The sequence below is a fragment of the Hylobates moloch genome, unplaced genomic scaffold (genome assembly GCF_009828535.3).
Source record: "Hylobates moloch isolate HMO894 unplaced genomic scaffold, HMol_V3 SCAFFOLD_11, whole genome shotgun sequence".
Lineage (NCBI taxonomy): Eukaryota > Metazoa > Chordata > Mammalia > Primates > Hylobatidae > Hylobates > Hylobates moloch.
The window spans coordinates 41,093,036-41,214,931 of record NW_026652286.1 but is presented as its reverse complement, the minus strand read 5'-3'; the positions used below and the strand labels follow the sequence as shown (position 1 = coordinate 41,214,931).

At 46.0% G+C, this 121,896-nt stretch overlaps 6 protein-coding genes across 9 annotated transcripts; 1 reads left to right on the top strand and 5 right to left on the bottom strand.

The window, feature by feature from the left end:
- Positions 1-8,648: 8,648 nt before the first annotated feature.
- Positions 8,649-14,663, bottom strand: RRP8 (ribosomal RNA processing 8). 2 transcript variants are annotated; one of them, XM_032166733.2, is made up of 7 exons: positions 14,419-14,663; positions 12,886-13,249; positions 12,180-12,633; positions 11,957-12,086; positions 11,700-11,806; positions 11,517-11,613; positions 8,649-11,296 (listed from the first exon to the last, which is right to left on the bottom strand). In XM_032166733.2, the coding sequence occupies exons 1-7, from the start codon at positions 14,515-14,517 to the stop codon at positions 11,177-11,179; spliced, it is 1,371 nt and encodes a 456-aa protein (XP_032022624.1). In that variant the 5' UTR covers positions 14,518-14,663; the 3' UTR covers positions 8,649-11,176. The 2 variants fall into 2 exon arrangements, with proteins under 2 accessions (XP_032022624.1, XP_032022625.1); XM_032166734.2 differs by having other exon boundaries at positions 12,964-13,249.
- A 70-nt stretch (positions 14,664-14,733) lies between these two features.
- ILK (integrin linked kinase) lies at positions 14,734-21,891 on the top strand. The gene is made up of 13 exons (XM_032166729.2): positions 14,734-14,837; positions 15,262-15,396; positions 19,064-19,229; positions 19,412-19,507; positions 19,712-19,808; positions 19,902-19,985; positions 20,089-20,174; positions 20,317-20,426; positions 20,530-20,657; positions 20,748-20,869; positions 20,960-21,059; positions 21,169-21,299; positions 21,483-21,891. The coding sequence occupies exons 2-13, from the start codon at positions 15,308-15,310 to the stop codon at positions 21,630-21,632; spliced, it is 1,359 nt and encodes a 452-aa protein (XP_032022620.1). The 5' UTR covers positions 14,734-14,837; positions 15,262-15,307; the 3' UTR covers positions 21,633-21,891.
- TAF10 (TATA-box binding protein associated factor 10) lies at positions 21,864-23,253 on the bottom strand. The gene is made up of 5 exons (XM_032166735.2): positions 22,980-23,253; positions 22,683-22,837; positions 22,404-22,468; positions 22,208-22,322; positions 21,864-22,030 (listed from the first exon to the last, which is right to left on the bottom strand). Exons 1-5 carry the CDS (start codon positions 23,209-23,211, stop codon positions 21,941-21,943), a joined length of 657 nt encoding a protein of 218 aa, XP_032022626.1. The 5' UTR covers positions 23,212-23,253; the 3' UTR covers positions 21,864-21,940.
- Positions 23,254-23,788: 535 nt separating this feature from the next.
- TPP1 (tripeptidyl peptidase 1) lies at positions 23,789-30,459 on the bottom strand. 2 transcript variants are annotated; one of them, XM_032166726.2, is made up of 13 exons: positions 30,416-30,459; positions 30,228-30,299; positions 29,808-29,947; positions 28,671-28,821; positions 28,346-28,473; positions 28,020-28,198; positions 27,706-27,904; positions 27,364-27,552; positions 27,044-27,113; positions 26,482-26,602; positions 26,211-26,369; positions 25,906-26,031; positions 23,789-25,726 (listed from the first exon to the last, which is right to left on the bottom strand). In XM_032166726.2, exons 1-13 carry the CDS (start codon positions 30,457-30,459, stop codon positions 25,586-25,588), a joined length of 1,719 nt encoding a protein of 572 aa, XP_032022617.1. In that variant the 3' UTR covers positions 23,789-25,585. The 2 variants fall into 2 exon arrangements, with proteins under 2 accessions (XP_032022617.1, XP_032022618.2); XM_032166727.2 differs by lacking the exon at positions 27,364-27,552 and having other exon boundaries at positions 23,798-25,726; positions 30,416-30,439.
- A 2,199-nt stretch (positions 30,460-32,658) lies between these two features.
- DCHS1 (dachsous cadherin-related 1) lies at positions 32,659-76,988 on the bottom strand. 2 transcript variants are annotated; one of them, XM_032166723.2, is made up of 21 exons: positions 75,357-76,988; positions 51,199-53,107; positions 45,468-45,656; positions 45,139-45,370; positions 44,762-44,998; positions 43,081-44,106; positions 42,666-42,859; positions 42,362-42,458; positions 42,104-42,261; positions 41,033-41,897; positions 40,706-40,945; positions 40,486-40,611; positions 39,655-39,864; positions 37,809-38,687; positions 37,573-37,686; positions 37,190-37,401; positions 36,942-37,096; positions 36,618-36,748; positions 36,220-36,503; positions 35,752-35,890; positions 32,659-35,412 (listed from the first exon to the last, which is right to left on the bottom strand). In XM_032166723.2, exons 1-21 carry the CDS (start codon positions 75,458-75,460, stop codon positions 32,801-32,803), a joined length of 10,113 nt encoding a protein of 3,370 aa, XP_032022614.1. In that variant the 5' UTR covers positions 75,461-76,988; the 3' UTR covers positions 32,659-32,800. The 2 variants fall into 2 exon arrangements, with proteins under 2 accessions (XP_032022614.1, XP_032022615.1); XM_032166724.2 differs by lacking the exon at positions 75,357-76,988 and adding an exon at positions 66,921-67,174.
- Positions 76,989-93,700: 16,712 nt separating this feature from the next.
- On the bottom strand, positions 93,701-95,561 carry MRPL17 (mitochondrial ribosomal protein L17). Its single transcript, XM_032166722.2, has 3 exons — positions 95,083-95,561; positions 94,704-94,772; positions 93,701-94,361 (listed from the first exon to the last, which is right to left on the bottom strand). The coding sequence occupies exons 1-3, from the start codon at positions 95,254-95,256 to the stop codon at positions 94,077-94,079; spliced, it is 528 nt and encodes a 175-aa protein (XP_032022613.1). The 5' UTR covers positions 95,257-95,561; the 3' UTR covers positions 93,701-94,076.
- Between the last annotated feature and the right edge of the window lie 26,335 nt (positions 95,562-121,896).

The following is a 121,896-nucleotide window of genomic DNA, read 5'->3' as shown; positions in this document are numbered from 1 at the left end:
CAAATAGGGACAGCTTAGTTCTTCTTTTCTAATTTATATACCTTTTATCTCTTTCTTGCCTTATTGCACTGGCTAGAACTTCTAGCACTACATTAAACTCAGTTAAGAGTGATGAGTGTGAAAATCCTTGCCTTCTTTTAAATCTTAATGGAGAGGCATCTGGTTTTTCACCATTAAGTGTAATAATAGCTGTATGTATTTTTATAGATGGTCTTTATGGAGTTAAAAAAGTTTTCCTCTATTCCTAGTTTTCTGAGAGTTTTTACCATAAATGGGTATTATATTTTGTTAAGTACTTTTTCCTGCATCTATTGATATAATTCTGTAATTTTTTCTTCTTTAGCCTTAAAATATGATGGATTACATTGATTTATTTTCTATTATTGAACCATCCCTAGAATAAACACCACTTGGTTATAATGTATAATTCTTTTTTACATATTGTTGCATTCAATTTTGTTAAGAACTTTTTGTCTATATTAATCAAAGATATTGGTCTGTAGTTTTCTTTTATACCATCTCTTTCTGGTTTTGGTATCAGAGTAATATTAGCTTCATAAAATGAATTGGTAGGTGTTCTCCTCTATTTTCTGAAAAAGATTTTAGAGAATTAGCATTATTTCTTCTTTAAACATTTGGTACAATTCCCCAGTGAAACAATCAGGGCCTGGAGTTTTTTTCTTGGGAATTTTTAAATTATAAATTTAATTTCCTGAGTAGTCACAGGGCAACTTCAATTATTTATTTCATATTGCATGAGTTGTGGCACTTTGTGTTTGGAGGAGTTGTTTCATTTCATCTAAACTGTCAAAAACATGTGCATAGAGGTTTTGCAGTATTCCTTTACTTTTTTATGTTTGTATAGTCTATAGTGATATTTAATTTCTGGTATTGGTAATTTGTGTCTTTTCTCTTATTTTTCTTTGTCAGTCTTGCTAGAAGTTTGTAATTTTATTGATCTTTTCAAAGAACCAGCCCTTTGTTTCATTGGCTTGCTCTATTGTTTTTCAGTTTCTAACTTCATGGATTTCTGTTCTTATCTTTATTATTTCCTTCCTTCTGCTTGCTTTGGATTTATTTTGCTATCTTTTTCCTAGGTTATTGAGGTGAGAGCTTTGATTATTATTATTATTATTTGTATCGACAGGTTCTCACTATGTTGCCTAGGCTAGTCTCAAACTCCTGGCCTCAGGCAATCCTCTCACATTATGTTTTAGTGGGATTACACTGTAAATCTCATTGCAGTCCACTTAGGGGTAATAATCTAAGTTGTTTCAGGTAAAATATGGTAAACTTGCAGTAATATAATTCCAATAAATTCTCCCACCCCACCCCACCTTCTGAGCTATTGCCATGTATATATAATCAATATATAAGTCCAATACATAAGTGTTATACTTTTTCTAAATAGTTCTATGTATTTTAAATAAATAAGAAGAGAAAATAGAGAGATTTTATATTTGTCCACATATTTGCCATTTCTGGTGCTTTTTATTTTTTTCTGTGGATCTGAGTTACCATCTGGTACCATTTTTCCTTAGCCCAAAGAACCTAACTTTTTGTAATGCAGGTCTGTTAGCAATAAATTTCTTGTTTTTGTTCCTTCCTGCCCCATTCAAGATGTCTTTATCTTGTTTTCATGTTGAGTCCAGGCAACAAAACTGCTTGATACAGAATTCTTGTTTGACATATTTTTTCCTTTTTAAGCACTTTGAATATGCCATTCCAGTATCATCTGTCCTCCACTGTTTTTGATGAGACATTGCCTTTTAAGTCATATCCTTGTTCTCTGTACATGTGTCTTTCTATTATTTTCCATGTTTTATCTTTGGCTCTCAGCAATTTGATTATGATATGAGAGACTATGCATAAGGAAATTTAAGGACCCAAGTCTGGCAATAACATACATTAGTTTTACTACCATCCAACTGGTTAGATTCAATCACATGGCCACCCTTAACTATAAGGGAAGCTGGAAAATACAATCCAGTTGATTTCTCAGGAAGAAAATGGGTGTTGGAAACAGCTGGCAAGTCTCTGCCACAACATACATACACCAAAACCACCATATATATTGCCAAAGACACATATGTGTCTAGGGACATATAACGAATGCACTGTGGGGGAACACAGTAGGAACTGAAGTGCAAATCAGGAATGAAGGGAACAAATAAAAGAACAGGAGAAGGGCCTTTCATGGACTGATCTTAACATAGTGTCATGAACTTAGGAGGAGGATTAACTCAATTCTCATTAATTGAGAATTCTCATTAATCTGTGTACCAAGAGCAAGAGAAAAGCCCAAGAGCAGTGGTGCCAGCAGTGCCATCCTTACCAGACTGATTCTAACATATTACCTTAGTTTTTGCAGTGGTTCATCCTCTGTTGATTCCTGTTTCATGCCTCACCTCCAGACTTCACAGTTCTGTGAATTACTTACTGCTATCCTTCCAATAATTTTTCTTTCTTTTTTTTTGAGACTGAGTCTTGCTCCGTCGCCCAGGCTGGAGTACAGTGGTGCGATCTCGGCTCACTGCAACGTCCACCTCCTGGGGTCAAGCAATTCTCTTGCCTTAGCCTCCTGATTACAGGCGTGCGTCATCAGAGCCCAGCTAATTTTTGTATTTTTAGTAGAGATGGGGTTTCACCGTGTTGGTCAGCTGGTCTTGAACTCCTGACCTCGTGATCCACCCACCTTGGCCTCCCACAGTACTGGGATTACAGGCAGGCACGAGCCACCACGCCCGGCCAATTTTTCTTCTTAACCACAGTTTATTGTAGTCAAACTTATACTATTACAGAGTAGATTTATTTTACCTGTTGAACGTCCAGGCCTAGGTTGAACTTTATCCATTACAATAGGCATCCTTATTTTGTTCTTGGCTTCAATGGGAATGCTGCAGGTTTTCAAAGCTGGAAAGCTGTTGCAGAAAGCCCATTATCTATATAAACTTGCTTTCCAGCAGCAACAACCAAAACAGCAGAAAGATAGCCTTTACCTCCCAAATCTCAAATGAAGAAATCTAACTGGTGGAACTGATCTTGTACTCAGAACCCTAGCTTCAAGGGTTTTAATTTCTCTAGGTAGCAAAGAATTTGAGGCAATCAGGTGAATGGATAAATTTACTATGGTGGATGCATACTGTGGAATACTCCTGCAGCTGATGGAAGCAACAAACTAGATTAACAGCTACATGGATTATACTGGTTATTTACCTATTTTTTTTCAGCTGCTAGCCTCTCCATATCTCCCCCTGCAACTCCCCCAATTCTCTCCCCTACCCACCCCCACTCCCACATTCTGGCAGTGTTGCTGTAGCTGGGGTTCTACAAACATTTCCCAGACTCCATTGCCAAATTTCCTGTTAGGGTCTGCCAATGGGATGCCCTAAAGGAAACCTGAAAGAAGAGACTTCATTCCTGTTTTCCAGTTGTCACATGATCTCCGCTGCAGACATTTGGCTTCTACTAGCTAGTTCTGCACTGAACATCAGCTTTGCCACACTTCTCAGAGATATTAGCAGCAGTCTGACTACCCACTTAGCAGTCTGAGATCAGTTATCCCTTGCTTTCCCACCCTCAGGGCCATGCCCTTCCTCAGAGGTATAAGCACCAAGATACCTGGAGGGAGCTTCTCCCATAAAAGTCAGTATCAGTCAAAGAAGGCCCCTTCTCTGAACTCCTAGTTTCTGGTAGTCACATCACCTCTTCCCTTTTGTTTTCACAGGCCTTGGAATATTCTGATTTCTGCAGTTACTAATTTTTTTTTTTTTTTTTTTTTTTGAGACGGAGTCTCGCTCTGTCACCCAGGCTGGAGTGCAGTGGCACAATCTCGGCTCACTGCAAGCTCCGCCTCCCGGGTTCACGCCATTCTCCTGCCTCAGCCTCTCCGAGTAGCTGGGACTACAGGCGCCCGCCACCACGCCCGGCTAATTTTTTGTATTTTTAGTAGAGACGGGGTTTCATCGTGGTCTCGATCTCCTGACCTCGTGATCCGCCCGCCTCGGCCTCCCAAAGTGCTAGGATTACAAGCGTGAGCCACCGCGCCCGGCCTGCAGTTACTAATTTTTGAGTTACAACAGCAACTTCTTCCTACTCTTTCAGTCTTCTAATACTTGTAATTAAGTCTCTGTATTAAAAGTCCTCTTCTTGAAATACTTAGTGTGGTTTCTATTTTCCTGACTGGATCCTGACTGATAACATGAATGAATATTAAAAACACAGTTGAGTGATTTTAAAAAGAAGACAAGATTTATAGGCAATACTCCATAGAAATAAAGCACACACAAAAAAGGAAACCACATTTAATATCTGCATAAAAGAGGAAGTTAAATTAGAGTTTTTCAGTTGTCTAAGATCTTTGGATAACATACCGAAACTGAGGACAAGAGGTGATAGGAACCAACACATTCCAAATAAAGGTACTAGATCTATCCACATGAAGTTTATTCTAAGATAGTAAAGCTGATCCAGAGACCACTACACTTTCTATTATATATGAGATTAGAAATAAAAGATTCATTGATGGGAATCTTTAGGAATAGGGATAACTTCTCCCTGCAAGACAAAGGAGTAGTACGCTCCCTTCATTCTAAACTGAGTGAGGAGGGCTCCAATAGAACTATTTGTAGATATTTAGTGTTCTCATGTGAGGGAGAGGCATTACATTCATTCAGCGTTACATTCTCTAGATACAGACTTGGTAAGCTCAGAAATGTACAGACCCATCTCCATCTGGCCACCAGGGTGGAATGTGGCATGGAGGATTCTTGGGAGAACATAATCTGAACCACTTATGAGGATTTGGAGCCATGTGAATTATAGAGACTGGCACTTCTCAGATGTATAAGTAAGAGTCAGGCTGGCTGGGACAAGGCAGGGTGAGAAAAGCAAGCTGCTGGCTGGGTTGCACTTCCAGTTTGGCAGGACAAATATGTATGCATTTCCTGTGGGTTCCATGAAAGGTAACCAGTCTTGAGGGTTTGTTGGGACCATTCCCAGGAGGGCTGCGTACAAGGGTGAGGCACTTTAGCACGAGGAGGCTGTGGGTACATTGTCAGGGTCAGGGGCTGAAGAGCTGAAGGGCAGTGTGGGCTGTGCATCAAAAAGAGGCAACCAAAGTCAGTTAGTGCTCCAGTCCTCATGGAGAGCTCCAGAGAACCCCAACAGCTCACACAGGAGTCAACATTTAAATGGTTGTCTGCACAGAACACACCAATGTTACCTTAATCACATAAGTTCAGACTTTCTTCCTCTAATATGCCCTCCCCCATTCCAATCCTAGAAGAGACAGAGGAAGTAAAGAACGAGTGAAATAATGACCATGTTCTCCCAAACCACTGAGGTAGAGGAACAGCAGCTTTAAACTGGATAAGTTGCTGACAGGTCCCTGAGATGTGGAAAAGGGTAGGGATGAAAAACATCATACATACATATGTATATATAATATTATATATATACATATAATTGTTTTATTTATTGAGACAGGATCTCAGTTATCCAGGCCAGAGTACAGTGGCACAATCATAGCTCACTACAGCCTGAAATTCCTGGGCTCAAGCAATCCTTCCACCTCAGCCTCCCTAGTAGCTGGGATCACAGGTATGAGCCATTGCACTTGGCCCAAAAACATATTTAAAATGTTAATACTTCAGATTGGTTTCAGTCATGTTATAGGGAATAATGGAACGTATTTATACCAGAGTATTAACAATGTAGAAGGACCCTTGAAACAAAGCCAAAAAGATAGGGGCTGTGGCAATTAGGGAGACTTCCAAGAAGTCTAATACTAAGTAGAGCATCCCTGCTTAATCAATAACACTTCATTTCGTGACCATGAGACAAGAAAACTACAGAGACCTCATCCCTAACATCCTTCAGCTCCAGAACCAATGCCAAGTCACCTAACTCCAGGTTATATGACAAAAAAAAAAAAAAAAAAAAAATCTGTTCAGGACATTCTTTAGTGGGATTTGTTTTTCTGGTCACAGTCACAATGACTGATTAAAAAAAAAAAGAGTATCTCAACTTCCTATTGGGAGTATATGTTTTCCCCTGATTTTAAATTCATGGGACAAATAGAAAGTGTTGATTGGCATCTGGCAAGATAATTAAATATTTGAAACACCCTGAAGGAAACAGAGTATTGTGGTCAAGAGTAAGGTGAACAGGATACCATAGAAGATATATCCAGGGTATATAATGATAACTGCTAAAGCACCCTTAAAACTCACTAGCAGAATGTAACCAGGTTTATTTTCTTGTTCAAAGTCCAACATGGATGTTTTTGGTCAAGTAGCTATTATGCACTAAATAGTAACTCAGGTATTCAGACTTCTTCTATGCTATGACTCCATCACCGTCAAAACATGTGCTTCAAGTTTACCTTGAAGAGGAAGGAGGAAGAGAATATGGAAACGGCTCAGCCACCCTTTAACTGCCTTGGTCTAGTATTGAAACATCACTTCCACTCATTTTCCACTGTTGAGAACTACTCACACATGCCAAGATGCGTGGAGCTGGGAAATGCAGTTTACATGCAGTACAGACATTTGGGTGAGCATCTGGCCAGTTTCTTCCACAGAAGCAAAGGTAATAGTGGTATGAAGTCAGGAAGATGAAAATGAGCTCACTGAGGAAAGAGTATTCAGGGAAGATGGAGCATCTGCAAAGACTCTCAGTAGAAACAGTTTGGAAAGCTTGAGGAATAAAAAAGCAAGTCTGTGTGGCTGGAGTTTTGTGAAAGGGGAGGAGTGGGTTAAGATGCAGATGGTGATGGTGACGGAGGCCTGGGCAAGATCACACGGGGCCTGAAAAGTTTGTCTTTTGTTCTCGAGGCAGTGAGAATCCATTGAAGGATTTTAAGCAGAGAAGTGACATAAGCTGATTTACATTTTAAAAAGATCACATGGCTGTGTGGAAAATTTATTGCTTTGGGGACAGGAGTAGAAGCAATTAGACCAGTAAGGCAGTTATTGCAGGAGTTGGGTATCCTAAAACCAGATGGCTGGTCAGAGAATTCACCTCGGAAGGAGGATGACCCAGGGATGAAAGGATCTAATTACTGGTCTCTGTGAAAAGCTGTAGAGAGTTTTGTGCAATTACATAAATGGTTGGGTTTGGAGCTGAGCGGTGTCTCTGCCAAGATCATGTTGTTTCTTTTAGAAATGTGTTCCCTTGGCCGGGCGCGGTGGCTCACGCTTGTAATCCCAGCACTTTGGGAGGCCGAGGCGGGCGGATCACGAGGTCAGGAGATCGAGACCACGATGAAACCCCGTCTCTACTAAAAATACAAAAAAAAGTTAGCTGGGCGTGGTGACGGGCGCCTGTAGTCCCAGCTACTCGGAGAGGCTGAGGCAGGAGAATGGCGTGAACCCGGGAGGCGGAGCTTGCAGTGAGCCGAGATTGCGCCACTGCACTCCAGCCTGGGCAACAGAGCGAGACTCTGTCTCAAAAAAAAAAAAAAAAAAAAAAAGAAATGTGTTCCCTTAGGACTGGACTATATTACGGGAACAGAAGCTGGAGCACACCAATAACTGCGGAAGCAGTAACTATTTATTTGGAGAACTCTAAAAGGGATGCTGAACAAGCATGAGGCACGGATAACCAAACCCAATTTTATTCTTGTCTCTTACCACCCCTCCAAATTTTATTCACTGGGAGGTACTCTCCCTGCTATGGAGAAAAGCTGCAGCAAGGTTGTGATGTTCTTTTTTTTTTTTTTTTTTTTTTTTGGACGGGGGTTGCCCTTCTGCCCCCGGATGGGGGCAGTGGGGCGATCTCGGCTCACTGCAAGCTCCGCCTCCCGGGTTCACGCCATTTTCCTGCCTCAGCCTCTCCGAGTAGCTGGGACTACAGGCGCCCGCCACCACGCCCGGCTAATTTTTTTTTGTATTTTTAGTAGAGACGGGTTTCACCGTGGTCTCGATTTCCTGACCGCGTGATCCGCCCGCCTCGGCCTCCCAAAGTGCTGGGATTACAAGCGTGAGCCACCACGCCCGGCCGGTTGTTATGTTCTTAATAGATAGTCCTGTGATCAGTTTAAGGAACAAACATAATCTTAATTAATTAGAATGTCTAATCCTGTGTAACAATAATCTGCACCTGTTGCAGTTTGAAATCTTTTTTTCCCCTCCCAGCTCTGCCCCAGCTAAGTCTAGGAGCCTGCACTGGGAAAGGGAGGAGTGATTGGTATGCTCCTCGCTCTCCTCGGCTCCTCTCTACCTAATCGCTGCTGATTGCTCTGAGCCCAAGTGATGAGGAGAGGTAAGGAGATAAATCATTTTGGCCTAACTGGGTATTTCTATGCCCTGTGGGCCTGGAAGATATTTCCTCTCCCCCATTCTCACTCTCAAATGATAAACTGGCTTCCTGCTTCCCTGAAAAAAAAAATCAAAGCAACCAGAAACGAACTTCTGGGGCCCTATCAGGAACTCTGGAAGAGGGCTTTCACAGGGCTTTCATAATGGAGCAACCTCTTACCACTGCCATTTACCTCAAACAGGCCCTCCACATTACTCAGCAATCCTTACCCCACTGCATTCTGAGTTCTCTCTCATCTCAATAGCACTCGACAGCTAACAACCTGCCCATCCTCCCATATTAAAAAAAAAACAAAAAACAAAAAACAAAAAAACTGGCTGGGCGCAGTGGCTCATGCCTGTAATCCCAGCACTTTGGGAGGCCGAGGCAGGCCGATCACTCGAGGTCAGGAGTTCGAGACCAGCCTGGCCAACATGGTGAAACCCCATCGCTACTAAAAATGCAAAAATTAGCTGGGCATGGTGGCATGCGCCTGTATTCCCAGCTACTCGGGAGGCTGAGGCAGAAATGCTTGACCCAGGAGGCAGAGGTTTCAGTGACCTGAGATCACGCCACCGCATTCCAGCCTGGGCCACAGAGCAAGACTCTGTCTTAAAAAATAATAATAATAATAATTAACTCTCCTGGTTTTACTCTTACATCTCTCGGTGAACCTTCTCCTCTTCCATCACCTTTACTGGTTCATTTTCCTTTACCCATCCATGACTTGCTCCTCAGTTCTATTCTGAGCCATTTTCTCTTCTCATTATGTTACCCTGAATATCTCCTCTATTCTGACTTTAATTACCACCTCTAGGCTGCTGATTCCCAGACCCCTAGCACAGATTTCACGCATGTCCCACTTCCTAAAATCCAACACTTTGAATGGCATCACCAGCCTACCCACAGTTGCTCAAGCCGGAAACCTGGAACTTACTTCAGATTCCTCCCTTACCAACCTCAACATCCCACCAATTCTACCTAATGAAGTTCTCCTGTCTGTCTACTTCTTCCATCATGACTAGTCAACAGTGCCCTCATCTTGTGCCCTAGTACCTGGGTTTCTATAACACCCCTGTTCTCATCTATCCCACTCAAGTGGACCCTATCATTCCTTATCTCTTCCCAGGTGAATAAGTACACTGGCTATATCTCAAATGACAAGCTCCGGGAATACAAAGATAAATATGGCTTGAGAAAACTGCAGCCAAATGCACAAAGGAATCACAATGCAATATTTAGAAGCTGAAGTAGCACTCTTCACATAGTGCTTTGGGAGTACAGATGAAGAACTGATTTTGCTTTGGGAGTAGAATAAGAAACTAGGCTGTTCGGAAAGATGAGCAAATTGCCAGTCCGATGAGTATCCAGCAGAAAGAACAGTACGTGTAGAGGCACTGTGCAATGCCTGCCTAATGATTCACAGCCCAGCCTCCAAACATGCCCTCTGGACTACAGCCTGTTTCAAAACCTCCATCCCCTTATTAGAGGCATCCAACTGGCTCAGGGCCATAGAACCTACGATCTCCCAATGGGTACTGTCAGGTATTCCTGAAAACAAGTACAAGAGGCCATATCTTTACACCTGGGCACATGGCAGATACCTTTTGGGGGAGGCCTAGAATCTATCATTCAAACTCACCTTCCCTCAGCACCTTGCCTATAGCTTTCCCAGGACATGCTGATCTGAGTCCACTGCAAGGCAGAAAACAGTGGACAGACTCTTCTGCCAATGAACAGCCCAATGCCCCCAAGCCTACATGGCATCAACAAGTTGTTTATGAACAGAGACCCAGCTCCCTCACTACCCCTCCAAGGACGGAAGCTCAGAATCTATTAAGTCATTAAATAGTCTACGAAGTAAGCCTGTTGAAAGGTCTGGCCTCTCCCAGAGGCTTCCTTAGTCAACAAATCCTTTCTTTACCCCTCAGCGTCCAACCAGCCTAGGGAAGATCTTCAAAAAACAGTAAGGCTTACAACACATAATAGTCATGGCTAGTTTACTGAGCACCTCCTATGTTCCCAGCCCTGGCCACAGATTTCCCCAGTTAACCCACACAACCACCTTGCAAGACAAAAATCCTACCATTTCCCAAATAAGGAATGTGATATACAGAAATTAAATGACTTTAAGTGCCTCTAGGTAGCAGGCCAAGAATTAAATCCAGGTCTACCTGATTCCAAAATCTGTGCTCTCAGCTATAAACATCCCAAAGTCCCACAGGATAATAGGTGTTGGGAGTGGCTTGATGCTATATGGTTCCAAAGATGGAGATGAGGGGAGAGGGGAAAGATAAACCACTAGAAATGCTCAGTATAGGGACAACCAAACAGTCTCAAGCTGGTGGCTCAGACTGATGTGTTGAGCCAGGATGTTGGTGGACTACCAGTTGCCTCAGAGTCAAGCAGCAACAGCTGCCTGTCTGCAACCTTGAAGGCCTGGGCAAACTGAAGCTGAAAGAGCAGAAGCTATGGTTGAGCAGAGGAAGCTGATCTGTAGACAGATCAGATGACAGCAGAGTGGAGATGGCAGGACAGGAAGGCCATGTGGCTTCTTAGTTGGAAAGAGGAGCAAAACCTAAAAATGCCTTGAATTCCAAACCATCTAGTTTTCATAACACCTGAAGTGTCATGAAACAGATATCCCCATGTTCTCACAATAAACTCTTTATTGTTTAGCTAGCCCCAGTGACTTTATGCATCTTATAACCAAGAAGCCTTCAGTAGAGCAAGTCTGAGCCAGAGGTTTTATCACATTTTGTCCTCGGGGTCCACCAGCAACCAGGTCTTGGTTCACAGCCAGGCTGGAAACAGTCTTCACAGTTCTGAGCCTGGAGTTTGAGCTCTGCCTCCCCTTTCAAGGAAGATCCAGAGGTCACCTGCGCTTGTAGAGACATGGCTGAAGCTTCAGGCCTGAAAGTTGAGCCTTGGGTCCTACCAGAGGGGGCCCAGTCTTTTGGAAATCAAACAAGAAGAAATGGCTGTTGGTCAGGTCCTAGGGGCAGAAAAGACCCAGTGAGAACCAAATCCTCATCCCAACTCCTTAAAACACCTCACTCTATGTACTGCCTCTGCTCAGAAAGCTTCCCAGGGCTCCCACTTCCATTGGGGAGCAAAATGTCTGTTCCTGTGCCTAAAGCCTCTTTCCTGAACACCAGTACCCTGAAAAGGGCCACATGAGACAAAAACAAGTGCAGACTTCTTGGGGCCCTCACCTTGGAGACAATCTTGAAGCCTAGCTTGGTCACAGCCCGCAGAAAGGTCCGAACATCCTCAAAGCGGCTGCTGACCTCAGCCACTTTCAGGAGACCCCTGAGAAAGACAGAAAGTTCTGTGTAAATGCACAGACTCATGCATGCATACATACATACATGCATCTGTGTCCTGGGGACTTTTACCCTGGCTTCAGTACTCGATTTGCCTCCTCTAGGAAGTCCCTGATGTTGGTTCCCATCAGTGAAAGGCAAAACACAGCCACATCCACAGACTCATCCTCCAGAGGAACCTGTGGAGAGTGAGAGTGTTGTACAAGGCACACAGTGCAGAAGAAGAAAGCCAGCACTGAGATACCAGGATGGGAAAGGGGAAGGAAGGGTTAGAGATTAGCATATGGAGGTTGGGCCTAGAGCACAAGCCAGATAACATAGGGGTTTACCTGGGCCATGTCACACACAGTGACCCTAGGGTCCAGAGAAGCCAAGTCAAAGCAATGCACAGGGTTCCGGATACTTGAAGCCAAGCGGCAATCTCCACAGCCGAAGTCAGCCACCACTAGGGATGCAGGCCTGAGAGTGGAAGGCAAGGGTCACATATTGGTCTGATCTGAGCCTATGACTGACCCACCACATGGCTTCTCACAGTGCCTGACCCCCATTCACCGCTGGCGAAGATCCCTGGCGATGCGGTCCACTGGCTGCAGTGGCCACTTCTTCACTTGGCTCTGGAAGCCGCGGTGGTAGAGAAGAAAAGCTTCAGGGTCTTCCTGGAAGAGACGCTGTGCAGCACTGCTGGGCCCTGAGTACAACTGTTCATTGAGGTAGCGAAATCGGGCCCCATCTAGCCGCTGTGCCATGCGGGCTCGCAAAGCCCCTGCCCGAGCCTCATGGCTGTCTGTCCTGGGAACAGGAGGCACCTCTGTCTTCTCTGTGGGGGCCTCAGCTGGAGCCTGGTCTGGCACTTGAGGTGGCTGAAACTTGTTCTTACATCTTCTCTTGTTCTTTTGCCGGTTCCGCCACTGCTTGCGGCTTAATGTATGAGAGGGTTTAGGGGAGGTGGACCCAGGGCTTTGCTTTGGTGGATCATTTGTAGTACTACCCTTCCAGGCTTTGGGATCTACAGGGAGGGAGATGGGAAGGTGCACATGAGGCAAGATCTCTTACATTCAGAGTCATGGCAAGTCATCCCAGCCATACCTCTGTCTTTGAGACGGCGACTGTGGTCTGCATAGAAGTACTTCTTATTGCCTGAGTACACCATTAGCCCCAATCCTGATGGCAGTGGATAATCTCTGTTGTATGTAGAACCAGCTGACCCCCCCCACACACACACACCAACACACACACACATATACACATCCAGCGGTACCTGTTTGGTCAACATCATCCAGGTGCTGGGCTGAATTTATAGGGGCATGTTTCTGGCATTTCCTCTTTCTTTTCTCACCTTCAGCAGAGTCACTGCCAACAAGAGCCTGTTTGTGGCATTTCTTCTTCCTTTCTACTTCTTCCTCAGAGTCGCTGCAAGGTGGGCCCTGTTTTTGACATTTCTTCTTCCCTTTCTTCCCTACTTCAGCAGAGGCATTGGCAAACGATGCCTTTTTTGGGGATTTCTTCTTCCTTTCCTCCTCCTCCTCCTCAGAGTCACTTATACATAGGCTGGGGGGATGCTGGGAAAGAGATGCTGCCTCTAGGGCCCGTAATGTGGCCAAGAGCTGGCGGCGCTTGGAGCCCTGGAGGAAAACAAGGGATGACAGTGGGCCTAAAGAGAATGGAGGAGGCCTGGAGAACAAGAAGGGAGAGAGGTGGACCTGATTCAGACTGGCAGAAGCATCCGAATTCTTCCCAGTCAAGCCTGCCAGAACCCAGAAGAGCTTTTATGTCACCACCCCAACTTCTGGGAAGCTGGAGAGCACAGAAACCACCTATCCCACTTTCTTCAATGCATAAATGAGCTAATGGAGGTTTCCCCAAAGGAAAATGCTAAGGCCACAAGCAAAAAGACCAAGGCCAGAGACCAGGAGTTCCAACCCTTCACCTTGAGCTTTTGCCTACAGCTGATACATTTCTGTAAGAGGTAAGGAGGTTTCTGAACACAGAAGACACATGATCACACACGTATATTAAATATTTAACATGTCTCTAGCTGCAGTGTAGAAAATAAACTGAAGGGGAGAAATTGCAGACAGAGAGGCCAGCGGCTTGGACAATGGTAATGGGGCTAGGGGATGAAAAAGGAAACAAAGCAGGCCGATTTCAGGTTGGAGGCAGACTGAAGGGTAAGAAAAGCCTGAAGAAGTAGGGCCCTCACATCTGCAGAGGCTCAAAGGAGAAGATGTATTGTCGGAAAGGCTGATTCTGTGTTGCAGTCATACCGGGTAATCCTAGGCCAGGCACTTACCCTGATTCTAAGTTTCCCACACCCTCCTTTGAACAACAATACTGACAACTCTTACTTTCTCCAATCCATCCTCCACACTGTAACCAATGACCCTTTCAAAATACAAATCTGAAGAAATAATTCCATTGCTTAAAACCTTTCATTGGCTTCTATTCTCAATATACGCAAAACTTCTACCTCTTGAACTTGAACAGCATCCCCTTTCATTTACTATGTATTCCAACCACAAGGATCACTTGTGTGTGTCACTCTAACAGAACATGCTCTCTTGTCCCAGGGCCCTTGTACGTACTTTTTCCTGTCTGAAGAACCCTCTTCGCTTCAGCAACTTCTACTCAACAACTCTCTCTGACCCAACGTCAGTTTCTTTTGGAAGTTCTCGGATCTTCAGATCAGGACTCGCCCTCAACGGTGCCACAGGTGTCCCTCCCCGCAATACACACAGCGCTGGGCGCGCCTCGCGGCCTGAAACAGCTCCCATTGCCCCTGCGGGTCACTCACCTTGTTTTGCGAGGCTGCCGCAGGCGGAGGTCGTGAGATTACGGGCCCGAAGCCCGCGGCTACTGGGGCCGCCTCGGCCCACTCAGGCTCTTCGAACATGAGGGTCGGGAGGGCAGGGTCGCGGAGTCCCCGCTCTTCTCCACGTGCACAGCGTTCCTCTGGAAGTCGGAGCGCTCAGACCAGCCAGAACCGAGCCGGAAACCAAAGTGTGACAGCCAGGGGTTGCTAGAGCGGCCGGCGCGGCGCAGCGAACCATCGAGTTTAGCCAGCCGCGGCTAGAAGGGCAGGGAGGCGGTGGGAGGGGAGGGACGGAGGCCCGCGCTGCCCAAGAGCGCCACGGGCGGGGCGGGGCCGGCGGCGGGCTGCGGGCGCGGCCGGACGGGAGTTCCCCGGAGAAGGAGCCTGCAGCCCGAGTCCCGGTGAGTGCGAGAGGACCCGCGCCCCCTGCCCACGACTAGGGGCAACCTGTCACCCCTCACTTCTCTTGAGTTCCAAGTAAGGAACGGAGCCAACCCTGGGGAGGACCCCCGGTCCCCTCCCCCAGAGTATACGGAGCCTGAACCTCCCCACTTCCCCCAACTCTGTTCGCGGATAGGGTCTAGTTGCCTGCTGTCGGACATCCGTTCAGGAGACACTACCTCTTCGTCACCCCCTGCCCGCCCTGACCCGCCTTTACCTCGCGCCTAGAGGACACAGCCAGGGATCATCCCGCAGCCCCGAACTCCTTCACAGACCCCCACTAGCCGGGGACGCAGCTCAGACCCCGTACCCCCAACACAAACACTTCTCTCCTGGAGAGGATAAAGCTTGGGGTTCATCCTCCTTCCCTGGATCACTCCACAGTCCTCAGGCTTCCCCAATCCAGGGGACTCGGCGCCGGGACGCTGCTATGGACGACATTTTCACTCAGTGCCGGGAGGGCAACGCAGTCGCCGTTCGCTTGTGGCTGGACAACACGGAGAACGACCTCAACCAGGGGTGAGCTGAAACGGTTGGTGGATGAGAGGAAGGCTAGAGATCTCTTGGCTACGTGGAGTGGAGTGCTCATGTCTGGTGGTGGCGGCTGCCTTTGCTAGCCAGTGTAATGAGTGCTAAGCATAGCCTGTGGGGGGCAGAGGGTCTTCGCAGAGGACGCAGTTTGAGCTGAATCTTGACGGCAGAATAAGAGTTTCACAGGCAGAGGCTACAGAGAGCTTTCCAGCCTCAGCAGACTGCATGGGCAAAGGCTAGGGGGCAAGGCACAGACCAGAGAGAACAGGAAATTGTCTGGAGTTCCATATGGCTGGAGGATAGATGATCTCTGTGGGTCAGAGCATTGGGTACAAGAGGAAAAGAACAGGATATAAGACTGTAGAGGTCTCCAAGGATCAGCCAGATCATGCAAGCATATTTAGGCTATAAGAAGGCCTTTATTTTAAAAGCAAGGTTTTAAAGCTGTATAGTGACATAATGAGATTGTCCATTTTTCAGTATCATCTTGGATGCTTTGTGAAGAGCAGGTGGAAAGGAGGCAATTGCCTAGTTCATTGTAGAAGTAATGATGTCTTGGACTAGAATTAGGGTGAGTGAAAAAGAGAAGTGATCAAATTCCAGAAGTCTTTAGGACAAAGAATTGTGGAACTTGGTGTGGGGAGTGAGTAAGGGCAAAGATGAGGACCAGGGTTCTGGCTTGGGAACTTGGTTGTTTTTACCGAGATGGAGAAAACTGGAGGATGAGGCATTCTATTTTGGACATGTTAAAGTTAAGGTGACAATGCAGCAAGGTGGAAATGTTGAGTGTGCTGTTGGTTATGCAGAGTTGCAATTCAGGAGAGGAATCTGACTTGGAGACACAGATTTGAGAGCTATCAGGATATAGATGATACTTGAAGACATGGTTGTGAAGGAGAATGTCTCAGGAGAGTGGAAGGCAAGAGGTCAGGGGACAGGAAGCCTGCACGACTGAAAAGGAGCAACTGGAAGTTTAAAAAGAAATAGGAAAATATGTGAGTAAAGCTTACAGAAGAGAATGTTTTAATGAAGGGGAGGTGGTCAGTCAACAGCAGTACAGGCTACTGAGAGATCAAAGAACATTAATATTTTAAAGTAGCCATTGAATTTACAGTTGGTTTTTTTTTTTTTAAGTTAAGGGGTACATGTGCAGGTTTGTTGGATGGGTAAACTCGTGTCATGGAGGTTTGTTGTACAGATCATTTCATCACCCAGGTATTAAGCCATAGTACCCATTAGTTATTTTTCCTGATCCTCTCCCTCTTCTTATCCACCCCACTCTGGTAGGCCCCAGCGTCTGTTATTCCCCTCAATGTGCAGTTAGGATGTATTTGACGATCTGTGAGTGTTGTTTCAGAATAATGGGTGAAGAAATCAGACTACATTGGGTTCCTTCATTTAAGGGACTATGATGAACACCTTCTGTGCTGGGTGCTAGAGTCCAGAATCTGACATAATCTTTGCTCTCAAAACAGCAGATTTGTGGCAGATTGAAAAGTAGGCCAGGTGCAGTGGCTCATGCCTGTAATCTCAGCACTTTGGGAGGCCGAGGCGGGTGGATCACGAGGTCAGGAGTTCGAGACCAGCCTGACCAACATGGTGAAACCCTGTCTCTACTAAAAATACAAAAATTAGCTGGGTGTGCTGGCATGCGCCCGTAATCCCAGCTAATCGGGAGGCTGAGGCAGGAGAATTGCTTGAACCCAGGAAGCAGAGGCTGCAGTGAGCCAAGATCATACCATTGCCCTCCAGCCTGGGCCACAGGGCAAGACTCTGTCTCAAAAAAGAAAAAAAAAAAAAGAAAAGTTGAGAGGTGAGCAAATAGTGAACGTGAATGTACACCAGTTCTACAAGGTTGGCTGAGATAGGAAGGCAAGAAGAGCAGTAGTGATGGTGACTCAGGGTGGCAAATTCAAATTCTTTATTTTTTAAAATTGGTGGAGTTTAGTTTTTAGGTTTGACAGGTCAGGATCACCTGTCATCTTAGTCTAGACTTCACTGGTTCCCATTAGGTTCTACACTATTTCTCTTTAATACTTTGCAAAGTCATTTGTTCCATTTTTCATATAATTCTCAAAGGGTACCCTGATAAAGACACTAAGCACTGTTACTATTTTGTTGGTGAGGAAATACAGGCTTAGGCAGTTGCCCAGTGGGCCTAGCATCTAGGAAGACTCTAGCTGAGTCTAGGAAGACTCTAGGAAGATGCTGCCAGAAGGAAAAGGGGTGGAATTAATGAAACTGGAAGGTTGTGGCGCTGGTTTGAGGGGTAAAGTATGGGGGCCTAAGTTGGCTATATGCTGGATATGAAGAGGGGGTTAATTCATTGCAGGTCTCCTTGAGATAGAAATCCAGGCCCTGAGGTGGCAGGCAGCCTCATAGTGAACAGAACCCTTGTGCCCATACTTTTGCCCCCAGTTTGGCCTGCCCTGGGGCCACAGGCAGTACTGGAAGCTGATAAGTCAGGGCACAAATTAAAGTCTAGGAGGCAAGACCAACTGATAAACAGGGGGTGTAATGCTTCCTGGGGATATCCCACCTCAAGGAAAAGCTTTTGGCTATTTCTGTGTTAGCAGATTCGAGCAAGTTGTGGAGGAAAATGATTAAGTTAAAGGCCACACCCTTCAACCCCTTCAGCTGTAGGGGCATCTGGATGGCCAGACCCCTGATCAGCTCCAGGCCTTGCCTAGAGTCGCACACAGGAAGTGACCACAACACTAAGGCATCCGGAGGCTGCTGGCCCAGACCACGGACCGCCCCCTGCTCCGCCCCTTGAATCTGCAGCCCCGAACTAAAGGGAATTTCCTTTTATGGCCCCAGGCTGTCAGGCAGGCCCAGCTCCAAACCAATTGTTTTGTTTTGTTTGTATACTTATTTTACTTTATAAAATACATATTTCTTGGAAACGAAAAAAATCAGGTATAGTTTTCATCCCAAAACAGCCATTCTCATTTTCTTCTGTTTTCTGTGCACAGGACTGCTAAGTAGGGGAATCCTGCTTTGCATAGTGGTTTGTTATCTACCTCATCAGTAGTCAAAAGCATTTCTCCTTTTCAATATAAACCCTTCCAAAACATCATTTAAATTCCATTCCATTTTTAGATGTTAGTTTCAGTACCAGAGCCAAATAGTAAGGTTGTTCCCTCTTCTATAAGTTGTGGCCTGCCTTCTCCAAGACACCCTTCTCCCCCACTAACATGCACTGAACAGCTGCTGTCAATCCATTCTCTCAAGAAACTTAAAAGTCTAACAGACAAGACAGTCCATTAACAGATTTTTACAATCCAGTGCGACAAGTGCTGAAGTAGGGGGATATATAAGATGTGGTGGAAAACAGAAAGGACCAATAGATGTTGCAGAAGGGGTGCAGGAGAAACCGGGGGAAGAGCACTACCACCTAAGGAAATGAGATGTGGGATATGGTGAAGATAACAAATTTTTTTATAGAGGTTGTTGAGATATCTAGGTGGTTGGTTTGGTTTGAAGCTCAGGGGAGGTCTGAAATGGACAGCTTTGGGAGTTGCTGGCATGAATGAGAATCAAAGTCCTAGAGAGGTAAGCCTTCCCAGACAGTATGTAATTATCAGTTTTTCAGGAATCAAAACCTTTGCCCCATCCCATCTCCAGCGCAATGACCATTGCCCCTTCCTCAAAGGGACGATCATGGCTTCTCCCCCTTGCACTGGGCCTGCCGAGAGGGCCGCTCTGCTGTGGTTGAGATGTTGATCATGCGGGGGGCACGGATCAATGTAATGAACCGTGGGGATGACACCCCCCTGCATCTGGCAGCCAGTCATGGACACCGTGATATTGTACAGAAGGTACGTACAAACTCCTTCGTCATCCACATCACATACATGCCACGAGGGTCAGTCACAGGCACTGTAACATACAGTAGAAAGTATGTGTACTCTTCCCCCTTTTCCCATGCCCTGACACCAGTATCTCATTTGGGACTGACTGTACTTTCTGCCTCTTCTTTTTGTCTGGCCCTGGGGTCCAGCTATTGCAGTACAAGGCAGACATCAATGCAGTGAATGAACATGGGAATGTGCCCCTGCACTATGCCTGTTTTTGGGGCCAAGATCAAGTGGCAGAGGTGAGTACTCAGCACTTAAGTCCTGAGATGGGTAGGAAGTAAAGTCAGAGCCTTGGTGGGAGATTTTGGAACCCTCAGCCCATTCTATCAGTACTACTGTGTGACACTCACAGGATTAAGTGCTACATTTGTGCATTCACGGTTGGTTCAGTGACTGCCAGCGAGGTAGCAGTGGCTCTCATCATAATGGCCTTTTCATTCCAGGACCTGGTGGCAAATGGGGCCCTTGTCAGCATCTGTAACAAGTATGGAGAGATGCCTGTGGACAAAGCCAAGGCACCCCTGAGAGAGCTTCTCCGAGGTCCATCTCCCCACCCCCTAGCTTGTGTCCTCTTGTCCCTTCCCACCTGTCTTCTCCCTCTGTACCACAGCTCAGATTGTTTTTCTTCCCTAGAGCGGGCAGAGAAGATGGGCCAGAATCTCAACCGTATTCCATACAAGGACACATTCTGGAAGGGGACCACCCGCACTCGGCCCCGTGAGTCACCACTGTGGGAAGAAGGGTTGTAAAAGGAAATAATCCTGGCCTCTTGGGGCTGGGTTAGGGTGAAGCTGGGTACCTGACCTGCCCACCCTCTTAGGAAATGGAACCCTGAACAAACACTCTGGCATTGACTTCAAACAGCTTAACTTCCTGACGAAGCTCAACGAGAATCACTCTGGAGAGGTGACCCCTGCCCTTCTTGCCCTTCCCTCACTAAACCCCCATAAATTACTTGCTTTGTACCTGTTTTAAGTTTTTCCTCCAGTTAGTGGGCAAGGAAGTGGCAGCAACAGTTCAAGCCTCATAACCCCTACCTGTCCTTCAGTTATGGAAGGGCCGCTGGCAGGGCAATGACATTGTCGTGAAGGTGCTGAAGGTTCGAGACTGGAGTACAAGGAAGAGCAGGGACTTCAATGAAGAGTGTCCCCGGCTCAGGTAGTGCAAGGCGTAACCTGGAAGCTGCTAGTTCCAAGGAACCCTGAATAGCACTGAAAGAGATCTTTTATACTGGGTCTCAACCACTCCCTCCCTCTTCTAGGATTTTCTCGCATCCAAATGTGCTCCCAGTGCTAGGTGCCTGCCAGTCTCCACCTGCTCCTCATCCTACTCTCATCACACACTGGATGCCATATGGATCCCTCTACAATGTACTACATGAAGGCACCAGTGAGTAGGGAGGTTGAATTTCCTTGGGGAGGAAATGGCAGAGAGGGTGCACGAGCCTCTCTGAACTATTTGACTCTTGCCTCCTCTCAGATTTCGTCGTGGACCAGAGCCAGGCTGTGAAGTTTGCTTTGGACATGGCAAGGGGCATGGCCTTCCTACACACACTAGAGCCCCTCATCCCACGACATGCACTCAATAGCCGTAGTGTAATGGTGAGGCCACAAGCTCACTCCTGGCCCAGGCCCCAAAAGCCCTTTGCCTATCTATGACTTACCTCCTTCTATCTGTTTTCTCTTCCTCAGATTGATGAGGACATGACTGCTCGAATTAGCATGGCTGATGTCAAGTTCTCTTTCCAATGTCCTGGTCGCATGTATGCACCTGCCTGGGTAGCCCCTGAAGGTGAGTGAAGTCATCATGTTGGGAGGTAAAAAAGGACCACCTCAGTAGTTGAAGGGGGCAGAGACAGGACAGGCCAGGGGGCCAGAACAGACAAGCCCTATCCCTCCAGCTCTGCAGAAGAAGCCTGAAGACACAAACAGACGCTCAGCAGACATGTGGAGTTTTGCAGTACTTCTGTGGGAACTGGTGACACGGGAGGTACCCTTTGCTGACCTCTCCAATATGGAGATTGGAATGAAGGTGAGAGCAGAACAGCATACGTTTGTGTTGGGACAGTGGTTGGTGATGGTGAAAATAACTGTAGTGGGCCTTGGCTCCTCCCATATTTGTTCGGATATACAGAAATCCTGTCCCAAGGGCCAGTGGCTTCTCTCTACATGACAGACTCAAATTGTGAGGCTGTTTTTTTTCTTGTATTCGCAGGTGGCATTGGAAGGCCTTCGGCCTACCATCCCACCAGGTATTTCCCCTCATGTGTGTAAGCTCATGAAGATCTGCATGAATGAAGACCCTGCAAAGCGACCCAAATTTGACATGATTGTGCCTATCCTGGAGAAGATGCAGGACAAGTAGGACTGGAAGGTCCTTGCCTGAACTCGAGGTGTTGGGACATGGTTGGGGGAATGCACCTCCCCAAAGCAGCAGGCTTCTGTTTGCCTCCCCCGCCTCCAGTCATGGTACTACCCCAGCCATGGGGTCCATCCCCTTCCCCCATCCCTACCACTGTGGCCCCAAGAGGGGCAGGCTCAGAGCTTTGTCACTTGCCACATGGTGTCTCCCAACATGGGAGGGATCAGCCCCGCCTGTCACAATAAAGTTTATTATGAAAACAGGCTGGTGTGGGGACATGGGGACAGACAAGTACATTTAGGTTGGGTGGCTCAGGTGAAGTAGTGCGGCTTCTTCACATTGATGCCATACTCGCTGAGGGCAGGGGTCAAGTCCTCCATGGTTAGAGTGTACTTGCGGTCCTGAGGGAAAAGGGAAGAGCACCAACTGAGCACAGGAATCCCGGACTTCAATCCCAGATGGGTGACCCTGAGTAAGTCTTACACCTCCCCTACGATTCAGTTTCCCCAAAGGGGTGGCAGGATGCGCCTCCACTGTTGTGGAAGGTAATTACTGATGCATTAAGCCTCCCCTCACACCTTGCTCTTGCTCCGGGAGCTGCCGGAGGCTGTGCCCTTCATTTTGCAGTGCTGTAGGGCATCATTGGCAATATCTGAGATGAATTTCTGGGCAGCTAGGGAGATGAGCCGAATTCTAGAAAGAAAAAACTTAGATGAGAAGATGGACAACACACTGCACAAGCACCCAAAACTAACCCGCCCTGGGTTTACTCACATGCGTGGGTCTGAGGCCTCAAAGCCAGCACGGTTCAGGTAGTAACCAGTCACTGCATCTGGGATCTGAGAAATCAATTAAGAGAACTGTCAGCAGAGCGGGAGGAGGGTGAGGGAAATGGATAGGCCTGGTTATCAGGAAGCTCACAGTTTGGGTGAGCAGAGGGCAAAAACAGAAGAGCGACTAGGGGAGCAAATATAAGAGGACGCTGAAAAGCACGGAGATGTGGCTGAAAGTTGTGACAGCAGGCTAGGTGGCCTTGTTCGGACGGAAGCCCACCGTAGGCGTGTAATCCTCCAGCTGCATCAAGAAGTCCACCAAAGGCGTGCTGGACACCACGGGCTTCACGTCTCCGTTGGCCGCGCTCGGCAGTACGTACACCCCGTTAGATATGGCCCCCTCCGGGGGCGCCGCACCACCCGCCGACACCGCAGCTGGAGAAGAACCAGCAAAATGAGACGCAGAGGTGGGAGGCACAGGGCCCCAGCTAGGTCTGTCTATACTACCCTCTGCCCTCACCCGCCGCTGGGCCCAGTCCAAGACGCTTCCCTCACCCTCACCCGTCCCGGCCCTCACCCGCCCCACGCCGCTCAGCTGGCTCCCCGGCCCGCGCCGCCAAGGGTCCCGTGCCCCCAGCAGCTGCTCCAGCCCCAGGCCCCCCTGCTGTTCCCGCGGGGCTGGCCTTGTTCTCCGCGGCGGTGCTGGTGGGCAGCGCGGCGGGAGCCGAGACGGGGGGCGCCGGGCCCGGGGCCGAGGCGGCGGAGGCCGGCGCCGCCTCGGGGTCCGCGCCGGAGCCGCTGCAGCTCATCGGGCCGGTGGGAGAGGCGGCGAACAGAGCCGCTTCCGCTTCCGCTCGCGCCGCGCACACCCCGAGGTGACGTCACGCGCCCACGACTCGCCCCGCCTGTCCCTGATAGTGCTCTCCAGCCCGCTCCCCGCCTCCTTCCGTAGTGGATCTCCGGGTTCGAGGAAATAGGCTGTAGGGCGGAGACCAATCCTTGGCGAACTGCGCTGCCGTAGCCGTTCCGCCCTAGCCTCTGCCGTGCTCCTTGGCGATTCCGTCGAGACTGGAACCAGCGTGCGTCCGGGACTCCTCCGCCGCTCTGGGACAACTCATTCTGTCTGACGCTCAAGACCTGGCTTCGAGGTTTACGGCCCTACGTCCCTCGACTACGGGTTGCCTGCCTGTCTGCATCCTTTCAAGTTCCCTTATTCAGCCTTTTAAGGATTCATAGTGGATTTGGAAAGCCCCCCCTCTTCCCCACCAACTGCCCCGAGAGGTGGGGGCAGCAGTGGGGCGGCACACAGTGCTGCTGTAGGAGGAGGAGGGGTTTCAGCCTGAGTCAACAACATACGCAAAATCACAACGAATGAGAGGCGTGAGGTTTTCAGTGTAGCAGACATTTAATTCTTATTTGCCAACTCCTGAGCTAGGACCTGGGAATACAAAGTTAAATAGGACACGATTCTAGTCCTCTAGGCACCAACGGTCTTGGAAAGGAAGCCAGACAAGTAAACTGGCCATTTCAATACTATGCGGTCGTTACAATGCTAGAGGTAGGCACAGGGGGCGCACTGCAAGGGAGGAAGGGCGTTAACATCTGCCACCTACTTCCAGGTGCCAAGCACTCTTATCAACATTATTCCACTTTATTCCCTGGTGATTATGAAAGGCAGGTATTGATATTCCCACTTAACAGACGAGGAAACAGCCTCAGGGAGATAAGCTTACTTGACCCAGTCTCTCTCCTAGTCCATATCAGAACCAAGATTCAAACAGGTTTTGTTTAGAAAATCTAGGATTTTTCTGCCATACCAAAATAAAGTAGCCTCAGGGAATCAAAACATTCACGAGAGAAGGTGACTTCTGAACTGAGTCTTGCAAGAATTCTGGAAATTAACCAGGCAGTTGTATCAGGGGTGGTAAGGGGACCGGAACAGCTTGAGCAAGAGTGAGAGTTCCTTGGGGTTTGGGGGAGGGAGGAGGAAAAATGATTTTTTACTGAAGAACAAATAGCAAGGAAGGTTCGTGAGCTATGATTGGGGAAACAAACAAACAAACAAAAAAGCCTGAACTCTATCCAGTAATCCTTGAAGGGTTTTCATCCAAGTGGCCTGATGGGATTTGCATTTTACTCTGGAAGATGACTTGGGTATTGGCAGGAAGTAAGGACACTGTTTTTTTCCAAGAGAATATAGCCCTAAACTAAGGTAGTAGCAGTGGGGATATAAGTGGATAAGTTCTAGATATACTTGGGAAATATAATTGGAAGGACTTGTGGACTGATAAAGATATATTTAAGAGGTGCAGTCAGTAGGACTTGTTGATTGAGGACTTGTTGATTGAAGGTGGGGTGGAAAGATAACACAGGTTTCTGGCTTGGTTGGAAAAAGCATAGCATCATTTACCAAGAAGAAACAAGAGATGGAATTGTTTGGGGTTGGGAAGGTGGACGATGAAATGTTGAGTATCACACATCTTACATTTGAGGTATCAATCATTATTGGATAGAAAGTCTTATTTAGTGAGATGGTAATGGTTGTAGATGTCAGTGATTTGTTCCAGGGGACAATGAGTAAACTGAGAAGAGCAAAAATCTACAAATGGAGCAATGAAGGTCAGCATTCCATGAAGAAGCAGAAGTTGATGAGAGAGGAAGACAAGAGTGGTCAGAGAAGTTAAGCCCTGGAAGCTACTAAGTAAGGAGAGGGAGTGGGCAACTACGATGGAAAGGCCATAAAGCAAAGATTGAAAAGTATGCACTGCAGCCCATTGTTTCTGGATGTCAGGGTAGGAAAGAGTAAAAGGTGAGAGTAGAGGTCTCCTTGCAGTGAATTGGGGAGTGAATATGAAGTGAAATAGTGCACAGAGTCTGTACACAACCCTTTGGAAAAGCCTGATTGAAAAGAGAAAGATGAGATGCGGAGGGAGAGGCATTCAAAAAGTGCTAGTTACAGCATCTTATTGAGGAATCTAAGGCAGGAGTAGGGAGGCCTGAGTATGATCGAGCATGGTAGGGTTGGGAGTCAAGTCAAGCTCACAGCATTTCAGGGTTAGGGAGATAAGCTGTCTGCAGCAGTCAATAGTTGAGGGTTCAGCAGGGCTTCCAATAGGGCAGAATAAGGGACTGAACTGCCAGCTTCAGGGCAGGGGACAAGCCATCTCTCCTGATAGGAAAGGGTCAGGGGTTGAGTAGAGTCTTCAGCAAAGCTGGGAAGTTGGGTGTTCCCCAGCCTGTTACAGGATCCCATCCAGGGCCAGAGCAGAAACCCTGGCCCTCCACCTCTTCATCCAGACAGGACTCATGGCAGCCACGGGTTACCTAGGGAGGAGGCTGGCATCAGATCTGGGCCTGCTAGTATCAGTACTTAAAGAGTATACTTACTCACCCTATATCCACATTTCAGAGGCTATTCCACACCACCCTAACTGCCCCCAGGTCCCCCTTAGCACTCCCCATAGTTGTATGAAAATGTCCACACCCGTCCCTTCCATACTTACATCAAAGAGTCCTGCTCCATGCTGCTGATAGAGCCTTGGGTTGAGAAAGCCAAGAGGGGGGCGGCCACTAAGGATCCTGTGCTCATTGATCAAGGATAGGAGCCCCCCAAACACTGGAGTAGAGGCCTGCAAGAGTGAAGGTGCAAGTAGAGGTCAGGGGTTCTGAGTGACTGGACTTTTTGGGAGTGATGCTTTAAAGTATCAGACATCTCTAAGGAGTCAGGGGTTCTAGGTACAAGGTGCTCAAGGTGTTAGGGGGTAAGGGTAGTTTCTGAGTGAGAGTTTGGAGATGGGCTGATTCTCACCGAGGTTCCAGACACCCAAGGAATGGGCACGCTGTTGCTGACCACCCAGTAGCCATCAGAAAGTGCAGCCACATCTGGGTAGGCACGGCCACTGGCATTGAAGTAACTGGATGGTGGCAGGTGGGGGCTAGAGCTCAAGAACTTGGTTACAGCTTCCTCCTGAAAGGCATTTTTGAGTGAGTATTGGCATGTGGCCTGCCCAGCAGTCAGCTGAGCTGAGGATCCCCCATCCTCACTCTTACCCTGCATCCATCCACACAAACACATGTACCTGGTATGAAGGCCGTGGGAACACATTGCTGAAGCCACCACCACTGATATAGTCAACAATTTCATTTGTGATGAGGAAAGGTTCCTGGAAGGATGTGCCTCCCACTGTGGTGACATAGGGGCTGAGGGGAGAAGACAGCATTCAGATAGTAGGGGACCCAAGGGGACCTCCAAGATATGTGGGGAGGGTGAGTATAGCCCAGGTCTTGCTGGAGGAACCAGACTCTGTGGGGAAGCATGTATATGGGATTGACTAAGAGATTTTGAGCCTTCAAGGCATGGCCCAAGGTGACTGTGCACACTTTTCTCTACAGAACACCCACCAAATCTTCCACTAAAATGCCTGGGGACTGAGGAAAAGGAACAATGGGAGCTGTATCCCACACAAGAGATTTGGGGCCTGGGACCTACAGGAAGAAGAGACAGGAGTACAGCAACCAGGGGAGGCAAAGCTTAAGGCTGAACCACAGGAGCACATGGTGGGGTCAAGACAAAGGTTCTACATCATGAGATCACAAGTGAAAGGTGGTGGTTATACCTGAGTGGTAGGCTAGAGTACTTACCTGGAGGCAGGGAAGGTAGGGCGGAACTGGTGTCTTCCAGAGACAGACCAACACCCGGCCCCACTGTCACCTGAGAGAGACCAAGTGTAGCATTCATATTAATTGGTTAGGGCTCAGTATGTGGGTTCAGATGTCAGAGAGGAAATTTACATGTCAGCTGTTACTGTAGGAGGTCAGAGTGTAGAGGTCAGGTCAGTGATCCCTACTGGAAGGTCTGAGTTCAGATTATGAGTCAGAGACCAGGCTCAGGGATCACTGTGGAGTCAAAGCTCCCAGGTTGCAGAGGTGTAAGGTTGTCTAAGTTTAGGGTAGGAGGTCACCTGAGGCGAAGAGCAGGGTGAGACCCCGAGCAGCAGCCTTCATGAGCTCAGTGTTGACCCGCTGGATGTAGGCGCTGCTGAGGGAGTCCTCATCATCTCCATAGCTCACAGTATGCACATGTGGCAGGGCTGACTCATTACTGAGCAGCATGAGCCACTGCAGGAAGGGCTCCTGTCCCTCATGCCGGCCTGGATTTTTTTTTTTTTTTTGAGGGATGGGCACAAAGATAGTCACTGGGGGTTGTCAGGATCTCTCTCCAGCTTATAGCATTCCCTTGAGGGAGCAGGGATCAACACCAATCTCCCACCCCCTTCCCCACTGTCCAGTCCTCTTAGTAGTACCAGGGCTACTGTAGACCCAGGTGGAGATGTTGGCACCAGCACTCATCAGGTACTGCACATCTAGACTGGCCTCAATCCCGGCCCGGCCCCGGCCCTGTTGTCCGACCACACGGGCTACTGATGCCTGATGTGCAAAGTTGCCACCGAAGAGGCGCATGAACTGAGCCAGGTCTGAGTCATGGAAATACTGCTCCAGGAACTATGGAGGGAGTCAGAGCAGAGATCGTGGGTCCGAGGGTGAGTCCCAGGGTGGTAAGGAACTGAGGACACTGTGCGGAGGCTATGAGGACCCTGGGGCTCTTTGCTTGGCTCACCTGGGCACAGGCTTGGCTGTTATTGCTGGTGCCAGAGCCCACGTCTTGTGAGGTCAAGTTATATCGCTTACGGATCACAGAGGGGGTCACCCCCAGATGCAGGCCTACAGTCCCTGTCACCTGCGGCTCAGGACGTTGCCTCAGGGACGATGTTGGGGGAAAACGGTGCAGTCCCCCCACTGTAGGGAGAAGTCAGGCTTGAGGAGATCTTATAGACTGTAATGCCCACCTTACAACTCACCCCACCCCCAGTCCCCAATGGCATCTAAACTTCCTCAGCCCCTGGATCTGTGTGCCCCAACCCCCATTCACCCCATAGGTGTTACCAAAGTCCACATGGGGGGCCAAGGCCTGTGGAAGCTGGTAGGGATGTGGGGACCTTACAACATGGGTCTCTGTAGGTCCTCCCACATAGTGATGAAACTCAGCCCCAGGGAGCAGCAGCTCTGCTTGTCTAGAGGTCAGAGAACAGAGGTCAGAAAGCTCAAAACGGAACAGAAGAAGCTACCTCTGAGCATCCCTGGGCAGTCAGTCACTGTCTCCCCATGCATTAGCTCCCACCCGCAAGCCCCAGCAAGCTCTCAACTCCCTCCCATCCATCTCACTGATGGGATGACTGGTGCCCTCCATGGAGCAATCATTTCCTCTCACCGGATGCTCAGCCAGCAAGTCAGAAAGTCCTGTGTGATCACAGAATGGCACTTCTGGGCTCCGGCTGCCAAAAGCCATTTTTGCACTGTGTGGAGGGTCAGTGGGGATGGCCTCACCAGATCAGCCACATTCTCTAGGGTCAGGTATTTTCCTGCAGGGATTCAGAAGAGGCACTTGCCCTCATTCATTGCTTTCCCAAACTCCCCTTTTTAGACCTCAACTATGAGACATCAGGACTTCCCAAAGCCTAGAACAGGGTAAAGGAGGGCTGTGCGTGTATGTGTAGGGTGTACTTGGGGAGCAGAGGAAGAAAAGGCTGGAGAGACTTGAAATGCCATGGCCAAGAATATGGATTTACCTTAAAGGCCAGTAAGTTGCAAATGTCGCACCAGAGCACGTATTGCCATGATCATGAAAATGAATGAGGTTAATCCATTTTAATTTTAAGCTTATGTCCAGTAAATGTTTTCAAATCTTTTGGCACCAGTTATCCAGTTTAGCTCAAATTTGCATACTTGTTGATTTTAAGCTTAACACGATGGTGAGTCACTGTTTCCTGCCATGCACACTAGTGTCACACTGCCCCGTCCCCAGCCTCTGCAGTTCACACGCGCACACTCCCCCTGCTGTGAAGGACTTTAACCAGGAGAAGGAACCAATCCATTTTGACTGTTGGAGAGACTGTTTTGAAGCAGAGTAGGGGAGTACAGTGAGGGGTGGGGTGGAGGGAGGAGACTGCAGATCAGTTGGGGAGCTGGGCAGTAGTCCAGGAATGGAAATAAATAACTGAGTTGGTAGTAACAAAGGACAGCAAGAAGTAGACTAATCCAAAGGCTCTTTGGGAGTTAGAACTGGCAGCCTTAGTATGTGAACAAAAGAGGAAATTAGAATGGATTTGAGGGTAGGGGAAGGAACTTAAGTTGTACTAGATGCCTGGTAGCTAGTAAGTAGCAGAGTCAGAATTTGAGTTCATATTTGATCATAAAGCCTGTATGCTGAACCACATCCCCTTTTAGGTTTCTAGCCTGAGGAACACAAGTGTCTTGGCAGGCCCTGACATGATCACCATCCCATGCCCAACCCAGCCCTGTGTCCCTCCACTGCATCCCACATCCTGTCCTCAGTCCCAAAAGGCACCGTATTGAGGAGAGCTGGGATCCGACACAGCCTGCACCAGCTCCGAGAGTCTTTCCACATTCTGCTGTCTCAAGGCAAAGGTGAGACTCAGCTCTTCCTCAGGGTCCGCACGGCCCAGGGACACCCAGCCTGGGGGCAGCCTGTAGGGTCAGGGGTCAGGGACATGGCTTTGGTTAGGGTGGAGATGGAAAATATTGGTCATGGAAGGTTCCAGATTAGGAGCTGAGACCTTGGGTAGGATCCTAGGAGCAGATACAGATCACATGAGGTGAATGATAGGGGGCTGAGCCTAGGAACCTAGAGATGAAGCTATGGAGTGCATACTAGGAGCTGGCATGGGGGTGAGAGAAGCTAGGACCAGGACAGTGGGAGGCAAAACAGGGTATGGGGAAGGGGACGGTCTGTGCTAAGTCAACTCACGTCCTCCGCTGGTCGGGCTCCGGGCTGTAACTGCATTTGCCAGAGAGGATGAGGGCAAAGAGCCCTAGGAGGCTGTAGGGGCAGCAGGTGGGTTTCAGTGGGAGCTACGTTGTCCTTGTGTTCCCACCCTCCCAATGTGTGCTCCCTCCAACGTGATCCCTTTCTCCCGAGCCCTCTCAATTTCTCACCAGGCTTGGAGTCCCATTCTGCCCTTCCGCAGATCTGCTGTCATGTGACGGGTCACATGAGCTTTATATTCCACCACCACTACCCCTCCGCCTAGTAACTAGTGACGGTGCTGGCTCCTCCCTTGCATGGGTGGTCCTGAATGCTAGGCAAGGGTGGGGCCGCCACTCGGATTCTCCCCTCTGGCCAGTCAAGCACTGAGTAAGCCCAGGGCTCCCCACCTGCGTCCTGAGCCTGGTCCCCTTGGAATCACCACAAGTGAGTAGGCTCTAGAGACCCACAGACTGGGGTTCTTCCTAGCTGTATGACATCAGCAAAATAACCTCTCAGAGCCTAGGTTTCTGCATTTACAATATGGAGACTTATATAAAAGTGATCTGCCTCAAAAGATTGCAGTGAAAAATTTTTTTCCTCTTTTATCCTTTATGTCCCCGTATTATCAATTTTGTGTTCATTTCAGGACTACATTTATGAATAGAGTAAAGCTTTTGCAAGATCAGGATCCTTTTATTCAAATCAGTTTCCAGTTTTAAGTAGCTTCCCAGGAGATCTACAATCACCTGGGGTCCTGTTTATTATGGGTTCCCAAGGTTTTCAAGGAAATCAACTTTGTTCCAAGGGCCATGGAGGAATCCTTGCATCTTGTTTAGTGGGCTCAGGTGGATAAAATGGAAACAGACCTTTGCTTCTTCTAATGGTAACTCAAAGCCCACAAGGAGGTCTGAGTTTACTACTTTGAATTGGGATCATTACAAGAGGATTTTCAATGAGAATTAAAACCCTGAGGACTCAATTCCCTTCCAGTCTTACTTTTTTTCCCCCAAAAATCCATATGGAAGATGGTGTCAGCAGTGTCATTTTAACTTCCAAAACCATTAATCCAATACTCACGTGAAATCCCTTGTTCTGACTTCAATACTTTTTAGATAGATCCCTCTACTCCTGCTGTTGTCCTACAGGCCACTGACATCCATTAACCTATAGATTATATCCCCACACTGAAGATTATGGCACTCCACCTTTCTGTCCATCCCAACTCCTGCGATCATTTGACCTAGATGATCAAAATATCTAGGTAAAAGACCCATTCAACACCCTAACCTTCCATTTCTTCATCTCATTAAACCCAATGAGCATTACCTTCACTTCACTTAAGCAAACCAGTCCCATGGCTACATTGGGCTTGCTATCTCTCAAAACTGCTCTACCTTTGAAATTATGATTATAGAATCCTTTCTTAGACTATAACCTTCTGTTTTTTCAAGCTATTGTTTTTCCTCACTCGTATTAACCTGACTTCCTCCTGTCCATTGATCCCTCCAGTTTCCCACTAAGCTTGGATCCTAGAGCTGTGTTTACTAGCGTCATGCTCAGAAACATTTCTCTTTGACCACAACTTTTTTTTTTTTTTCTAATTTCCTCAATCCCGTGAACTTCTCAAACACTGGCCAATCGCCTTTCCCTCACAGCCTGGCTCCCCCAAAGAACAGTCAACACCAGTGGTTCCCAAATCCCTTTGTGTGACTGTGAAAATTTACACTGAGATGAAGCAAGGCAGCCACCTGCAGAGAGCCTGACATGACAAAGGCTCAACAAATTGAGCTCTTATTACAATGTGGATTTCTAGTGGCCTCAAGAACAAATAAACCACTTGACTGCTCTTGTACCCACCCCAACTTATTTTAAGAACTTCGGGCCCAGAGCTGGTCATCCCCAAGATCCCCTCTCCCACCCAACTAATCCCTCTCAAGGCTCTGCTGGCCTCTTCACCCATATTAGAGGGAAAAGATTAGCTGCAGAGAGAGGTGATCATCAGCCTCAGGCTAGGCTCCTGAGCTCCCAGTGCCATCCCCGCCCCACCACCCCTCTGTGCCTCCTGAGGTATCCACAGTACTCTGCCAGGTGTCTTCCAGTCATCCCTATAGAACAAAGCTGGAGACTGGATACAAATTGCAGTTTATTAAGGCTCCAGAGTGAGAATTGGCACTTGGTTCTGGGCAGGGGCAGCGGTGTCAGTGGAACCCAAAGGAGCTGGGTCCAAACATGTTGGAGGGACCTCCTCCATCCCCTTACCCCCAATAAATAAAGTCTCAGCTCCATCTCAGGGTGCTGGTGCAGGGCAGGGAGCCCTCACTGAGGAGAACCCAGGGCTGCTACCTCCTTCATATTTCTCCCCACATTGGACCTGGTCACAGGTCAGTGACCAACAGGGCTTCTGTGGTCCTAGTGCTCTGAGGGGGCTGGGGAGTTCAGGGTGGAGAGCTGGGGCCTGGTGGTGGCCTCCCCGTAGCCAGTCATAGTCCGAGGCTGCCCAGGGCAGGCTCAGAGTGGGGCCTGCATTGGGGACACTGTGCGCATCCCAGGTCGGGGCCCAGCCTGGGCCACAGCTAGATGTGCAACTCCGTGTCATCAGGTGGCTCCAGGCCAGACTCTGCGCTGAGTGCCGAGGCTGAGGGACCCTGGGCCACCCCAAACGGTGAGACAACGGGTGAGCGAGCAGCCAGAGGAGACAGAGAGGGCGAGAAGCTGGGGGACATGGCAGCTGAGGACAGGGAGCCTTCATGGCTGATGGGGGAGCGGTGAGAAGCTGGTGGGAAGATGGCCCGGGCTGCAGCTGTGTTTGCTGGCTTGGGGGGCACAGACTTGGCTCCTGGGTGGGCCACGGCAGTGATGAGGGGTGGTGGGTCGATACGGGGAGCTGGGGGACATGGCCGAGCTTCATCCTTGAGCCGAGCGATCTCTGTGAAGACACTGGCCAGTGGTTGGAACTGAGGGCACCAGCTCAGCAGGTAGTCCCAGTTATAGCTGCCACGGAGCTCCTCCTCGCCAGCCACAATGGCTGTCAGCGCACCTGCCACACATGGCTTGCCATCTGCTGGGAAGCCATAGTCCCCAGTGGGTGCAGGGCTCAGGCCACAGCCCCCCAGGAAGGCTGTGGCAGTGGCTGGGGGCCCCTCCTCTCGGTAGAGAGTGGCTCCTGCACCTGGCAGCAGCAGCCCTGCCTTTCGGCCCTTATACCAGGTGTCAGGGGCAGGTGGCTCGCAGGATGTGTCACTCAGTCCATCTGCATCCTGCTGGATGCCTGAGTCAGGGCCACGGGCAGCCAGAGAGGAGGCCACACTGGCCACACGGGGGAACTCATTGATCATGCGGATCTCATCATCCTCTGCAGCCTCTGCTGATCCTCGGCCACTTGAATGTGAAGGGTCCAAGGAGCCACCACGGGGGTAGGGTCCTCCAGCTCCTGGCCCACCATAGCTGGGAAGAGTCTGGTGATAGAGGTGCTCCGAGGGTGGTGGACTAGGTGGCTCCCGGCCCAGTTTCTGCAGTGAGCCACTGGCAAGGGGTGCCGCCTGTGACATTGGGCCAGGGGCTGCCTCAGCCTTGCGGCTACGAGCCCGAACAAGTCCTAGGACCAGGGCTGCCAGTGCAAGCACCACCACAACTCCCAAGGAGGCTGCCACAGCCCCTACTAATAGCAGGTTGAGGTCAGGTGCCAGGCCCAGTGCGGTGTGGGTGATATCCACGGTCACAGGCACTGTGGCACTCCGGGAACCAGGCAGAGGCCCCCGCGCTATCACCTCCAGCCTCAGCTCCCGTGGTGCTTCCCGCCGGGTCCGGCCCCCACCCCCAGAGGTGGCTGTTCCACTGCCTGGTGCCCGACTGTCCACCCGCAGGTACAGGGCACCTGTAGTCTGGTTAATACCAAAATAGGGGGAAGAGGTGGCAAGGGAATACAGAACCAGGCCATCGGCACCCCCATCCTCATCTGTGGCCTGCACATGACCCAAGCTGTGACCACGCCGGGCACCTTCTGGCACTTGGAAGTGGAAAGCTGGTGCCAGAAATACGGGGTCATACTCATCCTCTCCAGTCACCAGCACCAACACAGTGACAGAGGCTGAGAGATTCCCAGCATCGGCAGCACCCACCAGCAGCCGGAAGCTTTCTGTGTGCTCATAGTCAAAGGGCACTCGTGCACGCAACTCCCCTGTTGAGCTGTTCAGTGCAAATGCCTCACGGCCCTCAGGCCCTGGCCCAGTCTCCAACAGGCTGTAACGGAGCCTCCCAAAAGCCCCAGCATCCCCGTCGATTGCATGCAGAGTGGTCACGAGAGTGCCTGGAGGCTGATTCTCGGCCAGGCTGGTGCTGAGTAAGTTCAGTGGGAAGGCTGGGCCATGATCATTCACATCCTGGACCTCAATTGTCACTGGTGCCAAAGCAAAGTGTGCACCAGCAGGGTCAGCAGCCTGTACTACAAGCTGATGTCGAGCCTGGGTCTCACAGTCCAGGGCATGGGCCAGTCGCAAGGTGCCTGAGCTCTCATCCAGCTCAAAGAGCCCTGATGGGTCGCCTGAGCTGACAGTGAAACGCACGAGGCCATGAGGGCCAGGGTCAGCGTCAGAGGCCTCTACATGCAGCAGCTCAGCTCCAACAGGTGTGTCCTCAGGTACTGCCACACGGTAGGATGCTCGGGTAAAGACAGGTGGGTTGTCATTGACATCTAGTACAGTGACAGTGACTGGCACGACTGAGCTTTGGGGTGGCTGCCCACGGTCAGCTGCAGCCACTGTTAGATTGTACTGTGTCAGGCTTTCAAAGTCTAGAGGTTCAAGCAACACCAGGCAGCCCAGTGCCCGGGGGCCTGGTCCAGCACTCTCCCCAGCCTCAGCCAGCCTGGGTTCCAGCTGGAAGACTCGGCCCCAGTTGCCACTGATGATGCTGTAGTCCACAGCGGCATGGGTGCGGCTTCCATCAGCATCTGTAGCCTCCAGGGTGAGCAGAGTGGAGCCAGGGGGCAGGTCCTCAGTCACGGCCACACGGTAGTGTGGCAATGTGAAGCTCGGGGCGTGGTCGTTCTGGTCCTGCAGCTGCACATGCACTGTGGCTCGTGCTGCCCGGCCTGGAGCCCCGTGGTCTCGTGCTTCCAGCACCACATCCACTGCTCCTGACCTGTCATGGCCCAAGGCCACTGTTCCCACTATTGTGAACAGGGTCCCTGAGATGAGAACGGAAGGGAAAGAAATATATTCAGCAAAGGCTGTGAGTGAACAGAAGAGTGACCCTTCAGGGTCTAGGAAATGGTTTTGGAAGTCAGACTCAGGGAATGGCCTATCTGCTGGGAGACAAGGGGATGGCCTCAAGGATTCACAGCTTAGGGAACAGCTTCTAGACATGCAGTCAACAAGGGGCTTATAATGAAGACAGAGGGGAGGAAATGTCCTCCCTGGGCCAGAGATCCAGGAGTTAAAGAGTTTGAGTAACAAATTCAAGGAATGAGGTCAGATTATAGCCCAACACAGTCAAAGGCAAGGGGCAGATCCTGGGAAAGACGCACCATTGTTGGGGTCAACACTGAAGCCATTGGCAGGGGAAGCCAGGTGGTAGGAGATGTGACCGTTGGCACCTGAGTCCCGATCAGTGGCAGAGACGGAGAGAATGGCACTGCCTGGTGGTGTGTGCTCAAGCAGCATTACCTGAAGTGTGAGGAGAAGTGCTTATGGCCAGGCTTCCCATTTGCCCTGCTGTCCATGCAGCCTGTTCTGGAGCTTGGTTCCTTGAGCCCTGCTTGGCGTCCATTCCAACTTGGAGCCTCTATTCCAAAGTATTCGAATGGGAAATGCCCACCTTCTCCCCTTTCTGGGTACAGCATGCAAAACCAGGATGTAGTTCACAGGACTTGGGACCTTCCCATTCCCACATCAGCTCCAACATCCAGCCCACCTCAGCAGCTGCTAGCTCTGATACTTCCCTCCAACAGGAACAACCCAGGCCCAGGTGTAGGTGGATCCAGGGGTGTCAATACCTGGTAGAGGCTCTGCGAGAAGGCAGGTGCATTGTCATTGACATCCTCCACAAGCACTGTGAGGTTGGCACGGCCCTCATGAGGCCCATCATGTGCCAGCAGCTGCAGCTGGTAGTGGTCACACTGCTCAAAGTCCAGGGGCCCCGTGAGGGAGACACGGCCTCCATAGCGGCCAACACTGAAGGGATCCTGGGGCCCAGATGGGCTTAGCACATACCATAGCACGGGTCCTGAGTCCACATCATTCCCTGTTACCTGTGCAATCTCTGAGCCCAATAACGCATCTGAAATACACGAGACAAGTGTGTTTGGCATGGACATAGCCCCACTTTGAGCTGCAGGGTGGAGAAAAGTGTCTCTCTGCCACCCTTTATGCCACCCACTTTACCTAGCCTCACCTTCTGACACTCGGAGCTCCCAGGGTTGGGGGATGGTGGGGCGATTGTCATTGGTGTCGATGACCATCACCGTCAAGGTAGCTGAGCCCACCAGGGCTGGGCTCCCTCTGTCTGTGGCCATCAGTACCAACCTGGACACAAAGCACAATCATCGGGTGGGACATGGCAATAAGGGGCAACTCTGGGCAGGGCCAGGAGGACTCAGGACAGAGCTTAGGGCTGGGGAATTCAGGATGTGGCCAAGGGACCAAGATGAGTTCAAGGCAGGGCTTGAAACTGGACAGGCCCAAGATGGGGTCTTGGGTCCACAGGGCCAGGCCTCACCGTGTTTCAGCCCAGATCTCACGGTCCAGGATGGCTGTGGTAGTGATAGTGCCTGTGGTTGGGTCTACGTGGAACAATCCACGTGCTGGCTGGGATGCAGCCAGACTGTAGGAAATCTGTCCTCCAGAGCCTTGATCCAGGTCATCCGCCTCCACCTGGTGAGGGTAGGAGGCTGCTGCTGGGACTGGTCTGGCCAAAGACAAGTCTGACTAGCCCTGCCCCTCCCATCTTTCCATCACACCCCGCACCTGCAGCAGGGGCCCCTCCAAGGGCCGGGACTCAGGAAGGAAGGCCACATAATGGGGCCGCAGGAAACGGGGAGCATTGTCGTTGGCATCTTGCAGGGTCAGGGTCAGCACAGTGAAGGCAAAGGCTCCTCCACTCTCTGCCTGAAGCACCAGTCGCAGCCGTGGACTCACCTCGAAGTCCAGCCCCTCTGCTGAGCGAACTGTGATGGCACCTGGGGAAGGCAGAATGCATCAGTGACAGCCCCCTTTGCTTGCCCTGGAGCCTCCTTCTCTGAGACCCCTCACTCAAGGACAGCCCTTCACCCATCAAAGGCTCCTCTGATGCAAAGAACCAGCTTCCCCAGTAGCCTGTCCTGCACAGAACCCCTGCTTCTATTCCTTACCTGTACTAGGCTGGATGGAGAACGTCCCTTTCTCATTCCCACTGAGAATGCTGTAGGTGATGGGTCCATTTGTGCCTCCTGCATGGATGGCCCTGGGGGAGACGATAGGAGTCCCTGCAGAAAGAACAGTATTGTTGGACTGTGAGTGCGAGACTGGGAGAGTTTGGGGGACGTTTTCAAAGCAAACCCCAGCCCATTTGGGAGTTTGAATCTGGAAGAAATGGATGGGGACCCACCTGGGGGCGCATTCTCACGAATTATAGCCTCACTGCTAGCCCGGGGAAAGCGGGGTCCACGCTCGGCTTCCCCCTGCAGTCCAACAATGATCACACCAGTGGCAGAGCGAGCTGGACGGCCAAGATCAGTGGCCACAATGAAGAGGACACGATCCCGGGGGCCTAGAGCTACAGGAGAGCGGGCCACACGGATTTCACCAGTGTAAGAGTCCACAGTAGTGCCAGGAGGTGGTGTGCCTGCCAGCCGGTACAGAATGGAAGCATTGGCACCAGCATCGCGATCTTCAGCTCTCAGTGTGGCCAGAGCCAGGGTTGGGGTACTGAAGCTGGGGCCTGGGCGGGGCAGGCGTAGGCGCAGAGGACTGGTGGGGAAGGTGGGTGCATGGTCATTGACATCGCGCACCGTGATGGTGACAGACACTGTGGTGCTTAGGGGCCCAGCAGCTGCACCATCCACTGCACTCACAGAAAAGGTATAGCTGGGACACTGTTCTCTGTCCAAGGCTGTAGCTGTGCGCAGTTCTCCAGAGCTGGGCTCCAGCAGGAAGGCTCCTGCTGTACCGGCACCCAGATAGTAGGTCACGTGGCCATTGGCTCCAGCATCAGGGTCATGAGCCTGTAGCTGCAGCAGCAGGGTCCCTGCAGGCACATCCTCCGGCACCTCCACCGAGTAGGCAGGCACAGGAAAGGCTGGAGCATGGTCATTGGCATCCAGCACTGTCACTGTCAAAAGCAGCGTGGCACTGAGAGCTGGCTGGCCTCCATCCCGGGCCTCTATCCTCAGCTGGAAAGCTGGCTCCACTTCTCTGTCTAGTGGCCGCATGGTGCCAAACTCTCCAGAAGTAAGGTCTAGGACAAAGGCTCCTGATGGGTCCCCATCTGCAGAGAAGGGCATGCACATATAAATATACATGTGTCACGGGGATGGGGGTGATTTACAGACAACAGGAGAGAGAGTGAGCATGTGCACAAAAGCAAGTGAATCTATGACAGAAAGGAAGAAAAACAGAGAAAAACAGAAACGGAAAGTAACAGAAGATACTATAAAGCAGCTGGTATCATCTGTGTGTGGCCTGGGAAACCCGGGAGTCCCCCAAGTCCTTTTCATGTGCATAAGATCAAAATTATTTCATAGCACTACTAAGCCATTATATGGCCTTTTTATTCTCATTATCTCACAGATGTACAGTAGAATTTGCAGATGCTCTATGACGTGATGATATAATGTCTTGGTTAATGGAATGTGTGGCTTATGTATTCCTGTGTGTTCTAGAATATTCTAGATAGAAAGTTTAGAACATGAATGTGTGTGCCTTCAGAGATTCAGTTTGTTCTGGCTATCTTCAGTTATATCTGCTTTAATCTCTGAAATTAATTACGGTCCAACAAATTGTTACTTGAAATCTTAGTATTTCCTTGTGCTTACACAGAAATACTGGCAAGCTGTATACTTCATTGGCTTGTTTCACAATCATATTTTAACATCATCTCAGTTTTATTATCTAATACAGTAAATACTGATATAACCCACATAAAAACTCCTTAGGGTTCTCAAAAATTAAGAGTGTTAAGGGTTTCTGAGACCAAAAATTTGCGAACGACTGCTCTACAGGGAGAGACAAATGAGAAAGAAAAGAAATAGGAAGATAGAAACGGAGACACACAGGGAGATAAAGAGCATGGAATGAGATACCCAGATACACTGGGTATAAGCATGAAAGAAAAGGTGGACGACATCAAGAGGGAAAAGGAGACCCAGACACATGCACTGAGGCTGACAGCAGCCAAGAAGGAGTAAGAACCAGGCAAGTGGGTGCTGAGTTAGTGGGAGTGGGAAGGTTCTCACCTAGGATGCGGTACTGCAACTGCCCATTGGCTCCCACATCTGGATCAGAGGCCCGAAGCATGGTAAGGGTCTGGGGGTCCTGGCCCTCAGGCACCTCCAGAGAGAGATGGGCACTCCCAAAGGTTGGTGCATGGTCATTCTCATCCTCCACAGCCACTCGAACGGTGACATGCGTTAACTGAGGAGGTGAGCCCCTGTCCTGGGCATACACTGTGGGGAAGCAAAATCAATGAGGTCTAGTCTGCTCTCACCACATGGAGAAATCCACACCACACGGTGTTCATAGATGTTCACTAGGTGCACACAAACCAGAAAATGTCCATCTCTCCATACCTCTCAGGCACACATGTGTCATGCATACATAAACATACATGTGTCCTACCTCCCATGCTTGGTGCATACAAGATATATCTTGGACTAGTGGTGGTGTAACAGGAAAGGCACTAAATGAGGTATGAAAAGATCTGGGTTCAAGTCCCAGCCCTGCCACTTCCAAGCTGCATGAACTTGAGCAAGTCACTTGACCTCTCCAATATTCAGTATCAAAATGCTCCTCTGTTAAATGGCTGCAGTATCTGAGGGAGGCCTGGAGGGCATAGCTGTGACATTATGCATTTTAGAATTTGTATGGTCACAGTTGTGACAGTCTAGAAGTCAGTTGACCGTGCACCCTGCCAAACTCTCGACTCCCCAAAAGGGTCCGAAAACATAACAGGAGCTTTGTGGTAATAGGCAAAAACTTCTAGAAGGTAGTACTTTGGGTATTCTCTCCAGGTAACACTGGTGTTTACAACACCTCACTCAGGCTCTTGGGGTCCTGTCAACATGTACCTGTCAGGTTGATCTCCTCCTGCTCCTCTCGATCCAGGGCCCGAAGAGTCGTGAGAACACCAGTGTCAGGATCCAGAGAAAAGCTTTCGCTAGAGACGCCTCCATAGGTCACTTGCCCGTTGGCCCCTGAGGAGAGGCAGCATGGAGGGCGATCAGAGGATAAAAATGCTCTTTCTTGCCCCAGTCCATCCCACTCATAATTCATCCCCCCAGGTCTTACCCACGTCGGGGTCAGTTGCTCGCAGGGTGAGCAGAGATGTGCCAGGTGGGCTGTTCTCACGCAAGAGGACGCTGTACTCCTGCTGCTGGAAAGTAGGCGCCTCGTCGTTGACGTCAGCGACACTGACGGTCAGGACCTGCGTGGCCGAGCGCGGCGGGGAGCCGTGGTCTGAGGCCACCACTGTCAGTACGTGCTCAGCTCGTTGTTCGCGGTCCAACGGCCGCACCACGGACAGCGCTCCTAGGTGAGCAGTAAGGCAGGTTGGTGGGGACCCCAACACTCCACATCAGCACCTTCCTCGCCCTCACCCCCAGACCTAACTCTCACCGGTGCCTGAGTGCAGCCGGAAGTGGCCGTCCCCGCCAGATGCCAGCCAATAGGACACGCGTGCAGCCTCGCCCAGGTCCGGGTCCCGGGCTACCACGTGCAGCGCCGCGGGCCCAGGCGGCTGGTCCTCTGGGAGGCGCACGCGTGAGGGCGAGGCGAAGACAGGCGCGTTGTCATTCTCATCCGTGACGAAGACGCGCGCAGAAACGCGCGCTGCACGACGGCGGCTGGCGTTGGCTGGCCGGTCGGTGGCTTCCACCAGCAGCAGCAGCGCGGGAGTGGTCTCTCGGTCTAGGCCGCGCGGAGCGCTGAGCGCCCCGGTGCGCGCGTCCAGGCGAAGCGCCGGCACAGGGGGCTCCTGGCGCAGCAGGCGGTAGCGCACGTCGCTATTGGGGCCGGGGCCGTCGGCGTCCGACGCGCGGAAAGTGTACAGCGCTGCGCCGGGCTCCGGGTTCTCGGGCAGCGCCAGCGCCAGCGGGTCGCGCGCGAAGGCGGGCGCATGCTCATTCTCGTCCTGCACTCGCACCTGCACTCGCAGCAGCCGCGCGCCCGCGCCTCCCGGCCCCTCAGCGCGTACCGTGAGCGCGCGCCACGGCGGGCCCGCTTCGAAGTCCAGGGGCCGCGCCAGGTACAAGCGCCCTGAGGCCGCGTCCAGTGCGAAGGTGCCCTCGGGATCGGCACCGCCCACCAGTGTGTAGGTGAGTGCGCTCACACCCGTGGGCTCTGGCGGTGCCACCGAGCCCAACAGAGAGCCGGGCCGCAGTCCCTCAGCTGCTGTCACCGTCAGCACGACAGGCACTGGTGCCGCTGGGTCCCGCTCTGCGAGATCTGGGGGCGGCTCGGCCAAGCGGGCTGAGGGAAGCACCTGTTGTGGACCGGGGAGGGAGAACAGAATTGTGAGGGCCCGTGTAAAAGGGGATCTGAGCTGGCTTCCCAGGTGGTAGGAAAGAGTGGTCAGAATAGCCTGACTGTTAGTGGAGCCCAAGGACTCCCGTGAAGCTGGAGCTACTGAAGGGAACCTACAGCGGTAGTCAAGGGGAGGTGCACAGACTGTGGGAAGGGCAACCATACCTGCACCAGCAGCTGGAGGCTGGCACTTCGAGGAGGGCTGCCTTGGTCATGAGCACTCAGTGTCAGCACATAGTGGGGCCGCTCTGCTCGGATCAGGGGAGCTGCAGTGAGCAGCTCCCCTGAGTGAGGGTGCAGAGAGAAAAGCTCTGAGCCAGGACCTGGGGACAGGCAGAGGAAGATGAGCGCTTGGGGCCCAAAGCTGGGCAGGCCATGAGGGCATGCCATCACCCACCAATTCTCTTCTCTCTACTCCCATACCAGTTAGCGTGTACAAGATGGTCCCATTCTCCCCCTCATCTGGATCCTTCGCCTGCAGAGTCGTCACCAGTGTTCCTGGAGGCACGCGGTCTGGTACCTGTGGGAACACAACTCACCTAGTTGTCTCTTTCCTGTTCTTCAGACAACTCAGGATAAAGCTTCCCTCACCTGTGGGCAGGCAGAACCTCTTTTCGGCTCTCACACCCAATCCAGGAGGCAGTCTCTTACCTACACCTACAGCTCTATGGGGAGATCCCCACTCTCTCTCACACTTCTCAGGACAAAGTCCTGCCACTTCACATACCTGTATAGGGAGGCCGCCACCAGCAGCTCCTGAAGCCTGCAGGAAGGTGGGGCTGTTGTCGTTGAGGTCAAGCACTGCAACATGCACAGTGCCTGTGGTGCTGCGGGGTGGGCTCCCTCCATCCTGCACCTGCACCAGGAGCTGATAGCTGCTCTGCTGCTCACGGTCCAGGGTTTGGAGTGTGGTCACTTCTCCTGGGAGTGCAAGAAGGGGATCATGTTCGGGATGTTTAGGGATGCAGAGCCTGAGGCCTGCACCAAAGAAGCTGGGGTTTGGGGAGTGGAGGAGGGAATGCCAGGGCTAAATCCTCATTCTCAGGGGCGAGATGGGAGCTGGGGGTTGGGGATCCTGTCTGGATGTTCACCAGGCGGGGGATAAGGCTATGGGGTCTCAGGATTTGGTTCTCTGTGCTCACCAGTCTGGGGGTGGATGCGGAAGGCCTTGCTGTCTTCGGACAGCTGTTGCAGGCTGTAGGTCAGACGTCCATTGGGTCCCGAGTCTCGGTCAGTGGCAAAGACTCGGCCCACGCTGGTCCCTGGGGGCTGGTTCTCAGCCACAGCCAGGAAGGTGGGATCCTCAGACAAGCGGGGACTGTGTTCATTCTGGTTGAGGATGCTGACCCTCACGGTGGCTGTGCCTGTCTGCTGCCCCAACTCAGCTTTGGACCCAGACACTGCCATTACCTTCAGTACGTACAACTCCTGGGCCTCACGGTCCAGCGCTGCCCGCACCCATAGCCACCCACTCTGTGGCTCCAGGCCAAAGGGGCTACTTGCTCCCTCTGCTGCAAGGTGATAGGTGATAGGGCCCCCATCTGGTGCTTGGGCCTGCACTTGCAGGACATGAGTTCCAGCGGTGGTGCCTGAGGGCAGGTCCACACGGTAGGTAGGGCTGTTGAATCGGGGAGCCAGCCCACGGGTTCCCACATCCTGTACCACCACCCGTAGTCGAAAGTGGCTGGTGCGTGGCGGGGAGCCCCCATCCCGGGCCTCCAGCTCCAGCTCATGGGCTGGCCCTCCTGAGGGCCCCAGAGGCCTCATAAGCCGTACATGGCCTGCGGTGGGGTCCACGGTGAAGGCTCCACCACCCCCAGCAAGCAGGGTAAAGGTGAGTCGACTGTTAACACCTGAGTCGGGGTCAAGAGCCCGCAGTGTATAGATGGGAGTCCCTGGGGCAGTGTTTGGTGGTAGCAATACCGTGTCTTCAGGTGCAGGAAAGGCAGGGGAGTTGTCATTCACATCATCCAGCAGCACACGCACCCGAGCTATAGCGAAAGCTGGGGGCACTCCACTGCCTGCTCGCACCTCTAGCTCCAACACTGGTCCCAGTAGCTCCCGGTCCAGAGGGCGAAGTGTTTGCAACAGTCCTGAAACCGCATCTAGGGAGAAGAGTCCTTGGGGATCCCCGCCTGATAGGGAAAGGGTCACAGGTGCCAAGCGACCTAGGGAGGACGAAAAAGGGATCAGGAAAGAGATGGAGGGGCACTTATTGTCAGGACCCAGAGTCTGATCCCGAGAAGGACTAGGCAGTGCCCACACCCATGCCTTTCAAAATATTAGGAGGAGGGGCAGGGGTTGGCAAAGAAGTTGGTTGGCACTGAGGTGACATTCCTATGCCTCATGAAGCAGTGTGCCTGCACTGTGCCTAAGGAGGTGTTGGGCATTGGTACAGGAGTGTTTTATACTGGGGCTATCTGCCCTGTGATATTCTTTTTTTTTTTTTTTTTTTTGAGACGGAGTCTCGCTCTGTCGCCCAGGCTGGAGTGCAGTGGCGCGCTCTCGGCTCACCGCAAGCTCCGCCTCCCGGGTTCACGCCATTCTCCTGCCTCAGCCTCTCTGAGTAGCTGGGACTACAGGCGCCCGCCACTACGCCCGGCTAATTTTTTTGTATTTTTAGTAGAGACGGGGTTTCACCATGGTCTCGATCTCCTGACCTCGTGATCCGCCCGCCTCGGCCTCCCAAAGTGCTGGGATTACAAGCGTGAGCCACTGCGCCCGGCCTGCCCTGTGATATTCTAAGGTATCTTCAGATGGTGCTGGAAGGTTATACTGGGGTATTTGGGTCTGGCACCAAGTGGGTATAAAGCTAAATAATACCTGGTGGGTTGTGTGCCTGGACTATGCCCACACTGGTGCCTGGTGCCACATCCTCTGGCACAGAAAAAACATACTGTAGTTGCTCAAATATGGGTGGTGTGGGGGTTCCAGGCACAATGCTGATGTTCACTCGGGCACTGGGTTCTGCCTGTAGGCCACCTCCATCCTGAGCCCTGATCTCCAGCTGCACCACCGAGTTGGCCCGTCTGGCCAAGGGCCAGGCTACTGTCAACAGCCCTGAGAGGAAGGATAGAAGCAGAGATATATAAGGAAACATAATAGGGCTGGAAAGGTTATGGAAGAGGTAGGTAGGACATCATTTAGGCAGGTGGGGAGGGGGACCTGGGGGAAGGCCCCGGGAATGGGAGGATCCTCACCTGATTGCTCATCCAAGGCAAAAAGTGGGGGGCTATTGCCAGCCAGGATATGGTAGGAGAGTCGCCCATGGGATCCCTGGTCAGGGTCATGGGCACGCAACCTCAGCACAGCTGTGCCTGGTGGACTCTGGGCACTTATACTGGCAGCATACTCCCGTGGATAAAACTGAGGAGGGTTGTCATTCTCGTCTGACAGAAACACCTTCACATATACCATGGACTTGAGGCCTCCCTGGTGGGATATGCAGCCATAGGTCAGGTGGGCCTCGTCTGGCCCTGGTGAGTGCCCTACCCCAACATCCCAACCTGCCCATGGTCTACTGACTTACCCCATCCACAGCTGTCACTGTGAAGTCAAAACTTGAGGGCCCCTGGTCACGGTCCAGGGTCCGGGTTGTGCACACATCACCACTGTGGGCATCAATGCGGAATGGGGGAGATCCAGAGGACCCAAGTCCAGCACCCAAGGAATAGGAGAGGAGGCCAAATGGGCCACTATCCGCATCTGTGGCTGTCACCTAGGGAGAGGCTGGGGTGAGTGGTGTCCCCTCTTCTTTGCCAGAAAAGCCAGAGGTAGGTGGCGATTAGAATGAGCAACTGGTGCTCAGTCTCTGGATGGCGGACACACAGAGAGGACTAGTAGGACATGGGCCCAAACCCAACCTCAGCCCATACCTCACCATTTAGTTAGGTTCCTAAGAGCCTCTAGCCATAACATTTTTTGTCAGCTGGTCAATACATAACCTTGTTTGATGTGTGTTTCTGTTTAAAGACATCTTATGTTTAATATACATTGTTCATTCATTAACATTGAACTCACAGCCAACAGCACTGTAACTCATGCCTGAACAAAGCTTATCTAACATATGTATTTTCTCCATACGACACATCACAGCCTTCTTGTACTGAGGAACATTAGACCACACTTCAGCACTACACTTGGGGACCATTTAAACAGTGAAATGACCAGCTTTTTGCACTAAAAAAATGAAAAAAAAAAAAAGTTGAAGTAAATAGACCTGAAAGGGACATTGGTTTACAAGCATGAGAGCCAAAACAAGAAGGCAGAACATCATCTTGTTCAGCCTCTGCTGGGAATGTGATCATTAGGTAACTCAAATTTTTCATGTCTCTGCCCATGTCCAGGAATGCTAGTATTGATTTTGGAGTTACAAATAAATTTTAGAGATTAAGTGAATTCACAAATAATGAGGACCAACTGTACTTAAAAAGAAGAAAGGGCTGTGACCTCAAATTCCAGGTGGGTCCAGGAAGTTAATACCCTCACCAAGTCTCACGATCACCCCAAGCCAAGAACTCACCGACAGTGAAATTATTGAGACTGATGTTATAGGTTTGATCTTTAGAGCCTGAATATTGCAGAGTGGGATCTGATTAATACTGGGATCTGATCACTATAGGGTCTGTTCTATAGATTGACGGGTGTGTGGCTCATGCATCATTAGCCTAGTACAGTGCAAGGTACATAGTAGGTGCTTTACGTGTATTTTTTCACCGAGTAAATCGACAGTCTGATCATCCTGCTTTGTAACAAAACATTCTTTCACACTAAGTTTTATACATTGGGTACACATTAGGCCCTCAATAGTGGGTTAGCTGGTGCTGACAACTGTAGCCTGTGACAAAGTGCTCTTTGTGGATATAAGGACCTCAGGGTCATGATATGCTGCAAGAGGAAGCTGGAGAGTTCCCCTTTCTCAGCCAGAAAATGTGCTTAGAGAGAAAGCTGGCCAAGGACTTCTGACTGTGGCCCAGACCCTTGACAGAAATGATCTGTGCCATTGTTTACCCTCCTGAGAGACATCAAGACCCTGCCATGGCTGAACCCTGGAAACAGCTTCTGCTCCAACTCTCTACTGTGGCTATGGGCCCGGATATCCCAGGAGACAGACTTCGCCTGCATCAATCCTGGCAAGCAGCAGCACAGCTGCGGCACCATCTCCAGAAGCTGTTAAAGACCTTTGCCCTCTGACTTGCTGCAGGAAGAAAGCAATAAACAGTGGTCGGGGGAAGTTGTCAGGAAGTGACCCCAAAAGGCACAGGGGCCACTAACTGGAAATGAGCAAGGCAGAAGTGAATTTCCTGGCCTGTACAACCCCTGCTCAGAGGTTTCACTGCAAATACAGTCTCCATTTTCAGCAGATTCTCAGCTCAGCGTCTCAGTCCAACCTTGGTCAGCTCCCTCTCCCATTCTGCCCCAAAGCCATAATAAACTTCATCCCTCTTCTCTTGCCCCCGTCCCATCCCTTGCTCTCATCAGATGCACTGTTTCAAGGAGAAAAGAAAGACACTTATCTGTGAACTCTCTAAACTTCCTACCAGCCTCGAAACTTACTCCATATGCCCATCCCAACCTCTTTCCCAGCTGTACCTCCTGCTTTGACTTTTTAAAACATAAATTATTTATTTATTTAATTTTATTTTTGAGACAGGCTCTCTGTTGCCCAGTCTGGGGTGCAGTGGTGTGGTCCTAGCTCAGTGCAACTTCGAACTCCTGGGCTCAAGCAATCCTCCTGCCTTAGCCTCCTGAACAACTAGGACTATAGGCGTGCACCACCATGCCTGGCTAGTTTTTTTATTTTTTGCATAGACAGTATTTCACTATGTTGCCCAGGCTGGTCTCAAACTCCTGGCCTCAACCAGTCCTTCCACCTTGGCCTCCCAAAGTGCTGAGATTACAGGCGTGAACCACTGTGCCTGGCCTTTATTTATTTTTTAAGACGGGCTCTCACTATATTGTCCAGGCTGGTCTGGAACTCCTGGGCTCAAGTAATCCTCCTGCCTCAGCCTCCCGAGTAGCTTGGATTACAGGGATGCATCACCAAGCCCATCTCTCCTGCTATGACTTCTTGATGCTACTTTTCCTGCTTCTCCACCCACTGCTTCCCGACCACCCACTGCCAGTCTTCCTCCATCTCCCCTTATCTGCCTGTTCTTACACACTGTTCCCTGGAATCTCTCCTTGGCCTCTTCTCACTCCACACACTCTCTCAGGGCCTTGTCTTTTACTTCAGCCATCATCTATACTTTCACTCTAGACCACTCCTCTGAGATTTCCCAACTTGTACATCCAGATGGCTGCTCAGCACCTCCACTTGGATGTCTCACAGGCACCCTAAATCCGACCAGCCCAAAACTAAACTCATGATCATTCCAAACCTGCTCTAATGACTCTTCCATCCACACAGTTGCTAAAGCCAGAAATAAGTTCTTCCCTTTTCTCACCCGGTATATCAATCAACCAGGGATTAAGTAAGTCCTCATTAACTCTATTTGTCTGTTCCTTTCCATCACCATTATCACTGTTCTGACTTAGGCCTGAGCTGTCCTGATTTATTGCTCCCCTGCATTATTTTGATTACCTTCTTATAGAGGTCTGACCCTCTGATCTGTACTCTACACCAGGGTTTCTCAACACTGGCACTACAGACATTTTGGACCAGATAATGCTTTGTTATGGGAGCTGTCAAATGCATTACAGGATGGTTACAGCATTTTCAGCCTCTACCCACTAGATGCCAATAGTATCCCACCAGTTGTGACAATCAGAAATTTCTCTAGATATTGCTAATATCCCTTCTGGGGGGCAAAGTCACCCCTGGTTATGAACCACTGCTCTACATTGACTACCATTTGCATAAACAAATCTGATAATATTGCTCCTCTACTCAAAATTTTCAATATTCCCTATAGAAAAAAGCTCAAACCCTCTGACCTGGCTGAGCCTCCCTGCAGTCTCATCCCCCACCCTCCCATCTCCAGTCTTAACTCCAGAGATCCTGAGCCCCTAGTAGGCCCTTGAACAAGCTGGGCCCTCCCACACCTCTGTGCACCTCACCTCTGCTTGGAAGACTTCCCCCATCTGATACTCTCATAAATTGCTCATTCTTTAAGTCTCAACTCAGGGATCCCTTCCTTCGGGAAAGCACTCATACTGCCTATCTGTACCTCATATATATCCCCAAATGGAAATGCTCTTATTGGAATGAAACTATTTCTTTGCACATGAATCTCCCCTCTATAAACTCCTTAAGATGAGGGGATTGACGCATTCATGACTGTATTCCGTGTCTCTAATACAGTGACTAGCACATGGTAGACATTCAATACATTTATACTGAATAAATCAAACATTAAGACTTCTTGTGACAGTTGTAAACCCCAAATGGTCATTTTTACCCCGATTCCCTACGGTTACTAATAGTAAAAACTCCAGGAAACCACCTGGAGAGTTGCCCTCTTGCTTCAGGCACTAGTGAGGAGAGAAGTCTGGAAGCCATAGCCCATTGGTCCTGGCCAAGAAGGAGAGTAAACACATGGAAGAGTGGGTGGTGGAGCTGCACAGCAGCAAATATGCAGAGTCTGGCCAGAGGACAAGAGGTCAGCCAGGCCCAGAGCTAGCCTGGAAGTCTATGCCCTGAGGAGATGTTCAGGAGTTTGGTGGAGTTTGGAGACATAAGGACACCAAGCACCAGGCTCCTAAGAGGACTCCCTGCCCACTGTCCTCTCTCCTGCTGCCATTCTCCACAGTGCAGCCAAAGCAATCTTTCTAAAAGACATATCAGATTGGCTTAGAGTCCTTCACTTGCTCCCTATGATTTTCAAGATAAAGTTGAATTTGTGACCTGGCTCCTGTCTACTGTCTTGTCTCATCTCCCCTGACTCTTTCTCATCAGTACAGCTGATGCCAGCCTGAACAATACAGTCTCCTGAATACGTCCTGGTATTTGTTCAGCAGCTCTTTCCTTAGGCCTGGAGTCTCCGTCTGCAGACCTCATATTATCCATTTGGCAAAGTTTCATTAGTTCTTCAAGGCCCCTCCTCTGGGCTTCCACAGCATTTATACGCCACCTGCTGCAGCACTAGTTACTGATGCATCTCCCTATCTATACTGTGACCACCCTGGGAACAGGACTGTCTCTTTTCTTTGTTCTCTGGGCCTAGCACAGTGCCAGGCTTACAGTAGGTAAATAAAATCTTGAACATATGAATGAAGGAACGATCTGTCACACACCTGCTGATTCAATCACCCTTAAAGCCTTAAAGATAACTAACTTAATAAAACCCTACCTGATCATTCACTTCCCAGCTCAAAGAAGTTCAGTGAGCTCCTCGAGTTCAGAACGAGACCATCCTGGCTAATACGGTGAAACCCCGTCTCTATTAAAAATACAAAAAATTAGCCGGGTGTGGTGGCAGGCACCTATAGTCCCAGCTACTCAGGAGGCTGAGGCAGAAGAATGGCGTGAACCCGGGAGGCGGAGCTTGCAGTGAGTCCAGATCACGCCAATGCACTCCAGCCTGGGCAACAGAGCGAGACTCTGCCTCAAAAAAAAAAAAAAAAAAAAGTTCAGTGAGCTCCTTTGCTTTCCAAGTAGTCCTAACCCCTTATTGCTTTGTGTTCAAGGACTTCTGCAACCTGGCCTCAGAGTGCCTTTCCAGTTTCACGTTCCCTCCATTTCTCCAGGCCTGACTTGCAGCCAGTCTGTGTCTTTCTCAGCCTGTCCAGGGTTCCTGCCTCTTCCCCTGAGAGGCCTTCCTGCTCTGGATATCGGATAATTCTTGCTATCTCTCATTCTCATGTCTGAGACCAAATGGCCTATTAAGGCTCAGCTCTGAGGGCAGGGATGAGGATTTCTTCCAGCACAACGCAGCACTTGACAAGGAATGGAGGGCCCCATAAATTCTGGTGTCTTCTTTGGGGAACAGAAGCCACATGGGTATGTACAATCTCCATCTCTGCCCTGCAGAACAGCTTTGAGACTCATTTCATGACACCACAAATCATTTCTCCACTAGATCCAATCTTAATTTCCTCACCTGCCAAGACCATTTGCCTCAGCTGTTGCACCCTGCTTTCTCATCTTCTCATTAACCCTCATCCTCTGCACAGATTTTGGAGCTTACAACATAGGGCAGAACCCTCTAGCATAAGTCACCATCAACAGATGACCTCATAAGGCTTGGTTCCTGCTCTGAGGTCCCCTGTGGCTCTCAGATTCCCCCAACACTATCTTGCTATGTGCCAGGCCTACCCACCTGCAGGAAGCAAGTTCCAGGCTGGGTGCCCTCAGGCAGCGAGGCATTGTAGAAAGTCCTCTGGAATTGGGGCTCATTATCATTCACATCTTGCAGGGCCACGCTAACTGTGGCAGAGGAGGCTAGAGGGGGCAGGCCACCATCTGTGGCCACCACAGTCAGCTGTGGCTGAGGTTCCAACTCATAGTCCAGTGAGGCAGCCGTAGTGATAATGCCTGAGGTGGGGTCAATGGAGAACCAGTGGGTGTGGGCGCCAGGGACTAGGCTATAAGTGACCTGACCATTGGTGCCTTGGTCAGGATCCCGAGCAGTCACCCGCACTACAAAGCTGCCAGGCAGCGCAACCTCAGGCAGGGGCTCAGGTCGGTACAGGTGGCGGTCAAAGGCAGGTGCATTGTCGTTGACATCAGTGACGTGCAGCACAAAGGCAGCCTCGGCCCGCAGTGGAGGTGAGCCTGAGTCTGTGGCTGTAACCCTCAAGTTATAGGCATCCCTCTCCTCTCGATCCAGCCGCCGAGCCACACATACCAGATAGATGACGCTGTCTTGGGTGCTTAGGGCAAAGTGGCCCTCTCCACCTTCCAGGGACACATTGACATGGGCAAAGTCACCATCATCTGGGTCTGACACGGAGATGCGAGCAACGAGCTGTCCAGGTGGGGCAGCCTCAGACACCTGGGGGGAGCCATCTGCACTGAGAAAGATGACAGTCATGGAGGGCTGATTGTCATTGGCATCTCGCACATGCACAGTTACAAAGGCCGAGCCCAGCTCAGGGTGAGCCCCACCATCTCGTGCTTGCACCACCAGTTCATGGACCCGCCGTTGCTCAAAGTCCAGTGGCCGCTCTAACCGCAGCAGCCCCGTGTGTGCATCGATGGAGAAGGGTCCGTCACCCTCGCTCTGCCTCCGGTTGATCTCATAAGTCACAGCCCCATTGACACCAGCATCAGCATCAGATGCGAACACCTGCAAGACAGGACTGCCGGGGGCCAGGCTCTCAGACACCACAGCATGGTAGCGGCTCTGATTGAAAGCTGGGGCATGGTCATTGATGTCCAGCAGTGTCACGTCCAGCAGGGCCTGGGCCCTCCGGGGTGGTGAACCACCATCATAGGCCTCTAGCTGTAGCATATAGTGTGAGCGGTTCTCTCGGTCCAGTTCCCCAGTAACTACCAGCTCAGGTACTGGAGCCCCATCTGGACCGGGGCGTGTCTCCAGCCGGAAGGTCTCTCCAGCCCCATCACCAGACAGTGCGTAGCCCTGGGTTCCCAGACGCCCAGCATCTGCATCACGAGCAGGCTCCAGTGGGTAGCGGGTGCCAAAAGCTGTATGCTCAGGTACCTGGAGGGCAGCCCGAGCCTGCGGGAAGGCTGGAGCATGGTCGTTGATGTCAGCCACTCGCACTGTAACTTCTACGGTGGCACCATCAGGAGTGACTGCAGTGAAGCGGTAGCGGTCCCGCTGCTCACGGTCCAAGACACGGGCTGTACGGACGACCCCACTGTGTTCGTCAATGGCCAGGTCTGTGCCCACGCCGCTGCCCTCCTGGGCGGAGATGAAGTACATGAGAGGAGCTGCTGTGCCTGCCGGAAGTCCCGCACTGATGTCCCCAATCAGTGTACCCGCTGGCTGCTCCTCATCAATCTGCAAGTCCAGGCTCCCAGCCTGACCCCAGGCACCTGGCACCCCAGCCCCCAGCAGAAGTAGCAGCAGCAGCAATGGTAGCAGAAGGCGGGGCCTGGGGCTCTTCATGCCAGGGCAGGAAGGCACAACGCCCAGCTCCTTCTGCATGACAAGGGTAGTCCAGTTGTGCCTTGGGCTCCAGCTCCAGGCCAGGCTCTGGGCCCAGCTTGACCTCAGACTTTGGGTCAGGTCCCACTGGGGCCCTGGCTCCAGCTCAGGCTCCCTGGGAGAAAACAGAAGGAAACGGGTCATGATAGAGGAGGGATCAGCAGTCCAGATAACCTGGACGAGGCCACATCAACATTCAGACATGCTCAGCCCCCAGCAGGCCCTTGTGCTGCCTCACACTCATCTTGGGCCACATGGATCTCTGCCTCAGGACTCTTCGGGGCCACTCCAGTCTTCCCCTTGGCAGATCCCATCCTTTCCTACCCTCAGCAGATTTTTCTGCGTCCTATTTTTTCAGGTCTGAATGCCCACAAACTCCCTTCTTCCTATTTCTAGGCTTAAAAATATGGACATTCTTTTCTCATTTTCTTCTCATCCAGAACTAATACTCGCTTCTTCCAGCCTCTATAACCATGTATTTTGTAACCTTTCCTGAACTGTCAACCTTTTCCTCTCTCCTGGAGCTTTCCATCAGTATTACATATGTTCAAGTCTCTCTCTCTCTCCCCACCCACCACCCTGCTGGAAGGGAATGATGTTGTTCCCTTAGCTCTACTTCCCTACTCCCCTCTCCATTCAACAAGAGATTGAGCACCTACAATATGGAGGCACTGAGGATACCACAGTGAATAAAGGAAATGGTCTCTGGCTTCATAGAGCTTATAGTCCAGGTGTTGAACAAGTAATTACAAGTATGATAAGAGTTGTGAAGAAGACGTACAGAGAGCAAGGAGGAATATAAGAGAAGCAACACAGGCAGGGAGTCAGGGAGTCCATGTTTTGCCTAGGAAGTGACATTAAAGTTGACATCTAAATGACTAGGTGCTAGCTAGGCAACGGTGGCCAGAGAAGGGGGATATAGAAAGGAGAGAAGGACATTCTGGAAGAGTGAACAGTATGTGGAAAGGCTTAGAGCCCACAGTCAAGGTGGGGCTTAGAGTGTCTGAGGGTGGGGTGGGGTTGGGGGCCATGTGTGTGAAGCATAGTGCTAGGGGCAGAGGGTATGAAATGAGACAGGGACTTGTAAGCTGTATTGAAGATTTTGACGTTATCCTAAAGGCAAATGGAAGCCACTAAAGCACTTCAAGGAGGAGTGCCAGAATATGACCTATATTTTGTGAAGATGGCCATTGCAGTTCTTTGGAAAGCAAAGATCACGCAGATTGGACGGTGAGGAGACACTTATGGGCATCCAGGAGATGACACTGCTTTGATGTAACTTGGATGAGTGTAAGCAATGAACATGGCGAGAAGTGGATAGGTCTGTGGTGGGGTTCAGGAGGTAGAGAGGCCGGGCTTGCTGACTGCTTGAAGGCAGGGGATGAAGGATTGGGAGAAGTCAAGGGTGATGTGCACATTTCTGACCTGAACTACCAGCTGGATAAAGATGTCCTTAACTGCTCAGAAAGAAAAAGAGGCGGGGCAAGGGACTAGAGAGGGGTGGTGCCTCTGAGTCTAAGGGGAGCCAGGGTTTCAAATGATGCTTAAGATCAGGAAGGAAACGCCCCAGAGCTCCTTAGTCTAGTGACTAAGAAGAATCTGCGGATAAGTGAGAGCGCAGACTTAAGATGGGATGTAGTCACCAGGGGAAAGAGGGACATTCAAAAGCTATCGCCCTTTCTGAAAGGTTGTTTCATTTCCTCCATTTTCTCACTTCTCACACTCTCCTCCCTCATGCAGTAAGGCTTCCTCTCTTGTGACATTGCTTTCACTAAGCTTCCAAATATCTCCATGTTCTATGTTGGCGGCCACCTTTTTATCTTCCTTTTATCTGGTCATTCTGGAACTCTGAAACACTGATCACTGGCTCCTTGAAATCTCTTCTTGGTTTCACACTGTGACCCCCACCTCTTATTTCCATCATGCTTCCCTGCCCACTCCTCCGTCTCCTTTGCAAGTTCTTTTTCCTCTGCCCACTCCTTCACAATTGGTGCTCTTCGTGGTTCAGTCCTGGGCAGCATCTTTTCCCACTCTCCACACTCTGCCTGGGTGATCTTATCCACTCCCATGCCTTCGGTTCAAATTTGTCAATCATTTTTTATGTGCCACCTATTTGCTAATGACTTTCCAATCTCCAGCTCCAGCTCTGAAGACCTCTGGAGACACATGTCCAGCCATATACTGGGCTTCAGTATCCCCAGCCATCACCTCAAACTGCTTCTCCTCCATTCCTATTCCTGTGAATAGGGCCACCATCCATCCAGGTGTCCAACTAGCAGTCCAGAAGCTCTCCTTGTGTCCTTGCTTATCCTCAGTCCTGATTTCCAATTAGTCATGTAAACCCCACCACTTCAACTAGACATGTCTCAGGTCTTTCTTGTTTCTCCAGACTGCCACATCCCAGTCCGAACACCTCTCCTTGCGATTCCTGCAACAGCTCCTCACTGGTCTTCTGCTTACTGGCTTGGACCTTCTGATCCATCTCCACCTGACTGGAGATACCTACACAACTCTCACCAAACCACTCCTGATGAAAGGTTTCCACTGGTTCCCATAACTGACAGCAGAAAACAAATGCCCCTCTACAGACAGAAAGGGAACCACACAAACTTATGTCTACAGTGTCAAGAGGTTCGTGGACACTAACTAGGTATAGAACGTCTGATCTACAAGATAAAGTCCAACCTCCTTAACATGTCTTCATGATCTGAGCCCTGCCAACTTCTCCACGGTCCCTCACCTTTACTTCCCCCACCATACCTTGCACTCCATCACGAAATCTATTACCATGCTCCTTCCTAACTCCTCGCCTTGTATTTGCTACTGTTTTTTCATGAGATATCCTCTAAAAATCCTCTCCACAAAATCACTCCCTCCTGCCCGTGCAGAGCCTATTATACACACTACTGGGCTCTCATTACTTTTGGCAAACACTGGCAATAAATTGCATAGCAGCCTCGATTTGTTCATGTGTCATCCCTTTGCACTGGATTGGAGACTCCTTGAGGGCAGTGACAGGTCTTGGTTAGTCTCTTGATTCTCCAGCATTTAGTAGACTTATAGCAAGAGCAGGCAGCCCGTGCTAAATGAATGGTCAGAGTCTCATGCTTCCACACCACCATACTCACATAACACACTCAGAGAGACACATCCAAGGTCAGGCCAACTGAGACAACATACACAAACACACGTGAGCCCAGGACCCTGAGGCACCTCGGTCAGTCCTGTGACTATATAAACATGTTCTCAGGTCTTTACAGATTTGCTGTGCTGTAGGACTTCCTTTCCACAAAGAGAGGTGGGTTTCTGACTCCCCTACTTACACTTCTGACCCACCTCCTCTCTCCCATCTGTGTGAAGCAATAAAAAGAGCAGGGGCTTTGGAGCTTGGACTGGGTTTGGCTAGGCATTATGTCCGTAATCTGTAAAATGGCTACAGTGACACCTATCCTGTGGGGTTTTGTGAAAATCAGAAACAATGTAAGAAAGGAACACAGAGCTGGGTATTTGCTAGACTCTCTTTCATTAATTCCCAGCACCATCCCCTGATAGGCCCCCTCTCTGCCTTCATCCCAGCTTCAGAATGCTGGGGTTGTACGTGTGCCACATGGAATAACAGGTCAGAGGGATTCCGAACAAGGAGGTCAGGGTGAACCCAGGCCTGACCCGAAGAGGGGAAAGGATGAGAGTACAAGGGTGGTTCCAGGGCCCAGATCAGGGATCTAAGCCCAAAGGCTGGGCTAGGGGTCAAGGGGTAAGAATGGCCCTAGTGATTTAATCAGTTAGTGGAGAGAAAGCAGTCATGGTTTGGAGGGAGGGAAGATAATAGTGAGGCCAATGTGCTTATCATACTGTGTATTATAGTTACCTGTCTTCCTGCCCAGACAAGTAGCTGTTTGTGAGCCCAGACTGGCTTTTATTCATCTTTATATGTAGCATGGAGCATAGCATATAGTATATGATAATCACGTTTTCTGAATGAAGCAGTCTATGAATGGTATGAGGTAAATCTCAGGTGAATGATCAGCCTTCAAGAGGAGAGACTCAGGTCCAGGCAGATGCCCTGTGTGAAAACAACTCCTTCTCCCAACCTGTGTTCCTTCCACTGCAAACTCTTGCAGAACACTTTCACGGTGGACACCCAAAGGTGCACACTCACAAAGTCACAGCCCCATGCACTGCCTGGCACTCTCTCTCACACTGTCCGGCTTATGCAGATGCATTCTCATGCAGGCAGATTCACATGCACACAGGTACATTCAACACATGCTCATACACACGTGCACAGAGGCTGGCTTTAACATATACACAGTCAGCACACACACACAGAGACCCCTTTGCATATATACACAGAAGCACATTTTCCACACAGATGAGCCTATTCTTTCACGTGGAACCCACCCCCACACATATGCAGGTATACATACACACACACAGAAAGACGCTTTCTCACGGCCCTCACACCAAGAGGCATGTTCACACACCCTCCGATACGCCCCCACATACACACACACACCCACCCTCTACACACACAGACCCAGTGTCACGTATGCACAGACTCACAAGGTGAGCATGCACTCACACTTGAAGACCCACCCACACGCAGGCATGCTCTCACACATGCTGCTGGGGCACTCGTGGTCAGCTCTGCGGCTGCAGCTGTGACCTCCAGGTCCCTGGGGCCTCTGTCTGGACTGTGCCTCATCACTTCCTGCTGCAAGGCTTCCAGTTCCAAACTCGAACTCCAGACTCTCTCCCGAGACCATCTCATGCTCACTCCAGCTCTCCTCTGCACCATCTCCCCAAGTCCGTCCGGTGTTTCTCACTCCTCTTCCCTGAGACTGGCTCCTCCTCCCTGCTCTTGTATCTTTCCCTATCCAGGTCTGTCCCATCCCTTCCCCCAGATCTGGCCTGCCCCTCCATCTTGTCTCTTTCCCCAGTATGTGCTGCCTCCTGCCTAGATCTGTCTTCTTCCTTCCCCCAGGTCTGTCATGGCTCTTCTCCCACCTGATTCTGCCATGCTACGTGCCCTCACTCTGTCACCGGTCGTGCTACTTGGTCCTCTGACTCCATCCTGCTCTCCTCCTCCATCCCCACATCTGGGCCTCTGGAACCACAGCTGGTTCTCATTAGGAGGGGGAGGGGCAAGACTGTTCATTGGGGCCTGAAACGTGATGTCAATTCCCCCTCCCTCACCAACAGAGCTCCCCTCACACTCCCAGTCTGTGTGTCTGTAGGACCTGGAAGCAGGGGGAACATGGGAGAGGAAAGAGATGTGGGCTGGGGGGGAGGAGCAGGGGGACTACAAGGGAAGGGGGTGCTCCAGGAGGAAGTAGAGGAGTGGCCCGAGGCGCTGAAGGGGAAGCAGGCTGGGGGAGCTGGCACCACCCAGGCCTCCTCCCTCAACTTCCTGTCCCAGGGCCAGCGAGGGGCAGCAAGACAACAGGGGTGAGGAGGGGCGCCACAAAACACAGATGGGCTAGAAGTGGAGGAAGAAGAGGGTAGCCTCAGTGAGCAAAGGGGTGAGGATACAGGGCCAGGCATAAAAGAAAGAGGAAGTGAGAAGAGGTTCTGGTAGGGGGATGACAGGGAGCAAGACTGAGGGAGAGTGACTGTGTATGGCAGAGGAAAGAGGGAGCGGAGCTAATTCAGAAAGGGGAGATGAGTTAAGGCAGGAACAGCCACAGCCCCACCGGGGTGCGTGCTGGGCCGGAGCTGGAGGAAGGAGGAGGGGGCTCAGGAGGTAGGAGGAGACAGCTGACAAATTAGCTTCCCTGGATATGCCTGGGACAGCCCCATAGGACGGTGGCCAGAGCAGTGCCCGGGCCTGGCTCTGTCTCTCCCGAGGACTGGTTCCCAGGAAGCACTCCAGGGAGAAGCTGAGGACAGATGTGAGCAAAAGAGGCAGAGGAAAAGTCTATTTTCTGAGCTTTTATGGTGTGCTGGGCCCTGTGCCAAGCAACTCACAGACAGTATCTCATTTAATCACCATAACAACCCTGTGAGGAAGGAATCCTGGCTTCCATTTTCAAACAAGGAAATTGAGACTCAGAGTGAAACAATTTTCCTGAGTTAACACAGCCTTAATTTGGTCGCAAGACTATGTAGTCTATGTTGCCTGAGATTCAGGGAGGAGGGAAAGATGGAGAGAATAAGAAATTACAGGAAAGTTGAGGGGACAGAGTCCTCGCAGGGCAACGGAGCCCTGAAAAAGGAAGAGAACCTGGAGGAGGGAGGTGAAGAATGAGGCCTCTGGGAGAGTCTGGGTTAGCAGCGGTGAGGCTGAGGATACAGACATGAAAGATGTGAGGAGGTGAAGGTGAGAAGACTTGGTCACTGACTCTCCAGGAAGATGAGGGAGTGGAAGGACTCTAGACTCCAGCCTGCCTACCAGGATTCCGGCCAGGTTACTAAAGTGGTTCCATTTGGACACTGCAGAGGAAAAGCCATTTTGGGGGGTGACTGTTGGGATCCCCATGTGAAGATATTCAAGCACAGTTGGGTTTGCAAGCCTGCAGCTTAGCATAGAGACCAGGATTGGAGATGTGGATTTGGACAAATCATGGGGTAACTGAAAGCTGTGGCCTTAGAGACTCCATCAGATAGAATGTGTAGAGTGAGCAGAGAGTCTTGGACAGAACCCTGAGAACTAGTCACATTAAGCAGCAGGTTGAAGAGACCTTTATTCTTCCTGGGCGCAGTATCACAGAAGTTAAGGGAGAAAACATTTCAAAAAAAGAAGGGGATCGATAATGTCCAATGCTGCTGAGAATTCAAGTAAGATAAGCGCTGAGAAGTGGACACTGAGGTCTCTGGTGATCATGGAGAAAATTGTGCCAGAAGAGTACTAAGGGTGCAAGCCTCTTGCAGTGGGAAATAAGAAAGAATGGATCAACTAATAGCTAGCCATAGACCAGGCATCAGCATGGATCCATTCACCAATACATGCTTACTACACCCCTAGAATAGGGAGACAATAAATCATAGCAAGGCAAGACAGGCTAGTGGTTAAGATGCAGACTCCAGGGCCAAGCCAGCTGGATTTGGTTCCCAGTTTCACTTACGGCCTGTGTGACCTTGGGCAAGCCACTTAGTTTCTTAGTGCTTCCATTTCCTCATTTATAAATAAGGACAATAATAATACCTACTACATTGTATTTGGCTGTTAGAGCAGTGTCTGGCACATACTAAGCTTTGTAATCATGTGAGCATGAGATATTATTACAGTGGTTAAGAAGGCAGGCTTAACTGTCAGGCTGGAGTTCAAATCCTGACTCGGCCACTTAAGCATGAGTCTAGGCAAGTTACTGAACATTCTAAGTGTTAGTTTCCTCTTAAACCTCTGGAGTTTAAAGTGCTTACCTTAAATGGTTGATATGAGAGTTAATGAAATAATGCTAACAATAAACATAGCACAATGTCCAGCACACAGTGAACGCTCATTAAATGTTAGCTGCTGCTGTTGTGTGCCACACACACACAGTAACTCTGCAATAAGTATTATTTCACAGATGGGGAAACTGAGGGCTCAAAGAAGATAGAAGAGAGACATTTAGAATGATCTAGAATGCAGTTCTGACAGACTCCAAAGCTACTGCTTTCTGTTAGACCACACTGCTTCTCTGCTGGAGGGTTTGGGATGCCCTGATAAAAGCTCATATAACTGGTCAGGCAGCAAAGCAGGGAAGGAGAATGATCAAAGTTCTGTTTTAGGAGAATACATCTGGCAGTGTGTGCAGGGTGGGTGAGAGGAGGAGGAGCTCAATGTTGAGACAATTGTCAGTCCAGGTAGAGGGTCAGGTGAGCATGGGGGCAGGTGGTAAGAGAGGGGAAGGAACATGGAGGATGACTGGAGGCCTCCAGGAGACAAAGATAAAAGGGAGAGGGGAGAGGAGGTCGTAGGGTACACATGTGAAGTGATTCACTGATAAATCTGTTATTCAACAAATACTTGTTGAAGACTTACCATGTGCCAAATGCCATACTAAGCCCTAGAGATAGAGGTGACATGGACAGATCAAGTCCTTTCCTTCATGATGTTCACAGGTGGGGAGACTCGGCAGGGACGGGCAGGGCAGGGTGAGGGAGCTGGGACACCGGGTAGTGACACGCAGCAAGGCTTGCCCTAAATTCTGACCCTGACAATCAGGGTCTAGGCTGTAGAACAGGCCAATGAGGCCAGAGCCAGCAGAAAAGTTGGAGATGTAGCAACCAGAATGTCGAAGTGGAAGAACAAATTTGGAAAAGTGGGAAGCTGAGGGTAGGACAGCATAGTAGAGGGCTGAGATGTTAGAAGTAAAATTAACTAAGTTAATAGCTGAATACTTAATAATTTTCCTTCTGAATCCCCAAAACAACTCTCTTAAGGAGATACTGCTACCTCCATTTTCACCCGATGAAAGGGGAGCTCAAAGAAGCTAAGTCATCCAGGCCATAAATAGTGTGGCTGAAAAGTCTAAAGTGTGGCTCCCTCTCCCCTCTTTCTTCTCTTTCCTCCTTTCCTTCTTTCTTTCTCACCATCCATATAAGTGGTGTGTTCTAGGTTCTGAGAGTTAACAAGCTTCTTCCATCCAGTAGCTTAGAAAGAGAAAAAAATAACAAGGACACTGCAGCATACTAAGTGAGCAGAGAAGGGCTTGGAAGTTCCAGGTGGACCTCCTGGAGGAGGTGCCCTCTCACCAGGAGACAGAGGGAAATGGAAGCCCCTCCCAAGTGGCAGTGGTTGAAAGTGCCCTGGTGTCAGAAGGTTACCTAGGGAAGATGGATACGGGAGCTGAAGGAAGGGGGGTCAGCAGGATGCTGGGAAGAAGCTAGGAGACAATAGCATGAACCCCTGGGAGGGGCTTTTGCTAGCAGATACCAGGGCATCAGAGAAGAGAGTCCAGTCTTGCCTCTGTTACCACTGACAGGCAAGAGAGGGAAGAGGAAACGGGTACAAGAATCAAGGAACCTAATATGGGGAGGACTGAGGCCAGGATGCCAGGAGTTGGAGGGCTCAGGGTAGGTGAGTCCGTGGGGTAAGAGGGCATTAAAGGAAGGAGCAGCCTAAGACACCTCTGGGAAAAGAATCTGGTGAGGCACCGTAATGCCTTGTAGCCTGGCACAGCTTCTGCTTCTTCTATCCCTTCCCAGAGCCCCAGTAGACACCTGGCTCAATGGATTTGGGTCTGCAAACTTCTGGTACTTCTTAAATATTTGCTAACTGAATGAAAGATAAAGTACAGATAAGGGTGAGGAAGAGGATCGAGGGAGACGAAGGAAGGATAAGTTGTAGGTGAGGGGAGTGGAAGTGTCTCCAGCAGAGTAAGTGGGTAGTGTGAAAATGTCTTAATTATGTGGGCAGCTGAGACTAGGTGTCAGTCTTCTGAAGAGTGAACGAGGGTGAGGGATGTGCTGTGAGGTACACATGTATTCATTCATTTTGTTCACAGTCAAGCACCTGTGTGGGACCCTGAGTCACAAAGATGAGTAATATGCACTCTTGCCATCAAGGAGGTCCCAGCGCGGTTTTTGGAGACAAGACAGGGAAGAGGCAATGACAACAATGAAACACAGAGTTCAAGCCTGCCTGGTGGAGTCATTAAAGGCAGAGTTTGAGACCAGATATGAGGAAGGGAAGAGATAAGCCAGGAGAAGGGAGTGAAGGGCCTTTCAGGCAGGCAGAGCAGTATGTGCAAAGGGCCAGAAGCATGGAAAAATGTAGTGTCTTTGGTGAACTACAGGAAATTCAATATGGCTGAAACTCAAAATGGGAGGGGGCTAGGGAAATGGGACAGGTGATGAGACTAGGAGGCTTGGGGAGGTCAGACTATGATCTCATAAGCTTCGTTAAAAAGCAAAGATTTTGTTCAAGGAAAATGGAAGGCATCTGAATAACGCTGAGCAGGGAGTGACATAGTTGGATTTGTACTTTAGGAAGGTGTCTGTTACTGCAATGAAAAGAATGGATTGGAAGAGGGAAGAGAAGTGTAGAAAGAAAAGTTAGGAGGCTCTTGCAAAAATTCATGTGAAAAGATGGTAGATGAGGGCAACAGCAGAGGTGACGGAGAAAAGGGGATGGGATATCAGAGATTGCTGGAGAGAAGACAGAACCAACACGTTCCAAGGGATTTCTGGATTATGGGATATGTGGAGAAGGGAATGGTTACAGTTAATTTCTGGGATTCCAGCTTGCAACCTGAGTGGGGATGGTCATTCGGGGAAGGAAGGAATGATGAGATCAGGTTTGCACATGATAAGGGGTCGGTGAGCTATACAGTAAAGAGCAGGCATGCAGCAGGTATGCAGAAATGGGGCCTAGAAGAGAGATGTCTGTGAGTCATCAGCCTATAGATGTTAATTAAAGCCTTGAAAAATGAATGAAATTGATTACCTAGAGGTGTGTATACAGTGAGACAATAAGAAGGTCAAAGCCAGAACTTTAAGGAACCGTGACATTCAGGGGGCATACAAAGTATCCCTCAAAGCAGACTGAGAGAACAGCTAGGAGGAGCTCCAGCAGAGACACATACCATAATGTAACTTTCCGCTTATTTGCCTGTTAAATGTTGATAGAATAAAATCGTGGCTCAGAAGCCAAACAACAAGAACAACTCAAAGAGAAAAGAATGGTCAATAATGTCAGCTCCTCCTGAGAGGTCAGGCAGTTAAGGACTTTTGTAAAGATCCTCCAGACTGAGCAGAAGAGATGTTACTTTCTCCTACGGAAAGCAGTTACATTTGGGGGGCAGGCACAAATGGGAAATGAGCAAGTAGGAAGAGCTATATGCAGAAGACTCTTTCACAAAATGTGACAGTGAAGAAAAGTGAGGAAACCTCTTAGCTAACGGGGTATTACAGGGTTAAAGAAAGATAGGAGAGGCTAGAGGATCTTTATGTCCTCCCAGGAGGAACGGGAGAAAGGAAGGAACTGGAGACATGGGAAACACATGGAATAATCAGTTGAGTGAGGTCCCTGTGGAAAAGGAAAGGGATGGGATCCGTAACACAGGTAGACGATTGGCCTTAACTAGAAGAGACACCACTTAGTTCTTATAGGAAGGAAGGAGAAAAGATTGAAGAGGATGCAGATAAAATTTGAGGGAGGAGGCAGAAATCTGAGGGAATTCAAAACAGATGGCCTCAGTTTCCTCAGTGAGCCAGAAGACCAGGTTGTGCACTCTTAATTCCTTCCTTTCCTTCACCCCCCCATGTCTGCTTTGTCACTGAGCCCTGCTGATCCCACTGCCTAAAGAGCTCTTGAAACCATCCACTTTCTCCTTCTCTCCTGCCACTACTCCAGTTCAGGCCAGTGTTATACCCTCCAGAGTTTCTGCAACAGCCAACTGTCCTCCTTCTCAGGCTCCTTCTCCCATCTCCACATTGCTGTCAGAGTGGTATTTCTAAAATGAATATGATCATATCGCTCCACAGCTTCCAATGATTTGGTAACTCTCCATTATTCTTGGGTTAAATGAATTTCTTTCTGTGGCCTCCTAGACCCTGCATGGTCTAAGCCTCCATTTACCTCTCCCACAGACTCTCTCCCTCTCGTCACCTCATGCTGTAAGTGTCAGGCTCACTGAACTGCTTTATCCCTCCAACACACACTATTTTCCTTTACGTGGGCTTTTACATGCTGCTCCCTTGACTTGGCATATTCTCCACCCACTCCATCAAGTTTAAGTTTAAATGCCACTTCCTCCAGAAAGCCTCTTCTGACCTCCCTACACTGGCCTAGGTTACTCTGCTGTGTGCTGCTATGTTACAACACTCACTCCACAGCCTGTAAGCTCCATGAGGATAAGGACCATGTCCATTTTGTTCACACTTGTGCTGCCAACTCCTGTCACAATGCCTAGCAGAGTGGGTGCCTAGTATGTGTTTGTTAAATGAAAGAATTAGTGTATTGATTAATTAATCTGCTGAAAACAATGGTGTGAGGGATGTGGGGTAATGAGTGTGAAGAAAATAGAAAAAATTTCATCTATTTATTTATGAAGGGCCCAGTTGAGGTTGGAATTTTTTAGAAGTATGAATTTATAGAAGTGTCCCCTGGTGTGGTTGAGAAATCATTCTAGTTAGGGGCAATAATTTGAGGGATGAGTATAGAAGACAAGGAAACACAGTGGCCAAGGAGTGGTTAAAGGGATGATCCTTAGCATATGAGCTGGAAAGAAAGCACAAAGTCAGAAAGGAACAGAGTAGGAGAAAACAAAGAGGTCAAGGGCAAGAGGTCATTATGAGGTTAAAGAATGTAATGGGAGCGAGAACATCTGAAAGCTGGAAGGATATAGGAGGTTGTGAGTAGAGAGAGGAATGCAAGAGTTTAGAACTTTAAAGGTGGAATAGTTCTACAGAGTGGTCCTGGGAGGGAAGAAGAAGGTAACAGGAGCTAAGGAGGTCAAGAATCTGTGAGGCTGTGGTGTTGAGGGACACTGAGAAACCATGGCAGGATACACTATCCAGATCTCGAAGTTTTCAGGGAACAAGAGGGTATGCCTGGGAGATCTACGTACGAGAAGGGGTGATGGTGTGAGCATGATAAGTTAAGCAGAGTTTATTCAGAAGTTGGGACAGTTCTTCCTGTGGTGTGCATGCCATCCATGACTGTCTCCTGGGGGTTGTACAAGTGGCTGTGTGGTAAGGGCAACTGTGGCACAGCCTCCTGTTAGTGACAGGCCTCTAGGACACCCACTATGCAGGGGCAGCTCCAAGGAAGTAAACCTAATAAGATGTGCTGTGACAGTTGTGACAGTGCTTCTGATGGATGTGGATTGCAGTGACAATGTCTCCTGAGAGGTGCTGGTCTACTTGTTTGTTGCTGGTGACAGTGTCTCTGGAGAGTGTTAGCAGTAACAGTGTCTTCCATGGTATGTGTTGGCCTTGACAATGAACCGGTGGAAGTATGTTAGTTGCAACATTTCTGCTGTGGGTGTGTGTTGTCATGAGAGCATTTTCCGTAGGTGTGTGTTGGCTTGATAGAGTCTGCTGTGGGTGTGTGTTGGTTCTGACTGGGGGTGCTTCCTGGGGGTGGGCTTCCTGGAAGTGTGTGATGGCTGTGAGGGTATCTCTTGAGGATGTGTGTTCCCTGGGACTGTGTCCTCTTGTGGGTTGAGTAGGGCTATGACTGTGTCCCTATGGGTATTTGAGAAGTTGACATAAGCGACAATATTTTTCTGGCCTATGACCTTGTGGCTGTGGGCCCAGCCCGCCACACTGAGTTCATTGTGCTTCTAGACCTCCCTCTCCCCACACACTCCACGTGGGACCCACGCCTGCAGTGACCTTGCTCTGTCCCCTGCACGGGATTCTGAGCTGGGTATCCCAGACACAAACTCCCAGTTGCTCGAATCTCCCACTCAGAACACGTCTGGGTGACCCCCCTCCATCCACTTCAGGCTGTGCCTGCCTCTCCTCTGCTTCTCTGTACTTCTCCTCCCTCAATTTCTTTGTCTCTGTCTCAGTTGGTCTCTGTCACACACCCATCCTCCACATTCTGACACATGGGCTCCCACAGAGCGGGCAACACACCCTCACAGGGACTCGTTCACCATGACACACGGTCATTCTGACCCTCGCACCCTCAGAGTGACATGCACATGCACACACAGCCAGAGAGACACCCAGGGACACACAACCTCCCAGTGACACGCATTGACACACTCCGACGATGCACTGGAACACAACGCTGTCGCACCCCACAGCCCCGGCGCACGCTCACGCCGCCACCCTCCCCGACTCGATGACACACGCACACAAAGACCCCCAGGCCCTGCCCCCACGCTCACGTTCACGCTCGCCCGGGTCCCGCAGGCCCAGGCCCCCCCTCCCCCATTGTCTCCGGCTCAGAACAAAGCCCCCGGCTCCGCCGCCGCCGCCGCAGCCCAGGGGAGGCCGGCGGGCAGGGCGGCCGCGGCCGGACGGGCCGGGCGGGCGCGGGCACTGACCTCCGCGCGACGCGGGCTCCCTCGCCCGGTGTTGAGGCGCCGTCCGGCCGCGGTCAGCCCCCCGGGCAGCGCCCGCCCGCGCGGGGCCTGGGGCCGCGCATCGTCCGCAGTCGCTGTCTCCGAGGCCCGCGATCCCCTCCGGGCAGCCGCCGTCGGTCCGCGCACCCTTGGCCGTCGATCGTTCCGTCCGCTGACGCCCGGGCGCCGCCTCCTGCACAGCAGCCCCGCCGAGGATGCGAGCTTCGCCGCCGCGGCCCCGCCCCCCCCCCCCCCCCCCCCCCGCCCCCCCCCCTCCGCGCGGTAACCCGAGCCCCCGCCCCTCCGCCCGCGGAGCCCCCGCCCCCGCCCCCACCCGCGCTCCGCGCCGCCGCCCCCCCTTCCCCCCGGCGCCCGCCCGGCCTCCCTCCGCCCCTCCACTTCCCGGCCCCAGGCCCCGGCTCCGGATCCGGCCCCAGCGCCGCGCCGCGCCCCCGTCCCGGTTCCCTTCCCGTCTCCCCGTCACTTCTCCCGTCCTCTCCTCCCATTCGGTTCTCTACGCCCTCTCGTCTCTTCCCCTTCTCACCGCTCCCTGCTGCTCACCTCCTCCTCTTCCATCTTCTTTCCATCCCCTATTCCCCTCTTCTCCCTCAGTGCCCTCGTCTCCCTCTCGCCCCTTCTTTTTCCCAACCGTTATCTCCATTCCCCTCTGCCTTTCTCCCATCCCCTTCTTCTCGCCCGGTCTCCATCATTTTCTCCCCACCTCTTCTCTCCTTTCTCTTCTCCTTATCCCTTCTGCTCGATCTCTCTCCAGCCTCTTTACATCAGATTCTCCTTCCCCACCTCTTCTTTTATCCTCTTCTTCCTATCCCTTTCTCCCCGTCTCTTCTCCCCACCTTTCTCCCCATCCCCTTCTCCCTGTGTCTTTCTTCTCACCTCATCATCCCCTTTTCCTCACGCCTTCTCCCCATTCCCTTTTCTCACCCCTGCCCTTTTCCCTACCCGCTTTCGCTTGCCCTTCTTCCATCGTAACCTCGGCCTTCTCCCCTGTTAGTCACTTTTCATTATCCCATGATTTATATCTCTTTTCTCTCCTTCACCCCCAGGCTCCCTTTCTCCCACTTTCTCTTTATCCCAAATTTGAGGGTAGAGATCGGGAGGTATTGGAAAGAAGAGCTTTGGGGATGGTGGCCCCACTCACGATATACTCCCTAGAAAAATAAAGTGAGGAGGAAACCCGGCAGGGAAGTGGGAAGGGGCTCAAAAAACCAACTTGGGAGAGAATATGGGGAGAGGGGAAATCAGACAGAGACAGAGAGCAAGCAATCTTAAAGGAACTGGGAGAGTTCTGACTCCTGTCCTTCTTCCTTAGGACTGCGAGTAGACTGTGAGAAAAACAGGTTTTCTGGACTTCAGATGTGTACAAATGGCACAAAGAAATCAGGAACTTCTGTGGAGAAGGAACAAAGTTTCAGTTGAAGAAGAAGGGAGTGTGATTTTGGAAGAGGAGTGAGGGAGAGACTGGGGTCCTTGATCATATCCACGGCTCTGGCTTGGGCAGCTGGGTGGATGGATGGTGGTGAGGCTGGCTGTGCTCCACAAAAGGAGCAGGAGAAGGCTGCAGGGGGTTGGTATGAGGAGATGATGACTGTGACTTGGGGCTGCTGACTTTGAAGTGCTGGTTGGGTAGGTAGGTCTGCAACTTAGAGGAGCGGTCTGGGATGGACATAAATATTTGGGAGTCATCTGCAAATGCCGTATAAGCTTGAATATAGGGTGAGGTTTTTGCTTTTTTGTTTTTCCAAAATCATCCCTCAAGAAAGAGAGAGTAACCTTATATTTGAGTCCTTACAAGGTCTCTCATATTACAGGGTTTGCTCTCATTTACTTTATTTTGAACAACAAACCACTGGATAGGGCAGTATGGTATGGTGACTAAGCTTGTGGACTCTGGAGCCAGACTCCCTGGCTCAGGGTCCAGCCTCTTCTATTTACAAGCTGTGTGGCATTGGGAAAGTTACTTAACTTGTCTCTGCCTCAGTTTTCTCATCTATAAAGTGGGCCTAAGGATTAAATTATGTAATATATATAAAGCACTATATACCTGGCACTATATGGTAAGTGCCCAATAAATGCTAACTATTTTTACTGTTTGGCTAAGACCCATTAACCTGAAATGTCCTCAACAATGCTTTTTGGATGTATTGTAGTCAAAGAAATTTAACACAGCTTTGGTAACTATTCCTGGTAGTATGACTTCATAACTGCATGTGTTGGATGTCTCAAAATATGCTTTTTAAAGATTGCTTTAAAAAGCAATACAGTAGTACTTGGAAGAGGTTTTTGTGATGCCGAATTTGTTCTGTTTCTTGACCTGAGTGGTTATATGGACCTGAGGGATGTTTCATTCTGACAGTTCATTGAGCTGAACATTTATGATGGCTTGTGGCCTTTTCTGTATAGATGTTATATTTCAGTAAAAAGGTTAACAGAAATATAATTTTAAAAAAGCATTACATTAAGTGATGTTTTGAAGTCACGAATGTACTCAGGCAGGGTGCATGCAAAAAGCCAACTGTCCTAGTGTGATGCAAATGAAACTTGTGACTTAGGAGAAAGTTTCCAAGGACTGCATCATCTGTGAATTCAAACTGTGCTGTGTCCTCTCCCAAGCCCTTCGCTTAAACAGAAGAGAAGGACATCTGTTCTGGGAAAACACGTAAGATGGCTGAAAAAGTGATCCTAATGATGAGAAAGACACTGCTTGTGTGTTGAGTATGGATAAAATTGTTTAATAATTTATGAGAATGGAAAAGACAATATTTATCAGTTATATATTTTTATATGATATATGAATTTAAATATATGTACAATAAAGTCCATTAACTCATAGAAGTACACTTTTGATTGTTTCATCCTCATCCTTAAAGGTTTACATTTCTAGGTTGGTTGAAAAGCTTTTTGGATCTTCTCACTGGGAAAAATGAAAAATTACTGTTTGGGCAAGACCCATTAACCTGAAATGTCCTCAACAACCCAATCTGTGTTGCTTTGTATATGGTAAGCTGTATTGTATAGTAAGTGTGACAAATGGTAAGTGAAGGTAAGGGAGTGAATGAGATTGCTGAGGGAGAGCATGTACATTAGGAAGAAAAGAAGGTCTAGGACAGATGGCTGAGAAGCTCCAACACGTAAAGGTTGAGAAGAGGAGGAGCCCTCAAAGGAAAGTGAGAGGATGTGGCCAGACGGGAAGGAGAAAGAAAGGGAGGTGAGTGGTGCCACTGAAGCCCAGGGAATGGCCACAGAAGAAGCCACGAAGTGAGGAGAGGTCATTAGGTTGGAATGACACAGAGCAGGCCAGTGAGGTAAGGACTGAAAAGTATCCATTGGATTTGGCTGGGGCCTAGGGGGCAGGCTGGTGACCCTGGGGACAATGTGGTAGGTGCAGTGGTAAGGATGAAGGCTAATTAGCACTCAGTAACTAAGGAGTGAGTGGAAGGTGAGGAACTGAAGACTTGGAGTAGAGCTTATTCTTTAAGGAGGCCTAACTACGGGGGAGGAGAGAGACCTATAACTGGCGTAAGGGACAGGAGTTTTAGGGGGTCAGGAAGTTTTTCAAATAGAAGAATCTAAATTCATTTATTTTCTTGCTTCCTTCATTTATTGAAGACACATTTAAGTGCCTGCTATGTGCAGCTTTATAGTTAAGATACATAAATTAAGACATGACTAAGGAACTCATGGTAAGCTGTGAAGACAGACCTGCCAACTGACAACAGAAGGTACAATAGAGGAGAGCATGGGGTTGTGGATATAGGGGGCTTCCCAAGCCAGACCAGGGCTGGGACATCAGCAAATAGTGTCACAGAGATGACAATGGAACTGGATTTGAACGATTAGAAGCATAGCAGAGGGAAAAGTTAGAGAAAGGACTTTTAGGCAGAATAAACTGACATGTTCAAGATCAATCACAAGAGCATGAAAGAAAATAGCTCTGGCCATGAAGGGTGGCATCCAGGCTTCAGTGGTGGTGGTCCTGCACAAACTGGCTTGGCTGGAGTGTTGAGCATGTGGGCTAGTGTGGGAAGCAAAAACAGGAAAGGTAAATGGAGCCAAATCATGGAAAATATACATCATGCAAATGGTCCAGGCTCTGAGGAGCCATTGAAGGGTTTATTTAATAAGATAAATGAAATGGACAGGTTATGTGTCATCAACATAATTTTGGCTATTTCCCAGCTTATAATGAGGGTCTAAATTAAGGTAGTGATAGTAGGATTAGAAAAGAGGAGTAAGATAAGAGAGAAATTACAGGGATAAAACTACTAGAAGTAAAGGGTGTAGCATGGGAGGATTTTAAGATGGCTTCCATGTTCTTGGGTTGTACATTAGTGATGCTACTTAGGAAGCTGGGGAAGCAATAGAGAAGCAGGTTTGTGGGGAGAAGGTAAGATGGTGAGTTGAGTTTTGGATATAAGAGTTTAAGATGTATGTGAGATATCCAAATAAATATGTCTAATAGGTGATTGAGTATACAATTTGGAACTCAGAAGAGAGTTGAGCTGAGGGTAGATATTTCAAAGCAGTTAGTTTGCAGGTGGTAAGTGGAATCATGAGAATGGATGTGGCCACCCACAGAGAGCATGAAGTGAGAAGAGCATCTAGGCAGCCTTTAAGACATGGGCAAAAAAAGAAGAGTCATAAAAGAAATTGAGAAGAAACAGGCAACAAGGTAAGACTTAAATGAAAGTAGTATCTGGGCCAGTGCGGTGGCTCACGCCTGCAATCCCAGCACTTTGGGAGGCCAAAGTGGGCAGATCATGAGGTCAGGAGTTTGAGACCAGCCTGGGCCAACATAGTGAAACCCCATCTCTAAAAATACAAAAATTAGCTGGGCGCAGTGGTGTGTGCCTGTAGTCCCAGCTACTTGGGAGGCTGAGGCAGAAGAATCGCTTGAACCCAGGAGGCGGAGGTTGCAGTGAACCAAGATCGTGCCACTAAACTCCAGCCTGGGTGATGCAGTGAGACTCCGTCTCAGAAAAAAAAAAAAAGAGAGAGTATCTGATGTGTTATCATAGAAAGCAAGGGAAGAAGCAACCACTAGAATGAGAGTTGTCATCAGAGTAAAAATATTGTAGGAAGAGGAGTCTGAGAGGTCTTCATTAGATTCTGGAATCAGGAGATAGCTGATGATCTTAGTATCAAAGGAGAGGAGGGGAGAGACACCAGGCCACAGGGTGGAAAAGGTGAAGTGGAAGTAAAACAATAGTGATGTGTGTGGAAGAGTGAAAAGTTGATTGCACATGAAAGAAACCCCATTTGAATTCATTTAGGAAAGAAAGGTATATTTATTGGCCCAGATAACTAAAGCTGGGAGATGACTGGCTAATGGAACCAGAAACTGAAAGCCCATTAACACTTTCTCTGTGTCTCTGGTTTCTGTTTTCCATTTCATTTTATTTTGCTTGTCAGCTTCATTTCCTCCTACTGATATTTTTAATGAACTTTTTATTTTGGGATAATTTTAGATTTATAGAAAAGTTGCAAAGATAGTACTGGGGGTTCCCATATACCTTCACTGAGTTTCCTCTAAACATTGGTCTATTGTTATTATTATTACTATTATTATTATTTTGGAGATGGAATCTTACTCTGTCGCTGAGGCTAGAGTGCAGTGGTACAGTCACATCTCAATTCAGCCTCAAACTCCCAGGCTCAAGCAATCCTCCCACCTCAGCCTCCCAAGCAGCTGGGACTATAGGCACATACCACCACACTCGGCTAGTTTTTGTGGTAACAAAGGTCTCCCTTTGTTGCCCAGGCTGGAGTGCAGTTGTGTCATCATGGCTTACTACAGCCTCAACCTTCTGTGCTCAAGTGATTTTTCACACTTTAACCTCCACACCCCCCCACCCCCCTCCCCTGAGGAAATGAGACTACAGACACATGCTGCCACCTGGCTAATTTTTTGTATTTTTTGTAGAGACAGAGTTTCATCATGTTGGCCAGGCTGGTCTGGAACTCCTGAGCTCAAGCAATCTGCCCACCTCGGCCTCCCAAAATGCTGGCATTACAGGTGTGAGCCACCACGCCCAGCCTAGTTTTTTATTTTTTTATTTTTTGTAGAGTGTAGGGGGTCTCTCTATGTTTCCAAGGCTGGTCTTGAACTCCTGGCCTTAAGGGATCCTCCCACCTTGGCCTCCCAAAATACTGGAATTTTAGGTGTGAGCCACTGCACCGAGCCAGTACATCCTTATTAACTAAATTCCAGACTTTGTTCTGATTTCACCAGTTTTTCCACTAATGTCCTTTTCCTATCCCAGGATTCAATCCAGGATATGTTGCATTTAGTCATCATGTTTGGTTAGTTTCCCCTGGTCTGTGACAGTGTCTCCATCTTTCCTTTTTTTTTTAATGACCTTGACAATTTTGAAGAGTACTGGCCAGGCAGTTTGTAGGGGGTCCCTCAATTTTGATTTCTCTGTTTTCTATGTGATTAAACTGGGGAGAGAGATTACCACAGAGCCGAAGTGCCTTCTCTCTATATCATATCAGGGGTGCATGATATAAATGTAAATTTTCACTGGTAATGTTAACCTCAGTCACTGCATTAAGATCTCTCCACTTTAGGGCTACTTTCCCCCTTACCATATTCTGTTCTTCAGAAGTGTCACTAAGTCCCATACTCAGGGAGGGGGAGATTAAGCTCCATCTCCTAGAGGGAGTATGTATGATATGTATTATAACATAATATACTTTATTTGGAATTCTTCTGTATGCAGAATTGGCTCTTCTCCTCTTTCCTACTGATTTTTAAAATTAGTTTTCTAATCAATATTATGTATTTACTTAGTTTAAAAAATAGGCCTTATAACAACAACCACAGATTTGGAAATCCTGGGGAAAGACTCTGGATGGCCTGGGGTTGGGGCTGACTTACGTGCCCATCCAGATCAATCTCGGGAGCAGGGGGCCAGGTTACTTAAAAGACGGCAGCTCCCATTCGGACTGATGATTAAAAATGTTTTGGCATATACGTGCCCTTTTGTTTAGGGCATACTTTGGTCCCTTCTTCTGTTAATTGACCTTTCATTTACCCTTCAGATCTCAGCTGAAGCAACATTTCATCATAGATATCTTCTCTGACCTCTTTAGGTCAAATCCCCATATTATGGGTTGTCATAGTGCCTGGTACTTCTCCTCTGTGGCAGTTATCACAGTGGCAAGTTTACATTCATTCTAGTGTGTGAATATTTGGTAAAATGTCTATATACTCCACTAAATGGTAAAGCTGGTTTGTTCACCACTGTAGCACATATATGCACATAGGTGATGTTCAGTCAATGTTTGTTAAGTGAATGGCTGACATGAAGGGGGTGGCTGTTCCAGAATAAAGAAAGGATGTTAGTGAGACAACAGAATCAAGTACCATTACTCAGTGAATGCAAGAGAAAAGATAGAGAGGATAGATAACCTAGGTGGGAGGGTGGGGTGGGTTGGGGTATTGGCAGGAGGAGTGGGAGCAGACAGGGTTGACAGAGAGCTCTTTGGAAGAAGGCAACAAGAGCATGTTTAACATCACAGGTAAGGAGCTCATGGAGAGAATGGAGCAAGGTCCCAGAGGAGAGAGGAGGGACTGAAGAATTAAACATCACAACAAAGAGGGATTGGTCTTTGCCAGGAAGAGAAGTACCTCCTCCTCCAAGACTGAAAAGGAAGATAAGTGGGGTGCAGATAAGGGCATGTGTGTAAGTATGTGGTAGTGGGGGAGGAACGTGGACAAGGCAGGAATTTGAGGCCATCATACCTGATGATCTCATTCTCTCTAGAGAGGAGTTGGGATTCTGTGAAAAATGGGCACGAGGGAGGCAATAATGTTAGAAATTTTGAAAGCTTTAAAGGAGTGAAGACACTGTTAAGGGGAATGATAGCTGGTGGCCTTATAGGCCTAAAGGACCAAGGAGTTGAGGATACTGGCAAGAGAACAAAGGATAGAGACACACCTACACCTAAGTCCTTGATGAAAAAGAGGGAAAGTCATTTCATGACAACACTGAGGAGGGTGGAGGCTTGTGTAAGACAGCATAATTTCAAAGGCTGAGAGGTAGGGATGGAGAAATAGTTGTCTCTGTTTAGGCCTTGGGAAGCCTGGAGAGTGGTGACTCCTTCCTTTTTCCTTCAAAGATATGTGGAAGTATGTGCAAAAGGGGAGTACTTAAGCAAAGCCAGGTCTCTTACACAGGAAGTGGAGGCTCAGAGGTATATGAAGGGGCTGAGAATTCAGGATTTTGTCACCATGAAATGGAGGTTTCAGAACAGGAAAGTTTGAGGGGTGAATCCATGATGCGAAGGGCTAAAAGGCAGGGAAGCAGTGGGAGGTCCAGTCAACTAGGGGCAGGGAAGGGCACATCAATGTGGCGATGACCAAATGAGAAAGGAGAGATGACTCGAAAGGCCTACCTTGTGAATGATGATCCTGAGTGACAGGATGGGAGGCAGACAGTTTTCAGTGGTTCTGTTAGTCCTTCGTTCTTTCCTAGTGAGCTGGAGGCACTGGGTAGCATTAGTACTTGGTTTCAGACTGCTCCAAACCTTAGTTCAAAATACTTATAAATCACAAGTCATTAGAACTCCTTGGTACAGCCCAGCCCTGGAAGAAGTGAGCAGGAGTATTGAAAAAAAAAAAATGGCCAGAGTCCAGCACTGTTTGAATTGGGATCTTTCAAGAGTGAGGATGTTTTCCAGGCTCTGAAGGACTTCAACTCCCTGTAGAGGCTCTAGGAAAGGAAAAGAAAACTCCCTATGCTCTCCCAGAGAGCAAGAGCCAGAGAAAGTAGAAGGAAATGGAACCTAGAACACAGGTGGAGAGATTAAATACGGAGAAGAGGAAGGACTCCTATCCACTGGGATGGGAAGTAAGGAAAGCCAGTCCTGTGGATTTCAATTCACACAGTGATCAATTTGTTGGAACTTACCAATTTTGTCAGTTTACCAAAATTTCATTTCTTTTAATTATGTGTGAAGTTTACAACAATTTGCATGGTTGGGCTGATTTTAACTACTTTTAATGATTTCTACAAAGTATCAGTTGACAATTTTGAGTTTAGTTTTTAGTTTAGTTGTACTTTTAATTTATTTGCAGCTGTTTCTCTGAAATCATTTTGCCATGGCTTGCCAAAGTTCAGTGTATTCTAAGTTTTTCCTTATTTTGGATCTGTGACTTTGGGGAATGGGAATTTCTTAGGCATTTTACTCTGCAAATGTTGTACAATGACTCAAATGTCAAAAATTTCATATACAATCTGGGAGGGGGGGAATTCTCCCAAAATATTTTCAATCCAACAGTTTTCCTTTTACTTTAATATTTTTTGTGCATTTGTACTTTTAATAGAAATGTAGATGTGGGCTGAAATATAGCCATACTGTATTTCCATACTTGTTGGTTGGTAAATCGTATAATAGTGACTACAATAAGTGATAAAATTAATAACATAAATTATAAACTAATTAGTCGAAGGCAATTTTTCTAAGATATCATGATGGCCATCGATCAATGGGTCTCCTGCTATAGTGACACCTGAGAAACATTTGCAAAATTTCTGCCAGTTCCATTTGTATCACAATAGGAATATTGTACTTTAGGAGCATCCCTGTTTCTCCCTACTGTTGATTATATAGTTGTTACTACTTCTAAGTAGTCAGGTTTTTACTTTGGCTTTATTACTTTTTAAAGTAACAGCTTTGTTGAGATACACTATGTATACCAGAAAGTGTATCCTTTTAAAGTGTACAATTCACAGTAATTTTTAGTATATTCATGGAGTTGTGCATTATCACCACTATTACATTTCAGAATATTTTCATCACCCAAAAAGAAATCCCACACCCATTAGCAGTTACTTCATTCGCTCTCCCCTCAGCTCCTGGCAACCAATAATCTACTTTGTGACTCTATGAATTTGCTTATTCTGGACATTTCATATAAATTGAATCATAAAACATGTGGCCTTTTGCATCTGGCCTCTTTTACTTGGCATATTTTCAGTATTCATCCATGTCATTGCATGTATCAGTACTTCATTTCTTGGCTGAAGATATTCCCTTGTATGTATGTAACACATTTTGTTTTTCTTTTCATCAGTTGATGGACATTTGGGTTGTTTCCACTTTGGGGCTATTATAAGTAATGCTGCTATGAACACTTGTATATACATTTTTGTGTGGACACATCTTTTCTCTTCTTGGGTAGATACCTAGAGTGGAATTGCTGGTATGATTATAACTCTATGTTTAACATTTTTAGAAAATATTTGAGAAAATTTGCCAAACTGTTGCTAAAGCAGCTGCACTATTTTATACTTCCACCACCAGTAAATGAGGGTTCGTTTACTGGTCAAACAAGCGTCAAACACTTGTTGACAAGGATATGGAGAAACTGGAACGCTCATTTACTGTTCGTCATTTTGTTGTTACCCAGCTGGGTATAAAGTGGTATATTGTTGTGGTTTTGATTCCCATTTCCCTAATAACTAATGATGTTGAGCATCTTTTTTTTTTTTTTTTTTTTTTTGAGACAGAATCTTACTCTGTCACCCAGGCTGGAGTGCAGTGGTGCAATCTCAGCTCACTGCAACCTCTGCTTCCTAGGTTCAAGCAATCCTCCCACCCCACCTCCTATGTAGCTAGGATTACAGGCATGCACCACCATGCCTAGCTAAATTTTTTGTATTTTTAGTAGAGACGGGGCTTCACTATGTTGGCCAGGCTGGTCTCGAACTCCTGACTTCAAGTTATCTACATGCCTCGGCCTCCCAAAGTGCTGGGATGACAGGTGTGAGCCACCACACCCAGCGGAGCATCTTTTTATATGCTTATTGACTATATGTATATCTTCTTCTGTGGTTTCATTCAAGATTTTCCCTTTGTAGTTTCAATATGATACGCCCAGGCATATATTTTTTTCAATATTTATTGTGCTTGTTGTTCTTTGGGCTTTCTGGGTCTGTGGCTTGCTGTCTGTCATTAATTTCAGAAAATTCTGAGTCATTATTACTTTACATATTTATTTTCTTGCTTGCTTCCTTTCTCTTTCTTTCCTTTTCTCCTTCCTTCCTTCCCTTCCTTCTCTCTCTTTCCTTCCTTCCTTCTTTCCTCCCTCTTTCTTTCTTTCTTTCTTTTCTTTCTTTCTCTTTCTTTCTTTCTTTTTCTTTCCTCTTTCTTCTTTCTCTCTCTTTCTTTCAATCTCTCTTCCTTTCTTTCTTTCTTTCTCTTTCTTTCTCTCTCTCTCTCTCTTTCTTTTTCTGGTATTCCCATTATACGTATGTTACACCTTTTGTTATTGTCCCACAGTTCTTGGATAGTCTGTTTCATTTTTTTTTTCCCATTCCTTTTTTCTCTTTGCTTTTCAGTTTGGAAAATTTCTATTCATATATCTTCTAGCTCACTGATTCTTCCCTCAGCCATGTCCAGTCTACTGATGAGTCCATCAAATACATTATTTATTTCTATTACACTGTTTTAAATTTCTAACATTTCCTTTTGATCGTCTCTTAGAGTTTCGTTTACTCTGCTTACATTATCCATCTGTTCTTGTATGCTATCCAGTTTTCCCACTAGAGCCCTTAGCATATAATCATACTTATTTTAAATTTCCAGCCTGATAATTCCAAAATCTGTGCCATATAAGTCTGATTCTGATGCTTGCTTTGTATTTTCAGATTTTTTTTTTTTTTTGCCTTTTAGCCTGTCTTGTAATTTTTTTTTTTTTTTTGAACTGGATATTATGTATCAGGTAAAAGGAACTGAGGTAGATAGGCCTTTAATGTGAGATTTTATGTTTATCTGGCTAGGAGTCAGGCTGGGTTTACTACTTCTTGTAGCCATGGTGTCAGAAGCTAACACCTAGTGTCCTTATTTTTGTCTTCCCTTTTGCCTTTGGGTTTTCCTAGAGACTCCTTCTTAAATAGGGGCTGAGGCTTGCAGTTCTTTTAGCTGTAACCCCTTGTTATTATTATTCAGGAGCCCACTGATGCGGTGAGAAGGCTGGGGTGGATAAGGGAAGCATTACATAGTCTTATAATTATGTCTCAGTCTTTTAATGAGCCTGTGTCCTTGGGCTATGACCTTGGCAAGTGCTTCTCAGCTTCCACCCACTCCACCGTAGAGAGACAGGAAGGCTGGAGGGGGCTGAGGTTGGGTATTTCCCTTCCCCAGTGTTAGTTAGGCTTTGGTAAAACTCAGGTTGGTTAGGCTGTGGTAAAACAGTTTTCCTTGAGGGCAGGCCTTGTTAAGGAGAACAGAAAGCTCTGGGTATATTTCAAATTTGTTACTTTTTCTGTCCCCCTGCTGGATGCATGAGGAAATTTTCTCCAGTCTTTACAGTGAGAACCTGGTGGGGCTTCCAGTTCTTGTTAAAGCAAAAAACTGGCTGTATACCTTCTTTGAGAAAAAAATCTCTATTTAAATCCTTTGCCCATTAAATTTTTTTTTCTTGTCGAGTTGTTGTAAGGATTCTTTTTTCTTTTTTTTTTTTTTGAGATGGAGTTTCACTCTGTCACCCATGTTGGAGTGCAGTGGTGTGATCTTGGCTCACTGCAACCTCTGCCTTCCAGGTTCAAGGGATTCTCCTGCCTCAGACTCCCAAGAAGCTGAGATTACAGGCACCAGCCACCATGCCCAGCTAATTTTTTTGTATTTTTAGTAGAGACAGGGTTTCATCATGTTGGCCAGGCTGGTTTCGAACTCCTAACCTCAAGTGATCCACCCACCTTGGCCTCCCAAAGTGCTAGGATTACAGGCATGAGCCACTGCGCCAGGCCATAAGGATTCTTTAGATACAAGAATTATATACCTAGATACAAGTCCCTTATCATATATGTGATTTGCATATATTTTCTCCCATTTTGTGAATTTTCATTTCCTTGATAGTGTGCTTTGAAGCACAAACATTTTTAATTTTAGTGAAGTTAGATTTATCTGATTTTCCTTTTGTTTCTTGTGATTTAGATGTCATATCTAAGAAATCATTGTCCAAGTTCAAGAAGATTTACTGCTGTGTTTTCTTCTAAGAGTTTTAATAGCTTCAGCTCCTACATTTAGGTAAATGATCCATTTTAGTTAGTTTTGGTATATGATGGGAGGTAGCAGTCCAATTTTATTCTTTTGCATGTGGATATCTAGTTGTCCCACCATCATTTGTTGAAAAGACTTCTCTTTTATTTAATTTTCTTATCATTTTTGTCAAAAATGAATTGAACATAAATGTAATGTTTTACTTCTGGACTCTCAAATCTATTCCACTGATCTGTATGTCTATAGATGCTGGTACCACACAGTCTTGATTATGTTGTAGTAAGTTTTAAAATCTGGAAGTATGAATCCTCCAACTTTGTTCTTTTTCAAGATTATTTTGGCTATTCTGAGTCCCTTGAATTTCCATATGAATTTAAGGATTGGTTTAGCAATTTCTACAAAAAGATAGCTGTGATTTTGATAGAGATTGTGTTGAATCTGTAAATCAGTTTGGCATCTTAATAATGTGATATTTTCTAATTCCTGAACATATAATGTCTTTCTATTTATTTAGGCATTTTAACATTTCTCTCAACAATGTTTTGTAACTTTCAGTGTATAAGTCTTATTCTTTTCTTAAGTTTATTCCTGAGCATTTTATTCTATTTGATGTTATTGTAAATAGAATTGTTAATTTCCTTTTTAAGTTGTTTCTTGTTACTGTGCAGAAATACAATTGATTTTTGCATACAGTTGATTTTCGTATTCCCATCTTGTATCCTGTAGCCTTGCTGAACTCATTTATTAGTTTTCATAGGGTTTTCTTTTTTGTAAATTCCTTAGGATTTTTTATATACAAGACCTTGTCACCTGCGAGTAGATAGTTTTACTTCTTCCTTTCCAATATAAAAATCTTTTATTTATTTTTCTTTTCCAGTGGCTTTTGTGGAACCCCTAGTACAATGTTGAGGCAAGAGTGGACCTCCTTATGTTATTCTTGATTTCAGAGGGAAATCATCCAGTCTTTTAATATTAAGTATAATGTTAGGTACAGTTTTTCATACATGCCTTTTATCAGGTTGAAAAAATTCCCTTTTTTCCCAGTTTACTGGGTGTTTTATGATGAAAAGGTGTTCAATTTTGTCAAATGCCTTTTCTGTGTATACTGAGATGATTATGTGGTTTCATTTATTATTCTCTTGATATGATATGGTGTATTATATTAATTGATTTTAGGATGGAACACCAATGTTGCATTTCTTGGATAAACCCCATTTGACATGGTGGTAACTCTTTTTATATGCTGTTAGATTCAGTTTACTGGTATTTTGTTGAGGAATTTTGCATATTCACATGAGATATTGATCTGTATTTTTGTTTTCTTGTTACATATTTGGTTTTAGTATCGGGTAATTAACTTGCCTCATAGAGTGAGTTGGAAAGTGCTCATTTCAACACTGCAAATTCAGAGATTTTTATCATCTTGATCAAATGAGCATTATCTATTTGTTTTAGGCATTTGAATCATAAATGTCTGAAATGTGTCTCACACACAAAACTGACATTCAGTGGAGTTTGACTGAAATCCACTGTGCAATGAGTCTAATGAAGAAACTGGTAAAACTAAAACTAAACTAAGTCAAACTGAAATCAGTTGCAAATCTTAAATAATAGAATCCATAAAGCTGTTAAACTTTTCCGTGAAACACAGTTACCATAAACTTTATAAATTGCTGATATAAACAAGTTTTTGAATTGATAATTTCACTAAATTAGATATTGGTGTTGAAAAGCAGATTTTTCTAAGTTGATAAATTTGGAAAATTTGGCGAATTGGACTTTGGGTAGCTTGGTCATTGGGTGAATTGTCTTCAGTAAATACTCTTTCAACTAATTGCCTAGTTTGTGGGTACAGATAAGGATCACGAGGACAGGAAATTGAGAGAACTTTGCCTACAGACTCCTTTTTCTGTTTTGCAGAATAGGCAGTGAGGTTAAGTGCTGACAGAGGTGAAGGTGAAGTAGAGGGTTTAAGAAAAGTGGAGAAAGGCTGGGCGGGGTGGCTCATGCCTGTAATCTCAGCACTTTGGGAGGCCGAGGTAGGCGGATCATCTGAGGTCAGGAGTTTGAGACCAGCCTGTCCAACATGGCAAAACCCTGTCTCTACTAAAAATACACACACACACACACACACACACACACACACAAATTAGCTAGGTGTGCTGGCGCATGCCTGTAGTCCCAGCTACTCGGGAGGCTGAGGTAGAAGAATCACTTGAACCTGGGAGATGGAGGGTATAGTGAGCTGAGATCATGCCACTGCACTCCAGCCTGGGTGACAGAGCAAGACTCCATCTCAAAAAAAAAAAAAAAAAAAAAAAGTGGAGAGAGTTTGCAGGAGTCAATGAGGTGATGGAATTGGGCAACCCAAGCTTGCTGAGTTGTGTTCAGGACCCAGCTCTGTTGGTGCCAATTCCAATGATTGTTGATGCTTCTTGTTTCTAGGAGTGTTCAGTGAAGAAGGCACAGGAGTAGAGAAACCTGGTGATTAGTAGGTAGGTGGGAGAAAAAGACAAGGGGTTCAACAGGGCATGGCATGAGAATGGTGGTGTTGGCTCATGACATCTAGGCTGAGTTGAAAAAGAAGAAAGGCCTGGTACACAAAAGGATAAAAGAGAGAGTCCAAAGGACTGGAGTTTCAAGAGGTTAGAGGTTTAACATCTGAGTGTAAGGGGATGAGGGAGCCAGAGACAAGAAGCTGGGTTTACAGAGTGAGATTCTGGAGGGCAAAATTTCAGGGGTAAAGCAGATCTCATCATGAAAGGGCCAGAGGCCTGGTAAACAGAGTGGGCTGGTTGGATGGGTTACTGGAGGGGAGGACAATGTAGAACAGTAGGGCCAGCGACTTGGATGGAGCAACTACATGGATGGGGCAAGCACATGGATGGAATGATAGCAGGTCTTGGGATGGTGAGCAAGACTCTGAGACTAAGACTTCACTGAATCTGTGAGTGATTAGGAGCTGTCTTCTCCCAACCCCAAACTCCATTAGCCCAGCATGAATGAACCATCCTGTCATTAAAAAGGTGGGACGGGGAAGGGAATCTTGTTCTCGAGTGTTTGCAGAACTTCTTTAGAGAGGTCTTTACCTTCCTGTATTTGCTTCTATCTCTGCCAGCTCCGTATTGACTACTCAGTCAGGTTTTGAATTCATGTTCTCTCAGTCTTCTCTAGACCATCCTGTTAGGTCTCTGACAGAGTTTAATGATTTTTTTTTTTTTTTTTTAAACTAGCTGTGGAGTATATACTGTGCATGCTTTCTCCTGAAAAGTAGATATGCTTAAACTGCAAGCTTGCCAACTGACTTCCTGCTGGTTGGGCTAACAGATGCCCTAGGATCCTTATCCCTTAGCAGCTAAGGCCAAGACCATTAACAGGAAGTGGTACAACCAACGTCCTGAGTCCCAAAAGATAAGGGACTTTACACAAAAATGGAGGAGCTATTGTGAATAGTGCCGCAATAAACATACGTGTGCATGTGTCTTTATAGCAGCATGATTTATACTCCTTTGGGTATATACCCAGTAATGGGATGGCTGGGTCAAATGGTATTTCTAGTTCTAGATCCCTGAGGAATCGCCACACTGACTTCCACAATGGTTGAACTAGTTTACAGTCCCACCAACAGTGTAAAAGTGTTCCTATTTCTCCACATCCTCTCCAGCACCTGTTGTTTCCTGCTTTTTTAATGATGGCCATTCTAACTGGTGTGAGATGGTATCTCACTGTGGTTTTGATTTGCATTTCTCTGATGGCCAGTGATGATGAGCATTTCTTCATGTGTTTTCTATAGCAAAGACTTGGAACCAACCCAAATGTCCAACAACAATAGACTGGATTAAGAAAATGTGGCATATATACACCATGGAATACTATGCAACCATAAAAAATGATGAGTTCGTGTCCTTTGTAGGGACATGGATGAAACTGGAAAACATCATTCTCAGTAAACTATCGCAAGGACAAAAAACCAAACACCGCATGTTCTCACTCATAGGTGGGAATTGAACAATGAGAACTCATGGACACAGGAAGGGGAACATCACATTCCGGGTACTGTTGACGGGGACAGCATTAGGAGATATACCCAATGCTAAATGACGAGCTAATGGGTGCAGGAAATCAACATGGCACATGGATACATATGTAACAAACCTGCACAAGGAGCTAGGGAAGCAACAATAAGGAATGAGAAGAAAGCTCCCTTTCTTCTTGCTCTCAACCCAAGATTTTGGATTTTTCCCTCAATTTACACATACCCTTTAAGTGTCTATCTGTACAACTAAATGACCTTGCAAAAAAAAAAAAAATCCCCAAAATGGACTTTTTAAATGTGACTCCCTTTCAAGTTGCTGATGTGCCTCTGCCTCATCTTCCCTTTTCATGGTCACCAAACTTCTTGAGCTGTATTTATGGTTTCTGCTTTTGCCCCTCTCAAGAGACAACTCTATCAGAGGTCAATAGTGAATTCCTAATTTCCAAGTCCAATGACCAAAGATAGTCTTTAAACCAATACTCTGGAGCCTGGCCAATATTAGCTTCTGAGAATACAAAATTAACTATTGTCTGCCCCCCAGTAACTCACAATCTACTGGGGGAGATAGATTCAAATTGACATTTTCAACACTCTGTTCCTCTGGATTTTGAGACAGCAGTGTTTTAGTTGTAGTGCTCCTTTTCAATCCCCTAAGAGGGCTACTCTCTCTTTCTCTGTCTTTCTCTCTCTCTCTGTGGCCTTTGTATGTTGGCTCTATGCTAGGATTCTTTTTTTTTCTTCCCCTATATTTCCTGTCTGAGAAATCTCATCCAAACCAATTGCTCCATTTCCCATGTATGTGTGTATGACTCTCAAGTTTGAATTGCTAGCTTACATCTATCCTCTGAGCTCCAGAACAATTGTTAACAAGACAGTTCCTTAACATGAGTATATTTACAACCAAGTTCATCACTGAAACTCCTTATCTACTTCCCCTATTACTTATCCTCATTCTCTGTGAATATGTGAATAGAATTTCTCTACCCAACTACCCAAACAGAAACCTAGTGTTATCCTCGACTCTTAATTTCTCGTCCACCTCATGTAATCACATACAATGTGTCTAGTCTATTCTACCTTTTCTATGGCTGTTTGTTCTGTCAGCTTCTCTAGGTCTTCCCCGTTTTTGGCCTAATCTGGGTTTCCAACTCCCCTTAGACTCCTTAACTAGCTTCCTATTTGGTTTACCAGCTTCTAATCTTTTTTTATTTTTATTTTTATTTTTTTTACCAGCTTCTAATCTTGTCTCTCTCACCTATCTTACAGTATGATGCAAGAATGATCTTTCTGAAATGTTAATCTTATCCCTCTTTTCTCCATTTAAAAACACCAGTGGCTTCCCTTAGTCTTCAGGATAAAATCCAAACACTTTATCATACCTTACAGGGTCCTTTGTAACCTGGTCTTGCCTGGCTTTCCAGCTTCTCTTCCTTTACTTTTTCCTCAAATCTTAAATCCCTGCCATACCAAATTAATTGGAATTTCTCAACCACTCTATACCATTTCATAATTCAATGCATTAATACCTGCAGATCTTGCTGCATGGAATGCCCTCCAAACTAACTTCTTTCCCCAATGCTTGATGAGTTCCTAATCATTCTTCAAGATTCAGCCCTAGCATTGCTTCTTTTGAGAAGTTCTGCATGGACCACCTCCTTTCTTGGTACTCCAGTGGGCCTCAGGTGCAACCATGTTCATAGTACCTGTTTTACTATGTTGTACTTATTTATGATCTGTCTCTCTAACTGGTCTTTTGGGCCTTTGAGGGGCCATTCCTATATTTCAAAGCATAGTGCTTTGGAGGGAGAAGAAATATGCTTGCTAAGTTAACTTATTAATTATTGAGTGCCTCCTATGACAAAGAAGACACATGCTGGGTACTGTGATGAATTTTGCAGGTTCCCTTTCCTCTCTTAAAAACTTCTCAGTCTCCTTCAAAAGTTCTCTATCCTGTCTGTTCCCTACTGCCTGACCTCAGCCTTCTCTTGCTCTACATATATACTCTGAGTCACTCTATCCATTTATTTAGCTTTAATTGTTGACAACTCCCAAATCTGTTCTTCCAGCAAAAACCTCTTTCTCAAGCTCCAGATGCTTCCAGGCATCTCAAATGCAGCACATATGAAACTGAACTATCTTCTTTTTCTTTTTATTCCTCCTGGGATAAAAGGAGAAGATAATTGTAGGAAAGGTTCTGAAACCATTTTAAGGAAAAGTAGTTAGAAATTAAGCCAGGACAATGTCATTAAGTCTTCAGTGACATCCCTAGGTACAGCTTTTGTGTTTTCATCTGCTTTTGTGTTTTCAAGTGAATGGCAGAAAAACCCTTTAACGCTGTGCTTCCCGTACTGAGCTACACAGTGGTGTACCAAGGTACATATGAAACCACAGTGTAAAGTCTTCCCAAGACATCAATATTGATAGAAAATTGTGTGTGTTCATGTGTGTGTGTGTGTGTGTGTGTGTGTGTGTGTGTAATGTATAATATTTAACTTGTAAGAATTAAAAACATTATTTTTCTATTAAACAGATATGTTGTGGAACAGAATGCAAAAATGTCAGAAAAGTTTAAAGTCCTTTCCTGGAAATGTAAGCACACAAACCATTTCTATTATTAAGATATCTCAGATTTAACTACCAAATTTAAGGCCGGGCTCGTGGCCCACGCCTGTAATCCCAGTACTTTGGGAGGCTGAGGCAGGCGGATCGCCTAAGATCAGGAGTTTAAGACCAGCCTGACCAACATGGTGAAACACCGTCTCTACTAAAAATACAAAAATTAGCCAGGCCTGGTAGCAGGCACCTGTAATCCCAGCTACTTGGGAGGCTGAGTCAGGAGAATTGCCTCAAAAGGCGAAAACAGAAACAAAACAAAACAAAAACCTCAATAACTAACAAATTTATATCCCAGAACTAAAGGAGAGCTACACTATGCCCATGCATTTAAGAGCACAGAGAGGAAAGCCTTAAGGGTACAGATATTACCCAGGCATGAACAATAGGGAATCAGCTTTGCAGGAAGTTCTTTTTTAGATGAAGAAGGAGGAAACAGGAGAAGGGAGGAGTCAGTGAGTCCAAAAGACAGAGCTAAGCAGAAGAACTCAGTACAACACATTGATTCATTCAACAGACATTTAAAGATGTCTATTTTGTCTCATGTTCTTTACAGGGTGGTGGGAAAAGTGAATTAGATGTGTTTGTGCTCTTAAATAGTTCACTATTTAGTAATGAGTGCTGAACAATATAATTATACCATTGTTGTAATGAAGAATGTATAATGTAAAACTGGACTGCAAAAGAAAACAATCCTGTTTATAATAGCATCAAAAAGAATAAAATCTTAAGAATAAATTTAACCAAGGAGATGAAAAATCTGCACACACACACACACACACACACAAAGATCTATACACTTGTATACATATGTAACAAACCTGCACGTTGTGCACATGTACGCTAAAACTTAAAGTATATATAAAAAAAGATCTATACACTGAAAACTATGAGGCGCCAATGAAAGAAACTGAAAAAGAACAAATAGCTGGAAATACATCCCATGTTTATGGACTGGAAGAATTAATAATATTAAAACGTCCATGTTACCCAAAGTGATCTACACGTTCAATTCAATCCCTACGAAAATTCCATGGCATTTTTCATAGATGTAGAAAAAAGTCCTAAAATTAGTACAGAACAACAAAAGACTACAAATAGAATAAATAATCTTGATAAAGAACAAAACTGGAGGCATCACCTTTGTTGATTTCCAACTACGTTACAAAGTTACAGTAATCAAAACATTATGTACCATACTGTTTTGCATGTACAACTTAAACACAGACACACAGACCAATAAAACAGGATAGAGAACTCAGAAATGAACCTATGCATATATGGTCATGTGGTCAACTGATCTTTTTTTCTTTTTTTTTAATAGGGTCTTGCTGTGTCGCCCAGATTGGAGTGCAGAGGCACAATCTTGGCTCACTGCAGCCCTGACTTCCCAGGCTCAAGTGATCTTCCCATCTCAGCCTCCTGAGGAGCTGGGACTACAAGCACACACCACCACATTCAGCTAATTTTCTTGATTTTTTTTGTAGAGATGAGGTCTCCGGATGTTGCCCAGCCTGGTTTCAAACTCTTGTGCTCAAGTGATCCTTCTGCCCCTGCCTCTCAAGGTGCTGGGATTATAGGTGTGAGCCACCATGCCCAACTGGTCAACTAATCTTTGATGAGGCACCAAGAATACACAATGGGGAACAAAAAGTCCCTTCAATAAATAGTGTTGGGAAAACTGGATAGACATATGCGAAATGACAAAAATGGACTTTTGTATTACACCATATAAAAATGAATTTGGAATGGATTCAAGACTTAAATGTAAGATGTGAAACTGTAAAACTCTTAGAAGAAAACATAGGGGAACAGCTCCTTGACATTGGCCTTGGCAATGATTTTTCAGATATGACACGAAAAGCATAGGCAAACAAAATAAAAATAAACAAGTTGGACCACATCAAACTAAAAGGCTCTGTACATCAAAGGAAACAATCAACAAAATGAAAAGGCAACCTACCGAATGGGAGAAAATATTTGCAAACCATATCTGATAAAGGGGCTGATATCCAAAATATATAAGGAACTCACACAACTCAATAGCAAGAAAACACAAAAAATCTGATTTGAAAATAGGTAAAGGATCTGAACAGATACTTTTCTAAAGAAGCAATACACGAAAAAGTGTTCAGCACCACTAATCATCAGAGAAATGTAAATCAAAAGCATAATGAGAAATCATCCCATACTTGTTAGCATGGCTGTTATAAAAAAAGAGAGGGGATGACAAGTGGTGAGGATGTGGAGAAAGGGGAACACTTGTACACTCTTGGTGGGAATGTAAATTGGTATAGCCACTGTGGGAAACAGTAGTATGAAGAGTCTTCAAAAAATTAAAAACAGAACTACCCTATGATCCAGCAATCTCACTTCTGGGAAACAAAATCAGGATCCTGAAGAGAGATATCTGCATTCCCATGTTCACTGCAGCCTTATTTACAATAGCCAAGATACAGAAACAATCTAAGTGTCTGTTGATACATAAATAGATAAAGAGAATGTGGTATATTTATATACAATGGAATTGTATTTAGACATAAAAAAGGAAATCCTGCTATTCATGACAACATGGATAAACCAGAACATTATGCTAAATGAATCAGTTAGACACAGAAAGAAAATTACGTATGAGCTCATTTATATTTTAAATGTAAAAACATTGAACTCATAGAAACAGAGTAGAACAGTCATTGCCAGGGTCTGAGGTATGAGGGAAATAGAGATGTTGATCAAAGGGTCCAAACTTTCAGTTATAAGATGAACAAGTTCTGGAGATCTAATGTACAGCATAGGTGGTGATGGATGTGTTAACTAAAAAAAAAAAAAAAAAGAAATTGGATCACGGAATAGTGCTGAGTTTTGCTTGGGTAATTCTGTCAACACTTTACAAAAAACGCAACCTTTCAGCTTTTGGCTAGTCTTGGAAAACTTATAGGTGTTTTCTACCTGTGGGTTGGTTAGAAATATTACAGAAAATTGGAATATAAAATGTGTGGGAAATGAATTAGAAATATGCTCACATTCTTGACAATCATTATAAGCATTCAAGTTCTGGAAGAGGAAGGAGACCATTTCTTTTGCTTGGTATACTCAGTAGTGTAACTTAACCCTATCTCTGCATGTGGTAACATGTTTATTGTTTGTAAAGCTCAGCCAGAGAGTTGAATATGGCATGGATGTAGCTTACTCCTCCTTATTTAATGAACATTTGTTGAGCACCTATTTTGTATCAGGCCTTATGATAGAGTTATCGAGTCCCAGTCTCTGGCTTCAGCAGTTTGGCTGAATGAAGGGATCAGTTAAGTAGACAGGCAACTAGTTAGGTGAATGCCCACAGGATTATAAATAACAGTACACAAGAGAGGCCTGAGCCCATTTGGAGGGTGATGTGGAGTTTGGGGCCTCAAAAAAGTGACTTCTGAGCAAATATTTGAATGACAAGTAGGAGTGGACTTGAAAGAGGGCAAGCATTATAGTAGAGGGAACATCATACACCAAGTAGTAATATAGTCAGAGAATAACAAGGAGTTTCTCATGAAGGGTGGCTGCAAATAGTGGTAGGAGAGGAGGCTGAGAAGTGGCCGGGACCAGGTCATAGACGACCTTTGTGTCATTAAATGTCTGGATTTTTATCCAGCGAAGGCAATGGTTAGTCACTGGAATACTGGCTATGAAAAGTGTTTTTCAGGCCGGGCGCAGTGGCTCACGCTTGTAATCCCAGCACTTTGGGAGGCCGAGGTGGGTGGATCAAGAGGTCAGGAGATCAAGACCATGGTGAAACCCCGTCTCTACTAAAAATACAAAAAATTAGCCGGGTGTGGTGGCGGGCGCCTGTAGTCCCAGCTACTCGGAGAGGCTGAGGCAGGAGAATGGCGTGAACCCAGGAGGCGGAGCTTGCAGTGAGCCGAGATTGCACCACTGCACTCCAGCCTGGGCAACAGAGCGAGACTCTGTCTCAAAAAAAAAAAAAAAAAAAAGAAAAGCGTTTTTCAAAGAGTACATCATAATCCATTAGTGGGTTGTAAAATCAATTTAGTGAATTGGGGCCAGCATATAAAAGGTGAACAAGTAGAAAATATGAGGGTAGATCACATTTGTAAAGGTAAATAACATTTTATGAAGATTTTGTTTTCAATCATTTATGTTTATGAATAATCTGTTCTGATGTAAAATGTTTTTTGACCTGTAGGTCACAGTCACAATTTTTGAGAAGCACTTGTTTAAAGGTTCAGTGGTACACAAATTATCAGATTACTTTTAGTAGCAATTAACAGAAAATTCAGATCCAAATAGGAATAATCACTAAAAAGTATTATTATTCCAACGTAACTAGGATTCCAGTTTGGGAGCTCTTGGTGCTGTAGTTTTAGTTGTTCTAATCTGCCACTCTCAGTGTTATCTTCTGCCTAAAGCCAGTTCCCCAGTGGCACTTAGAATAACACGCCAATTTGTTCATCTAGGCAGAATAGAGCCTAGATTCTCACTGCCTTAACTTAGTCTAGGCCTGTCCACTACAACCCATTCAGGAACTAATCTACTGTAGGAAACTGTAATGCAATGTGGCAAATTCAGTGTATTATTGAAACATAAAGCACCTCAGTTGACGAAGTCATGAATTTAGCTGTGGGGATGGTCGGGGAGCCACCTAGGTGATACCAAAAGTTTGTGTGTAAGTTACGTAGGTAAAAGGGAGAAGGCTCTCTGCACGGTAGGGACTGCTTTAACAAAAGGTTGTGGACAGGGGAGCTGTGCACAGGGAAACATCCAAAATAGGAACTTTTATGCTTCTAGAGCATAGCATTTAGAGGCAAAGGAAGTAGTTGGAGTGATGAGTAGATGCCTGAACAAGGACGGCAGTCATGATAAGGAATCTGGACTCTTTCCCATAGGAAATAAGCAACTGGAGATCATCACCAGGGAATTAAGATGATCAGATTCCCGTCACTACAGCCAAAGTGTAGAGGGAGGTAAGTTAGGAGGTTGTTGCAGTAATCCAGGATACAGGTATCTTGGATTTCATATTAGGGAGCGAGTTGACTGCAGATTTGAGAAACATTATGGAAATAAACATGACTTGTTAATTTCAGTGTAGATGAGGTTAAGGAAATAATCTCTGACTTTTCTAGTCATCTCCCCAAGATATCAGGCTTACAGTGTATTAACTGTAAAGCCTAAACTTGTTACCTTTTGAGAAAGGAGTGATCATTACTTTGTCAACCTTACTGTAAAGAACTGGAGCCCAAGATGGTGGGAACCTTTGAGAGTGGTGCTCTTGGGTTTGGAATGTATTAAAGAGGTGCCTAGATGGACTTGGGGGGAGCAGTCCACTAGTTGAAGAAAAGTTATTTATAAGCCAGATTAGTAAAATTCTTTTTTTTTTTTTTTTTGAAGACAGGGTCTCACTCTGTTGCCCAGGCTGGAATGCAGTGGCACAATCTCAGCTCATTGCAAGCTCCGCCTCCCAGGTTCATGCCATTCTCCTGCCTCGGCCTCCTGAGTAGCTGGGACTATAGGCACCTGCCACCACGCCCAGCTAACTTTTTGTATTTTTAGTAGAGACGGGGTTTCACCATGTTAGCCAGGATGGTCTTGATCTCCTGACCTTATGATCCGCCCGCCTTGGCCTCCCAAGGTGCTGGGATTACAGGCGTGAGCCACCGCGCCCCGCAGTAAAATTCTTGATGCTGTTACTTTCCTTGTGCTATCCCTGAGCCTTTAGCAAATGTTTTAGGATTCATGTACTTTCATTTGGACCAAAACATTAAAGGGGAAGTAGTGTCCTTTGAGGCCACTGTGGTAGTGGCAGTAGCCTGTTATTGTGAGCTCATTGATGGTACAGGTTGTTTCTTATCTCTAGTCTCTATTAGACGAACAGTGGATATTGTATCCCTTCTGCCTAAATTGATGCTGGGAACTAGCAGATGCTCAAAAAGCATGTAGGGAACTGTTGGAAGTCCCAAAGGGAGATATATTTCTGGGGTCTAAGAGGAAAAGCTACAGGAGCCCAGCCACAATCCATCTATTTAAAATAAAGATGTGGTTTTAAGGAAAGTGGTTTCTCTAGAAGCCAGGTATGACTGCTAGATATCTAGCTAGGGTGGATATTCATGCTAAGACAGAAGAGGGGTATATTTTTTAGCAGAAGCAGAGTTGTAGCTTTATTTCATAAATGTTTTGAGTGTCTACTATATTTCATTTAAAATATAAGAGCTTTCTGGCTATAGTGTGAAGAACAAACCAGAGTAGAGAAAAAGAGATAAAGAGCTCTGTTGGAAGTAGACGAGTATGACTAAGGCAGCTACAGCTAAATTAGCACCAGAATAGTTCCTTCTGTCACTGAAGCCATGTCTGCTACACCAGTGATCCCTTTACCCTTACTCTTACTTATTATCTCAGACAGTAGATGGGTTCAGTGGGCCAAATACACTCAGAAGATAGAGCCTAAGATAAAATGTCTTCTACCTACTTTACTGGGGATATGGCAATTATCAGGCACTGCTATCAAGTGTTCGGACCAAGAGTGATGGCTTCTTTCTAAGTCTTTCCATAACTACCACCCTACTAAAGCCTCTGAACCCAAGGGAATAGCAGCTTGGCTGTGCCAAGAAAGGGGCTCCCAGCTTCTCACATTCTGAAGCCGGATTTCCCTTTTCTGAGTTCCCAGAGAGGCTAGATTTGACAACAATAAAAACTTTCAGGAAATTCCCAGGAGGTTTAATTTCCTAATCCTTCTCTCGCATAGACCCTCTTTCTTACCCCTTACCCCAACAAGAGGAAGGAGCTTATCCTGGAGCCCAACATCCTCTGCTGAATGTCTCCACCCCTTTGGCCAACAAACTGGCGGAACATCTGAGTTCTTGGGTCCTCTCCTCCCAGGCCCATTCAGGGGGTTGAAGGGAACACATTAAGGTAATGTGTGATCCTGTCCCCTGAAGGTTCGTGGGGTACTAGATTGTTTAAGGAAGTTTCACTTGCAGATTGTCAATCCCCTACCCCTGTCAGGAAGTAATCTTTCTCTAAGAAATCCCAAGCACTCATCTCTAGGAGATCAGATGTCAAAACACAACCACTTCTAGCAACATTTGGAATTATAGGATGCATTTCCATGTAAACTGGCATTAAGAAAAACAAAATTGCACTAACCAAAAATAACCCAAATTTACGGACCAGAAGCATAAGCCATGAATTTACTATCTCAGGTAGACTGAGCATTTGGATAATTCTCATTCTCCAGAAATCCCACAGGAAGGAAAAAAAGAAATGAATTTATATATATTCATATAAAGACTTTTATCTATTGTGCAAAGATAGGGTCATCTGGCTCCCCAGAAGGTTCCCAACCCCATCAAGACTGTCCATTTTACATCTCTAGCTCCAGTTCTTCTCAGAGAGTAAAAGCATTCCAAAGGCCTGTGATCATGGGTACTGATTAAGGGCTGCAGATCCTTCAGATCCAGTTAAATCCCTGGTGTTTGAGCTGTGTGGGAGCTGTGGTTGCTTGCTTCCTGGCTCTGGCTGAGGTCCTGCCGCAAACCCTGCAGCAGCTGGTTTAGGAGTGTAAGGTGGCTGTCTCTGCGAGGCAGAGGCAGGGGTGGGAGGCAATTTCCTTTATACTCGATCACTGCCATCTTGGCCCGATCCATACTCCGATTTGGAATCTGCAGCATTCTCGTGTAGCCCCCATTTTGATCTTTGTACCGAGGGGCCAGTACTTGAAACAGTTTTGGGATCAAATCCTTCTCCTAGAGGGAGAATTATCCAAGAGACAGCAGAGTCAGGCAAAACCGCAGAGGCATTTAATTTTACACCACTCCCAAAGGTAAGGTCCATCCACACATAGAAAGACCTCCCTCTCCCCTCGCCAATCTGGCAGAGTCAGTGTTACACAAAGGGGTCGTTTATAGACAGTTGTGCAGAGGTATATTCACATCGACTTCAACTAACTTAAGACACAGTTTCTAATTTAGTTAGCAACACTAGCCCATGAGTGAGTACCCAAGTTTAATTCTGCAGTTCTCCTTCTTCCAACCCCCACCCCCAGGGAGCAAAGAGTGGGATTTTGAAAGCAGATAGGACGCACTCACTGTGAGCCAGAAGTCAGCCATGCGCATGGCTCTTTCGTTGGTGTCTCCCAGCTTCCCATAGTCGATGAGCTGTGGGACATAACATCACAGATCCAACCGAGCAAGAAAACAAGGTGCCAATCTAATTTCTCTAATGACGGACGGCAATCCATTCTTTTCACTAGCAAAGCATCTCCAATCTACGCCACCCCAACTCCGCAGCCCTAACACTCTTCCATTAGAGGCGATGGAGGGGCGGGTTCAGCCCAGGGTTCTAGGGGACTCAGACTTGAGTCTGGGGAATGGTTTACCAGGTTGGTCCCAGTCCCTTTCCACTTGCAGCCGGCTCCGCCCCCTCAGACCAGACCCGCAGAGTGGACAAGAGGGCCCCGCTCCTCACCTTCTCCGCGTAGCCCCTCATCTCGTCCACACGCGCCCATGGTGCCTCGATGCGTTCGTGCCGCACCAGCCCTGTGAGCAAGTTCCGCAACAGATGGATGCGGGACTCGGGACCGAGGCCCATACGGCGAAATACGCGGCCATGGGAGATCGCTGCAGCGACCGACAGCCGCATGTTTCCAGCTTCTGCCCGCCCCTTGGAGGCCGGAACTGGAAACTGGAAGGTAGACCGGGTGGAGGCAATTTCAGGGGACGCATGCGCCTTAGCTCGGAGCGTGGTGAACGTGTTTGCGCATGCGCATCAGAGCCTGCCTCGTTGGCAATCTCGGGAAGGGCGGAGAAACGGTGTTGAGCTTTTCCAGAGGCGGCGAGCTGGGCGGGCTTCAGGCATCCAGAGTGATCTGTGGCGGCCGAAGAACCAGGCGCCCCCTAGTGTGGCATAAGCGGGCCATCGGGTTTGTTTTTGAGCTGCGTCAGCCAGTGGCATTTAGGGCGATGGGACGCTCCGCCGCGGAGACTCCTGGAAAAGAGAGCGTCTGAAGAGAAAGGCACCCGGAGGGTTCGGGATCCTGCGGGATGACGGCCCTACCCGGTCCAGCAGTGGCCAGCTGGCGTGGTTGACACCTGTACGCATTGTTTTTAACACAGTGATTTTCAGTAGTAATGGTGAAATGGATAATAACGATGCCCGGAAAAGAAACGCAGATAATGAAATTTTTCTTTTATTGAAGTAATTATTCCAGTTAAAAAAATTACAGCACTAAAGGGAAAAGTAGTGGATTGTTTTTAATTACACCAGTGTGTTTTTTTAAGGGGAAAAAACATACCTACACACTTATGTGTTAATGAACAATAATATTATAGTTTGTTTTTGAGCCTTAACATCTGCAAATTGGCAATGACTGTCAAAATTATTCCTTGTTATAGGTTGAATTGTGTCTTCCCCCATGATTCTTCCCGTCACCAAAAAGCTATGTTAAGTCCTAACCTGCAGTAACTCAGAATGTGACCTTATGTGGAAATAGGGTCATTGCAGATGTAATTTGTTAAGATGAAGTCATACAGGCATAGGTGGGCACCTAATCCAAAATGCCTAGTGTCTAGATAGATAGATAGACACATATATACGTACATACATATATACAGGCCGGGCACGGTGGCTCACGCCTGTAATTCCAGCACTTTGGGAGGCCGAGGCGGGCGGATCACCTGAGGTCAGGAATTCGAGACCAGCCTGGCCAACATGGCGAAACCCCGTCTCTACTAAAAACACAAAAATTAGCCGGGCGTGCTGGCTCATCCCTGTAATTCCAGCTACTTGGGAGGCTGAGGCAGGCGAATAACTTGAACCCGGGAGGCGGAGGTTGCAGTGAGCTGAGATCGGGCCACTGCACTCTAGCCTGGGCGACAGAGTGAGACTCTATCTCCAAAAAAAAAAAAAAAAAAAAAAAAAAATGCGTATGAAGAGACAGAGACGGACACAGGGTGATGCTGACCAGGTAAAGAGGGAGACATATAGGGAGAAAGCCATGTGACCTTGAAAGCAGAGATTATGGAATTAAGCAGTTGCAAATCAATGAATGAACACCAAGGATTGCTGGAGCACACCTGAAGCCAAGGGAAAGGTATAAAACGCATTCTTTTTCAGATCCGTCAGAGAGCATGACCCTGCTGCTAACACATCGCTTTCTTACTTCTAGCCTCCAGAGCCACAAAACAATAAATTTCTGTTGTTTTAAGTTCCACAGTTTGTGATAGTTTGTTACAGCAGTCTTAGGAAATGAATTCACTCCTCTTTACATGTACATATTCAGTAGACGTATAGATTTGTCACTGTCAGCTTATAGGTGACTAAAGAACATTTCTTTGCTAATTTTAATTTTGAAAAGTTTCTTTAATATGAAGGAACAAATATGCAAATAGGAAAAGTCATGAACAAAAAATACATTGACAGAGATTTATACAAATCACACTTCACAATTAAAGAAATTTACAATAAATTACAGAAATTACAATTACCATTCATGTTTTGTTTCTTTGGGAACAATTCTTATAGTTTTCAATTGTCTTTGCAGTTGAAAAATTTCACTAAGATGTTTTCACCAGAATATATATATATTTTTTTGAGACAGAGTTTCGTTCTTGTTGCCCAGGCTGGAGTGCAATGGTGCGGTCTCGGCTCACTGCAACCTCCACCTCCTGGGTTCAAGCGATTCTCATGCCTCAGCCTCACAAGTAACTGCGATTACAGGCGCCCGCCACCACGCCTGGCTAATTTTTTTGTATTTTTAGTAGAGACGGGGTTTCACCATGTTGGCCGGGCTGGTCTCGAACTCCTGACCTCAGGTGATCTGCCCGCCTCAGCCTCCCAAAGTGCTGGGATTACAGGTGTGAGCCACTGTGCCTGGCCCACCAGAAAATTTATCATAAATTTCTATTGGTAAAAACTTGTGAAGAGTCTCTTCTTCAGCAAAAATTAGGTAAAATGAAACATTGATCCATTGTCTTAGAAAATGCTTACACTTGGTAAAAACAATTGTAGCATCAAACACTGTCCTTTTGACTTTTTCTGGCAATACAAGATCATCATCTCTTGTCACTTCTGGTAGTCTTCAAAATGTGATTCTTTTTCAGATGTCAATTTCCTTACATTTTGTTTTTGCAGCATTACTACTGGCTTTCTCTGCAATTTCTGTGGGCTGATATTAACGGAACAATTTTTTTTTACAGTCCAAGGGTCTTTTTATTATTAGTATTATTTGCACCTATTATGTCATGAATTCATAGGGAATAGGTTCCAGTAGCTCTGGCTCCTCTCCATTGGTTCTCACAAAGTGTGCTTCTCTTGGTGCAGCAGGCTAGCCTGTCAGCTGAATCCAGGTACCTTTCTCTTTGGCTCCCTTCTTTTTCTGATCATTTTCTTTCATGCATTTCAGGAGACTACCTTTTCCCTTAGAGTGTTTAATGTGCTCCATATGCACATTAATTCTTTTGGCAAGAATCTAGCCCTTAACTTTTTTTTTTTTTTCCTACAGCAGTGCTAACAGCATGCTGAGTAACATTATAGACTCTTCCAGTTTTTGCCATGGTAACACTTGTGAGGCATTCCTTTTTGAACCATACCCATTCCCTTGATGTCTACAGTATTACCTTTTTTATAGACTCCCATGCATGTGGCCAACTCCATGTTTTCTAAAAGGCCTAGAAAACATACATTGGGTGCCTCTCCTCTTTTCCTTGTGTTGGCCATTTTGGTGAATTACCAGAATATGGAGCTTCCAGCCAAAAGGAAGTTAAAGCAACAATTTAAACCTTGATGTTTTACTGACTGTATGTTGTTCAAGGCTTATTGTGGCTCTTTGCAGATACTTTTGTGTTTGATTGGCCTTCTTTGAAACTTTACATTAATAAAAAAATACTCATAAAAGAAAAATCCCAGAAAACCAAGGTCATTTGTTTTAAATCTACTGTTTAAAAGCAGGGATATTTTGTACAACAGGAGTTGGAGTCAAGAAATGTACCTGAAGTGAGCCTGAAAGCTAATTAAACTCTTATGAATTTATATCTATAAATATAAATAAAACTCTGGTCTCCTGCACAGCTGGCTCTGTGTGAATTACTCTTTCTCTATTGCAATTCCCCTGTCTTGATAAATCGGCTCTGTCTAGGCAGTGGGCAAGGTGAACTCATTGGGTGGTTACAAATTTGGGGGCTTATCCAGGATTGCCCATGTGGCTACCTGCCTGTGGTTTGGTAATCCCCCTCTGGTGATGGATTCAGACGCCAGCTCAAGCAGCTGCCTAGTTATTTTGGACTGGGGGCTGACTCTGATATTGTCTCTACTGATGGGGCACTGACGACCCAATGTGCATGGATTTAATTGCAATAGAGAAATAGTCTCGGGGAGATGTCCCATAACTGTAGCCCTATCACAAGGTGTCTGTCTGTAGCCCAGTCATGGAGTGTCTGTAGCTGTAGCCTCATTACAGGGTGTCTCAATTGGTGAATATCCTAGGCACGGCCAACACCTCCTTCCTTTTCCCGATTGGTTTGATTCCTTTGGGGAGGGGGTCTTGGTTTTTCTGTTGCTCCATGGTGGGGTGTCAGTCTGTAGCCCCATTGAGGGGCATCTTTCTCAGTTTGGTTCATTTGAGGTTCTCGGTTGGCTCGCTCTAATTAGTAGGAAGAGTCTTGGGAGACTTCTCAATCAGGAAGATTTTGGGGAGATTTCTCAGACGGAGAACAGGAGGATAGTTTGGAAGGGATACTCTTGGAGTTCGTGGTTAGGGATCTGATTTGGAATGCCTTCTGTCTGTCTTGTCTTTGTATGTGTTTATATATGTGGAGGGGACCTCAGAAGGACTTGCTGATGGAAGTCCAGCAGGCCTAACTCAGAGAACCCTCCTTATTTGTCTGGTCACATTCGGTGAGCCCCAAAGAAAGCTCAACAGGCCTGTCTCGGGGTGACTATCTGCTCTTCGTTTTGCCCAGAGACCACCCATCAAATTACTGGTCGGAGGTCATCCCTCCCCACCTGGAGTGGATCAAAGACAATGGGGACCAATGGAAGAAAGTTTGAGCCTTGCCAGGTCAATACTGGGTAGTGAATGAGGTGACTAGTGTCTGTTTTGTTATGTATATTTTGCTTCTACAGGGATGGAAAATGTTAGTTTGGTTCCCCATGCAGCCTCTTGGGCAGCATCTTGCAAAATTGAGAATCTTTTGCTTATGGTTCCATAAGAGAGAAAAGGGTGATTTTCTTTTGTAAAGTGGCTTGACCTCCACAGCTATGGCACAACTAGCAGGGTCATCAAAACCTGCTCAGTTCTTCTGGAAGCTGCAGAGAAAGGGAACCTGGAAACCTGGTATGCTGGCAAAAAGGGTAAAAAATTCTTACCAGCTGGGTTTCTGTACCTCCCCATCTGTGTGTGTGTGTGTGCACGCGCAAATGGTAAACATCACTATTTGCCTTCTCTGCAAGGGTTTGATTAATAGAAAAAAGGATTTGTGAGACTAGTCTTAGGCTGTAGCAAATCTGGTTGACTTTGTGCTAAGAATTTGTCTTTCTGTAATGGAGAGAGGGGTATCACAGGAAAGAACGTGGGCTTAGGACCCCAATAAGCCTGCTTTTCAAGCCAGCCCAGCAGGCTGGTCAGTAACAAACTTTGTTGAGGGTCCCTGAAACCAATACCGGATGAAATTTCTCTGTCTTGTTTAGTGTCCTTAAGAGCTTAACCTTGTGACCATGTGAGAATATTTTCTCTTGGTTTCTGCCATCCAGAGGACAGGAATTTTGGGGTTCACGTCATAGTTAGCCCTAAAAATTATCTTGAGGAGTTAAGAGCCTTTGCAAGCTTGAAATTGGCTGCTCTAGACTTCTTCTGGGAAGAGCAATAGAAACTGCTCAATGCTGTGTAGCTCAGTAGCTAAAGCTTTTTCTTTTGACAGTGGTGGCCTGGGTTCAATTCTTGGCTTCTGGAAACTTTCCTTTCTGGTTTGTTATTTGTGTAATTTTGCTATTTATTGAGGGTTTTTCCGCCATGGATAGCTTCTGATTTCCTGTCTTGGATTTTCCTTTCTGTAAACTACCCTTGGGGAGACTGTAAATCTTACAAAAAAAAAAAAAAAGAGAGAGAGAGAGAGAGAGAAACTGCTTATCATCTCTTTGAGACACCTTATATGTCCATGGTTAAGTTATAACCTTAGCTAAAACTTATTAATTTCATGTAGAAAGTTACCTGTGGTAGAAATCAAAAGCCAGAAATATTGGCTGTCCTGGCTAGAGTCTGGTAATAAGAAATTTAAAAGGATTTATTTATTTTTTTAAAAAAGAGCTCTATGGTTAAAATCAGCTTAATTAAAAAAAGATATCCAAGCTATATGTATTTAAGAGGACTTTATCTTTTTCCTCTTCTTGAATCATGTTTTTCTGAAAAAAGTTTTTTCCTTGGTAGACAGAATTGTTCTTTTCCATTTTGTCTTCTTGCCACTCTTGATGCCCACATGAGAGAATTTAAGATAAATTTTAACAGCCTGGGACTCCTGGGGAAAAGCAGAGGAGGCACCACAGACCCTATTCTGGGATAAAGTTCTGTTTTCCTCACAGAAGCCCAGGAATTGAAAGAGAATAGATCCCTTTCAAAATCTAAGGCTCTATTCTGTTTTGCATTGCATTAGCTGACAGTTTTGACTTTTGTGGGTATCAGAAATTACTTCGCATTATGAGAGAAATTTGGTGTGTAATAACTAGGTAGAAATTACTTTTGGGGATGGCTAATGGCAGTTATGGGGGGATACTTGGCTCTTTGATGTTTTGATTAGAGAAGCATGTTCTTGGCCACCTGGAAGATATGGAAACATCTCCAACCCTCACTGAGAGATGAGACTCCCATGGGGGATGGGCTGAGTATAAAATGGGCTGATTGGCTTTGGGCTGCCTTACAATGAAATGCATGGTAAAAGCACTGCACTATCTTCTCCTGTAGTATTTCACTCTCTTTTGGGGATCTAGGATCCAGTATAAAATGACATCTTTAATCTTGGGGACCTGTCTTTGCCTTCCAGCTGTGCCTGCTTATTAGGCCCTAGAAACTGCATACTTTCCTGGCCCTGTACCTCCAAAGGCTCCACCCTGAAGCCAGTACTCCAATTAAGAAACTGGCAAATGAGGGTCTGGGCACGGTGGCTCATGCCTGTAATCCCAGCAGTTTGGGAGGCCGAAGTGGGCGGATCACAAGGTCAAGAGATCAAGACCATCCTGGCTAACACAGTGAAACCCCATTTCTGCTAAAAATACAAAAAATTAGCCGGGAGTGGTGGTGGGCGCATGTAGTCCCAGCTACTTGGGAGGCTGAGGCAGGAGACTAGCATGAACCTAGGAGGCAGAGCTGGCTGTGAGCTGAGATCACGTCACTGCATTCCAGCCTGGGCGACAGAGCAAGACTCCGTCTCAAAAAAAAAAAGAAACTGGCAAATGAAAAACCTTACAAGTGCTGAACCTTCTCTCTGTCTGTCTATTCATATGTGTTGCGTGTGTAATGTTTATATAAAAAGGGCTCTGATTAATTGGCTTAGAAAAATAAGCACTTAAATAAAATATTTTGTTAGAAAAATAGAAACTTTAATGCCTTTTTGTTCACATGACTTTAGTAATCTTTTGGAAATAAAGACAGTTTTAAAGATTATTGGTAAAATAAAAATGTCTTCAAAATGTAGACATTTGGTTTAAAGGTCAGATATCAGATTTGCTAAATGCTTTAGGTTGTAAACTGCTTCTTTGACTTTTGAAAATTGTTCAGTTTACCTACTTTGGAGCGTTAGACTCTAGATAAGGCCTGGGGACATATGGAGTTAGCCATGCCCCCTAGCTATGCTAGAAAGATTCAGATCTTATCTTCACTTCTGTCTGATGTCCTAGGCCCCACACCTAGTACGTAATTAAAATCTCTTACTTGTCAGGCTTTTCACCAAAAATTAAAGTTGCTAAGGGTTAACATTGTAACATGTGATTGAGAGACTACTGGTTTTACATCCAAAGTGTGTAGGGATAATAGGATGTGTTTTTGGTAAAAGATTATAAGTCGGCATGGAAATGTGACTTTTGTTAAAGAGAATATAATTTTGTCTAGTTTAGAGGAATTTAAAGATTGTCTTAACCTAAAAGAGTATTGGGACAAAACTGAAGATTTAAGGAAGTTGAAAAGGGTTTGTGAAGGGTTGGCCTTATGAAGAAAGTTCTGTGGGTATGAATAAGTTGACTAAGATTTGAAGGGGATTATTTAATTTTTTTCCATATGTTGAATATTAAAATAAGAGCACATTAATGCAGGGCCAGAATCTGGGCCCATGTGTCCGAATAACAGTTTTCTTAGAAAACTGATCTGCTGTTTAAAGGGTTCTAAAAAATTTATAAAAATCTTACCTTATGGTCAAACTAATTAAAACTGAATAGACTGATAAACTTTTATTTAGAAACTAGCTATAGCATTAAATATGCAATAATGCAAACATGAAATTTGGTTTTCTGTCTTTTTTTCTTTTTTTCAATAAATCAAGGTTTTTATTTTAATTTTTTAAATTTTCTATTTTTTGAGACAGTTTTGCTCTTTCCTGGATTTCTCTTTTGAAAAAGATTTTTATGTAATATGAAAAGGTAATGAAAGGTTTTTGTTTTCCCCTTTGGGTAAATGGCAGGGAGAGAGAAGAGACAGATTCAGTTGGCCTCATGCTATCTTCATTGGGTCTTGTTTGGAAAGCTAAGTTTATTCTATCAGAGTAAATGTTTTCGTCTTAAAAAAATTTATTTTGAGTTACCACTTCAGATAAATGAGCAACCTGTGATTCTATTTTGTGATATAGTGTTTGAAACCTTTGATATTTGACAAACTTTCCAAAATTAAATTATAAAATATATCATTTTCTGACCTAATCAATCCTTTTAGACATTAGGTCCCCTGAAGTCCAAAAATGATGTGTTTGGCTTATTTGGTATAAAAATCATACAGGAAGCATTGTCAAATATGAAATGGTATTTGGCTATCTTTGGGCTGTATTTATATAAATATGTTATTAGGATTATTTCCAAAATTATGGGAAACTTCTATAATTCTGATATGATTTAGGGTACATCATGTAAAATTGTTGTATGCCACAGAAGTGACCAAAATTTCTAGTCAATTGAGCTTTAATAGTGGCTGTTGTAAGACTTTTGTCATCCACAGACATTTTGTCTGGCTTTGGTCCTTTTCAAAAGGCAGTTTATAGTCAGATATAGGACTCTGAGTGCAGGCCTCTGATAACTTTAAAAATTGTGCAATGGGAATAGAGGAAAAACTGAAACTTCTGGGACTCTCATGGAGAGCTGATGTGTTAAACATTGCTAATCCTTTTGTTTTCAGAGTTAAGGAAACTTATTTCTTTTGAGCTATTTACAACTTTTAGCAAGTGAGTAAAGTATACTCTTGGGAGCAAAATTTGAAGCATATTGCTTTCGCTTTACCTGATTTCTATGGAATTTAGAAACTATTTGTGAGTGTTCTCAACTTATGGCAGTATAGTTATTTGAATAAGTGCAATGAGAATCTGTTCCCTTTTGAAACAAGACACAATTGGAGAAACTGGTTATTTTACCAAGGCTTTGACTAAAATGACATGCTTTCTTTAGGGAATCAAAGTTGACTTATAGAGCCAATAAAGCCCCTTGGGAAAGCTGGCCTTATACATTGTCTACACAGTCCTTGTACAGAGTTCCTGACCAGTGGTAAGTAAAGAATGTCGCTTTCTGACAGGCCCAGGAGCCCCAGGTTATCTTGAGACCTTGAGGTAAGGAATTCACAGGTATTTGTAGGCATAGATAAATCCATGGCTGGGCTTCAAGGCTTTTAAAAAGTACAACCTGAGATTCTTTATAGAACAGTTTCAGCAAAGCCAATATTAAAAAGAGCCTATGTGAAAAATAATTATTCTTGCTACACTTTATGCAAAAATCAGGTCAAGTATGATAAGACTAAAGTTTATTTTGTGAACAAATCAGTTCTATCATGATGTGTTTTTGATAAAAATAGGGACTGGACGGGAGGCTGAGGCAGGAGAATGGCGTGAACCCGGGAGGCAGAGCTTGCAGTGAGCCGAGATCGCGCCACTGCAGTCCAGCCCAGCCTGGGCGACAGAGCGAGACTCCGTCTCAAAAAAAAAAAAAATACGGACTGGAGAGAGAAAAATTATGCTTCAAAAAAAACTATAGTACACCTGTTGTTAGTTGTTCTTCAGTTTTTTCTGCAGTTTGGACTAAATCTTAAATTCTTTGTGGTCTGCAAGTCCCCAAACTAGAGCTTTCAAATCTTTGTTTTTGAAACTGGAAATCACACTCCTTATCTTAGTACTCATTATTTATCTTATAATATGCTGTTCCCTTAAATGTGATACTAAAATTATAGACGGCAATACTAATGTCTTTGTCATATAAGCCTTAGAATCCCAGCCAGGCCTGTGTGAGTATGCTCAGACAGTTGTAAAGTGATTTCACTCCTCTCACCTTGGGGTCAACACCTACCCCCACTACACCCCTGGTCAGCAGGAAGAATTTAGAGGGGTCTTCGCCCTTTTCCCATCTTCATTAGCTAACACCTTAAGATTAAGGTGTTATAAAATCCAAAGGGAGAGATTGAAACCACCACTGCAAAATTGTAACTGAGACAGTGAAAGAGATCTGACCTAACCAATGCCATCTTGCTTGTAACCTCCAAGCTGTTCTTGTTTATTCCTGGGCATAGGTTGAACTAACTTTGGGAGGAACTTAATTTATAGTTCATAGTTTAAAACAAAGATGATAACAGGCCTTTTCCAAGGCAAACCTCCTTCATGCCTGGGGACTAGACTGCCTTTGTAGGACTAACAAATTAGCCACAAGATTAGAAATTATGGTTCAGGAATCATACAGCTGAGGCTACAAGATTCTGACTCTATCTAAACTACTCCTAAGAAGAATCAGTGCTTGAGATATTTTACAGTCACTGCACTTGATGGATCAGCTGGCACCATCCAGATGGATAAACTGGCTCATCTGATCTTGTGGTCCCCACCCAGGAACTGACTCACTGCAAGAAGACAGCTTCTACTCCCTGTGATTTCATCTCTGACCTGACCAATCAGCACTCCCAGCTCACTAACTTTTCCCCCACCCACAAAGTTGTCCTTAAAACTCTGATCCCCAAATGCTCAGGGAGACTGATTTGAGTAATAATACAACTCTGGTCTCCTGCCAAAAAAAAAAAAAAAAAAGAAAAAGAGTAATATATGTGGCAGAGTTTGTGTAACTAGTAGTTCTCCAAATTAACTTCCATGTAGAATAAGATAATTTTTAGTGAATAAATTTAAAAAGAGATAATTTGAAGCTTACACACATATTATAATACAACAGTAACTGTAGCAATTGCTTAGAACTTAGATTAACATTTTTTTTTTTTTTTTTGGTGAGGGTTATTGTATCACTAACATTGCCTAGAATTGTTGTACAAGGTGATAATAAAAATCAGATTGACTTTTAGTTTGTTTTATTACTATTTAAACATTTTTTTTACAGACAATTCACCCCTTATTTCTGCACCCGGGCCAGGCTGCTCTTACCTCTCAACTCTGTTACCCACTGAGATCCCAGGGAAGGTGCTTGGAATAGATCTGAGTATTCTGCCTGAGACAGGACTTGGAGTGACTCTGATGAGAGTCCAGGTGGAGGCCCTGAGGAGGTGTTGGTAGTGACCACAGTCAGTCTGGCAGGATTGAGGAAAGTGGTCCCAATCAATGTTTTGGGAGGCAGCTGAAGAAAAAAGATCCCAGCCTCTAAGAGAATTTTTGTCCATAACCTCTACTGGAAGAAGGGGGTTGGATCTGCTGATACCACTGCAGAGAACCCCTAAATGCCTGCATCCTATTCTGCAGGAGCCTCTGTGAAGCAGTGTTTGGGGAGCCAGTTTAGGGGAACACAGCAAAGTGTTCGATCAGGGGTTTAGTGATGATGATAGGAAGCAATTATTGATTAAACCCCAAGCCAACTTCTGATTCTATCTCTAGAATCCCGAATGTCTAGAAATATCCTAGGAACTGCCTCTTTCTTGATATATATTAATTCTTACCCTCAGAGCAGGGTCTTAACCCCTCTCTGAATCCAATGTTTTGGGAGGCACTGGACAAAGACACAGCCTATCTCTAATATCTTACGGAATGATGATCATATTGGGTGATCAGTTGAAATGAGTTTTTCAGAGTCACCAGGATATTGAGGATAACAACAAATCAAAACACACCCCAAGAGGAAACAAGAAGCCTTGTAAGCAATTGAATTTAGGAAAATTAACTCCTGATTTACATGTAACTAAAGTTGGGGTGGTCCAGGGTGATAGAGGGGCAGAATTTGGATAGAATCAGCACAATCCTCTATAGTGACTTCATTCTGGAAATGGTGACTAGCTGTTTCCGACTTGGCTTATTCTCTTCATGTGGTGTTCTTTCCCCTCCCTGCTTTATTTCCTTCTATTATTAGTGAGATGAACTGCCTGCTGCAGAAGTTATAAAGTCTTTCAAGGTCAAAGAAGGACTCTGACTCATGTATCCCATTTCCTCTCCCCTCCCTTTTATACCCAAGCTAGCGCTGTGCTTTTCTAAGTTTGTAAAAAAGAAAAGTTTACAAGTTCATAAAGGAGAAAAAAAACCTTAAAAAATCTTAATAGAAAACTTTGATTTCTTTGTGTTTCTTGATGACTTCACCTTTACTTAGCACAATTATTTATCCTCTCCTTTCTCTTTCATTTGTTAGTTATTGAGAATTTTTAATTTATATTTTATTCTTTTGAGACAGGGTCTTACTCTGTTGCCCAGGCTGGGGTGCAGTGGTAAGCTCTGTGCTCACTGCAACCTCTGCCTCCTGGGCTCAAGAGATCCTTCCATTTCAGCCTCCTGAGTAGCTGGGACTACAGGTATGTGCCACCATACCTGGCTAATTTTTGTATTTTTTGTAGAGATGGGGTCTCACTGTGTTGCCTAAGCTGGTCTCAAACTCCTGGGCTTAAGCAATCCTCCCACCTCAGCCTCTGAAAGTGCTGAAATTATAGGTATGAGCCACTACACCTGGCCTGTTATTGAGAATTTATTGTGTGGCTAGGCCCATTTCTTGTCAGCTAGCTTTCATTAGACCTCAACACCAAATATCTCTCTGACTGTGCCCTGTGTTGTATTTCCCATTATCTGTGACCTTTTACTACAGGGTTTAAAGTATTAAAAAGATCTCTCCAGCTTACCTCTTCCTATGAGCCTGAACTCAAACATGTTCCTGACTGTACTATTTGCAAAGCATCTGATTTGTTTTTGCTTTGGGTCCTTTCTCTCATCCTCACTCATATATTTCTGCACCACCAGAAATTGGTTCTTTTCTTTATTCCTTACTTAACTATTTTGGAAACCTTTGAATCAGATAAAAGTTGGGCAATAGGCACATCAGAGGAAACAATAGCTATAAACTGGATTCATTTGGAAGGAGACTTACTGATCATCCAGTCAAAGGGCTCTTAGCTTTAATTGTGCATTTTGACCAAGACTGAGCAATCTTAATCTACCGAGAATAATACTTTTAAATGCATGAAAGAAAATACAAAGGAATACAAGGGAAGCCAATTGTGTTGTTTTCAAAATATTTAAAAAAAATCTCCAATTGGTGACATCATAATATGTGCTGTTTAGAATTAGAATAATTGAGACTAATACTATTGTGGTTTGCCACCTACATACAAATGGAAGAAAATGCTACATTGCAGTAACAGGTCAATAAAAATAAAGACGTATTTTTTTCCCATTCAAGTTTATAGACCTCTTGAATTTTATTCATTGACTCCTTGGGTATCAGACCTCCAGATTAAGAACACCTGAGTTATTGTGCAGGTGAGGAAATGGAGGAAAGCCCTTGTGAAAAAAGTTGAGAGGTCTTATTCTTTGAAAGAGAAGAACTACATTTGAACTCCAGTATAGCTCAGTAAATATCAAGTCACTACCTTCAACCCCACCCCAAATTTCTTTCTTTTTTCTTTTTTTTTTGAGGTGGAGTTTTGCTCTGTTGCTCAGGCTGGAGTTCAGTGGCGTGATCTCAGCTTACTGCAACCTTTGCCTCCCAGGTTCAAGCGATTCTTCTGTCTCAGCCTCCTGAGTAGCTGGGACTACAGGCGCCTGCCACCATGCCCGGCTAAGTTTTTTGTATTTTTAGTGGAGACGGGGTTTCACCATGTTGGTCAGGCTGGTCTTGAACTCCTAACCTCAAATGATCCGCCCACCTCAGCCTCCCAAAGTGCTGGGATTACAGGCATGAGCCACTGTGCCCAGCCTAGGTTTCTTTCATTCATTCAATATGTGTTGAAACTTACTGTGCACCAACTGTTGAATTAGCCGTTTGGAATTCACTAGATAACTGTTCTTATAAGGTGTATAATCTAGTGAGGAGTTAAACAGATATGTAGAAGTGGGTTTACATGCTTAGAAAGGAACAATATGAGTTTTTCTGGAATAATGGAGGACATTTAAAGCGTGTGCAGTTTAGTAGGTCGTGGAAGGCTTCTCTGATGAAGTGATGTCTAAGCTGGGACCTAAGGATAAATAGGAGTAGGCTAGATGAAAAAGTAGGGGAGAGTGTTCTGAATGAAAGCAATGGCATGTTTGAAGGCCTAGAGGAAAAATCCTTTCTGGACTGAAGAAAAGTTCACTGTGGCTGGAGGAGCGAATGGAAAGGGGTGAGCACTGAGGCTGGAGTGAGACATGGATCCCATTGTGTATGACTATATACTATAAATCATTTTAATAATTTTGAACTCTTTCTTAAAAGGTAGTGGGAAGCCACTGTAGCATTTTAGGTAGAGACATGACATGATCAGATTTCCATTTAAAATATAGTCACAGGCCTCACAGTACACCTTTCAGTCAATAATGACATATGACTTGATGGTCACATAAAATGATAATACTGTGGGCTGGCCAGGCATGGTGGCTCATTCCTGTAATCCCAGCACTTTGGGAGCCCAAGGTGGGCAGATCGCTTGACCCTAGGAGTTTGATACCAGTTTGGGCAACATGGCAAAACCCCAACTCTATAAGAGAAAAAACAAATTAGCAGGGCATGGTGGTGTACGCCTGCAATCCCAGCTACTCAGGAGGTTGAAGTAGAGGGTCACCTGATCCCAGGAGGTAGTGGTCTCCAAAAAAAAAAAAAGGTGAGATTTGTTTAGATACACAAATATTTACCATTGTGTGACTTTTGCCTACAGTATTTACTACATTAACATGCTGTACAGGTTTGTAGCCTAGGAGCAATAGGCTATACCATGTAGCCAACATGTGTAGTAGGCTATACCATCTAGATTTGTGTAAGTACACTCTATGAGGTTCAAACAACTACTAAATCACCTAATGACGCATTTCTCAGAACACATTCCTGTCACTAAGCAGCACACAGTTGTGGGTCTCTTTATCTTAGGTTGTGGAAAATGGAGAGAGGGAGCAAGAGCAGGGTCAGGGAAACCAGTTAGGAAGTTTTTGTGGTAGTGCAGATAAGAAGATGGTGACTTGGTAGAAGTGGGGATTCATTCATTCATTCAACAAATGCTTACAGAATATTTTTAGGGTCCTGATAGGCAACAGATGACACACTTAAATTATGTAAGATATGGATTGGATTTAGGAAAGCCAACAAAAACAATGGTGCAGGACCTCAGGCTAGCAATATCAGAACCACTACCACCTTGAGGCTTGAAGGGGCAAGGGTGGGGAACAATTCCCTGGGGGAGGGTCACCGTATGGTGGGAGCAACGCAGGGGGAGGGAAGGATGTGTGGGAAGAGACCTAGGGGAATCAGTAGCCAGAACTCACTCTCCTTTTTCCTTTTGATCTTTTGCTGGTACTTCCCTGTGGCCTCACCCACTCAGAAACCAGAGGGCAATGGAGCCCAGTTTCAGGGCACACAACAGGACACAGAAGGATGGAGAGTGTATCTGGGACACAAACAGAAAATATTCCCCACAAACAATTTAAAAAAAAAACCTGGCCGGGCACGGTGGCTCATACCTGTAATCCCAACACTCTGGGAGGCTGAGGCGGGTGGATCATGAGGTCAGGAGTTCAAGACCAGCCTGGCCAACATGGTGAAAACCCATCTCTACTGAAAATACAAAAAGCTGGGCATGATGGCGCACATCTGTAATCCCAGCTAGTCAGGAGGCTGAGGCAGGAGAATCACTTGAACCCAGGAGGCAGAGGTTGCAGTGAGCCGAGATTGCACCACTGCACTCCAGCCTCTGTCTCAAAACCACACCAAGCCCCTACATTCATAGGGCTTATATTCTAGGAAAGCTCTCTTCAAACTTAGGTATGCACACCCAGGGCGTTGATGGGACTTTCTAGGAGATACACATGTATAGATAGTTTTACAGTAATTTCTTTCAGGTCCTCAACATCCATATGTTTCTTTTCCAAAATTGATCTGCCCAAGAATATGTCTATAGCAGAAATAGCATTGTTATTCTTCTTTCCCACCTCCCCTTACACATTGACCCTTCACTCATTTTAAAAAAGAAAGCTATTCCTCTTTCCCATTTTCAATCTTATGGTACATTGTCCTGAATAAAAAATCCAAGGGGTAAAACACAGGAACAAATCAAAATATTGGTGTATATCAAGCCTCCTTTTCCTTGTTTATACATAATTTCTCTTAAGAAAAAAAATGTGGCATTAGAAATGGTATTTTTGTCTCTTCTAAATCTTCTTGTGTAAAAAAGAAAAAAAAAAGAAATGGTATTTTTGGCTCATGATAGACTATACTAAAACCAGATATATTGTAGTAAGGACAGCAAGAATAATAATTTTTGTTGAATGATTTCATCTCTTTTGACTCCCGACAATTGCTAAACCAAACCAACAAACAAAAACATCATTCCTAAAGGAAAGTTCTGTTAAGAAAATCATAGAGATTACTATTAAGAAGTAGTGAAGGTGATACTAATTTAATTCATATGACAAATTTTTGGCAACATCGCTTACCCATAATTAGAATATTCAAGATTTATAAAAATCATGCTGGGAAATGAAACATACATTCTATAACATGTATCCTTTGCATTTTCATAAATTTCACAAAGGAGAAAAAGCTTAATGAGTATTTTTGTTCACTTAGGTCCAGTTGCATATTTCATAAAATTTCAGTAATTAGAAGAAGAAATTTTATGTTTGCTTCTACCACTTTATTTTTATTTATTTGTTTACTTAGAGACAGAGTCTGGCTCTGTTGCCCAGGCTGGAGTGCAATGGTGCCATCTCTGCTCACTGCAACCTCCACCTCCCGGGTTCAAGCAATTCTCTTGCCTCAGTCACCCAAGTAGCTGGGATCACAGGCACCCGTCACCACACCTGGCTAGTTTTTGGATTTTTAATAGAGATAGGGTTTCGCCATGTTGGTCAGGCTGGTCTCGAACTCCTGACCTCAGGTGATCTGCTCGCCTCAGCCTCCCAAAGTGCTGGGATTACAGGTGTGAGCCACTGCACCTGGTCTGCGTCTACCACGTTAATGTTACGTGTAAGAGAAAAAACAATATATATTGGAAGTAAGTTAACCATGTACATTTATTCAAACTCATGGGAGAAACATTTTTATTAGCTTTTTTTTTTTTTAAAAAAAAGCTTTATTGAGCTAAATTCACATACCATAAAGTTCTTTCATTAGCTTTCGATAAAGGTTTGGGTCCTATAAATATGTATTTATTTTTACCCTTGCTAATGACTTACTTGTTACTCTTCAACCAATTTTCTTGTAATTTATTCATTCCTATCATCGATTTAAGAAATTTAGATTAGCTTTATTTGAATATTTTGTTAATTCTATTGTAAAAATCCTTCTGTAACAATAATTAATACACGTTTTAAGCCCCTGCACTTCTAAGCGGCCCAGTACCTTTACTTTTTGCTCTTAATCTCTACTAAACCCAGTCACATTTTAACATTGGGTATTTTATTCATTTAAGGATAAGGGAACTAATTAAAAAAAAACTTGCCCTGTTCTTGTCTTTAGAAGATGTATTTTAATAAAAAATGTACTCTTTCTATTTAAGAATTATTTATCACCGATTTGTAAAATACTTTGTTTAGCTTAGTTCTATACTATAAAACTGAAATGGTAACTAAACCTGTAAGAAATCAGTTGAAATTTACATTTCAAATTTATACACATATTTTGTGGCCCAAGTCATGTATGCTACTCTTTTAACTGACAAAGGGGTTGTGGATAGAATATGTAAAGGACTCCTAGAAAATCAACACAAGATAAAAATGGGTGAAAAATTTGAGCAGGCAGTTTATAAAAGTGAATATTCAAATAGCCAATAAAGGACAAAAATGCAAAACTTCATTATTAATTAAGGAAACACATATTAAAACCATATTGAAATAGTACTATATACTCCAGAATGGCTAAAGTTAAAAAGACTATCTGATAAAATTAAGTCTTGGTGAGTTTGAGAAACAACTGGAATTCTCATACATTTCTGATAAAGGCATAAATTGGAACATACACTTTGAAAGCTGGTTGGTACTCTTCACAGAAGTTGAAAATGTATATGCTGTACGTCTGATTGGTGTACCTGAAAATGACGGGGAGAATGGAACCAAGTTGGAAAACACTCTGCAAGATATTATCCAGGAAAACTTCCCCAATCTAGCAAGGCAGGCCAACATTCAGATTCAGGAAATACAGAGAACGCCACAAAGATACTCCTCGAGAAGAGCAACTCCAAGACACATAATTGTCAGATTCACCAAAGTTGAAATGAAGGAAAAAATGTTAAGAGCAGCCAGAGAGAAAGGTCGGGTTACCCACAAAGGGAAGCCCATCAGACTAACAGCTGATCTCTCGACAGAAACTCTACAAGCCAGAAGAGAGGGGGGGCCGATATTCAACATTCTTAAAGAAAAGAATTTTCAACCCAGAATTTCCTATCCAGCCAAACTAAGCTTCATAAGTGAAGGAGAAATAAAATACTTTACAGACAAGCAAACACTGAGTGATTTTGTCACCACCAGGCCTGCCCTAAAACAGCTCCTGAAGGAAGCATTAAACATGGAAAGGAACAACCGGTACCAGCCACTGCAAAAACATGCCAAATTGTAAAGACCATCGAGGCTAGGAAGCAACTGCATCAACTAACGAGCAAAATAACCAACTAACATCATAATGACAGGATCAGATTCACACATAACAATATTAACGTTAAATGTAAATGAGCTAAATGCTCCAATTAAAAGACACAGACTGGCAAACTGGATAAGGAGTCAGGACCCATCAGTGTGCTGGATTCAGGAAACCCATCTCACGTGCAGAGACACACATAGACTCAAAATAAAGGGATGGAGGAAGATCTATCAAGCAAATGGAAAACAAAAAAAGGCAGGGGTTGCAATCCTAGTCTCTGATATAATAGACTTTAAACCAACAAAGATCAAAAGAGACAAAGAAGGCCATTACATAATGGTAAAGGGATCAATTCAACAAGAAGAGCTAACTATCCTAAATATATATGCACCCAACACAGGAGCACCCAGATTCATAAAGCAAGTCCTGAGTTACCTACAAAGGGACTTAAACTCCCACACAACAATAATGGGAGATTTTAACACCCCACTGTCAACATTAGACAGATCAACGAGACAGAAAGTTAACAAGGATATCCAGGAATTGAACTCAGCTCTACACAAAGCGGACCTAATAGACATCTACAGAACTCTCCACCCCAAATCAACAGAATATACATTTTTTTCAGCACCACACCACACCTATTCCAAAATTGACCACATAGTTGGAAGTAAAGCTCTCCTCAGCAAATGTAAAAGAACAGAAATTAGAACAAACTGTCTCTCAGACCACAGTGCAATCAAACTAGAACTCAGGATTAAGAAACTCACTCAAAACTGCTCAACTACATGGAAACTGAACAACCTGCTCCTGAATGACTACTGGGTACATAATGAAATGAAGTCAGAAATAAAGATGTTCTTTGAAACTAGCGAGAACAAAGATACAGCATACCAGAATCTCTGGGACACGTTCAAAGCAGTGTGTAGAGGGAAATTTATAGCACTAAATGCCCACAAGAGAAAGCAGGAAAGATCCAAAATTGACACCCTAACATCACAAATAAAAGAACTAGAAAAGCAAGAGCAAACACATTCAAAAGCTAGCAGAAGGCTAGAAATAACTAAAATCAGAGCAGAACTGAAGGAAATAGAGACACAAAAAACCCTTCAAAAAATTAATGAATCCAGGAGCTGGTTTTTTGAAAAGATCAACAAAATTGATAGACCGCTGGCAAGACTAATAAAGAAGAAAAGAGAGAAGAATCAAATAGATGCAATAAAAAATGAAAAAAGGGGATATCACTACCGATCCCACAGAAATACAATCTACCATCAGAGAATACTACAAACACCTCTATGCAAATAAACTAGAAAATCTAGAAGAAATGGATAAATTCCTCGACAAATACACCCTCCCAAGACTAAATCAGGAAGAAGTTGAATCTCTGAATAGACCAATAACAGGTTCTGAAATCAATAGCTTACCAACCAAAAAGAGTCCAGGACCTGATGGATTCACAGCTGAATTCTACCAGAGGTACAAGGAGGAATTGGTACCATTCCTTCTGAAACTATTCCAATCGATAGAAAAAGAGGGAATCCTCCCTAACACATTTTATGAAGCCAGCATCGTCCTGATACCAAAGCCTGGCAGAGACATAACCAAAAAAGAGAATTTCAGACCAATGTCCTTGATGAACATTGATGCAAAAATCCTCAATAAAATACTGGCAAACCGAATCCAGCAGCACATCAAAAAGCTTATCCACCATAATCAAGTGGGCTTCATCCCTGGGATGCAAGGCTGGTTCAACATATGCAAATCAATAAATGTAATCCAGCATATAAACAGAACCAAAGACAAAAACCACATGATTATCTCAATAGATGCAGAAAAGGCCTTTGACAAAATTCAACAACGCTTCATGCTAAAAACTCTCAATAAATTAGGTATTGATGGGATGTATCTCAAAATAATAACAGCTATCTATGACAAACCCACAGCCAATATCATACTGAAAGGGCAAAAACTGGAAGCATTCCCTCTGAAAACTGGTACAAGACAGGGATGCCCTCTCTCACCACTCCTGTTCAACATAGTGCTGGAAGTTCTGGCCAGAGCAATCAGGCAGGAGAAGGAAATAAAGGGTATTCAGTTAGGAAAAGAGGAAGTCAAACTGTCCCTGTTTGCAGATGACATGATTGTATATCTAGAAAACCCCATTGTCTCAGCCCAAAATCTCCTTAAGCTGATTAGCAACTTCAGCAAAGTCTCAGGATACAAAATCAATGTACAAAAATCACAAGCATTCTTGTACACCAATCACAGACAAACAGAGAGCCAAATGATGAGTGAACTCCCATTCACAATTGCTTCAAAGAGAATAAAATACCTAGGAATCCAACTTACAAGGGACGTGAAGGACCTCTTCAAGGAGAACTACAAACCACTGCTCAATGAAATAAAAGAGGATAAAAACAAATGGAAGAACATTCCATGCTCATGGGTTGGAAGAATCAGTATCGTGAAAATGGCCATACTGCCCAAGGTAATTTATAGATTCAATGCCATCCCCATCAAGCTACCAATGACTTTCTTCACAGAATTGGAAAAAACTACTTTAAAGTTCATATGGAACCAAAAAAGAGCCCACATCACCAAGTCAATCCTAAGCCAAAAGAACAAAGCTGGAGGCATCACGCTACCTGACTTCAAACTATACTACAAGGCTACAGTAACCAAAACAGCATGGTACTGGTACCACAACAGAGACATAGATCAATGGAACAGAACAGAGCCTTCAGAAATGATGCCATATATCTACAACTATCTGATCTTTGACAAACCTGACAAAAACAAGCAATGGGGAAAGGATTCCCTGTTTAATAAATGGTGCTGGGAAAACTGGCTAGCCATATGTAGAAAGCTCAAACTGGATCCCTTCCTTACACCTTATACAAAAATTAATTCAAGATGGATTAAAGACTTAAATGTTAGACCTAAAACCATTAAAATCCTACAAGAAAAGCTAGGCAATACCATTCAGGACATAGGCATGGGCAAGGACTTCATGTCTAAAACACCAAAAGCAATGGCAACAAAAGCCAAAATTGACAAATGGGATCTAATTAAACTAAAGAGCTTCTGCACAGCAAAAGAAACTACCATCAGAGTGAACAGGCAACCTACAGAATGGGAGAAAATTTTTGCAACCTACTCATCTGACAAAGGGCTCATATCCAGAATCTACAATGAACTCAAACAAATTTACAAGAAAAAAACAAACAACCCCATCAAAAAGTGGACAAAGGACATGAACAGGCACTTCTCAAAAGAAGACATTTATGCAGCCAAAAAACACATGAAGAAATGCTCATCATGACTGGCCATCAGAGAAATGCAAAACAAAACCACAGTGAGATACCATCTCACACCAGTTAGAATGGCCATCATTAAAAAAGCAGGAAACCACAGGTGCTGGAGAGGATGTGGAGAAACAGGAACACTTTTACACTGTTGGTGGGACTGTAAACTAGTTCAACCATTGTGGAAGTCAGTGTGGCGATTCCTCAGGGATCTAGAACTAGAAATACCAGTTGACCCAGCCATCCCATTACTGAGTATATACCCAAAGGACTATAAATCATGCTGCTATAAAGACACATGCACACGTATGTTTATTGCGGCACTATTCACAATAGCAAAGACTTGGAACCAACCCAAATGTCCAACAACGATAGACTGGATTAAGAAAATGTGGCACATATACACCATGGAATACTATGCAGCCATAAAAAATGATGAGTTCATGTCCTTTGTAGGGACATGGATGAAACTGGAAAACATTATTCTCAGTAAACTATCGCAAGGACAAAAAACCAAACACCGCATGTTCTCACTCATAGGTGGGAATTGAACAATGAGAACTCATGGACACAGGAAGGGGAACATCACACTCCGGGGACTGTTGTGGGGTGGGGCGAGGGGGGAGGGACAGCATTAGGAGATATACCTAATGCTAAATGACGAGTTAATGGGTGCAGGAAATCAACATGGCACATGGATACATATGTAACAAACCTGCACATTGTGCACATGTACCCTAAAACCTAAAGTATAATTAAAAAAAAAAGAAGAAAAAAAAAAAAAAAAGAAAATGTATATGCTATGACCCAGAAATCCTACTCCTAGTATATACACAGATGCCTAATGGAAATGTGTATACATGTGCACTAGAAGGTATGCAACAATGCTTATAGCAAAACTATTGAAGACATTCCCAAGGTGGAAACAGCACACATGTTTGTTGGCAGAAAGGATAAATAATTGTCATTTGGTCATGTAATGCATTATACAACAATGAAAATGAACTAATACAGCTCCACATAGTAACATGGATAAATCTTACAATCATAATGTTGAGTAAAGGAAGTCAAGCGCAAAATGTACACATTGTATCATTCCAACTGCTTGTTTGAAAACAGAGCTAATCTCTGTTACACTACTTTGCGGAGTGGAGAGAAGGTACAGTGATTAGAGGAGGGCATGAGGGGTGAGTTCTAGGGTGCTGGCAATGTTCCGTAACTTGATCTGGATGCTGGTTACTGGAGTGTGTTTGCTTTGTCACAGATCATTGAGCTGTACACATAAAATCTGTATACCCCTTTTAGTATAACTTATATTTCAATAAAAAATAAGTTAAAAAAGATTAGCCACATCTTCTATAGCTGTCCGACTCATGGAGAGTTATCCTTTCTTTGAGTTTAATACTGATAAATAAAGGTCCCCTGAAGATATCCACCTCCTACTCCCCAGAACCTGGCAAAACGGACTTTGCAGATGTGATTAAATTCACAATCTTGAGACGAGGAGATTATCCTGGATTATCCAGTGGGCCCAATGTAATCACAAGGGTCCTTATAAGAAGGAGTCAGTAGGGTCAAGCATTGGAATGAGGCACCGAAAAACTTGACTTCTCGTTGCTGGCTTTGAAGATGGAAGGGGGTCATGTGTCTAGGAATGTAGAAGCAGAAAAGGCAAAAAAAAAAAAAAAAAAAAGAATTTTTCCCGAGTGTCTTTAGAAGGTATGAAGTTCTGCCAATACCTTCCTAATTTTAGACTTTGACCTCCAGAACTGTAAGATGAATCTGTTGTTTCATTGTTTTTAGCCACCAAGGTTGTGATAATTTGTTATAGTAGGAACAGGAAACTAACACAGTGGGTTACACATTGTGCCCGTCAGAATACATCACACATAATAGGTACTCTGTGAGTGTGTATTGAATGAATGGCCAAGCTTCCAACATGTCTGATTCTTAATTATGACGAAGGAATTTTAGAAATAAATAAAGGTGTTTTTGTCTGTGAGAATTCAAGACTAGTATTGTGTAGTGTGACCAGGCAACTTTTTTTTTGTCTCTCTCCTGCTAATCTTCCAGACCTGAAGGACCTTTCCAGACCAAGGTCCTGGAAGTGAAGTGAACAGAGCACAGGCTTTGAACTCATCAGACAACAAAATTGAAGATGAAGATGTAGATAAAAATGCCATTATTAGGGCTTCTCCTTAGTCTGTTGGAGGCATTCATTTGTCTGGAGGAAGTTAGAATTTTTTCCAAAAATACAAGACTGAGGTAATATTAGTCTTTTGACATCCAAATGGATTATGCCATGCATCAACTTTAGGATTCGTTCACAGAAATGCAGCACATCATGGTCAGATAGAAGGAGGCTTAATTTTACAAAGGTGCCTTGAGTTTTTATGTGGTTTGGATACTGAATTGAAACCCAGTGGATTGTCATAGGCCTACAATAGTGAAATGAGTTGACTAAACAATAAGGTAGTGTGGACTGCTGGACCAACTTGCAGGCTGGAGGATGTGGCAATCAACTCAGGGTTCTGCAGACAGCAAAATTTTTCTTAACAGCCTTAGCAACTCAGGAACATTGTCCCTGTAGAAAGTACAGACCCCATGTGAATTAGCCAATTCAGCAGTGGTGTCCTGCAGGATGTTGAATAATTCAGTGCCCAAAGGACAGTTCCCCAGAGACCAGCAGATGGAGCTGCCACAACATAAAAACCAGCCTGAGGCTAGTGTTCCTTCTCTGTGCCAGGGGATTGCATAACATAGTCTCTCCATCATACACTGGGGAGAGAAGCAGGGGAAGTAGAGGCTTTCAGAGTGATCAAGCATTATTTTATCCAATAGAAATAATAATTTCTGAAGGCATATTTACATTGTGTCAGGTTAGACTCCATTAAAATTAGATTGAATTACTAGTTTTTTTTTTTTTCCTCTTGCTAACCCGTAGATAGGGATTTGGGAGGACATCAGACTCCTGGCCTCAAGTGATCCTCCTGTCTCAGCCTTCCAAAGCACTGGAATTACAGGTGAGAGCCACTGTGTCCAGTGGAAATATTTAAACAAATAATTTTTCTAAGTACTGTGGTTGAAGAAAAAGGAGCTGATACTTTTTTTTTTTTTTTAGATGGGGTTTCACCATGTTGGCCAGGGTTGCCTGAAACTCCTGACCTCAAGTGAGCCACCTGCTTTAACCTCCCAAAGTGCTGGGATTGCAGGTATGAGTCACCACACCCGACTGAGACTAACTTTTATATTGCTTATATCTAGGCCCATAACTGTGAAGATATCCCTGACATCTAATCAGTTATCTCTCAAATTTGCCAAAATTTCCACCTTGCATTTCCATGTCACGAATTATATTTATTCTATCTTCTATTCACAATTTTTTTTTGAGATGGAGTCTTGCTCTGTTGCCCAGGCTGGAGTGCAGTGGCACGATCTCAGCTCACTGCAACCTGCACCTCCCAGTTCAAGTGATTCTCCTGCCTCAGCCTCCTGAGTAGCTGGGATTACAGGCACCTGCCACCATGCCTGGCTAATTTTTGTATTTTTAGTAGAGATGGCGTGAGCCACTGCGCTGGGAATGTTCACATTCTTTCCAGCAGTTTTTGCACATCTTTGGAAGAATATCTATGTCCAAATTACTTTGTAAAGCTCTGGGTCCTGTTGTGGCAAAATGGTAGATATGTAGGAAATGTGGAGTGAAAAACTGTCACATTTAACTTGTGCAAAAATGTATGTTCAGGCCTGGCATGGTGGCTCATGCCTGTAATCCCAGCACTTTGGGAGGCTGAGGTGGGCAGATCACCTGAGGTCAGGAGTTCGAGACAAGCCTGGCCAACATGGTGAAACCCTGTCTCTAGTAAAAATATAAAAATTAGCTGGGCATAGTGGCATGGACCTGTAATCCCAGCTACTTGGGAGGCCGGGGCAGGAGAATTGCTTGAACCCAGGAGGCAGAGGTTGCAGTGAGCCGAGATTGCGCCACTGCACTCCAGCCTGTGTGACAGAGTGAGACTCCATCTCAAAAAAAAAAAAATTATGTTCAAAGATGTATGTTAACTGCAGTGCTATTTATGAGTGAAATTTAGGAGTATGTATATTATACATTGCTATGTATGCAAAATTGTATGTTTTTCACTATGTGTCCATATGCCTAGAAAGATGAGTATAAAAATGTTCACCAAAGTTAATCTGGATGACAGGATTTTGGGTGTCTTTGATTTTCTTATGTTTTTCCACATTTTTGAATTTTTTCAATAAATGTAATATTTTAAAAAATAACAAAGCTTTTCAAAAATTTCATCAAAATTGCATTCATTTTCTTTCTCCTATTTAAAACTCTTAAACACCTCATTTGACAGTGGTTTTCCACCGGGGCAATGCAAATGTTTCAGGGACATTTGACAATGTCTAGAGACATTTTTGTTGCCATAACTGTGAGTAGTGCTACTCACATTTAATGGATAGAGGCCAGAGGTGCTACTAGACATCCTATAATGCACAGAGAGTTTCCCACAATAAATTATCTGGCTCTAAATGTTAACTATGCCGGAGTTGGGAAATCTCAGAATTCATTCTCCTGATAGGCTCTTTATCACCATCTGGTGGTAAGAGAAGTGCCTGCAACTTCCATGTAGTTTTGGCTAGAAGCCAAACTAGGGCCTCAGAAAAAAGATAGGAGGCCCTAAGAAGGGTAGCTATAGTTACAAAGGGAGGTAGAAAAAGAGCAAGTTAATTCATGGCTGAGAGGGTCTGTGATACTCTTACTAAGAACTGTAGTTGCTCTTGACGCTGCCATTCT

Coding starts and splice junctions, on each gene's coding strand:
- RRP8 (XM_032166733.2), bottom strand. CDS start 14,517: ATGTTCGAAGAGCCTGAGTGGGCCGAGGCGGCCCCAGTAGCCGCGGGC. Junction 13,250..14,418: donor CGGCAGCCTCGCAAAACAAG/GTGAGTGACCCG, acceptor GTTTTCCTCCAG/GGCTCCAAGCGCCGCCAGCT. Junction 12,087..12,179: donor GCCAGGGATCTTCGCCAGCG/GTGAATGGGGGT, acceptor TTCCACTCTCAG/GCCTGCATCCCTAGTGGTGG.
- TPP1 (XM_032166726.2), bottom strand. CDS start 30,459: ATGACAGCAGATCTGCGGAAGGGCAGAATGGGACTCCAAGCCTG. Junction 28,822..29,807: donor TCCCAGCTCTCCTCAATACG/GTGCCTTTTGGG, acceptor GAATCCCTGCAG/GAAAATACCTGACCCTAGAG. Junction 26,032..26,210: donor CTTGGGTGTCTGGAACCTCG/GTGAGAATCAGC, acceptor TCACTCTTGCAG/GCCTCTACTCCAGTGTTTGG.
- ILK (XM_032166729.2), top strand. CDS start 15,308: ATGGACGACATTTTCACTCAGTGCCGGGAGGGCAACGCAGTCGCCGTT. Junction 19,508..19,711: donor GCCAAGATCAAGTGGCAGAG/GTGAGTACTCAG, acceptor TTTTCATTCCAG/GACCTGGTGGCAAATGGGGC. Junction 20,427..20,529: donor GAAGAGTGTCCCCGGCTCAG/GTAGTGCAAGGC, acceptor TCCCTCTTCTAG/GATTTTCTCGCATCCAAATG.
- MRPL17 (XM_032166722.2), bottom strand. CDS start 95,256: ATGCGGCTGTCGGTCGCTGCAGCGATCTCCCATGGCCGCGTATTTCGC. Junction 94,773..95,082: donor TGAGGGGCTACGCGGAGAAG/GTGAGGAGCGGG, acceptor TATGTCCCACAG/CTCATCGACTATGGGAAGCT. Junction 94,362..94,703: donor TGGCTGACTTCTGGCTCACA/GTGAGTGCGTCC, acceptor TTCTCCCTCTAG/GAGAAGGATTTGATCCCAAA.
- TAF10 (XM_032166735.2), bottom strand. CDS start 23,211: ATGAGCTGCAGCGGCTCCGGCGCGGACCCCGAGGCGGCGCCGGCCTCC. Junction 22,838..22,979: donor AGCTGAGCGGCGTGGGGCGG/GTGAGGGCCGGG, acceptor GTTCTTCTCCAG/CTGCGGTGTCGGCGGGTGGT. Junction 22,031..22,207: donor GCTCCCGGAGCAAGAGCAAG/GTGTGAGGGGAG, acceptor CTTTTCCCTCAG/GACCGCAAGTACACTCTAAC.
- DCHS1 (XM_032166723.2), bottom strand. CDS start 75,460: ATGCTACCCAGTGCCTCCAGCTCACTAGGAAAGAACGAAGGACTAACA. Junction 42,459..42,665: donor GTGGCGGCCTCCCTATACAG/GTATGTGAAGTG, acceptor GTGTTCCCACAG/GTACCAGACCGCGTGCCTCC. Junction 36,504..36,617: donor GGAGCTCCGAGTGTCAGAAG/GTGAGGCTAGGT, acceptor CGTGTATTTCAG/ATGCGTTATTGGGCTCAGAG.